Consider the following 144179-nt stretch of genomic DNA (forward strand, 5'->3'; position numbering starts at 1 on the left):
GCTAGATTATCCACATTACATTTGGATGATCTCTGCAAAAATTGAATATCCAGGTATGTTATCTGAGATTAATTTGGTCATATATTGATTTTAAATTTTCTTAGGACAGCAATCACAAAAGAGCAAGGTAAGAGACGTGTCTTTGTAAAGCGAGAAAAGGGTAGGGTTTAAAGGTCCAGTGCAACCCCTACTGGGCAGCATGGCCCTGGAGGCATCACTAGTAGTCTTGATTGGGGTAGAAAAAAATGTTTCTTTCTTATTTTTGCCTTGCCACTTTGTATTATGCTCGAGGCATAGTCATATTCAACAATATTATTGGAATGGTGAAAGGTTGTAAACTATTTCAAGCGATACAAATTCGTGGTGAGAACCTTTGCAGTTGAATTAAAATACTTTGTAAATTGTTTTATTTCAAGTGAAATATATATGCATACATGCATGTGCATTTATATTTCTATATATAATGTGTAGCTGTGTAGTTTTCATAACTGATTTTGAATACATGCACATTATCTCACCAAGCTGATATTTTTTAGTTCCCTTATCTGTTTTTATCGTGTACTCATCATTCCAAATTGCTTCTGTAAAATATATTAAGTTTACTATACTTCTACAAATTTTTTATACAATGAAAATTCCTAACGTGATATTGTTAGTTCAAAAAAAAAAGTATGCCTTAGTTTATACGAACTTGGCTGACTATAGATAATGTAAAAAATAAAATTTCTACTAGATTAAATTTGCGTATGAACTTATAAGCTTTATTTGCAATTCATGAATAGGAAGTTTCAGACAATAGCTTCCCAATTCATGAATAGCAGATATAGTCTATGAGCTCATATACAAATTAATCTTGTAGAAGTTTCATTTTCAACAGATTTCTGGTGATGGAGAAGGGATTAATGGGACATTCTGAACTAGGTTAAGCCCAGCAGGCAAGTCCTAACTGGTTAGTTTACATTTCGGCTTCTGAGAAGGACAGGCATTTACTGAATGAAGACTTACATTTTGGTTTGCTCATGTGACTGCATCTTGGACCAAGTATAGTCAAGTTAATGGTAAATATAACTGATGATGAGTCATTGAATTTTATATGCCAGAATTGTATTAGTACTTGCATGTGTATAATCAACAATTGTTAGTGTCAGTTAATTTTGTGCTTTGCTGCTAACCAAAGGGTTGGCAGTTCGAGTCTACCAGCCACTCCTTGGAAACCCTATGGGGCAATTCTACTCTGTCCTATAGGGTCTCTGTGAATCGGAATCAACTCAACAACAAGGGGTTTTATATTAAAGTTGGCTAGTTTTTAATTGAAAATATTTTCTATTTCTTAACGTTGTTCTGCAATAAGAATTATCCAAAACTTCTGAATTTTAAAAAAGCCATCAGTAGTCTTTTGATTTCATGTCCTGATTGAGCAGCAAGTGATAAACTTTTACTAATTGCCACTTCTTCCAAGTGCAGTTTAAATGTAAATTTCCCCAATTAATATAACAGGACTAAGTAAAATTAAAAATGCCATTCTTGACATGCTTCTTGAGTTAAATTTAGATGAATAATTGTTAACTTCTATTTTAATGATTCATTCTCCAACCATCCCTTAGGTCTGGCAGATGATAGATGATAGATAGATAGATAGATAGATAGATAGATAGATAGATAGATAGATAGATAGATAGATAGATAGATAGATGATAGATAGATAGGTAGGTAGATGATAGATAGGTAGGTAGATGATAGATAGGTAGGTAGATGATAGGTAGGTAGGTAGGTAGGTAGGTAGATCAATCGATCTTTTTTTTTTGGAGGGCTTTGTCAATGAATTCCCATTTACACTTACAGATGTTATCTATATAACCACCAATTCATTTAGAAGAGCTAAAATATTCCTGACCCACAAATGTTAATATAATTAAAAAAAAATTTTTTTCTTACAATGTATAAAGTGTACCCAATACAAATTCAAAATTGAAAAATGGAGTCAAGAAATTTTTTTTAAAGAATATTATACCATGTTTAACCAACAGTGCAATTCTAAACTATATATATGAAGGAATTGAGTGAAAGATTTTTTCACAACACGTGAACATGTCTCTAGTCTATCATCATGAAGATATTTACAAGGGGAGTAATAACTCATGATGGCAAATCATCTAAATGTTTTATCCCCATATTATATTTTTATTCTGTGATCAATTTTAAAGAAACGTTATTTTTATTTTATTTTTTCAAAATGCCCATTGCTCAATAGACACAGATTCAGTGCATAAAAACCCAAAACCAAACCCATTGCTGTTGAATTGATTCTGACCTATAGCACAGAGAAAAACTGCCCCATAGAGTTTCCAAGGAGTGCCTGGTGGATTCAAACTGCTGACCTTTTGGTTAGCAGTCGTTGCACTTAATTACTACACTACCAGGGTTTCCTGTATAAAAACAGGGAGAGACAGTCACCTAAGCTGATTAAAGGGAATTCTACTGCATTTAATAATCATTTTGTTTTCTCTCAAAGGTCAGTGTTGTTACATGGAATTTTCAGATATGGTCTGCTTTGTTTTGATTTAAGCCATGAAGACAGAAAATCAAACTTCTGGAGCAGAGTTTATACTTCTTGGCCTTTTCCAATATGGCCAAATGAACAAGATACTCTTCGTTGCCATTACTGTCATCTTCTCAGTGGCTTTGATGGGAAATATCATACTGATCCACCTCATCCGATTGGACACTCTGCTCCACACTCCCTTGTACTTCCTCCTCAGTCAGCTCTCCTTCATTGACATGATGTACATCTCCACCACGGTACCCAAGATGGCGACAAACTTCCTGTCAAATAGTAAGACCATTGCTTTTTTCGGTTGTGAGATTCAGACCTTTCTGTTTTTGACTCTTGGTGGAAGTAAAGCTCTTCTTGGTTTCATGTCTTATGATAGACATGTAGCGATCTGTCACCCTTTACATTATCCTGTGCTCATGAGCAAGACGGTCTGTTTGTCCATGGTCACATGTGCATGGGCCAGTAGTTCTATCAATGCTTTAATACATACACTGTATGTATTTCAACTTCCATTCTGCAGATCTCGGATCGTTAATCACTTTTTCTGTGAAGTTCCATCTCTATTGCCTTTGGTGTGTCAGGACACCTCCCAGTATGAGTATACTGTCCTCTTTAGTGGCCTTATCATTTGCTACTACCATTCATAGCCATTTTGGCTTCTTATGCCCGAGTGCTTATTGCGGTGTACCAGATGAGTTCAGGTAAAGGGCAGACAAAAGCCATCTCCATGTGTTCCTCTCATCTGATTGTGGCAAGCCTATTTTATGGGACTGCTCTCTCCACCTATACAAGCCACATTCCTTGCATTACCCTGAGGAAGATAAAGTGGTGGCGGTGTTTTACAGTATCATTACACCTCTTCTGAACCCATTTATCTACAGTCTGAGGAATAAGGAGGTCATGGGGGCCATGAGAAGAGTGCTGGGAAAATGGATATTTGTACAGAAAATATGACTTTAAGAACCCTTTATAGTTTGAGACTGACCAACATGATTTGATTAGCCTACTGTCTAGAGATATGTAAGCTCAAAGAAATGTTTACAAAATAAATAAATGTAACAATGCCTTGGTTTCTCCACTTTTCAGAAATAACTAAAGCATTGTTATTGGAACTCGGTGGATTTGCTGTGTAAAAGCAAAAGAATGGTTGCCATTATCAACTTTATCTTCTAAAGCAATAGATTTAATCCCTGTCAACACAATGCTCCCATGTCATAACAAATTTTTAGTACCTTTTTTAATATTCTGAAATAAAATGCACATGAAATATAATTTACCATATAATACATAATATCAGGAAAATACATATGATGACCAAACTATAATATAGAGCAAAACACATACAACCATTTATTTATTCATTCATTGAACAAGGGCTTTAATGCTTTAACTCTGTATGTTTTTTACCAAAAAGTATTAATCACCATGAAGAAGAACTAAGTGGAAAATTGGAATCGGGAAAACAAAGGATATTTGCAACGTTAAGTCAAACAGAGAAGGGAGAACCAAGAATGCAACATTTGTCAAAAACTAAAAGGAGTTGAGGACAAGAGACAAGTGGATATCTGTGGATGAATGTTCTGGGAAGAGCAAAGAACAAGTGAGAATTCCCTGAGGTGCGGACATGCCCAGCATAGTCACAAAAGATCAAGGAGTAAATTGGTGAGACACAGAAAATAAGTATATGTTTTGGAGCCGGGTCTTACAGTGTAAATTAGATCAATGTGAGGATTGTGGCTTTGAACCTAAAACAATGGGCTACCTTTGCAGAGTTGTGGTAGAGAATTGATGTGGGCAGAAGAAAGCCATTGCAGTAGTCCAGCTGTGACAAGATATTACCTTGGACCAAGGTGATATTAGTGGAGAGGCAAAGACTGGGCAGATTCAGGAGACTGGGAGAAAGCAGACATTTGAGTTTTGTGGACACATGGGATGGGAAATACTATGAAATAAGAAGCTTTCAGAATTGGGCTAAAACTTGAAATTAACAACTGGAAGTGTGGAACTGTCATCATTACAGCTTGAGGAAAACCACAGGTGGAGCATTTCATCATTTGTCATCTCTTATGCTACTTTCATGTTAATGCCTTAGGCCCACAATTACAATCATTATTCTGGCTTCTATCGCCATTAAATAGAAGCTCTTATTTCTCATCACCATTGAGTCAAAACTTTTAAATCAGAAAATAAGTTCTCTTTGATGTCTGGCTTCTTTTCCTAAACATGTTTAAAAGGTTCAACCATATTTTTGAGTGTCTCCATCATTTTTATTACAAAGCTGAATTCCATCATATGGCTTAGAATAATTATTTCCATTCTGATGTCAGAAATGTTTGACTATAATGAATAAAACTACCATAAAGCTTCCTGTACAAGTGTTTTTTGAGAACACGTGAACTCAATTCTCTTGTACATATACCTAAATTGAAATTGCTTAGTCATAAATTAGGCACATGTTTAGCTCTAATTAAAAAAAAAAAAATTTTTTTTTTTTAGCGTTATCCAAAGTGGATTTAATCATTTATTTTCCAATCAGTAATATATGAAAACTTCTTAGAGTCTGAGTGTTGATAATAAATAATGCAGTGGGTTGCTAAACTACTTGCTGCTAAATATAAAGTGGAATATAAACCATGAGAGCAAAATACAACCAGTGTGCCATCAGTGCATGAACAATGGTATTGGAAGAAAGTGTATATTTCTGTGAAATATTTTAGAGATTCACTGGCAAGATTTTTTTGGATCCATTGTCAATAATTTTAATAATAATTATATGTAATGGCCTTTAGGAACACTCATTTCTGGTTCAAGACAAAATGTGTTTATTGGTCTATGAATGCCTTACTTCGGTCAGTTTGTTTGTAATATAATGTATACCTGTAAGTTCACCACCCAACCCAACAACTAAAATAGTAAATTTATCTTTAGTGCTCCTCCAACTCTTGGCGACCCCATGTGTGTCAGAGTAGAACTGTTCTTGGTAGGGTTTTCAACGGCTTATTTTTCTAATGTGGATCACCAATCCGTTCTCCTGAGGTGCCCCTGGGTAGACTCGAACCACCAAGCTTTCAGTTAGCAGTGACTATGTTAACTGTTCGCACCATCCAGGGACTCTTCATATCCTCCTATACCTCTGGGTAGACTCGAACCACCAAGGTTTCAGTTAGCAGTGACTATGTTAACTGTTCGCACCATCTAGGGACTCCTCATATCCTCCTATACCTCCACCATCATTCTGAATTTTTGTTTTTTTAATTCTCTTGCTATAATTATAATATAGAATTCATAGGGTATTAGAAAATATTTTTAGATGCTGTAGAACTTAATAAAGGGGCCTTAAGTTGCAGATAATCTTTTTGAAAATTGTTTTTTCGGTTGACATTACTAATGCTCCAGGTTGAATGAAATGGCAGCCCATTCTATTTTATTATTGAATGGCATTCTATTTTAAGACTATACTACACATTTATCCATTTTTTGTTGGTGGTGTTGTTGCTGATAGATGCTTGTTTTATTTCTAGTTGTCTACTATTATATACAATGCACTTATAAACATTGTTGCATTTGTCTCCTGTTTCCCATAAACAAGAGTTTGTATTTTGTATATATCTACGAATGGAATTGGTGGTGAAATTACTTAAGTGTGTAAACCATTTGTGTTTTACATAAAGTTTGAAATTCTAATTCATACTTACTATCAAAAACGAAAATAATAAATCCATATTTTAATAAATGTACATTCAAATTTAATGAATTTTAACATATTTAAATATTTTTCACACAGATTGCATGAAAGTTCACATCTGCAGACCACATCAGTCAGTGAAGTATATGGTTGCATGTCCAGTTGCTAGCTTCAAGTTTCAGGTAATCTCCACCCCAGCTTCTTGATCTTGGCCTTAGAGTTTTATACATCCTTGATCTTTTATTATTGTAATTAATTTTTGTAGTATTTTTGACCATTTTCATGCTTTTGAGTTCCAATAGAGCCTAAACCTGACTAAACACGATGCCTAAACTTCAATAGCTATAGCTAACAAACTTTTTTTAAGTAAATAGCAATTTGAAGGATGATTTGTGTAAGTTATACAGAATAAAGAAATCCATATACAGTACATTCACAACTAATCAGATAGATTATCGCAAATTGAACAAACCTATATGAAAGTAGTAACATATTATTAGCACTTGAGAAGATTCCTCATGCCTCCCCCTAGCTGCTACCCATACTTACTTGTAATGAAACAATTATATTTAAGTGCATTATCCATGAATTATACTGAACAATGAAAAAATAAATCATTTCAATTATTACATAAATTCAATATAATCCCCATTAGAATCCCATCAGTGTGTGCATGTGTGTGTGTTTAATTTACAAGTTGGCTATAGAATTTATATAAAATGATGCAAAAAACAGTAATAGCTCAAAGGGAATTTTAAAAATAATAAAATGAGATGCATCATCCTATGTGATATCAAAAATTTGTATTGATATAATTATAGACCAATGGAAGAGAATACATAATTCAGATGCACACATATGTGTACAATGATGAGTCACATATGTCAGGTGCTTGTATGGGGAGTGATAAAAGGATACACATTTCAGTGAAAGTTGTTGGATCAATTGTATATCCGTGTATATTTTTAAAAAATGAGATGTGGATAATGTCAGTGAAAATGACCAAGTTGATAGCCTCAGATAGCTTCTGTGGAGGGCCTGTTCCTGCACAGAAACAACGACAGAGCAAAAAGTGTTAGAATCAACTTTTTTAGAAATTTAGAAAGTTTTAAAATATTTACAGCAACCAAGCAAATACTGAAATAAGAGAAAACCAGAAAACCAAACCCACTCCCATCAAGTCGATTGCGACTCATAGCGACCCTATAGGACAGAGTAGAGCTTCACTATAGAGTTTCCGAGGAGCGTCTGGTGGATTCGAACTGCTGACCTCTTGGTTAGCAGCCATAGCACTTAACCACTATGCCACCAGTGTTTCTGAAATAAGAGAAAGGCCACTTAAAAACATCAGGAGAGGGGATGTTACAGAAAACGGTGTGTTAAGAAGGTATAGGATTCGTTCCCTCCACTGAAGCAATGAAAAAAACCAAAAACCAAACCCAATGCCATCGAGTCGACTCCCACTCATAGCGACCCTATAGAACAGGGTAGAACTGCCCCATAGAGTTTCCAAGGAGCGTCTGGAGGCTTCGAACTGCCGACCCTTTGGTTAGCAGCCGTAGCACTTAACCACTAGGCCACCAGGGTTTCCCTGAAGCAATGAATAAGTGAGAAAAAAACCTGACAGAATAAACATTAAGTGCTTCATGAGAAAGATGCTGTTGAATTTTGATGAAAAATGGTGGCATTTTTGTTTATTCACCTACTATCCCCCATTCTCCACTTGGCAGCTGCCATGAAGACAGCAGCCCACATTCCTGGTGTGACTTGCTGGTGCCAGGGTGTGGACAAGACAGATATTTTTTCTAAAAATGTTGTTGTTGTTTATTTTGACCAATCTGGTAGTTCCAGAGATACTTGCTCTGAGATAGGCCTTGGCTTTACTCCTCTCAGACATGAGTGGCTACCAGGTGGTATCTGTCTGTCAAAAGCCTTAAAGACATATAATGCCATAACCAGCTGAGGTAAGGAATGGAGAACAGGGAAAGAAGCAGACAAACCTGATAGCCTGGAAAAGAAGAGGCTGACGAGGCAGATGCATGGGAGAATAAACTGTAGAGATACTGAATGTACTGAAGGATCAGAGATCCAATGTACATACCCAGGTTGAATGCATGCTCAGACAAGACCTGAGAGGACCCTAGGTTTGAGCCTCTGGTAGATCTTTGGGCTCTGCACAAACGGAGGTGTAGACTAAGGCCCAATTGTAGGTGGCCTGGCTAAGCATTGAAAGAGTACCTAATTCAGAGTCAATCTTCAATGACCAGGAAAGGGTTTTTAGTTTTCTTTTTCTTCTCTTTTTGACTCCAAAAAAGGTCTCTATCAGGTCACTGGTTGACCACTAAAATAACTGAAGATAGACTTCAGTGACCACACATGGCAAAGAAAACAGTCTATGAAAAATAATAAATACATACAAACAAATAAATAGTTTGGAAATGTCACTAAACAGATGACCGCAGCCCTCAACAATATCAGCAAGCACTAGGTAGGCTGGAGAATCTGCTTTTCAGAGTTAACACATAAAATTCACAAAGCCCAGTGTTTGGTAAAAATACTAGGCATGCCAAGAAACAGGAAGTACAACCAATTCACAGGAAAAAAAAAAAAATCGGTGAAAGCAGTCCCTGAAGAACCAATGACATAGAATTGCTAGGCAAATCGTTTAAATCTACTGTGTTAAACATGGTCAAAGACCTAAAGGAAAACAGGAGAATGTCTCAACGAATAGAGAATATCAATAATGACAAAGAAATTATAAAGAAGGCATCAAATAGAAATTAACATCAATGTTTCTCAAACTTTTCCAAAAACTAAAAGGAAGGAATAATTTGTAACTCAATCCATGATGCTATCAGCATCCTGATATTTAGCCAGACAAAGCCATCAGAAAAAAATATTGCATAGAAATATCTATGGAAATCCTCAACAAAATAGTAAAACTCCAATCCAGCAGCATATTAAAAGGACCATATGCCATAACCCTGTGTGCTTTGTCCCACAAGGGCAGCATATATAAAAGTCAATCAGTGTAATGCAACACATTAATAGAATGTAGGGAGAGGGGGATGATCTATCAACTGATGCAGAAAAAACGTTTAACAAAAAAACACTCAAAAATCGGGAATAAAAGCGAACTTCCTATTATGTGAGAGTCAAAAATGGCCTCTGTGTATTAGCCCCAAGTTATTTATTTCTTCAAGTAAGCTGAGGCGTATTATATGGAAAAAAAAAAAAAAACTGGCATGAAACTCAAACTTGTACATGTCCAACTGATTTAAAAATAGCCCAAATAAGCAGATTTTTAGCCACTTAGGACCTGCCTGTTTTACATACCCTGCAAAACTGGACTCAACTTCTGCTAGTCCTAAAAAAAAAAAAAAAGATAAATTCGTGTAGTTATAAAGACCCTAAGATTCTGCTGCTTTTAGGGCTCTCTGACCCAGAGACTTATCACCTGGCTGCAGGAGGATATCGCTTCTCATCCCTGGGAGCTTTCTTGCTCTCTTCTCCTTCTGATGCTACCTGTGACTCTAGCCTCTGGAAGACCTCCTGCTACAGGGACCACTCCCTTGCATGTGACTTTCAATGTGTTGGCCCCATTAAATAGCTTGTTGTGCAATACTGTCATATAGCTCTGAATTTCCTTCACCTCAGTACACTTCCTTAAAATGATAAAGGACAGTTGTGAAAAACCAACACTTAACATTATACTCAATGGTGAAAGACTGAAAGATTTTGCCATAAAATCAGGAACACGGCAAGGGTATCTCTTTTCCCTACTTCTATTCAACACTGTGGTCTTTTTGTTCACCTCTGTGAATGTGAACACTGGACAATGAAAAAAGAAGGCAGGAGAAGTACTGATGCGTGGAAGTGTGGTGTTGGTGAAGAATATTGAATGTACCATGGATTAACAAAAGAACAAAAAAATCAGTCTTACAATAAAACAGTGAAATGTTCCTTAGGAATGAGGATGGCAAGACTTCATCTTACTTACTTTGGACACATTATCTGGAAAGACCGATCACTAGGAAAAGAAGTCCTGTTAGGTGAGGTAGAAGATCACAAAAATAAAGGAAAACCCTCAAAAAGATGGATTGACCCAATAACAACAACAATGGACTCAAACATACCAACAATCATTAGGATGGCATGGGACCAGGGAAATTTTCTTTCTCTTATATATTAGGTTACTTTGAGTAGAAGCCAACTAAATAGCAACTGCTCTCAACAACAACATTCAGCGCAAGACAACAACAACATAGCTACAGCTTATCTTCATATCAAACAAAAACCACCACCAGTTGCAGTAGAATCAAACGCAACTCACAGTGACCCGTTGGGTGTCGGAGTAGAACTGGGCTCCGTCAGTAGGCTGCACTGTGTGTCTGTACCATAATTTGTTTCCCATTCGTCTGTTGATGAGCATTTAGGTTGTTTACATCTTTGTGCTGTTGTGAATGGTGCTCCCATGAACATGGTATGCATATGTCTATTCCTGCGACTGCTCTTACTTCTCTTGGGTATATTCCTATGAGTGGGATTGCTGGATCTTATGGTATTTCTACTTCTAGCTTTTTAAGGAAGTACCAGATTGTTTTCCAAAGTGATTGTATCATTTTACATTCTCACCAGCAGTGCATGAGAGTCCAATCTCTCCACAACCTCTCCAACATTTTTATTTGGTGTTTTATGGATTAACCAAACCCATCGCCATCAAGTCATTTCTGACTCATAGAGACCCTATAGGACAGAGTAGAAATGCCTTGTGGAGTTTCCAAGGAGCGCCTGGTGGATTCCAACTGCCGACCTTTTGGTTAACAGCATTTAACCACTACACCACCAGGGTTTCCTTTTTTTGGATTAGTGCCAGTGTTATTGGGGTGATAAGGCATCTCTTTGTAGTTTTAATTTGCATTTCTCTGGTGGCTAATGATCATGAGCATTTCCTCGTGTGTACATTAGCCACCTGAATATCTTTTTTGGTGCAGTGTCTGTTCATATACTTTGCCCATTTTTAATTTTTTTTTATTTGTCTTTTTGTAGTTGAGGTGTTGCTGTACTTTGTAGATTTTAATGATTAGACCCTTACCAGATATGTCATAGTTAAAAATTTCTTCCCAATCTGTAGGTTCTGTTTTTACTCTTTTGATGAGCATAACTGATTTTTAGCAGACCCCAGTTATCTAGTTTCTCTTCTGATGTTTCTGCATTGTTAGTTATGGTTTGTATTCTGTTTATGTCGTGTATCAGGCCTCCTAGCATTGTCCCTATTTTTTCTTCCATGATCTTTATCATTTTAGGTTTTATATTTAGGTCTTTGATCATTTTGAGTTAGTTTCTGTGCATGATGTGAGGTATGGGTCCTGTTTCATTTTTTTGCAGACAGATATCCAGTTATGCCAGCACCACTTGTTAAAAAGACTGTCTTTTCCCCCATTTAATGGACTTTGGGTCTTTGTCAACTATCAGCTGCTCATAGGTGCATGGATTTACGTCTGGGTTCTCAATTTTGTTATATTGATCTATGTGTCTGTTGTACCAGTACCAGGCTGTTTTGACTCTCATGGTGGTATAATAGGTTCTAACATCAGGTAGTGTGAGGCCTCCCACTTTGTTCTTCTTCTTCATTAATTCTTTACTTATTTGGGGCTTCTTCCTTTTCCATATGAAGTTTGTGATTTGTTTCTCCAACATGCTAAAAGTTGTCATTAGAACTTGGATTGAGATTGCATTGTATCTGTAGATCACTTTGGGAAGAATTGACATTTTCATAATGTTGAGTCTTCCTGTCTATCAGCATGGTATGTTTTTCCACTTATGTCAGTCTCTTTTGATTTCTTGAAATAGTGTCTTGTAGTTTTCTTTGTGTAGGTTTTTTACATCTCTGTTTAAATTTATTCCTAAATACTTTATCTTCTTGGGGGCTATTATAATGGTATTGATTTGACGATTTCCTCTTGGAAGTTCTCTCTTTTGGTGCAGAGGAATCTGACTGACTTATGTATGTTTATCTTATATCCTGATATTTTGCAAAATCTTCTATTAGTTGTAGTAGTTTTCTTGTGTATTTTTGGGGGTTTTCCATGTATAAGACCATATCATCTGCAAATAGGGATACTTTTACTTCTTCCTTACCAATTTGGATGCACTTTATTTCTTTTTCTTGCCTTATTGATCTGGCTAGGGCCCCCAGTACAATGTTGAATATGAGTGGTGATAAAGGGCATCCATGTCTGGTTGCCCTTCTCAAGGGGAATGCTTTAAGACTCTCCATTTAGTATGATGTTGGTTGTTGGCTTTGTATAAATGGCCTTTATTATGTTCAGGAATTTTCCTTCTATTCCTATTTTGCTGAGAGTTTTTATCAAGAATGGGTTTTGGACTTTTTAAAATACCTTTTCTGCATCAACTGATAAGATCATGCAGTTCTTGTCTTTTGTTTTATTTATGTGATGGATTACATTCATTGTTTTTCTAATGTTGAACCATCCCTGCATACCTGGTATGAATCTCACTTGGTCATGGTGAATTAATTTTTTGATATATTGTTGAATTCTATTGGCTAGAATTTTGTTGAGGATTTTTGGGTCTATATTCATGAGGGATATTGGTCTGTAATTTTCTTTTTTTGTGGATCTTTACCTGACTTTTGTATCATAGTTACGCTGGCTTCACAGAATGAGTTTGTGAGTATTCCATCCTTTTCTATGCCTGAAATGCCTTTAGTAGTAATGGTGTTAACTCTTCCCTGAAAGTTTGATAGAATTCTCCAGTGAAGCCGTCTGGGCCAGGGCTTTTTTGGTTGTTGTTGGTTTTTATTTTTTTAGTGATCTCTTCAATCTCTTCTTTTGTTGTGGGTTTATTTAATTTTTCTACCTCAATTTGTGTTAGTTTAGGTAAGTAGTGTGTTCCTAGAAATTTGTCCATTTCTTCTAGATTTTCAAATTTGTTAGAGTACATTTTTTCATAGTATTCTGTTATGATCCTTTTTATTTCCATTGTGTCTGTTGTGATATCACCCATTCCATTTCTTATTTAGGTTATTTGCTTCCTCTCCTGTTTTTTCTTTTGTCAATTTGACCAATGGTTTATTGATTCTGTTGATCTTTTCAAGGAACCATCTTTTAGTATTGTCTACTCTTTCAATTGTTTTCCTATTCTCTATCTCATTCATTTCTGCTCTAACCTTTATTATTTCCTTTCTTCTGGTGCCTGAGGGCTACTTTTGTTTCTCTCTATTTGTTCAAGTTGTAGGGTTAATGTTTTGATTTTGGCACTTTCTTCTTTTTGAATGTATGCATTTATTCTTATAAATTGACCTCTAAGCACTGCTTTTGCTGTTTTCCAAAGGTTCTGGTAAGACATGTTTTCATTCTCATTTAATTCTATGAATTTATTTTTTCCGTCCTTGATTTCTTCTATAATCCAGGAGTTTTTAAGCAAGGTGTTGTTCAGTTTCCATGTATTTGATTTTTTTCCTTGCTGTTTCTGTTATTGATTTCTAATTTTATGTCATTATAATCAGAAAAGATGCTGTGTAAAATTTCAGTGTTTTGAATTCTGTTAAGGTTTGCTTTGCAGCCCCATATGCAGTTTATTCTGAAGAATGTTCCATGTGAGTTGGAAAAGAATGTATACTTGGCTGCTGCTGGATAGATTTCTGTATATGTCTATGATCTTCTGTACCTTTATTTTCTTTCTACATGTTCTGTTCTTCATTGAAAGTGGTGTGTTGAAGTCTACTATTATGATGGATTATCTATTTCTCTTTCCAATACTCTTAGGGTTCGTTTTGCATGGCTTGGAGCCCTCTCATTAGGTGCTTATGTATTTATTATAGTTATGTCCTCCTGGTGTACTGACCTTTAAACGTTAAACTGTGTCCTTTCTTATCCTTTGTGGTGAATTTTGCTTTAAATCTGTTTTGTCAGAGATTAATATTGTCTCTCCTGCTCTTTTTTTTGCGGTTGTTTACTTGATTTTTTTTTCCATTGTTTTAGTTTGTTTGTGTCTTTGAGTCTAAGTCGTGTCTGTTATAGGCAGCATATAGACAGATTGCGTTTTTTTAATCAATTTTGCCACTGTTCATCTCTTTATTAGCACATTTAGTCCATTTACGTTCAGTGTAATTATTGATTGGTACGAGTTTAGTGCTGTCATTTTGTTGTTGTTGCTTGTTTTTGTTTTTGTCTTTTTGGTGGTGCTCGCAGTTTCTTTGTTCCACTTAATTTTCTGTGCTGTTGAGTGGTTTTTCTTATGTATTCTCTTTTCATGTTTTTTCATTATTGTTTATTTTGTTTTTGCTAAGTCCTCATGTTTTTCTTATTTTGATGGGTAGGTTTGTTAGCTTCCTTTGTGGTTACCTTAAAATTTACCTTTATTTTTCTAAATTTAAACCAACATTTTATTTCTTAATATTGCCTTTAACTTCCTCTCCATATGTTCTGGTGTGGCACAGGTGTCCAGGTTTTCAGTCACCAAATGTGTGGTGCAGACTCTCACCTATACTCCCAGACTGTTAGGGCTGCATATTGGTGTTTGAAGCAGGAGCAGGTATCCGGCTGCTGTAGGGAGTATGTGTGGAACAAGGCAGGGGGCTGATGGCTGCCCCTGGATGCCTTGGTGAGGGTGTGTTCCTTTTTCCCTAGAGCATGTAGTGAGGGGTATTGCAGCTGGTCCTTGGGCACACAGTCCTGTTGACATAGGGAATGGGAGACACCGCTTATTCTCAGACCCCTATTACACGAGTGGCTAGACGGAGTGAGGAAACCCTGGTGGTGTAATGGTTAAGTGCTACAGCTGCTAACCAAAGGGTCAGCATTTCGAATCCACCAGGCACTCCTTGGAAACTTTATGGGGCAGTTCTAATCTGTCCTATAGGGTCACTATGAGTCGGAATCAACTCGACGGCACTGGGTTTGGTTTTTTGTTTTTTTTGTTTTTTGGTTTAGATGAAGTGAATGTTACCACCAGCCCTCAGGCCTCTGGGATAGGTGGCTGAGGTTCTGTGCTTAAGAGGCAGGGCCATGTCAAATGTCATAAGTCTGCAGCTCCCCCTTGGCTGATGAAGTTGAAAATGAGCTTCAGGTGTATGCCCTGCTGTTACGATAATGATGGCATGTGGTGTTGAATCAGCCCACAGAGGTCTAAACCCACTGGCCCACTGCACACAGGTCTAGGCAGGAGTAAAGGATTCTGCAAGTCTGCGGACCCCTTATGCCAGTGGCTCAGTGAAGGGGCAGGACCTCCTGACTCACCCCGAGTTCCTGGCTTAGGGGGAGTAACAGTTGTTGAATACTGCCAGACAGGTTTCAGAGCAGAGCAGGGTAGGGGTGGGTGAGGGGAAGTAACCAGTTCTCCACTGTGAAACTCTGGGAGTAGAGTTTATTTTGCCTCCCAGTGCTAGGTTAGATGTTTGCACTTAACTTTTGCAGGTCCAGCGCTGCTTCCACCTAGCTCCAAAGGTGTGTGCAGACTCGCTGCTGCCCAGCTTCACCCAACATGGTGAGGTGCATCCCAAACACTACTGCTCACCTCAGCCTGCAGGCACAGAATGACCTAGTCAGCAGGGCACTGGCAACCTAACAACTGGCACTTCTTTGCTGTTTTTGAATTATCCCTCCTTCTCCCTGCCACTCAATCCAACTCTTCAGCTTTGTCTTTTATGATCAGGGCTTCTAGATTGTCATATATAATCAATTCACTTGTTTTTTCAGGTCTTTGTTGTAAGAGGGACAACAGGAAGAGTCTGACTATCCCAACATCTTGGCCACACCTCTTAGTTTCCTATTTCTGCTGTATCAAATTACCACTCATTTAACAAAATTTATTATCTTAGAGTTCTGAAAGTAAGAATTCTGAGATTGTTCTCACTGGGCTAAAATCTAGGTGTTCATAAGTTTCTCTTTCCTCTGGAGGCTCTATAAGAGAGCTGTTTCCATGCCTTTCCACCTTTTAGAGGCTAACCACATTCCTTCACTCATGATCCACGTCTTGGTCTTCTAGTCTGCTATAATAGAAATACCACAAGTGGATGGCTTCAACAAAGAGAAGCTTATTCTCTCACAGTCCAGTAGGCTAGAAGTCCAAATTAAGGGTGCCGGCTCCAGGGGAAGGTTTTTGCTCTCTGTTAGTTCTGAAGGAAGGTCCTTGTGATGCATCAGTCTTCCCTTGGTCTGGGAGCATCTCAGCACAGGAACCTCAGGTGCAAAGGACACCCTCTGCTCCCAGCACTGCTTTCTTGGTGGTATAAGGCCCCCCTATCTCTCTGCTCATTTCTCTCTTTCATATCTCAAAGAGATTGGCTTAAGACACTATCCAAACTTGTATATCTCATCAGTATATCTGCCACTAATCCATCTCATTTCATCATAGTGATAGGATTTACAACACAGGGAAATCACATAAAATGATGGACAATCACACAATACTGGGACTCATGGCCCAGCTAAGCTGACAGACATTTTTGGGGAACACAATTCAATCCATGACAATCCACTTCCTCTTTTTTCAAAGCCAGCAATTTTGAGCTGAGTCCTTCTCACACTGCTATCTCTGATTCTCTCTTCCTCTTCCCTCTTCTACTTTTAAGGCCCTTGGGATTACAATGAACCCACCTGGATAATTTAGGGTACTCTTTCTTAAGGTCAGCTGATTAACAATTTTAATTCCATGTACAATCTTAATTCTCCTTTGCCATGTAACTTAACATATTCACAGATTCCAGGGATTGAGACAAGGACACCTCTGGAGAATCTTTTTCCTATCTTCCGTATTGATATTTTGTAAAACCATGTCTGTCCAACAGGCAGACATCAAGGCCAGCTCCTGGCAACACAAAAACCTAATTGATAGTGCCAGATCAGCTCCCAGATGCCAAAAAATATTCTGTTTCTTCTTCTAGGATATTTGTACTCAGGTCTCTTCCCTTTGAGTTAATTCATCTCACTGTACTATGACTTTTTGTTTAACTGTATCTATTTACAAACTTCAGTAAAATTAAAAATATCTCTACTGCAGTAAAAAATGTATTAAAATAATTCATTAAACAAGTACAAATTCGCAATGACTATAGTGGCTATTGCGCCAGTCTGCCTCAACAAACGTCTCCCTTACCCTCTCTGGCCCGGTATTTCCCCAAGCATGAGGTCCTGCATTAGATTGATCCCTCCTAACGGTTTGTCCAAAGGAAGTGAGTCAGACAATGTTCTGTTGTGATCCATAAGTTTTACATTGGCTAATTATTGGAAGTAGACCACCAGACCTTTTTCCTAGTCTAATTTTTAACCTTGGGCAGTAACTTAACTTTACTAAGATCCAGTTTCATCAAAAGTCAGTGGGAGCTAAAAATAACATTATCTTCATGAGTCTGCTTCGATGAAATCATACAAATAGACTGTTAGGAACGATATAGCTCACTCAGTAATTTCTCAATAAATATTTTTTTAATAATTTTTATTGTGCTCTAAGTGCAAGTTTACAAATCAAATAGGTCTCTCACAAAAAAACTTATATACACCTTGCTGCATACTCCCAATTGCTATCCCCCTAATGAGACAGCCCGCTCTCTCCCTCCACTCTCTCTTTTCATGTCCATTTCACCAGCTTCTAACCCCCTCCACCCTTTCATCTCCCCTCCAGGCAGGAGATGCCAACATAGTCTCAAGTGTCCACCAGATCCAAGAATCACACTCCTCACCAGCGTCCCTCTCCAACCTATTTTCCAGTCCAATCCATGTCTGAAGAGTTGGTTTCAGGAAAGGTTCCTGTCCTGGGCCAACAGAAGGTCTGGGGGCCATGACCACCAGGGTCCTTCTAATCTCAGTCAGACCATTAAGTCTGGTCTTTCTATGAGAATTTGGGGTCTGCATCCCACTGCTCTCCTGCTCCCTCAGGGGTTCTCTGTTGTATTCCCCGTCAGGGCAGTCATCGGTGGTAGCCAAGCACCATCTAGTTCTTCTGGTCTCAGGATGATGTAGTCACTGGTTCATGTGGCCCTTTCTGTCTCTTGGGCTCGTAATCACCTTGTGTCCTTGGTGTTCTTCATTCTCCTTTGATCCAGGTGGGTTGAGACCAATCGATGCATCTTATATGGCTGCTTGCTAGCGTTTAAGACCCCAGATGCCACTCTTCGAAGTGGGATACAGAATGTTTTCTTAATAGATTTTATTGTACCAATTGACTTAGATGTCGCCTGAAACCATGGTCCCCAGACCCCTGCCCCTGCTACGCTGGCCTTTGAAGTATTCAGTTTATTCAGGAAACTTCTTTGCTTTTGGTTTAGTCCAATTGTGCTGACCTCCCCTGTATTGTGTGCTGTCTTTCCCTTCACCTAAAATAGTTCCTATTACTATCTAAACCCCTTTCCCGCCCTCCCTCGCTCCCCGCTCTGGTAATGACAAAAGAATGTTTTCTTCTCAGTTTAAACTATTTCTCAAGTTCTTAGGGTGTCTTGGTTGCTTCCATCTTTTTGCTATTGTAAACAGTGCTGCATAAACATGGGTGTGCATATACCTGTTTGTGTAAAGGCTCTTATTCTTCTAGGATATGTTCCAAGGAATGGGATTGCTGGATCCTATGGTAGTTCTATTTCTAGGTTTTTAAGGAAGACCCAAATTGATTTCCAAAGTGCTTGTACCATTTTACATTCCCACCAGCAGTGTATAAGTGTTCCAATCTCTCCACAGCCTCTCCAACATTTACTATTTTGTCTTTTTTGGATTAACGCCAGCCTTGTTGGAATGAGATGAAGTCTCATTGTAGTTTCGGTCTGCATTTCTTTAATGGCTGATAATCGTGAACATTTCCTCATGTATCTGTTAGCTACCTGAATGTCTTCTTTAGTGATGTGTCTATTCATATCTTTTGCCCATTTTTAAATTGGGTTATTTGTCTTTTTGCAGTTGAGTTTTTGCAGTATCATGTAGATTTTAGAGATCAGGCGCTGATTGGAAATGTCATAGTTGAAAACTTTTTCCCAGTCTGTAAGTAGTCTTTTTACTCTTTTGGTAAAGTCTTTGGATGAGCATAGGTTTTTTATTTTTAGGAGCTCCCAGTTATCTAGTTTTTGTTTTGTATTTTTAATAATGTTTTCTATACTATTTATGCCATGTATTAGGGCTCCAAACAGTGTCCCTATTTTTTCTTCCATGACCTTTACCTTTTTTTTAGATTTTATATTTAGGTGTTTGATACATTTTGAGCTCATTTTTTTGCATGGAGTGAGGTATGGGTCTTGTTTCACTTTTTTGCAGATGGATATCCAGTTATGCCAGCACTATTTGTTAAAAAAAACTGTCTTCTCCCCCCATTTAACTGTTTTGGGGCCTTTGTCAAAAATCAACTGCTCATATGTGGATGGATTTATATCTGGATTCTCAATTCTGTTCCATTGGTCCATGTATCTGTTGTTGTCCCAGTACCAGGCTGTTTTGACTACTGTGGTGGTATAGTAGGTTCTAAAATTAGGGAAAGTAAGGCCTCCCACTTTGTTTTTATTTTTCAGTAATATCTTATTTATCTGGGGCTTCTTTCCCTTCCATATGAAGTTGGTGATTTGTTTCTCCATCTCATCAAGAATGCCATTGGGATTTGGACCGGAATTGCATTAAATGTATAGATCCCTTTTGGCAGAATAGACATTTTTGTAATGTTAAGTCTTCCTATCGATGAGCAAGGTATGTTTTTCCACTTATGTAAGTCTCTTTTGGTTTCTTGCAGAAGTGTTTTGCAGTTTTTTTGTATAAGTCTTTTACATCTTTGGTAAGATTTATTCCTAATTATTTTATCTTTTGGGGGCTACTGTAAATGGCATTGATTTGGTGACTTCCTCTTCAATGTTCTTTTTGTTCGTGTAGAGGAATCCAACTGATTTTTGTATGCTTATCTCGTATCCTGATACTCTGCTGAACTCTTCTATTAGTTTCAGTAGTTTTCTGAAGGATTCCTTAGGGTTTTCTGTGTATAAGATCATGTCACCTGCAAATGGAGATACTTTTACTTCTTCCTTGCCAATCTAGATGCCCTTTATTTCTTTATCTAGCCTAATTTCTCTGGCTAGGACCTCCAACACAATGTTGAGTAAGAGCGGTGATAAAGGGCATCCTTGTCTGGTTCCCAGTCTCAGTGGGAATGCTTTCAGGCTCTCTCCATTTAGGGTGATGTTTGCTGTTGGCTTTATATAAATGCCCTTTATTATGTTGAGAAATTTGCCTTCTATTCCTGTTTTGCTCAAGTTTTTATTATGAATAGGTGTTGGACTTTGTCAAATGCCTTTTCTGCATCAATTGATAAAATCATGTGATTCTTGTCTTTTGTTTTATTTATGTCATGGATTACATTAATTGTTTTTCTAATGTTGAACTATCCCTGCATACCTGGTATGAATCCCACTTGGTCATGGTGAATTATTTTTTTGATATGTTGTTGAATTCTATTGGCGAGAATTTTGTTGAGGATTTTTGTATCTAAATTCCTGAGGGATATAGGTCTATAATTTTCTTTTCTTGTGGTGTCTTTACCTGGTTTTGGTATGAGGGATATGGTGGCTTCATAGAATGAGTTTGGTAGTATTCTGTCCTTTCTATGCTCTGAAGTACCTTTAGTAGTAGTAGCGTTAACTCTTCTCTGAAAGTTTGGTAGAACTCTGCAGTGAAGCTGTCCGGACCAGGGCTTTTTTGGGGTGGGGGGGGTTGATTGCCTTTTCCATCTCTTCTTTTGTTATGGGTCTATTTAGCTGTTCTACCTCTTTTTGTGTTAGTTTAGGTAGGCAGTGTGTTTCTAGGAATTCACCCATTTCTTCTAGGTTTTCACATTTGTCAGAGTAAAATTTTTCACAGAAATCTGATATGATTCTTTTAATTTTAGTTGGGTATGTTGTAATATCACCCATCTCATTTCTTATTCAGGTTATTTGGTTCCTCTCCTGTTTTTCTTTTGTCAGTTTGGCTAGTGGTTTATCAATTTTGTTAGTTTTTTCAAAAAAAAACAGCTTTTGGTCTTGTTAATTCTTTTCATTGTTTTCTATTTCTTTTAGTTCAGCTCTAATTTTTAGTTTTTTTTTTTTTTTCTGGTGCCTGTGAGTTTCTTTTGTTGCTCTCTTTCTATTTGTTCAAGTTGTGGGGATAATTCTTTGATTTTGGCCCCTTCTTCGTTTTGGATGTGTGCATTTATTGATATAAATTGACTTCTGAGCATTTCTTTCACTGTATCCCAGCGTTTTTACAGGAAGTGTTTTCATTCTCATTGGAATTTCTTTGTTCCATCCTTAATGACTTCTATAATGCAGTCTTTTGTTTTGTTCAGTTTCCAAGTGTCTGATTTCTTTTCCCTGCTTTTCCTGTTATTGATTTCCACCTTCATGCCCTTATGGTCAGAGAAGATGCTTTGTAATATTTGAATGTTTTGGATTCTGCTAAGGCTTACTTTATGCCGTAATATGTGGTCTTCTAGAGAATGTCCATGTGCACTAGAAAAGAAAGTATACTTGGCTGCTGTCGGTCGGAGTGTTCTGTATATGTCTATGAGGTCAAGTTCGTTGATTGTGGCATTTAGGTCTTCCGTATCTTTATTGAGCTTCTTTCTGGATGTCCTGTCCTTCACCAAAAGTGGTGTGTTGAAGTCTCCTACTATTTTTGTTTTGTCAGAAATTAATAACTCAATAAATATTAACTGTCCTGATTTTTGTTATTGATTTTAATATTATTATTTTCTCTTTTAATTAATTTATTCAGGGTTACCAGAATTTGACTTATATTTCTACTTTCACTTTCTTTTTTCTCATATTATTGACTATATCCATAGGTATATGCCTGTTTGAAAATAAAATTCAAATATCCCTTCATAGATTGGTTTGACAATCCTAGTATAATTATATAATTGTGTGGTTTGTCTATCTAACCACATTGCACATGCAAACAGGATGTGCCTCAGACTACCAGACAACTAGGAATGAGGCATGTACAACCACTGGCATCAACCATTCCATGAGTGCTACGGCCATCTGTGATCAAGACATTTACACAATATTGGCAAAGTGAAAGCCACTATTATTATTTCCAGAAAGCAAACAGTAAACAGTAAAACAAATTCTCAAAGCAGATCTGCTTATTCTTCTCCAAACTACTCATATTCTTTCTAATATCACTGTACTGGCACATTGTGTTTCTGGTCAAATGTTGTCTTCATGTCACCACTGCCTCTGGCTGCCACCATGTTACCCGGGACACCTGCATGGCTTCCGAGGCTTCTGCTCTGCCCCTGGGCCTCACTGGGCCTTGCTTCACTAATGGAAAGACCCCTGCACAGGATCTCCTGAGCCTCTGCCACTGGGCCCTTTTTGACCTATGCTGCTGCCTCCTACCATGCTACCCAGGCCAGAGTGGTTCTCTGTCTTGCTGCCGTGATACCAAGTCCTACCCTGCATGAGGGAATGTATTGTTCCCACCACGATGCCCAAAGGGGGAAGGAAGCAAATTACACCAGCCACACTCAGGTCTCTGTCCCGCAGGTACAACTGTTGCAGTACTTTAGTAGGAGGCACAACCCTGCACAAAGACACTCAGTTCTCTCTCTATGGACCAGCAAGCCCACCATCCCTGTCTTCACTGTTACAACTCTCTCTTCTTAATATAGGGAGTTCTCAATGCAGGGACCCTGGGTCCAAAGGATGCACTCCACTCTACGCTCTTTTTGATGGTAGTGAGGGGCCCCAGAACCTCTGTGGATTTGGCCCTTATATAAGCCTAACAGAATAGGAACAGCGACCAATCTCCTAGTTGGACCACAAAGGGCACAATCCCATTAAGTGAATTTTCAATCCACTAGTTTTGTAGTAAATCTACTAATACCTTGCAAAATTTTGGCCCAGACAATCATTTTGTGAAATTACAAGACCAGGGCTAGAAAAGCCATATAAAAGTGATTCATTGCACGGCAATAATTCAGCCCATTTTCTTAACCCTTAACCAGTTCATAAGCAGAGCTGTAACAAATCAATTAGTTAATGCTTATTATATTTTGATTATGTAGCACAGCATCTTATAACCTCCCATATTGGAGCTCCTGAGTGGTGCAAACAGTTATACTGTATAATCTCCTGGAGCAGAGCCCCTGGGTGGTACAGTTAACATGTTCAGATGCTAACTGAAAAGACGGAGGTTCAAGTCCACCCAAAGGCACCTCGGAAGAAAGACCTGGTGATCTACTTCTGAAAAATCACCCATTAAAAACTCTACAGAGCACAGTTCCACTCTGACACACACAGGGTTGCCATGAGTCAGACATAACTCAATGGCAACTGATTTTTAGTGTTTTCTGTTGCAAGAAAAAGACATTAAAAAAAAAACTCTCATTACTGTACGTCAGTTCATAAGTCAACATATCCTGCTAAAGCAGAGAAGAAAAGAGATAATGAAATTATACTTATTTGATAGATCTGGTGCTTTATATTTATTCCATACCTGAAACCAAAACCAAACCCATTGTCATCAAGTCTATTCCAACTCATAGCGACCCAGTAGGACAGAGTAGAACTGCCCCATGGAGTTTCCAAGGAGCTTCTGGTGAATTTGAACTGCTGGCGTTTTGGTCAGCAGCTGAGCTCTTAACGACTGCACTACCAGGGCTCCTTATTCTATACAGTAGCCCCTAAAAATAATCCTATGGAAGAGGCATTATTATGCCCCTTTTACAGATGATTAAACTGACGCTCAGAGAGGTTATATAACAGGCCCAAAATATATAGCTAGAAAGTTTCAAGACTGGAAAAGTTCAATTCGGTCATGGCCTTTTGTTGGGTAAGACATGTCTAGAAGTCCACTCTATTCCCCACATCATTACCAGCTCTTTCTTGACACATTAGTTATTGTGAAATTTTAGGTTAACAGGATTGTGGACTAAGTATATTTTCTAGGTTTGAGTTAAGTGCTTTATGCATCGTATCTCATTTAATACTAATAATATTATAAGGCAAGCATCATATTCAAAATAATCCCATCCTGACTTTAGCATGTTGATAAAACAGGCCATTATCTTCAGAGATCAAATATCCTGAAATTTTAAAATAATCCTGTATGGAGGTGATAAATGAGGAGAGTATGTGGTCATCTGTATTCTTCCAAATGCTTTCCCACGAGCATTTCTGCAGCCTGAAGCTCAGGAATCCCTAAGGCTTTAGCCAGGTGCCTTGTATTTTATACCGGCAACAGAGGCATTGGTGGGCATCCAAACGGTGATCTGGGAACCAGAGGCTTAGAGTATTCCACACCTCCTGCACGGTGGCTCCTCTGATGCAGGTTAGTGCTACGACTCCTAGACTGAGTGCTTACAACCGGGGATGGTATGCGCTAATGCTTTCACTGTGGCGCACTTAATTTCTGTAATTTTAAAAACTATATCACAATCATACTATTTGGAAAGCACAGAAATTAAAGCACCTGGATTGCACTTGGTAACATCATAACTATTCCTTTTATATTCTTCCATATATATTTTTTACAATTTGAAAAATATTGTTTATACAATTAGCATGATATCTAAGAGTGTTCCAGCTGTTATATTGTGTTCTATGGGAAATATATTAGTTCTATAATAGTTCAGGATGCACATTGTGGAAAACCTTGCAAAATAAGCCCTTTGTGTTTACAGGGTCTCCTCCCATCCCTTCTTTTTTAGTCATATTTTAGAACGATATCCACAAGGTATGGCAATGCTTCAAGGGACAAGACTAGCTCTCTGGCTCTCACTCCATATTGCCAAATTGACTAATAAAGGATTTTTCACTTTTACCCTGAGGTTAATCTTCATTGCATTCCTACTGGTAATGAATATCATAAAGAGACATTGAGTGTATAATGTTTGAATGCATAGAAATTATAAAAATTTGGTTTAAACTATGTATTAATGTCCAGTGAGAAAAAACATCCTTTCATGATTATATTGCACTAATGTATCTTTATCAAATTGTAATTATGAAAATAATATTACAGGTATTTCCCAGTGTAAGACAGGGTTCCATTCTGAAGACTCTGTCATAAGTCAGCTCTGATATAAGTAGAATATCTAATTTTTTTTAAATATTCATTATTTTTGTCTCCTATTAACAGTATCTTTATAAATCCAATCTTTATTTGTCTTTGGGATTGGCAAGAGAATGATAACATCAACAAATTACGTGCTACAACGTTATATGTAGTACATATTACTAATAATAAGATGTACAAAGATAAAAAAAAGGATAGTCATAGGGCAGTTCGTTGTAACTCAAATATGTCTTAAGTCGGGGACAATCTGTACTAAGCTTTTAGGAAAGTTGAGTCTTAGTTAACACTCTGACTCTAAGGTAAATGGATGCATGTATCTGATTCTATTAAATTCTCTGTTCATGAATTTCTCTTTGGGAAAAAGTTTGTGTAGAGATAAAATTTATGTTTGATAACATACTAAATATAAATAATTTAATTAAACATTCTACATGCACTATCTTTTTTCATTTTTACAAAGTAAGACAGTTACCCATTTTAAATACACTAACCTGAGACACACAGTTTATAAGAGAGGTGCCTAACTTCACAGAACTCACAGTTGCTCCAGTGAGCTCCAGCAGATTTTCCAGACTGAGATGCACTAGGAAGAAAAGGCGAGCGATCTACTTCTGAAAAGTCAGCCAAAGTGAACCCGATGGATGGCAATAGTCCGATCAACAACCGATTATGGGAATGGTGCAGGACTGGGCAGCATTTTGCCCGGGGTAGCCGTGTGTTAGGTGACTTAATGGCATCTAACAACAGCGATGTGTTTGAGGGTCCATTCTTCATTTATGCTGTTTGTTTTATTCAAAAAGTTTTTTTTCTTTATTTATGTTGTCTGTTTTATTCAAAAAGTTTTGTCATTATTAAGATAATAATTGGAACAAAAAACTGGCTGGCAAGCCCAAAATAACTGTGGGGAGTTTACTTTCATGACCAGGATTTTGGACCCATGCTTCCTACTTTTGAGACCAGGGAAAAATAAGTTAATCTAACCCTCCAGTCCTTCATCTGCAAATCTGAAACAGTGACAGTTTACCTCATTTAGTTGTTGTGACATTGCATGAGGCAATGCATATCCAGGGTTAACATAGTACTTGGGACATTGTTTGCTACAGTTATAAAAATCCTTGTTATGTCTGAGTTACTCCATCTATATCATGCAGATGTGAAGTAAGAGAGTCATTTTGTCTTGGAATTGTTTTGGATTGAATTGAAGAAATGAACATACTAGTGCCAGGCCAGAATATTGGACAGGTGGGTATGTAACACAGAGTGTACTTTTGAGAAAGGGGAAGCTTTGCTAATTCTGGGAACTCCACATTGAGGTAGACAGAAAAATGTGACAATGAATCTAAAAGTACTCTGAGCTCTCTGCAATTACCCACTTTATACAACTAGAAAATAAATGGGAATACATTTTTATCCTCTTTTAAATTGTACAGAAATATTATGGACAACTAGAAGTTTATCTGACCTACATACCCTCTTCTACTTTGGTAGTGTGGAATTACACAGAATTGAAATCACTTGGGAACAACTGCCTTTTTGATGTGAAATACGGATAATATTTTCTCTTTTTACCTGCTATTTTAAGAAATTTTGATTGAATTTTGAGACATTATTGAATTTGTGGCAAGTTTCATGGTATCTATTACAATTCTTATAACACATTGAATATTAAAGGCATGAGAACACATTGTAAAATTAATAATCAAGTAACCTAATAGCCTTGGAATAATTAAATTTACCATGGTCATGAGTGTTTCCTCTATGTTCAAAATAAATTCATAGAAGGTAGACAGACAGAGGGCAGACAGAAAAATCTCAAGGAACACAGAAAACATGTCACTTATGCTGAAAAATGAAGACTGATATGTAATGATATTTTTGTTCTTTGGTATGAAATAAGTAACATTACATTACATGTGAGTTATGGGAAAATACTAATTTTACTTTCAAAATATTTTGGTAGGAAACATCTATGTATGGCCAATAACAATATAATAATGATAATAATTAATAACTTTTTAGAGCTATCTTCTTGTGCATGCATTCTCCAATGTACTTATATACATTTTATTTTGTAGTTATCAAATAATCCTATAGTAGATACTATTATGTCATCTCATTTTGCACATAATGAAACTGAGGTTTAAGCATATTGCTCAAATTTATCCAGCTACTAAACAGTGGCATAGGTATTCAAACTCCAGAAACCTGGCCATTAAATATGTACTTCTATGTTCAGACAACCTTCAGATGAATACAGCTACCAGTTTAAATGTTTATTATTAGATTAGTCATGTAACTTTTCTGAACTTCGTAATTTATACTGATTAAATGTGAAATATACATATATTTCACATTATATGAACTGTTTGTCCAGCGAATAGAATGCCTGATATGATAATATTTTCAAATACAGTTAATTTAAAATAATTTCATCTTAAATTTAAATCTACAGAAGACTTTCAAAATCATATTCATTGAATCTTGGCATCTGAGAAACATTGGAAAGCTGCCCTTAAGCTCAGGGCCTTAGCAGGTGGTTATCAAATCGCCAAAGCAGAGAATGAGCCAGATGGAAACAATTGAAAACAGTGCTCCAGTACAGCTGTCTACCAAAGTCTGCGAATTTTCCCAGTCTAGAAACAAGGAGAGTGGCTCATAGGAAAGTAAGTGACCTTCCCCAAATATAACACGTATTTGTGAACAAAATATGGACAGGTCTTTAGAGTTCTGACTCCTAGTCTTCGTGTTATTTAATCAACTCGTAACTCGTATGTCTATACCCAGTGTGCCCTGACCCAGGGCAGGCTTAAGTGAATGAATTTTGCATGTCACGACCTCCAGTTCAGCGGCAGCCAGAGACACAGACCTGTCCATCCACCCAATGCAGTGAGAAACGCTAACAAAGAAAATAGATTAGAAAAGGAAAATGTTTCCTTAAAAATAGAAAGTCATATGAATTTAAAAAGTAATAGGAAAACACAGCTTACCTGAAACTAATGGGAAAGTGAATACATTATTTAAAAAAAAAAAATCTACAGACACAGACTACTTTACACCTGTGTTTTAGTGGCCTTTAAGAACACTGATTATCCCTCTTTTGTTTAAAAAAAAAAAAATCAGAGACTACAAATTAAAAGATGAACTACAGCAATACATTTTGTGAGTTTAATATGTTTAATATTCATGCATGCAAAGACAGTACAATGTAATATTAAATCAACAATGATCATAGATTCAAACAACTTATATACCAATAACAAGTTGTTTGATCCAAATAACATTGAAATTGTTTAAAATGGTAGCCTATTAATGAAATGCAGAACATTAATATTAAATTATTAATATCATATAAGTATCCCAAATATATGTAATATAAAACGCAAAACTTCAGTCCAAAATAACAAAAATGTCAAATATATAAAATCAACTGGAGAAGATATTCACAATGCATATAAATAACAAGTTATAAAGATATATAAATTAAATATATAATTAAATATATAAATTACAAAATACATGGGAAATTCTTTAAATTATTAAGAAAAAGCCAAACAATCTAGAAACCATGAATTAGAGATATTCACAGTTTGCAGAAGAAATCCAAGAGGTCGATGAATAGATTAAAAGAGTTTCTGCCATGTAACTTAAGTGACATGCAATTTAAATTTATTTTCACACTTACATGATTGCTGTTAATTATCGCATCTAACAGTAAAATACGTGGAGGAATTATCACACAAATTGACAGTTGACTGGAGTATAAAAGGTGGAGATGCAATTATCTTAAACCCAAAATATTCTAGTAAAATATTTACTTGAGAAAATATTGCCACATGCACAAGGATATGGGTTATATTAACAAAAGATTGGAAAGAAGCTAAGTATTCTTAAATAAACATTATATATATATACATCTATATTTATATATATAAATTGCATATATATGATGTAATAAAATTTGGCAGTAGTTAAAAATATATTAAACTGAATATATATTTCACTCAAAACATATATATTTGAGGGAACAAAGCATAAAAGAATGATATGCTCACTATTATAGCATATTTATATCAATTTTGAAAAATGGAACATCTACATATTTTATTGATATGAAAGTCAATGTTGGTATATACTAAGAATCAAAAAATTTTAATATGTATTAAAGGTGTGAAGATCATAGACCATTCACAAAATTTGCAATGTTTTCCAAATAAATTACAGAAAAACTAAAAAAGGATTTACTACACCACAGATTATGAAGTCCAAACATAATACTGTTGGTAATCCTGAATTCACAGCTCTCTCTGACAATTTGAATTTGTGAGCAAAAGACACCACCTACCTAAGTATAATAGGTGAATCCATTTACATGTGCATCCATTCCTACCACCAAAAATACTTAGACGTAAAAGAAACGGAAGTTATAGGTTCTAGTGAAAAGAGGAGCTATTCTGAAAGTGAATGAGTACCTGTATATTTTACCTGTGGGAGATGTTGGACCTCAGGTTCATTATATGAGAATATCATTTGGATAAGTCATAATCAATGGATTAGTTTTTGTCTTCTACTTTTAGAAGTATAAGATTATTGATGTCCAAATTTATGTGAAAATTGCATGCAATACAAATTATGTTCATTTATGAAATTATTAACTTTTTTGAATGGATAAAACCCAAACACCTGTGCTGTCAAGTCAATTCTGATCCTATAGGACAGAGTAGACCTGCCTCATTGAGTTTCCAAGGAGTGGTGGTGAGTTTGAACTGCCAACCTTTTGGTTAGCTGCCGAAAACTTAACCACTGTGCCACCAGGGCTCCCTTAGAATGGATATATTATATATTAAATTAAAATCAGCAGCATTGTTTGAGAACATAATACATAAAAGTTTAAATGTTGAGGGGGTTCTAAACTTAATGAGATGTAGGCACCATGATCAGGAAAGCAAGTCATGATAATATAAATGATATGGCGATGGGTACAGTAGTATCTGTGGTGGCTGAAAGCCTAGTGTGTTTAGAGCACAGGCTGCATGTAAGTGTGGAATAGAGAATTTTTGCTTTTGTTTTTTCCCCATCAAACTTAGTTTTATCAGTTGTAATTTATTTGTCTTGATATTGAAGAAAATCATGTGAGAATCCATTAAGCAAATATCTAAAACACATGCAAAAGTAATAACTATAGGCATATCACCTCAATACCTACTAAAGTGCATAAATCTGAATTTCCTTCAATATAGAAATACCCAGAGTGTAAAGAACTCGGATTGCATAAGTAATATTTCTTAACACCATGAGTAAATTACATGTGGCATACTGACAAATTATTAAAAAACAATAGAGGTGTAAGTTGTAGTACTGTACATGTATGTTATCTAATTTTGTGTGAATAAAAAATAATGTATAGTAACAGCAGAGATGGATAGTACTATGCTATGGCAAAAATCTTGTTTGTAAGTGAAAGATTAAAGTAGCAATTAGCCCTCCAAGTCTGAGATTTCCCAAGTCATTTGATCAAGTTTTCATAAAGATATGTACAAGCTTCCTTTAAAAAAAAAAAAAAAAATTTTTTTTTTGTTTTCCTTTTAAACAAATCTTATTTCTGCATCATTTTACATCTTTCAGGCACCAGTAGAGCCATGGTCAATGCAAACGGCACCACAGGAATAAACTTCATTCTTCTAGGGCCTTTAACCACACACAGATCCACCTATTCCTGTTTGCCATGGTGCTTATGATCTTCATCACCTCACTGATGGGCAACACCCTTATGATCATTCTCATTCATGTGGACCCTCAACTCCACATGCCCATGTACTTCCTGCTTAGCCAGCTTTCTTTCATGGACATGATGCTGGTCTCCACCATCGTTCCCAAAATGGCAGCCAACTACCTGATGGACACTAGGTCTATCTCTCCCACTGGCTGTGGAGTCCAGATCTTCCTGCTTCTCACTCTGGGAGGGAGTGAATGCTTCCTCTTAACGGCCATGTCCTATGACCGCTATGTGGCCATATGTCACCCACTGTGCTACCCCATTCTCATGAGTCAGAAGCTCTGTTTACTCGTGACGTCAGGTTCCTGGCTCCTGGGAGGGATCGATGGGCTGATGCAGGCTGGTGCCACTTTGAGCTTCCCTTACTGTCACTCACAGGAAATCAATCACTTTTTCTGTGAAGCACCATCACTGGTACGCCTTGCCTGTGCTGACACCACGATTTTTGAGTTTTTCATGTATGTCTGCTGCATTCTGATGCTCTTGATCCCTTTGTCTCTCATTTTGGCCTCATACAGCCTTATCCTGGCTGCAGCGCTCCACATGCGGTCAGCTGGAGCGCAGAAAAAAGCCTTTAAGACCTGCTCCTCTCACCTGGTGGTTGTGGGACTCTTCTATGGCACCATCATGTTCATCTACATGAGGCCCAAATCTAACGATTCAGAGGACCATGATAAGGTGGTCTCAGCTTTTTATACCATCTTCACACCTGTCTTGAACCCCCTTATATACAGTGTGAGAAATAAAGAAGTCAAGGGTGCCTTGAGGAGGTGGCTGGAGAGACATTTTATGTGATATCAATGCTGAGCATAATTTGCCAAAAGGGCAGCAACCAAACTGGATACAGGTTACATTTCTAAAATATTGTTTTCATAGAGAGATAGTATTCATTTAAATTCTTCTTTTTGTGTTATCAAGTTTTTTGCTCTTACTTTGCCAATCTGGCTCCATTGTTCCTATGTGATTGTTTTTATATATGGTAAACTAATTAAAAATTATATTTGTCCTCCTGTCATAACTTGCAGTGGTGTTTTTGCTCTGAAATTAGGGCTCTGGCAATAAGTATGAGTGATTGAGTTTCTAAATGGCATATGATACGTGCATAATTTGTATTTTTTGATAAATAATGGAAATCATTAATTTTGATGGGGATAATACCTTTTGAAAACTAAATGTAGATCCTAAATCACATAATGAAGATAAAATAAATTCAAATGAAATAAGGACCCAATGTGACCATCAAACATAAAATACGTAAGAAGACATCAAGAAATATTTGCAAAATGTTGCTGTGGGAAGATTTGTTAAAGAAACTTCCAGACAGAATATAAAAATGCTAATTGGCTTTTCATGACCTATGTTAAAACGTAAGAGTAGAGAGATGAGCTGAAGAAAAAAATATATTGTGTACAAAGGAGTCAGTACACAGTGGATTCAAAAATAAAACTTTCTTTCAGCAAAGAAGTCTCAAATTAAGAAAGGGCCTCAGGCCAAAGATCCAACACAAGTTGTGACTCTAAAATCATTTATTAAGGCTTCAGGACGATTTAAGACACTGTACCTTAAATAAACATCCAAAGAGACAAAAGACCTTCTATAAATCTTGAGAGTCTTGTAGGTTCTCTTTTGTTAAAAATAAATAGGACTACTAAAATGTTTTAGGGCACTGTAGTGCAGCAGAGTCACAGGAAGCCCAAGGTTGGTAGTTGTGGGTTATGCCTAATGGAGTAAATTCCAGTAAGATTCACGGAAAACTCGCAATGTTTGCAAGCATGTTTTTCTGACAGAAATACCACTAGTTTGGTCTGAGTAAGCTGATTGAGGTGACTACTCAGTTTTCTTATGGTAGAGCAAGGGTGACTCAGAAAGCAGAGGCAAAAATCATGTAGAATAATTCCCAGAGAATCACACTGAATCTTAGTTAAGGAGCTGGCAACAATTTCTACCAGAATTTTAGAATTGCAAGTGACTGTATGCTACCCCATTCCCTATTTTAAGAAATGTCTTAAGAGTAATTGTGTTGGTGCAATTATATAATCCCCATGCTGTGACAAAGAGAGAAACCAAGACTTCTGGTGCACATCCCCAGCTGAGAGCCCAGCCAAATTCAAAGCCATTTTTTTCAGTCCTTGGTGGCACATCATGCAAGTGTATCTTTCAGCTCCCAGTTGAGCCACTTCCACTGATGTTGCATGGAGCAGAGATGAGCTGTCCCTGATGAAACCTGCTGAAATTGCAAATTCATTTGCAAAATAAATAATTGTTGTTTTAAACTGCTGTGCTTTGTGGATACACACACACACGCACACACTGGAATAGTGCTCAGGTGAATATATGTGTTACCTAAAACCCATAATAAAGGTATGAACTACATTTGAATAAAAGGGGTTATAATTCTCTTTCCCTACTTCATATAATCTGGAACCATTGTTCTGAAAATAATATTTTTATCTGTTTAGAATTATTTTATATTACAGAGAAGTCTTACCACTTCGGCTTTGATTAAAGTTTTAAGATGTTCTAGAAGTGAAAAATCAAAAACAATGTGGTTGAGGAAAACCACTTAGATTTTTCCGTGAGAGGGCCAGGGGTTGCCGTCTGGGATCAGTCAACTAAGAACATGTACCTTGGGTAAGTTAGCTTCTCTGATATACAGCTATTCTGTCTATAAAAACAGCATTCCTAAAATTAAAAATATATATACAATCAAGATTAGATTTAAGTTAGTAATGTGAAAAGAACATGACAGAGACTTCAGTGCCTGGAAACATGGCAGATGAGGTATCATACCCAACACACAGAGCTAGTTGAACAGATAGATAGACAGACTTGGAAACAGATTATAGGCATGTGGATCTAAGTTTTTCTTTCATGCATTAAAGAACTGCATATATATACCACAGACACACACATACACAAACAAAAACAGTAATTAGAAAAATAAGGCAGAAGGAAGTAGCTTCTTTACCAGAATATTAGTCAAAGGAAATAAAAAAACAATGCTGTATCAACTTTCATGGCTCTGTGTTTCATAGACAACAGGAGATAAACTACAAGGCCCCTAAAGGTGAGGATTCAGAAGAACTCTGAATAAACCGGGGAATGTAAGGGACAACACAATTCCGACTGAGTTAGCTAGAAATTAACCTCCCAGCTCCTCAAGTAGGTCCAGGAACTCTGCAGAAAATTCTTTCTCAGTGAATGGCACCAAGTAGAGTGGCTGAGAACTCGGTCAAGAACTTGTAGGTCACATAAAAAGCCCATAATTGTCTGCTGGAGAGAGAGGTCCCATGGAGCAGCATTGCGGCACTAGACATGGGAGTGAAGAAGTATTCTTGGACATCCAGCCCAATAGGTTTTCAGATGACTCCAGCCAGTATCTGATTGCAACTTCAAAACAGACATTCTAGCAGGGAACCAACCCACTCAACCCAGAATCCTGGGGAGATAATAACTTATTGTTTTAAACTGCCAAGTTTTGTGGTGTTTTGTTAGACAGCAATAGCTGTGAAGATATGAGTTAAAATATATAATACCTTTTATTGTTTGAGTAGATGAAGTTGTAATAAAATTAGTTTTTGATTAATTAAGTGTATGGTACATTGTCCTAGATTATCACTAAACATAAAGAAGTAAAGTGCATATTGTCTTAAATGACACAAAGAAATCGTGAAATGCAAAAAAATAATCAATCCAAAGAAGACAGGAATGAGATGAAGGGGGGACACAGAGAAGATAAGTAACTAAAAATCACTACATTGAATAATATCAGTTTTTTTTAATTTAAAATAAAAAAACTAATAAGCTGAAAAACATAAGTTTTTCAGCAAATGTAAATAGACTAAATGTTCCGAGCAAAGAATCTAGACTGGAGAAAACCTTTTTGTATTTTAATTGTTGTTGTTAGGTTCCTTCATGTGGGTTCCTACTCAGAGCGACCCTATGTGCATCATAATGAAACACTGCCCCATTTTGCCCCAACCTAACTATCATTTCTATGTTTGAGCCCATTATTGCGGCCACTGTGTTAATCCCTCATTTTTGCTGACCCTCTACTTCACCAAGCATGATGTCCTTCTCCAGGGACTGGTTCCTCCTTATAATATGTCCAAATTACATGGGACGAAATCTCGCCATCCTCACTTCTAAGGAGCATTCTTGCTGTACTTCTTCCAAGACAAATTTGACCATTCTTTTGACAGTCCATTTTATATTCAATATTTTCCACCAACACCGTGATTCTAAGGCATCGATTCTTCTTTGGTCTTCCTTACTCATTGTCCATCTTTCACATGCAGAAGTGGCAAAAGGCAACTGAAAATACAATGGCTTGGGTCAGGTGCACCTTAGTCCTCAAAGCGACGTTTTTGCTTTTTAACACTTTAAAGAGGGCTTTTGCAGCCAATTTGCCAAATGCAATACATCCTTTGATTTTTTGACCTCTGCTTCCATTGGAGTTAATTGTAGATCAAAGTAAAATTAAATCCTTGACAACGTCAGTATTTTCTCCATTTATCACGATGTTGGTTACTGGTCCAGTTTTGAGGATTTTTGTTTTCTTTATTTTGAGGTGTAATTCATACTGAAGGCTGACGTCTTTGATCTTCATCAGCAAGTGCTTCAAGTCCTCTTTACTTTCAACAGGCAAGGCTGTGTGTTCTGCATATTGCAGGTTGTTAATGAGTTTTTCTCTAATCCTGATGCTGCCTTCTTCATATAGTCCATCTCAGATCATTTGCTGAGCATACAAATTGAATAAGTATGGTGAAAGGATACAATCCTGACGCACATCTTTTCTGATTTCAAACTAAGCAGTGTCCCATTGTTGTGTTCCAGTTACTGCCTCTTGGTCTATGTAGAGAATCCGCATGAGCAAAATTAAGTGTCCTGGAATTCCCACTCTTTGCAATGTTATCCAAAATTTGTTATGATCTACTCAGTCAAATGCCTTTGAATAGTCAATAATTAACACAGAAAGATCTTTCTGTTCCACAGTCAGCCCCTGGCCTTGTTCTGACTGATGATATTGAGCTTTTCCTTTGTCTCTTTCCATAGATGTAGTCGTTTTGACTTCTGTGTATTCCATCTGGCGAGGGCCATGTGCATAGTTGCCGTTTATGTTGGTGAAAAAAAGGTATTTGCAATGAAGAAGTCATTGGTCTCGCAAAACTCTATCATTCAATCTCCGGCATTGTTTCTATCACCAAGGCCATATTTTCCGACTACCAATTGTTCTTCTTTGTTTCCAACTTTCACATTCTAATCACCAGTAATTACCAATGCATCCTGATTGCATGTTCAATCAATTTCAGACTACAGAAGCTGAAAAAAATCTTCAATTTCTTCAACTTTGTTCTTAGTGGTTGCTGCGTAAATTTGAATGATAGTCATATTAACTGGTCTTCCTTATAGGCCTATGGATATTATCCTATCACTGACAGCACTGTACTTCAGGATAGACCTCGAATTGTTCTTTTTGACCATAAATGTAACACCATTCCTCTTCAAGTTGTCATTTCTGGCGTAGTAGGCTATGTGTTGTCCAATTCAAAATGGCCAATACCAGTCCATTTCAGCTCACTAATGCCTAGGATATCGATGCTTATGTGTTCCATTTCGTTCTTGAAGATTTCCAATTTTCCTAGATTCATACGTCGTATATTTCAGGTTCCAAGCATTAGTGGTATTTTCAATTGCCTCATATGCATGTGAAAGATGGACAATGAATAAGGAAGACTGAAGAAGAATAGATGCTTTTGAATTGTGGTGTTGGCAAAGAATATTTAATATACCAAAAGAACAAACAAATCTGTCTTGGAAGTAGTACAGCCAGAATGCTCCTTAGAAGCCAGGATGGTGATACTGCATCTAACATACTTTGGCCATGTTGTCAGAAGAGATCAGTCCCTGGAGAAGGACATCATGCCTGGTAAAGTACAGGGTCAGCTTAAAAGAGGAAGACCCTCAATGAGATGGATCGACACAGTGTCTGCAACAACGGGCTCAAGCATAACAACGATTGTAAGTATGGCACGGGGCCGGACAGTGTTTCTTTCTGTGGTACATAGGATCGCTATGAGTCGGAAGCGACTCCACTGCACCTAATAACGACAACAATAAACATCTTTCTGGTATTCTCAGCTTTTAGCCAAGATCCACTGGACATCAGCAATTATATCCCTCCTTCCGTGTCATTTTCTTTATTTTTTTTCTTTCAAATCAGGATTTTTCTATTTTAATATTTATTTAACCACAACTTATTTTTAAAAAAGAAAAGAAAAGAAAGGGAACATATATCTGTGTACCCAAAGCCTAGCACACAGAGCACATGTTTCTTGTAGATCAGAGTCATTATACATGGTTGTCTGCCCAATGGATCAGAATCAAGTCATACAGAAATACAGCTGTATATGGCTTCAGTATGTCATATCTTCTTTGACAAGACAAGTGATGGAACTTACCATTGTGCCAGTTGGGTAGTGCTCACATAGTTCATCTGAAGAGTTAGTGTTTCTTACTCTTTGGTCTGCCATCCCAATGATCCAGATCTTTCTTCATTATAATACCCTGATTCCATTATCCTTTGAAATCCTTCCACTGGCTATATACTTACATATTCAAATTTATCTCTCTAGGTTTATAGTCTCAGTCTTCCTCAATACATTTAATCAATTAATATATAAAAACAGAACCACCGTGGCCAGAAGTAGAACTGAAGTTAATGTAACAGTGGTTAAGAATTTCAACCTAGGTTTACATTCCTACCCATTACTATCCACAGGACTCTGGATGTGATAATAGCACCTACTTCATGGGGTTAATACGGGCATGGAATGAGCAATGTATGAAAAGTACTTGGTACTGTTCCTGACAGTGCACAATAAATGTTGTAATTATAATTAACAATGCACATGTTATAATTGTTATTATGTGATAGCAATGATGGAAATAACAGTAATTCCCAAATGTTATCAGGTAGATATTTTGATTTTTCTCTCTTTTTTTTTAATTATGCTTTAGATGAAGATTTACAGAGCAAATTAATATCTCATTAGGCAATAAATACACATACTGTTTTGTGACATTGGTTGCCAACCCTACACCATGTCAACATTCTACCCTTGTCAACCTTGGGTTCCCCATTATCAGCTTTCCTGTTCCCTCCAACCTTCTCATCCTTGCCCCTGGGTTGGTGTGCCCATTTAGTCTTGATTTGTTTTACGGGTCTGTCTAAATTTTGGCTGAAGGGTTAACCTTCGGAGTGACTTCAGTACTGATTTAAAAGGACACTTAGGGCCATACTCTCGAGGTTTCTCCAGTCTCTGTCAGACCAGTAAGTATGGTCTTTTTTTGTAAGTTATAGTTTTGTTCTGCATTTTTCTCCAGTTCTGTCCTGGACCCTCTATTGTGATCCTTGTCAGAGCAGTCGTTGGTGGTAGCTGGGCACCATCTAGTTATGCTGGACTCAGTCTGGTGGAGGCTGTGGTAGTTGCGGCCCATTAGTTTCCACATCCTTTTCTGAATCGGCTTGAATTTCTGGCAGTTTCCTGTTGATGTACTGCTGCAGCCATTTTTTAATTATCTTCAGCAAAATTTTACCTGAGTGAAATTTTAAGGAGGCATATTTAAATATAAAGACAAAGAATACATGAAATTTAAAAGGTCAAAAAGATACCTAAGACAAATATTAATTAAAAGGAAATATGGTTTAGCTATAAAATATTAAACAAAGCAGATTTTAAGAAAAAAAAACTCTAGATATGAAGATGCTCACACACACCATATAAGACAGGCTCTATTTTTTTTTGGATTATTAGCTTGGAGTCCTGGTGGTGCAGTGGTTAAAAGCTGAGCTGACACTTATCAAAAGGTTGGCAGTTCAAATCCACCAGCTGCTCCTTGAAAACCCTACAAGGCAGTTCTGCTTCGCCCTATAGGGTTGCTATGAGTTGTAATTGACTCAACATGATTGGTTTTTATTTTTTCATATTAGCCAGCATGTTTTGTAATGCTCCTTGGTTTTCAGATACTTTCACTGACTTTATTTGACTCTATACCAAGGAGAACTACATTTCCCAAGATCCTTTGCCAGCATATTTCTTGTAGGAAATCACAATGTAAGACTGTCAGAAGATTAGAAAGGCTATAGGACAGAAGTCAGCAAATTTCTCCTTCTCTCTTTCCCCACTTCAACTATAGTTCCTGGAAGTAACCGTGGCTCGCCATGATTTCACTTTGAATAAATAGCCACTCTCTTCATGGTTTCAAATATTGTCTGCTGGTCCTCACCTTGGTTCTGGGTTCTGCATGAGGGCCCCACCCATGGGGTCCTGGAAGCCATCTTGTCCTGCTGTTTGACAGTTTTCTGGGTGTTGGGAGCAACATACTGATGGGAGTCTCTAAGTTGATTCAGCTTCCCTTGTTTGGTTCCTTGATTCCTTCATCTCCTATTGAAGTACTTATCTGAATTCTGTTCTCTCTTTTGAAATAGCTAGTGATCTCTCTCCTGATAACTGATTTTTAGATGAGGAAATTAGGCTTAGAAGAAAGTTTTTGAAAGAGACAACCTACTGGAGACATTTTCTTCTCATGATGATGGAAGAAACAATAGAGAAATATGAAAATATAATATCGCTGAAACTCTAGGCTTGGAAGTGGTATACAGACACTTTCAGCCACATGCTATTGAGCAAAGTTTATCAAATCACTAGGTTAACGCGTGATGGAGTGAAGAAGTGTGCTCCTCATGTGATCAGCAGAAGGCAGTAAATACTTGTCAAATGATAGTCTCTTTATCACAGACTCCAAACACCATGGGCAGAAAGTTAGTTGAAAAAACTCTTTAGCAACCATAAGAGTATATTCCACAATTATCATGGCAGATAGGAAACCCTGGTGGCGTAGTGGTTAAGTGCTATGGCTGTTAACCAAAAGGTTGGCAGTTCGAGTCCACCAGGCGCTCCTTGGAAACTCTATGGGGCAGTTGTACTCTGTCCTATAGGGTCGCTATGAGGCAGAATCGACTCAACAGCAGTGGGTTTTTTGGGGTTTTGCATCATGGCAGATAAGGCAATATGAATCTTTTAAAAAGCATATCTCAGAGAGAAGATCCAGGGGCTATGCTATCAAAAAAAATGAATGTGAAAACTACTCCAAGGAGGCAGAAAGTGGCCTTATCAGTGACTATTCCTCATCAGAAATATAGTGGGCCTTTAAATGTCTGCCTAATGGAATTTCAGAATTTCTGGGGACCCACGATTCCTGTGGATATCTCATTCTTTCTTTCCTAATACCAGTGTTTATTTCCATTATCCTGTCCCTGTCCAACCAAGACATGCTGGATATTTGGATAACTGGGAAATTTAGATAATTCACAGGTCATCAGATAAAAGATGGACCTTATTGGTGACTGCTTATCACCAAGAGATCATGGGCTTTGAGCTTATTCCATGACTGAACGGGACATTTGGTTGTCTCCTTTGGAGAGGAGTTGGGACCCAGAAGAGTGAACTACTTGATTAGGAATGTTGGTTAATCATCTGGTCTTCATCCTTCCTGGCTCAAGTTTGGATTGCACTTCCCTTTTCTCTGAAGTTAGGTGTGGACTGTGAAACATTAGTGCAAGTGACATGCGTAACCCATGGCAAGAATTTAGAGCCAGCGAGTGAAATTCCATGTTCTTTCCATCTTCCATAAATTGCTGTTGCTTCACAATGAGGGAAGCACCATCAGCCTGTGTCCCTGAGGGAGGACAAATCCCAAGATAACATGCAGCGTGATCCAGAAATCCACTATTGTGGTTTTATGATAGAGATTTTTTTTTAATCACTGGTGTTATACTACAGCATAAACTAGAATATTATAACTAATTGCCCACATTCTAGACAAAAATTCATGTTTGTGATTCCACTCATCTAAAATTAACAAAATCTTGTCATTCCAGTGAGAAATTTGGGAATGTAGCTAAGTACACAGAGGGTAAAATTTCAGTGTTGAAGGGGAATTAGATTTGTGTAAGTGGTAAAGACCAATGTTAAAATAATTTGGTAGTTTTTAAAATTTTTTTCTAACAAAATAAGACATAGACTCTGAAGTAACCCAATCTTCAAAAATACTGATATAGGATAGATGGAAATTACATAGGAGAATACAAAATAAATTCTTTTGTTCTTCTCATATTTTATAGAATAATCTCAGAAATTATACTTTTCATTAAGATTTCTGCCATTTTATTTTCATATCAAAAATATTTGAAAGGTAAAAATAAATATATCCTTCCAGCTTTCAAAAATAATCACTGAGTGTATCACAATAAACTGTTCTCTTAATTTGTTTTATTTCTGGGAGTATGCAATAAAATTGCCAAGGAAAACAATAAGGCATCAGCTGATATACTGGATTATGCAATGCTGAGTATATTCCTCAGCCTCCCTCAGAGGGTGCACATGACCCCTTTCCTCACGAAAGTTGTTCTCACTTGTAAATTACTTTCACAGAAAAACAAACAAATATTTCTAATGCTAAGAAAACGTGGCTGTAGGCATCAGATGATAGTGGGTAAAAAAAAAAAAAAAGTGGGTAGAGCATCAAAAATCAGAAAAAAAGTATTTCCTTTTTATTAGATGAAATAAATTTCTAAATGTTCACCATCAATACTCATTTTTCTTTTGGTATCTGGAGACCATAAACATCACTATTCATGGCACCATGACCTGCACGGTGACTAATAAATGATAAGTGTTTGATAACCTAATTGTTGACCTAAATAATATGTAAATTGATGGCTATATTTTCTTTTTTTATGTAGCATAAAGTAAGTTCCCTAAAACCCGTTGCCATCGAGTGGGTTCTGACTCCGACCAACCCTATACGACAGAGTAGAACTGCGCCATAGGGTTTCCAAGGAGTACCTGTTGGATTTGAACTGCTAACCTTTTGGTTTGCAGCTGTAGCTCTTAACCGCTATGTTACCAGGGTTTCCAAAGTGAATCCACGGTCTTATATCAAAACTTGCTACTACATTCTGTAAATTGTATTTACAGGCTTGAAGTGGATAAGAAAAGAAATTATAAACAAGAAATTTAAACATGGACTCATTGAGAAAAAATGTATATATATATATATATAGTCCAATCAAATGAATTATTTGCAAGGGAAAAAGAATTAATATTTTGTTATAAAAGCTATGATTGGCAATAAATTTACTTTAAGTGAAATCATAATAGCAAGATATAAAATTGTTCTAAATCGAAATTTTTAAGCTTATTTTAAAAATCATAAACAGAATGAGGGTAATGGGGAAGTTATGGTATATGGAAGCTTTTCAGAAGTAAATATTTAGCAAATGTGTATGGATAACAATTCTTTTTTTTAATATTAAGTATTCTTTTTATTGTGCTTTAAGTGAAAGTTTACAATTCTAGTAAGTTTCTCATACAAAAACTTATACAGACATGGTTAAGGTGATCCTAGTTGCTCTCCCTACAATGTGACAGCACTCTCCTTCTTTCTCCCCTGTGTATTTCCTGTGTCCATTCATCCAGTTCCTGTCCCCCTCTGCCTTCTCATCTCGCCTCCAGAGAGGCTTTACCCACACAGTCACAATGTGTCTACTTGAGCTGAGAAGCACAATCCTCACCAGTTTCATTTTATGTCTTATAGTCCAGTCTAATCTTTGTCTGCAGAAGTGGCTTCGGAATGGTTTTAGTTTTGGGCTAACAGAGAGTCCAAGGGCCATGACCTCTGGAGCCCTTCCAGTGTTCAGTCAGACCATTTAGCCTGGTCTCTTTTACTAGAATTTGAGGTCTGCATTCCACTTTTCTCCTGCTCCATCAGAGATTCTCTGTCGTGTTCCCTTAGAGTGCAGTCATTGGTGGTAACCGGGCACCATCTAGTTCTTCCAGTCTCAGGCTGTTAGAGTCTCTGGTTTAAGTGGCACTTTCTGTCTCTTGGGCTCATATTTCCTTGAGTCCTTGGTGTTCTTCATTCTCCTTTGCTCCAGGCGGATTGAGATCAATTGATGCATCTTACATGGCCGCTTGCTAACTTTCAAGACCCCGGACACCACTCATCAAAGTGGGATGTGGAATACTTTCTTAATACGATTTGTTACGTCAGTTGACCTAGATGTCCCCTGAACCATGGTCCCCAGACCCCCACTCTTGCTACTCTGTCCCTCGAAGTGTTTCGTTGTATTCAGGAAACTGCTTAGCTTTTGGATTAGTCCAGTTGTGCTGACTTCCCCTGTATTGTGTGCTGTCCTTCCCTTCACCTAAAATGATTCTTGTCTACTCTGTAATTAGTGAATATCCCTCTTCCTCCTTCCCCATTCTCGTAATCATCAAAGAATGTTTTCTTCTGTGTTTAAACCTTTTCCTGAGTTCTTATAATAGTGGTCTCAAGCAATATTTGTCCTGCGACTGACTAATTTCAATCAGCATAATGCCTTCCAGATTCCTACACATTATGAGATGTTTCATGGATTCATTGTTTTTCTCTATTGTTGCATCGTATTCCATTGTGTGAATATACCATAATTTGTTTATCCATTTATCCATTGGTGGGCACCTTGATTGTTTCCATCTCTTTGCTATTGTAACAGTGCTGCAGTGAACATGGGTGTGCATATATCTACTCTTGTAGGGCTCTTATTTCTCTACAGTATATTCCAAGGACTGGGATTGCTGGATCGTATGGTACTCCTATCTTTTTAAGGAAACGCCAAATCGATTTCCTAAGTGGTTGTGCCATTTTACATTCCCACCAGCAATGTATAAGTGTTCCAGTCTCTCCACAACCTCTCCAACATTTATTATTTTGTGTTTTTTAGATTAGAGCCAGCTTCGTTGTGGTAAGATGGTATCTGATTGTAGTTTTGATTTGCATTTCTCTAAAGGCTATTGATCATGAGCGTTTCCTAACGTAGCTGTTAGCCGCCTGAACGTCTTATTTGGTGAAGTTTCTGTTCATACCCTTTGCCCATTTTTTAATTGGTTTATTTGTCTTTTTGTTGTTGAAGTTTGGCAGTATCTTGTAGATTTTAAAGATTTAGACACTGATCGGATTTGTTGTAGCCAAATTTTTTTCCCCAGTCTATAGGTAGTCTTTTTACTCTTTTGGTGAGGCCTTTGGATGAGGATAAGTGTTTCATTTTTAGAAGCTCCCAGTTATCGACTTCACCTTCCAGTGTTTGTGCATTGCTGGCAATGTTTTGTATACTGTTTATATAGGGCTACTAGAGTTCTTCCTATTTTTTCTTCCATGATCTTTATCATTTTAGATTTTATATTTAGGTCTTTGATCCATTTTGAGTTAGTTTTTCTGCATGGTGTGAGAGGTATGGGTCTTGTTTCATTTTTTTGCAGATGGGTATCCAGTTATTCCAGCACCATTTGTTAAAGAGACTGTCTTTTCTCCATTTAATGGACTTTGGGCCTTTGTTAAATACAAGCTGCTCATACGTGGATGAATTTATATCTGAATTCTCAATTCTGTTCCATTGGTCTATGTACCTGCTGTTGTGCCAGTACCAGGCTGTTTTGACTACCCTGGTGTTGTAATACGCACTAAAATCAGGTAGTGTGAGGCCTCCCACTTTGTTCTAATTTTTCAGTACTGTTTTACTTATTTAGGGCCTCTTCCCTTTCCATATGAACTTGGTGATTTGTTTCTCCATCTCATTAAAAAATGCCATTGGAGTTTGGATCAGGCTTGCATTTATCTATAGATTGCTTGGAGTAGAATAGACATTTTCACAATCTTGAGTCTTCCCACTGAAGAACAAGGTATGTTTTTTCACTTACGTAGGTCTCTTTCGGTTTCTTGCAGTAGTGTCTCATAGTTTTCTTTGTATAGGTCTTTTATGTCTCTGGTTAGATATGTTCCTAAGTATTTAATCTTCTTGGGGCTATTGTAAATGGTATTCATTTCATGATTTCCTCTTCGACTTTCTCTTTGTTCATATAGAGGAATCCAACTGGTTTTTGCATGTTTATCTTGTATCCTGATGCTTTGCTGAAATCTTCTATTAGTTCCAGTAGTTTTCTTGTGGATTCTTTAGGGTTTTCCGTGTATAAAATCATATCATCTGCAAATAGAGATAGTTTATTTCTTCCTTACCAATTTGGATGCTTTTTTTTTTTTTTCCCCCTAGACTAATTGCTCTGGCTAGGACCTCCAGAACAATGTTGAATAAAAGTGATGATAAAGGGCATCCTTGTCTGGTTCCCGTTCTCAAGGGGAATGATTTCAGACTCACTCCATTTACGGTGCTGTTGGCTGTTGGCTTTACATAAATGTCCTTTATTATGTAGAGGATTTTTCCTTCTACTCCTATTTTGCTGAGAGTCTTTATCATGAATGGATGTTGGACTTTGTCAAATGCCTTTTCTGCATCAACCCATAAGACCATGTGGTTCTTGTCTTTTATTTATATGATGGATTACATTGATTGTTTTTCAAATGTTAAATCATCCCAGCATACCTAGTATGAATCCTACTTGGTCAAGGTGAATTACTTTTTCAATATGTTGTTGGCTAGAATTTTGCTGAGGGTTTTTGTGTCTAAGTTCATGGGGAATATTGGTCTGTAATTTTCTTTTTTTGTGGTGTCTTCACCTGGATTTGTTATGACGGTTATGCTGGCTTCATAGAATGAGATTGGGAGTATTCCATCCTTTTGTATGTTCTGAAATACCTTTAGTAGTAGTGGTGTTAACACTTCTCTGAAAGTTTGGTAGAATTCTCCAGTGAAGTCATCAGGGCCAGGGCTTTTATTTATTGGGAATTTTTAATTATCTTTTCAATTTCTTCTTTTGTTATAGGTTTATTTAGCTGTTCTACATCTGTTTGTGTTAGATTAGGTAGGTAGTGTGTTTCTAGAAATTTATCCAATTCTTCTAGGTTTTCAAATTTGTTGGAGTACAATTTTTCATAATATTCTGTTATGATTCTTTTAATTTCAGTTGGGTCTGTTGTAATATTGCCGATCTCATTTCTTATTCGGGTTATTTGCTTTCTCTCCTATTTTTCTTTTGTCCATTTGGCCAATGGTTTATCGATTTTGTTGATCTTTTCATAGAACCAGCTGTTGGTCTTGTTAACTCTTTCAATTGTTTTTCTTTTCTCTATTTCATTTAATTCTGCTCTAATTTTTATTATTTTGTTTCTACTGGTACCCTAGGACTTCTTTTGCTGCTTTCTTTCTATTTCTTTGAGTTGTAGGGATAATTCTTTGATTTTGGCCTTTTCTCCTTTTGGATGTGTGCATTTATTGCTATAAATTGACCTCTGAGCACTGTTTTGCTGTGTCCCACAAGTCCTGGTAGGAAGTGTTTTCATTCTCATTTGATTCTACGAATTTCTTTATTCCACCCTTAATTTCTTCTATAACCCAGTAGTATTTCAGCAAGGTGTTGTTCAGTTTCTGTGTGTTTGATTTTTTTTTCACTTGCTTTATGTTATTGGCTTCTACTTTTATGGCTTTATGGTCAGAAAAGATGCTTTGAAATATTTTGATGTTTTGGATTCTGTTAAGACTTGCTTTATGACCTAATATGTGGTCTATTCTGGAGAACGTTCCATGTGCATTGGAAAAGAAAATATGCTTGTCTGCCGTTGGGTGGGGTGTTCTGTATGTGCCTATGAGATCAAGTTGGTTGACTGCGGCATTTAGACTTTCACTGTCTTCATTTAGCTTCTTTCTGGATGTTCTGTCCTTCACCAAAAGTAGTGTGTTGGAGCCTCCTACTATTATTGTAGAGCTGCCCATCTCTGTTTTCAGTGCTTTTAGAGTTCATTTTATGTATTTTGGAGCCCTGTCATTGGCTGCACAAAAGGGTCCTTCCTTATCCTTTGTGGTAGATTTTACTTTAAAGTCTATTTTGTTAGAAATTAATATTGCCACTCTTCTTTTTTTGGTTGTTGTTTGTTTGGTATCTCTTTTCCATCCTTTGAGTTTTAGTTTGTTTGTATCTTTATGTCTAAGGTATGTCTCTTGTAGGCAACATATAGGCAGATCTTGTTTTTTTAATCCATTCTGCCACTCTCTGTCTCTTTATTGGTGCATTTAGTACATTTACATTCAGCGTAATTATGTCTAGGTATGAGTTTAGTGCTGTCATTTTGATGCCTTTTTTTTTGGTTGTTGACAGTTTCTTTTTTCCACTGAATTTTCTGTGCTGAGTAATTTCTCTTTATGTATTATCTTTTCCTCTTTTCCAGTGTTGTTGCTTTTGTTTTTGCTGTCTTCATGTTTTTCTTTTTTATTATTATTTTGATGTGCAGGATTGTTATTTTCCTTTGTGATTACCTTGATAAATTTACCCCTATTTTCATACTCCATATGAAAGATCTATGACTATATCTTTTAGTTCTTCTTGTTGAGTTAATGTTGTCATCTTTTACTTCATGATGTCTGTTTCCCTGTTCTGAGCATTTTAGCTTTGATTTAGTTTTGTGATTTCTCTGTCTTGAGTGATATCTGGTTTCCCTGTCCTCTGTTCTTGTCTTGGATTGTTATCTGATGTTATTGAGTTTCTAACTGGAGGATTTCCTTTAGAATTTCTTGTAATTTTGGTTTGGTTTTGGCAATGTCCCTCAACTTCTGTTTATCTGGAAATGCCATAATTCACCTTCATATCTGAGACAGTTTTGCTGGATATATAATTCTCGGCTGGCAATTATTTTCCCTTTAAGTCTTTATATATGTCCTCCCATTGCCTTCTTGCCTGCATGGTTTCTGCTGAGTAGTCCGAGATTAGTCTTACTGACTGTCCTTCACAGGTGACTTTTTGTTTATCCCTAGCTGCTCTTAAAATTCTCTTTATCTTTGGTTTTGGCAAGATTGACTATAATATGTCTTGATATCTTTCTCTTGAGATCTACCTTCTGTGGGGTTAGATGAGCATCTTGGAAAGATATCTCGTCTTTCATGATATCTGGGAGGTTTTCTGCCAACAAATTTTCCACAATTTTCTTTGTATTTTCTGTTTTTCCTCCCTGTTCTGGTACTATGATTACTTGTAGGCTATTTCTCTTGATAGAGTCCCACATGATTCTTAGGGTTTCTCCATTTCTTAAAATTCTTTTATCTGATTTTTCTTTGAATATATTGGTGCCAAGTATTTTATTTTCAGTCTCACTAATTCTAACTTCACTTTCCTGAATTCTGCTCCTTTGACTTTCTACTGAGTTGTCTAATTCTGAAATTTTATTGTTGATCTTCTGAGTTTCTGACTGCTGTGTCTCTAAGGATTCTTGAAGCCTATTAAATTTTTCGTTATTCTCTTGAATAACCTTCTTAATTCCCTCAACTGCTTTATCTGTGTGTTCCTTGGCTTGTTCTGCATTTTGCCTGAGCTCTTTTTTTTCTTTCCTGATATCTTGAAGAGTTCTGTATATTATTATTTTGTATTCTATCTCTGGTAATTCTAGGAATATATCTTCATCTGGAAGATTCCTCAATTCTTTGCTTTGGAAGCTTGCTGACATGATCATCGTCTGCTTCTTTATGTGATTTGATATTGACTGTTGTCTCTGTATGTTTGCATACTGTGTCCTAGCTTCTTGCTTTGTTTTGTTTTGAAATACTTAATAGGCTGCTCAAATTAGTTGGTTTGATTAATGGAGCCTTTGAAGCTCTAACGTCCTGTCACCAGATGGCTAGAGCTGTTATCAGGTATATGAGCCTAGAAGTCCATTCAGTTTTCTTGTAAGGATTCAGCTCAGATTTCCAGGTAGTTAGTCACCAAGTGTGTGGTGTAGGCTCTCACCTACTGTCTTTGAGGAGCAGTGGTGATTGGTGTATGCACAGGTCTCTTGTTGCATCAGGTGGTCACACTCTGAGCAAGGTAGGGGGTTGACAACCTTTCCCTGAGTGTTTGTGAGGAAGACATGTCCCTGTTCTCTAGAGTGCACAAGTGGGTGGGCTCTGCAGCCATACCATTGACACCTGATACTTTCAACTGTAAGGACTGGGAGACACCACTTATCCTTGTACCCCTGACATGGGTGGCTAGGTGGTGCAGGTGGAGCCACCAGTCCTCAGGCCCCTGATTTGGGTAGGTGAGGACCCTGCTTATTAGAGCAGTGTCAAGCATCAAGAACCCACCTCGCCACTGCACAGCTGAAACTGTTAAAGTCAGACCTTAGGCCACACACCCTTGCACTGTAACAAGAACCCAGCTCCTGAAATGGGCCACACAGTTCTATGCAGGGGTGAAAGCCATTCAAAGTCTATGGTCCACTTGTGCCTGGACAGAAGCTGCTTCTGCCCTGAGTTTCCAGCTTAGAGGAGCCATCAGATTATTTTTTCCCTGTTTGTTAATTTGCTCCTTCTCCAATGGCTCTGGTTGCATGCCAGGACCTATCTCAGGCCCAGGGAAATCGAATGTCACTGAAGCCAGCTTGGGGGCCTGGGATAGAGGGTGAGGGATCAGATAAATGGGAGAGAGTTCTTTTGAAAGGGGAGGTATTTGATCTGTGCAGTGAATTAAATGCTAGCACTTATGCCGAGAGCGCTGTTCTTCTCTGATTCTGGAGGCATGAGTAGACTCTGTGCCACTGGCTCTCTGTGGCTAGGGAAACCGTGTACAGAAAGCTACTGCCAGCCCTTCTGTAGTCACACCAGCAGATCAGGGATGAGGGGCGCTGGTTCCCACTGAGTTAGGTCCAGCAACTTCTTGCTGCTTCTGAACCGTATCTCCCTCCCTCTGTTGCTAAGTCCAATTTCTTAACTTTGCCTTTGATGTTCAGGGCTCCTAGATTGTCATATATATAATCAATTTACTTGTTTTTTCAGGTCTTTGTTGTAAGAGGGACTATCAGAAGCATCTGACCACTCCACTATCTTGGCCCTGCCTGCATCTGATGCATTCTTGTCTAGCTATATTTGATAGATACTTTTCTAGGTTAGAACATAAGTTTTCCTCATGCTTTCAAAGTAGACATTATGTTCTCATGCCTGACTGATGGAAATTCACAGTCATGGGAATTCTTTCCTTTTTTTTTGATTCAAAAAATCCTCTTATAAAATGTAATGAAGAAAAGTATGTAAAATTGTTTATTTGCATTTTATGAGTTCCTAACTTGGATTATTTCTAGCATAAATATAAATATTGAAAACAACTGCAAATATATCATCACAAAGTTTCACAATCCATATTTGCAACAATGGTTGAGGGCACCTGCTTTCCCTTGGACCATTTCTATTACCATTTTTAAGTCTTCCAATAGCTGATAAACCATTTGGAAAAATGATGAATTCCAGCTGCCATTTTAATTTAAATTTATTTTTTAGTGAAATTAGATAAATTTCCATGAATATATTAGTGCCTTCTTATCTTCTACTGGACTCTCCTGACATATATTTTGCTCATTTTTATACTTTTATGTTGATTTGAGGAGTGCTATAGGAAACCCTGGTGGCATAGTGGTTAAGAGCTATGACTGCCAGTCAAAAGGTCGGCAGTTTGAATCCACCAGGTGCTCCTTGGAAACCCTATGGGGCAGTTCCACTCTGTCAAAATTGACTCAATGACAATAGGTTTTGGTTTATATGTATCATAAAGACAGGAAGGAAAGAAGAGACCAAAATGGATGTCAAAAGAGACTTCGAAACTTTCTCTAAAATACCCGGTAGCTAATGGGAATAGAAGAAATTAAGAAGTAGAAGAGCTGAACAGAAGATTCAAAGGGCAGCTTGAAAGACAAAATAAAATATTATAATGAACTGTGCAAAGATCTGGAGCTAGAAAATCAAAAGGGAAGAAAACTGTCAGTATTTCTCAAGCCAAAAGAACTGAAGAAAAATTCAAGCTGCAAGTTGCAATATTGAAGGATTCTATGGGCAAAATATTGAACAGCTCAGGAAACATCGAGAGAAAGATGGAAGGAATACGCAGAGTCATTATACCAAAACTAATTGGCCAATGTTCAACATTTCAGGATGTAGCATATGATCAAGATCCAATGGTACTGCAGGAAGAAGTCCATGCTATGCTGAAAGGAATGGCAAAAAACAAGGGTCCAGGAACTGATAGAATACCAACTGAGATGTTTCAACAAACAAATGCAGCACTGGAAGTGCTCACTTGTCTATGCCAAGAAATTTGGAAAAGAGCTACCTGGCCAACCAACTGGAAGAGAGCCAATATATATGCCTATTCCCAAGAAAGGAGGTCCAATCAAATGCAGAAATTCTTGAACAATATCATTAATATCACATACAAGCAAAATTTTGCTAAAGATCATTCAAAAGTGGCTGTAGCAGTGTATTGACAGGGAACTGCCAGAAGTTCAAGATGAATTCAGGAGAGGATATGGAATGAAGGATATCATTGCTGATGTCAGATGGATCCTGGCTGAAAGCAGAGAATACCAGAAAGATGTTTACCTGTGTTTTATTGACTATGCAAAGACATTCGACTGTGTGGATCATAACCAATTACGGATAACATAGCAAAGAATGGGAATTTAGAGCACTTAATTTTGCTCATGAGAAACTTGGACATAGATCAAGAGGCAATCGTTCCAACAGAACAAGGGGATACTTCATGGTTTAAAGTTAAGAAAGATGTGCATCAGGTTTGTATCTTTTCACCATACTTATTCAATCTGTACGCTGACCAAGTAACCTGAGAAGCCAGACTGTATAGAAGAATTTGGCATCAGGATTAGAGGAAGACTCATTAACAACCTGTGATATGCAGATGACAAGACGATGCTTACTGAAAGTGAAGAGGACTTGAAGTACTTAGTGATAAAGATCAAAAACCACAGCCTTCATTATAGATTACACCTCAACATAAAGAGAACAGAAACCCTCACAACCAGACCACTAAGAAACGTCATGATAAAAGGAGAAAATATTGAACTTGTCAAGGATTTCATTTTACTTGGAGAGACAATCAAAGCAGCACTCAAGAAATCAAATGACGTGTTACTTTAGGCAAATCTGCTGCAAAAGACTTCCTTAAAGTGTTAAAAAGCAAAGATGTCACTTTAAGGACTACGGAGTGCCTGATCCAAGCCATGGTGTTCTCAACTGCCTTATATGTGTGTGAAAGCTGGACAAGGAGTAAGGAAGACCAAAGAAGAGTTGGTGCCTTTGAATAATGGTTTTAGTGAAGAATATTTAATGTACCGTGGACTGCCAAAAGGAGAAAAAAAATCTGTCTTGGAAGAAGTACAGCAAGAATATCCTACTGAGCAGTTACATCTCTCTTATAGGGTTGCTGTAAGTTGGAATCAACTCAATAACAATGGGTTTCATTTGGTTTAAGTGGAGTTCAAGGAAAAAATGTTTTATATAAATATCACAAAATACATTTCCTAAATCTAAATTGATAATTTATATTTAGGAAATGTATAAATTTTGTTGCATTTTTTATTTATGAGAAAATAAAATTTGTAACTCTTCAGGGTTATACTTTATCTATATTAATGGGGTGCCAATTATACTTTCTGAGCATTCTTTTTAGTTCATATGATTTTTCAGTTGAGTCTAATAGTGTTTCAGGTTGATTATATCATACGTAAATACCATTCGTTTTTGCTAGCTTTTCAAAGGTAAGATATTTTTGGTTCCAGTGTTGTTTGCCATGATATCCAGGTCTACAATTTCCAAGAAAAATGTTGAGTATTTGATCCTTAATGTTTGATTGTAACATTGATGGAAAACATTAACAGTGTTTTATTTTCCATTTAAACTATGTATGCATTTTATCATATTACAGATTTTTTTCTGCCTCTTCTAGACTATCAAAAAAAATTAGTATGTTTGTATTTAGTGTTCTATGGGAATTTGTATTATTTTTTACCAAAAATGTTTATCCCCCACTTATGTGATGTCAGGGTTTTTCTCTAATTTGGAGTATTCATTGACTTCTCTCTTTCTCTAACATCTTATATACAACACTTTCTGTTGGTTGTATCTTCAGAATAGATTCCATATCTGCCCACTTCTAAATTACTCCCTTGCCAACACCCTGGGCCTGGCTGCCATTACAGCTTGCTCAGACACTGCAAGGGCCTCCTAACTGCTCTCCCAACCTTCAATTTTTCCCTCTAGAGTCTAATCAGACAACAACCAGGGGGAAGTTCTTAAAACATTACTCAGGTGACATGTCTCTCTGATCAAATCTTTTCAAAGATTTTAAATAAATCCAAGTCCTTTAGGCTGCCATGATAGTCTTTTGGACATATCTCTCACCTCACTACAGAGCACCCCTCTCTCCCTTGATTTCTGTTGTGCATCCTCCTTGTTTTGTTTCATTGCCTCCAGGCCTTTGGACTGGGGTTGGTTCTCTCTCCTAGCATTTTTTTCTTTTTTTTGCATATTTTCCTGTTGGTTGTCTCTCCCCTTTCTTTCAGATCTCTGCTCAGATACCACTCTTAAGAAAGGACTTTGCTGACCAACTAATTTAACCTATAAATTAACATTCTACTTCAATGCCTTGCTCATTTTGTAAGCATTAGCATTACTTTGAATTTTACTGTATCTCTATTTGTATATGCATTTTTTGTGTATTTCTACATTGGAATGTAAGTTTCTGATGGGCAGAGATTTGTCTGATGGTTTACTTCTGTTTCTATGGGACCTGAAACAGCAGTTGACAAACAATAGGCACTTACTTAATATTTTTTAATGAATGGATTATTGTACTGGTCCTATTGTAGGGCCATCTTAGGAATTTTGTAATTACAAATATACGTTTAAAATGCAGTATCTTTTTTATCTACTGACAGCATTCATTTTCTGGGATTTGATTTATGGTATTAAATAATATGCATAAGTGAGGCTTGTCCAACTTTATATTTTTGTTCTTTTTATCAAATGTTTCAGTGATAATGCCATAAATATTCATGATATATTGATAACAATTTCTGATAACAATTAAGTAGCAACTACAATATACCAAGCAGTGTTCTACACATTTTGTTTATAATAAGTCACTTAACTTTCACAGGGAGTCCCTAGTTGCACTAAAAAAAAAAAAAAAAAAAATTTTTTTTTTTTTTTTGCTGTTAACCAAAATATTTGTGGCTTCAGTCTGCCCAGAGGCACCTCAGAAGAAAGACCTAGTGATCTACCTCCAAAAGGTCACAGCAATTGAAAGCCCTACAGAGTATGGGTTTGCCATGAGATGAAATCAGTTGGATGGCAACTAGTTAATCCTCACAACATCAAAACCTATTACTTCTATTGAATCTGTTACTGTTGTTACTGCCATTGTACAGATGACAAAGTTGAGGCTCAGAGAGGTTAAGTAACTTGTTCTTGGTCATGCAACTAGAATTCGTATGATTATTATTAATCACATGGTTTTGTTCTATTTTATATTCTCCATTGTCTAAACAGAAGCATCGCAAAAGGGGGGCAGAGGAGGGCACATGCCCCAGGGTCCAAGTCCAAGGGTGCAGCAGACAAGGTACAGAATACTTTTAGGCACCACAAATATGAAAGCCAGACAAGAGGGGGAAGACATTTCTGCTGACTCATCAACATCTATTCATCTTGAAATTTGGGATAGGGAAAGGCTGAACTTAGAGATTGCCCCTGGAAACTCCTTACCCTCACTATGCCCTGTGTCTGCAATATATTACAAAGTATAAGAATTGCAAGTTTCTTGCTATTTTGATAAAAGTAACATAAAAATTACATGACAGTGATTTGCTTTGGATTTTAATGGCTCAGTAGCTTTCTAGTTTAGGTATTTTCTATTCATTGTTTTTTTGGTATTTTATTGATTATATTTTGTTAATGTATATCTGTGAACAGACTTACACGGGTGTATATGAACACACACATGCATGCACACACTCCTACACTCATGAACACACATATCCACTCAAGGATTTCACAGATAAAATTATAATATTGACATGAAGGTAGATCTCAATGATTCTTGAGATATAGAAAGTTAATGGTTAAGAAGACTAAATTCCATCAATACTGTTTATATATTCTATGCAAATCTAATAAAAATCACAACAAAATTTGTAAAGAAAATGACAAACTAATTCTAAAACTTACGTAGGTATGTAAAGGCCCAATAGTAGCTAGAGTAGTACTAAAAAATAAGTAACAGCCCCTACCAGATACCTGACATTTTGTAATAAATGAACAGTGCTGTGTCCTTATTTAAATAAAGACTTCTCATTTGACTAAATCGTTTGTCATTGTTTAATTTCTATCTCTATGTTTACAACTACCAAATTTATATCTCCAAATAGAATCTCTTCCCTGAAATCTATGGTTGAATATCAACTTCCAAGTTAATCTCTCCATGAGGATATATGTTAAGTATTCAAAGTTGACGTACTTGAAGTTTAAAGGTTGATTAGGCTCTCCAAGATATTTTTCTGCTCAATCTTCATCCTATCAATAAATGATGCCTTTATTCAACCAAAGCTTTAGTAGCATCCCTGACTCCACTGTTCTCTCAAAGAATGCATTGTTCAGCATTTGCTCATTGTCTTCAGGATTTTGCTACTTTTGCTATTTTCCATACTTGATGGTTCAAGTCATCATACTTACTCACCTGTACTTTTGTAATATCTATCTAAATGGTCTTACTGTGCCCATCTTTGTACCATAAAGCACATGGAATAATCCATTTAAAGTATGTTAGATTTTATTACTGTTCTATTCAATTTTACAAAAACCTGAGTTGAATGGAAAGCTTTTAAAATTAAACTCAAGGCCCATCTCCACCTGGCCTCCATTGTTGTGTGCTCCTCAATTCCTATTACATCACTGGGCTCTTTCATTGTATTACAGCTATATTTTGCTGAGGTTTCTTCTTTGGATACTAACTCATCTCTTATTTCAGGGCTTTAGCCAGTTCATTCGCTTTGAGCAGTCTGCTTCTAGAAATGATAGAGAGACTTCATCCCTGAACCAGTTACTATCTTGTCCTTTACCCTACTTTTTTAATTTTTCTTCAGAGAGCAAGGCACCATCTAACTATATATGTAATTATGTGTATCTATTTCTGTCTACTACTAGAAAAAAAATTGATGCATGCAAACTCCAGTGTTGATGAAGAATATTGAATATACCATAGACTCCCAATAGAATGAATGTTTACTCATGCAGTCTTAGAAGAAATACAGCCAAAATGTACCTTAGAAATTAGGACGGTGTTTTAGTCATCTAATGCTGCTATATCAGAAATACCACAGGAGGATGGCTTTAACAAAGAAAAATTTATTCTGTCACTGTCTAGTAGGCTACAAGTCCAAATTCAGGTCGTCGGCTCCAGGGGAAGGCTTTCTCTCTCTGTCTGCTCTGGAGGAATGCCCTTGTCATCAATCTTCCCTTGGTCTGGGAGCATTTCAGTGCAGGAATCTCAGATCCAAAGGACATGCTCTGCTCCAGCACTCCTTTCTTGGTGGTATGAGGCCCCCATGTCTCTCTTCTCACTTCTCTCTTTTGTATCTCAAAAGAGATCCACTTAAGACACTACCTGATCTTATAGATTTCATCAACATAACTTCTGCTAATACATTTTATTACATCATAGTGATAGGGTGTACAACACTTAGCGAAACCACATCAGATCGTAAAATGATAGGCAATCATAGAATCGGACAAGGGAATCATGACCTAGGCAAGTTGACAGATATTTTGGGGGGGGACACAATTCAATCCATGACAGCTGGTGAGACTTCAAATTGCTTACTTTGGACGTGTCATCAGGAAAAACCAATTGCTAGGAAAAGGTACCATGTTTGGTAAAGTAGAGAGCCAACCAAAATGGGGGAAACCCTCAGTGAGACGGAATAACCCAATAGCTGCAACAATGGACTCAAAATACCAAAGATCATGAAGATGTTACAGGACATGGCAATCTTTCATTTTATGATGCATAAAGTCACCGTAACTCGGAACCAACTTGATGGCAGCTAACAACAACTAGAATGCATATACTTTGAATTCTGCTTTGGTATCTGAAAAACATATTTGTGTCCAGAAAGTATTTCTTGGATGAGTGAATGCAACTTGTGTAGATTAGATTATTAGTCACCAAATATTGACATTATTCCCCTGCTTGCCCCCCTCCCCACAGACCTACACTGTTTCCATGGGAGGAGTATATTTCCTGACCCATTGTCACTAGTCTTGGCCATGTTACTTGGTTAATGGAATGTGGATATGAGTGTGAGTGTGGTGTTTCCCAGCCTAGTCTGTAAGAGACTTCTCCTCTGAAAGCTTGAAGTTCTACCATGAGATGAACTTGCCTCAAGTGTCTGCCGCCCCTTCAACTTGTCCAAGGAAATTAAGAGATGCATGGAAACAACCTGAACTCAAAACCTAGCTGATTTGTAGAGTTGCATGAAATACTTTTTATTACATGTCACTAAGATTTTGTGGTTGTCTTTTATGCATCATTATTGTAGTAAAATTCTGACTAATATCCCAACCCAGTGCCTTCGAGTCGATTCCATGACTAATATAGGAACATGATATGGAAGCCAAATACAGACCTAATGGTATATGAAGTATATGATTAATTCACTATACCTAGAAACAAGGGAGAGGGTTATCCTTGGTGCATCCTGAGTAGCGGGGTATTTCTCATCTCTTCCACGTCAGGATTTGCCATATGACTTGCTGGGCAAATGGAATATGAATGAAGTGAAAGATTCCACATTCAAACAGAAGAATTAAGTGCCATTTACCTGGTTCCATCCATATTCCTATGCATTTGCCATGATAGTGACTAACATAAGAGCTGCTAACCAGAAATGAAATTAGAAAAGATGATAATACAGAGCAGATTTGCACTTGACTCACACCCAAGAGGTATTATAAATGAGAAATATCCCCACATTTTAAGTCAATGAAACTTGTGGATTGTCAATCAACTAGGATAGAGTTCAAGCCCAGTTCCAAGGATATAACCCAACCATTTCACCAATAACAGTAATCCCATTTGTCGTGATTATTTCTGGAGCATGAATTAAACCAGATGTTGTCTAATTAGGTCAACTGTTTATTTATTCTAGAAGGGGTTCATGCACCTGTAATTATTATACAAGTTTGAACTCAGGTTTTTTTTTTTTTTAACCCAGTTAACACAAATTTTAACTGATTTAGTGATAATGCAAAAAAAGTGCTGCTGCTGATGATAATGGCGATGATATACACCCATCCCAACCCATATGTATTTTATATAATTAATACTGACAGAAGCTTGGGTGAAATTTTGACTTGCTCTACAAGCATGACTAGAAACCAGTGAGATATCACAGGTGTCTCCTATGAACAATAGGCATATTGGTTTTGACAGACCCTAAACCAAAGATGTCCCTATAATAGCTGACTTGAATATCATATTTTTAATACCATTAGGTGACCATTTATATATTTTTATAACTGGTCCTTACTAATGGTAAGATAAACGGGACATTAATAGATTTGAATATCAGTATAACAACAGAGAACTGCAAAAAATTCAAGCCAGATTCAGAAGAGGGAGTGGAACCAGGGATATCATTGCTGATGTCAGATGGATCCTGGCTGAAAGCAGAGAATACCAGAAGGATGTTTACTTGTGTTTTACTGGCTATGCAAAGGCATTCGACTATGTGTGGATCATAACAAATTATGGATAACATTGTAAAGAATGGGAATTCCAGAACACATAATTGTGTTATCAGGAATCTGTACATGGATCAAGAGGCAATTGTTCAGACAAAACATGGGGAGACTGAGTAGTTTACCGTGAAGAAAGGTGAATGTCAGGGTTGTGTCCTTTCACCATACCTATTCAATCTCTATGCTGAGCAAATAATCTGAGGAACTGGACTGTATGAAGAAGAATGAGGTATCAGAATTGGAGGAAGACTCATTACAGCCTGCATTATGCAGATGACACAACCTTCCTTGCTGAAAGTGAAGAGGATTTGAAGCATTCACTGAGGAAATCAAAGACTACAGCCTTCATTATGGATTACACTTCAACACAAAAAAACAAAAATCCTCACAACTGGACCAATAAGCCAAACCACGATAAACAGAGAAAAGATTGAAGTTGTCAAGGATTTCATTTTACTTGGATCCATAATCAATACCATAGCAGCAGCAATCAAGAAATCAAAAGATGCTATTTCCAGAGGCAGAGCCAAGGTGGCAGAATAGACAGGCGCTTCCAGCAAGCTCTCTTTACAACAAACACCTGAAAAAAACAAGTGAAACAAGTATATTTATGACAAGCTAGGAGCCCTGAGTATCAAAGGCAAGCTTAGAAAAAGAACTGAGGGGCAGGGGGAGGAAGAGATGGTTCAGAAGTGGAGAGGAGTTACCAGACCTGAATCATGGGGAGCCCTTAGGCCCCATTCCCAGGAGCTGCAGTGGCGGGTTGGTACTAGTGTTCGGCCACAGTTTCCTCAGGGAGAAGCAGCCAGCCATACAGCCTACTCAGACCTCTGGAACCAGAGAAGAATGGCGCTCTCAGCAAAAGCTAATTACCTGCATATATTTCACTGCACCCCCCACTCTGCCCCCCCGCCCCCCCATCCCAAGATGGCTTCAGTGGCTGACTTCCCTGGGCCTGAGATAGGTCCTGTTGAGAGCCTAGACCTATCCTCACGGGCTTTGAGAAGGAATAAATTTGCAATTGGGGAAAAACATAATTTACCAGCTCCATTAACTGGGGAAGCTCAGGACAGAAGCAGCTCCTGATCAGACATAAACGGTCTGTGGACTTTGACAACCTTTCCCCTCTGCATGGACCTGTCTGGGCCTATTTCAGGAGAATAGGCCCCTGTTGGCAAACACCAACTATTTCAGCTGTGTGGTGGAGACGTGGGTGTTTGATGTTTGACATTGCTTTGCCTATTAAACAGGGTCCTCACCTACCCATATCAGGGGCCTAAAGACAGATGGCTCCACTCAGGTCACCCAGCCACCCGCAAAAGAGGTCTGAGGATAACTGGTACTTCTCAGTCCTTACAACCAAAAATATTGGGTGCCCATGGTCCGTCTGAAGAACCCACCCAACTGTACACTCTAGGGAATAGGGGCACACTTTCCTCAGAGACACTTGGGGGATGATTCTCAGCCCCCTGCCTTGTTCAGAGTATGACCATCTGCTACAACCAGATACAGGTACCTGCACCAATCACCCCTGCCCCTCTAAGGGTGTGGGACACAGCCTGCACCACACACTTGATGATCAGCTACCTAGACACCTGAGCTGAATTCACACAAGAAAACTGAATGCACTCCTAGACTGATCTACCTGATAACAGCTCTAACCATCTGGTGAGAGGACATCTGAGCTCCAAAAGTGAAAATAATCAAGTTAGCTCACTCAAGCAACCATCTGGGCATATCAAAACAAAACAAAGCAAGAAGCTATGACACAGTAAGCAAACATAAAATAAACTAATGCAATAACTTATAGATGGCTCAAAAAAAAAACAATTTCAAGTCACATAAAGAAACAGACCATAATTACCTCAACAAACTCTCAAAACAAAGAATCAAGGGATCTTCTAGATGAAAGTGCATTTCTGGAATTACCAGAGGCAGAAAACAAAACATTAATATGCAGAACCTTTCAAGACATCAAGAAGGAAATAAGGCAATGCGCAGAACAAGCCAAGGAACATACAGATGAAGCAACTGAAAAAATTAAAAAGATTATTCAGGAACATAATGAAAAATTTCATAAGCTGGAAAAATCCATAGACAGACAGCAATCAGAAATTCAGAAAATTAACAATAAAAATAAAGAAATAGACAACTCAATAGAAAGCCAGAGAAGCAGATTTGAGCAAATGGAAGGCAGAATTTCTGAACTTGAAGATAAAGCACTTGGCAGTCATATGTTTGAAGAAAAATCAGACAAAAGAATTTTTAAAAAATGAAGAAAGCTTAAGAATCATGGCAGACTGTATCAAGGGAAATAACCTACGAATGATTGGAGTATCAGAACAGGGAGGGATAACACAAAATACAGAGAAAATTGTTGAAGATTTTTTAGCAGAAAACTTCCCTGATATCATGAAAGAGGAGAAGATATCTATCCAAGATACTCGTCTAACTGAACATGAGGCAGATGTCAAAAGAAAGTCTCCAAGACAGATTATACTTGAACTTGCCAAAACCAAAGATAAAGAAAGAATTTTAAGAGCAGCTAGGGATAAAGGAAAAGTCACCTAGAAAGGAGAGCCAATAAGAATAAGCTTGGACTACTAGGCAGAAACCACACAGGCAAGAAGGCAATGGGATGACATATCAAAAGTTGAAGGAAAAAATTGCCAGCCAAGAATCATATATACAGCAAAAATGTCTCTCAAATATAAAGGTGAAATTAAGACATTTCCAGGTAAACAGAAGTTTAGAGAATTCATAAAAGCCAACGCAAAACTACAAGAAACACTAAAGGGAGTTCTTTGGCTAGAAAATCGATAATATCAGGTATCAACCCAAGACTAGAACACTGGGCAGAGCAACCAGAAGTCAACCCAGATAGGGAAATCCAAAAAAACAAAGCAAGATTATTTAAAAAAAAAAAAAAAAAAACCCTCAAAACAGGGTAACAGCAATGTTATCATAGAAAAGAAGACAACATTAGAATAATAAAGAGGGAGTAAGAAATGTTATCATACACCTTCCATATGGAGTGGAAAATACGGCAATACAAAGAAATAAAAGTTACATTTAAATTTAGAAAAATAGGGGTAAATAATAAGGTAACCACAAAGGAGACAAGCTACCCTACTCATTAAAAAAAAAAAAAAATAGAGACTCAGCAGAAACAAAATCAACAACAACAGATATGAGGAAAGGACAATATATAAAGAAAATCTACTCAGCACATAAAATCAAGTGGGAAAAAGAAACTGTCAATACACAAAAAAAGACATCAAAATGATAGCACTAAATTCACACCTATCCATAATTACTCTGAATGTAAATGGACTAAATGCACCAATAAAGAGTCAGAGAGTCTCAGACTGGATAAAGAAACACGATCTGTCTATATGCTGCCTACAAGAGACACACCTTAGACTTAGAGACACAAACTAAAACTCAAAGGATGGAAAAAAATATATCAAGCAAACAATAAGCAAAAAAGAGCAGGAGTAGCAATATTAATTTCTGACAAAATAGGCTTTAAAGTTAAATCCATCAGAAAAGATAAGGAAAGACACTATATAATGATTAAAGGGACAATACACCAAGAAGCTATAACCATATTAAATATTTACACACCCAATGACAGGGCTGCAAGATACATAAAACAAACTCTATCAGCATTGAATAGTGAGATAGATAGCTCCACAATAATACTGGGATACTTCAACACACCACTTTCGCTGAAGAACAGGATATCCAGAAAGAAGCTCAGTAAAGACACGGAAGATCTAAATGCCACAATCAACTAACATGACCTCATAGACATATACAGAACACTCCACCCAACAGCAACCAACTAAACTTTCTTTTCTAGTGCACATGGAACATTCTCTAGAATAGACCACATATTAGGTCATAAAGCAAGCCTTAGCACAATCCAAAACACTGAAATATTACAAAGCATTTTCTCTGACCAGAAGGCCATAAAAGTGGAAATCAATAACAGGAAAAGCAGGAAAAAGAAATCAAACACTAACTAAACAATACCCTGCTCAAAAAAGATTGGATTATAGAAGACATTAAAAAAAAAAAATAAGGATGGAATAAAGAAATTCATAGAATCCAATAAGATGAAAACACTTCCTAACAGAACCTTTGGGACACAGCAAAAGCGGTGCTCAGAGGCCAATTTATATCAATAAATGCACACATACAAAAAGAAAAAATGGCCAAAATGAAAGAATTATCTCTACAACTTGAAGAAATAGAAACAGAGCAACAACAACAACAACAAAAAACTCACAGACACTAGAAGAAAACAAATAATAAAAATTAGAGCAGAACTAAATGAAATAGAAAACAGAAAAACAATTGAAAGAATTAATAAGACCAAAAGCTAGTTTTTTTGAAAAAAATCAACAAAATTGATAAACTACTGGCCAAACTGACAAAAGAAAAACAGGAGAGGAACCAAATAACCCGAATAAGAAATGAGATGGGCGATATTACAACACACCCAACTGAAATTAAAAGAATCATATCAGATTACTCTGAAAAATTGTACTCTAACAATTTGAAAACCTAGAAGAAATGGATGAATTCCTAGAAACACATTACCTACTTAAACTAACACAAACAGAGGTAGTACAACTAAATAGAGCCATAACAAAAGACGAAGCGAAAAGGGTAATCAAAAAACTGCCCCCCCCTAAAAAGCTCTGGCCCGGACAGTTTCACTGAAGAGTTCTACCAAACTTTCAGAGAAGGGATAACACCACTACTACTACAGGTATTTCAGAGAACAGAAAAGGACAGAATACTCCCAAACTCATTCTATGAAGCCACCATATCCCTGATACCAAAACCACGTAAAGACATCACACACACAAAAAAAATTACAGACCTATATCCCTCATGAACTTAGATGCCAAAATCCTCAACAAAACTCTAGCCAATAGAGTTCAACAACATATCAAAAAAAAAAAATTCACCATGACCAAGTGGGATTCATACCACGTATACAGGAATGTTTCAACATTAGAAAAACCATTAATGTAATCCATCATATAAATAAAACAAAAGACAAGAATCACATGATTTCATCAATTGATGCAGAAAAGGCATTTGACAAAGTTCAACACCATTCATGACAAAACTCTCAGCAAAATAGGAATACAAGGAAAATTCCTCAACATAATAAAGGGCATTGATACAAAACCGATAGCCAACATCATCCTAAATGGAGAGAGCCTGAAAGTATTCCCCTTGAGATAGGGAACCAGACAAGGATGCCCTTTATCACCACTCTTATTGAACACTGTGCTGGAGGTCCTACCCATAGCAATTAGGCTAGATAAAGACATAAAGGGCATCCAGATTGGCAAGGAAAAAGTAAAAGTATCTCTATTTGCAGATGACATGATCTTATACACAGAAAACCCTAAGGAATCCTCCAGAAAACTACTGAAACTAATAGAAGAGTTCAGCAGAGTATCAGGATACAAGACAAACATACAAAAATCAGTTGGATTCCTCTACACCAACAAAAAGAACATCGAAGAGGAAATCACCAAATCAATACCATTTACAATAGCCCCGAAGAAGATAAAATACTTAGGAATACATCTTACCAGAGATGTAAAATACCTAAACATAGAAAACTAGAAGACACTACTGCAAGAAACCCAAAGAGACCTACCTATGTGGAAAAACATACGTTGCTCATGGATAGGAAGACTTAACATTATAAAAATGTCTATTCTACCAAAGGCAATCTATAGATTTAATGCAATTCCGAGCCAAATTCCAACTTTTTAAAAATAATTTGTATTGTGCTTTAAGTGAAAGTTTACAAATCAAGTCAGTCTCTCACATATAAACTTATAATATACGCCTTACTACACAATGAGACAGCCCGCTCCCTCCTTCCAGTCTCTTTTTTGGTGACCATTTTGTAAGCTTCTAACCGTCCCATCTTCCCTCCAAACAGGAGATGCCAACATAGTCTCAGGTGTCCACCTGATACAAGTAGCTCACTCCTCATCATCTCTCTCTCCAATCCATTGTCCCGTCCAATCCATGTCTAATGAGTCCAATGACATTTTTTAATGATAAGTAAAGCATTACTGGAAAAGAAGAATAAAGTGGGAGGCCTCACTCTACCTGATTTTAGAACATATTATACTGCCACAGTAGTCAAAACAGCCTGGTACTCCTACAACAACAGATTCATAGACCACTGGAACAGATTTGAGAATCCAGACATAAATCCATCCACATATGAGCAGTTGATATTTGACTAAGGCACCAAAACAGTTAAATAGGGAAAAGACAGTTTTTTTTTAACAAATGATGCTGGCATAACTGGATATCCATCTGCAAAAAAATCAAACAAGACCCATACCTCACCCCATGCACAAAAACAAACTCAAAATGGATCAAAGACCTAAATATAAAATCTAAAATGATAAAGATCATGGAAGAAAAAATAGGGACACTGTTCGGAGCCCTAATACATGGCATAAAGAGTATATGAAACATTATTAATAATGCAGAAGAAAAACCAGGTAACTGGGAGCTCCTAAAAATCAAACACCTATGCTCATCCAAAGACTTCACCAAAAGAGTTAAAAGATTACCTAGACTGAGGAAAAGTTTTTAGGTATGACATTTCCAATCAGTGCCTGATCCCTAGAATCTACATGATACTGCAAAAATTCAACTACAAAAAGACAAATAACACAATTAAAAAATTGTCAAAAGATATGAACAGACACCTCACTAAAGAAGACATTCAGGTAGCTAACAGATACATGAGGAAATATCCATGGTCGTTAGCCATTAGAGAAATGCAGATCAAAACTACAATGACATTTCATCTCACTCCATCAAGGCTGGCATTAATCCAAAAAACACAAAACAAGAAATGTTGGGGAAGTTGTGGAGAGATTGGAACACTTACACACAGTTGGTGGGAATGTAAAATGGTACAACCACTTTTGAAATAAATTTGGCGCTTCCTTAAAAAGCTACAAATAGAACTACCATAAGATCCAGCAATCCCACTCCTTGGAATATATCCTAGAGAAATAAGAACTTTTACAGGAACAGATATATGCACCCTTATGTTCATTGCAGCACTGTTTAGAATAGCAAAAAGATGGAAGCAACCAAGGTGCCCATCAATGAATGAATGAATAAATAAACTATGGTATATTCACATGACAGAATACTGCGCATTGATAAAGAACAGTGATGAATCTGTGAAACATTTCATAACATGGAGGAACCTGGAAGGCATTATGTTGAGTGAAATTAGTTACAACAGAATAAGTATTGTATAAGACCACTACTATAAGAACTAAGAAATAGTTTAAACAGAGAAGAAAATATTCTTTGATGGTTAAGAGAGATGGGAGGGAGGGAAGGAGGGAGGGAGGGAAGGAGAGGGATATTCACTAATTAGGTAGTAGATAAGAACTACTTTAGGTGATGGGAAAGACAACACACAATACAGGGGAGGTCAGCACACAATACAGGGGAGGTCAGCACAACTGGACTAAACCAAAAGCAAAGAAGTTTCCTGAATAAACTGAACGCTTCGAAAGCCAGAGTAGCCGGGGCAGGGGTTTGGGGACCATGGTTTCAAGGGACATCTAAGTCAATAGGCATAATAAAATCTATTAAGAAAACATTCTGCATCCCACTTCGGAGACTGGCATCTGGAGTCTTCGGCCCTAGCAAGCGGCCATCTAAGATGCATCAATTGGTCTCAGTCCACCTGGATCAAAGGAGAATGTAGAACACCAAGGACACAAGGTCATTAAGAGCCCAAGAGACAGAAAGGGCCACATAAACCAGAGACTACATCAGCCTGAGACCAGAAGAACTAGATGGTGCCCAGCTACAACTGATGACTGCCCTGACAGGGAACACAGAGAACCCCTGAGGGAGCAGGAGAGCAGTGGGATGCAGACTCCAAATTCTCGTATAAAGACCAGACTTAATGGTCTGACTGAGACTAGAAGGACCCTGGTGGTCATGGCCCCCAGACCTTCTGTTGGCCCAGGACAGGAACCAACTCTTCAGACAGGGATTGGACTGGACAATAGGTTGGAGAGGGATGCTGGTGAGGAGTGAGCTTCTTGGATCAGGTGGACACTTGAGACTGTGTTGGCATCTCCTGTCTGGAGGGAAGAGGAGAGGGTAGAGAGGGTTAGAAGCTGGAGGAATGGACATGAAAAGAGAGAGTGGAGGGAGGGAGTAGGCTGTCTCATTAGGGGAAGAGCAATTGGGAGTATGTAACAAGGTGTATATAAGTTTTTGTGTGAGAGACTGACTTGATTTGTAAACTTTCGCTTAAAGCACAACAAAAATTAAAAAAAAAAAAAGAAAGAAATCAAAAGACGCATTGCATTGGGCAAATCTGCTGCAAAGGACTTCTTTAAAGTGTTGAAAAGCAAATATGTCACCTTGAAGACTAAGGTGTGCCTGACCCAAGGCATTGTGTTTTCAATCGCCCAATATGCATGTGAAAACTGGACAATGAATAAGGAAGACCAAAAAAGAATTGACACCTTTGAATCGTGGCGTTGGCAAGGAATATTGAATGCACTGCCAAGAGAAGGAACAAATCTGTCTTGGAAGAAGTACAACCAGAATGCTCCTTAGAAGCAAGGATGGCGAGACTGTGTCTTACATACTTTGGACATGTTGTCAGGAAAGATCAGTTCCTGGAGAAGGACATCATGCTTGGTAAAGTACAGGATCAGCGGAAAAAAAGGAAGACCCTCAAAGAGAGAGATTGACACAGTGGGTGCGACAATGGGCTCCAGGATAGTAACGATTTTAAGAATGGTACAGGACCAGGCAGTGTTTTGTTCTGTGATACATAGGTTGGCTATGAGTCAGAACAGACTTGATGGCACCTAACAACAATCAATTTGAAAATGATACCTTCAGTTCTTTTTTACTCCAATTTACTGAACGCTCTGTAATTCTGGTTGACTCATAGTGCCACAGTATTTCAAATTTATTTTCCTAACTTTTTTCAGATTCTTCGAAATCATCCTACTGAGTGATTTGGATAACTTTTATATACAACTTCCATCAACCTAGTTGCATGGTACATTCAAATATTAACAAAAAAAAAATTAGTCAACCCATTTATTTAAGTCTGATTAGAGCCACTTCATTTCTCACAAAAAGATTTAATAAATATCGAATTATTTTACAAATAGTTGTGTTGACATTTGTAAACATATTCCATTTTCTCATGCTTTACTTGAGTCATATTAAGCCCTGATATCCTCCTTCCTTTTGGGAATGTGAGAGTGGAGAGGCAATTAAGAATAATCCACAGCTGGCTCCAGTCAGGCATCTCCTTTCCATGAACCCTTCCTTTATGATAAAAATCTCACATGAGATGATTCTAGATGATATAATTATCAAGGAAGAGTAAAATTCCCATGTTTCCATATGAGGTTTCATTTCACTGAGAATTAAGTTACCTTGATTAGTGTTTATTTTCCTCGTGCCACACACAAGCAGTTGCACCTAGAAGATATTGCTTGTTTAAGATATTTCTGTTCATTTGTTTAACTTTAAGAGTCTTCTTTGGGACCCAGTCAAGACAGCCAGATTGCATTTGGTTCTTTTTCTGGTCTTTAGGAGCCAATGATGTAACCACCAGGAAGGTAAGTAGCTATAAAAATGAATGTTTCTGCACAAATGAGCTCAAATGCATGACTGCAGGACATCAGGAATGTTCTGGATGAAATATGATGAATATGTTGTTGCTTCTAAGATTTTGTGGAAACTCTGGTGACATAGTGGTTAAGTGCTACGGCTGCTAACCAAAGGGTCAGCAGTTTGAATCTGCCAGGCGCTCCTTGGAAACTCTATGGGGCAGTTCTACTCTGTCCTATAGGGTCGCCATGAGTAGGAATCACCTCGACGGCACTGGGTTTGGTTTGGTTTTTTGGTTCTAAGATTTTGCAGGTAAGGATAAATTTTCTTAATCTTTTTATTCCCATAAATGATTGTCTAATCAAATATACATTATTCTATTTTAAACACCATTGTAGAAGCAACCTTCTGTATGTTCCTGCTATGAACATATTTTACATTTTGTTTGATTATTACTGTTCTAGTCCTACCCTTCTGAGAACCAATCCTTTTGAAATCCTCACCTGCTCTTCATATTAGGTTTCTAACTTACTCTTCTTACATTAATAACAAAATATTAATATCTATATTTATAAATTTATCACTTCAACATGACAGTTAAATTATCTAGCCTGATGTATGGATTCAATAGATAATAAGTAACATATTTATATTTTCTTAGTATTTTAAATAACTTTCGCATGCCATGTGAGGCAGGCAGTGCAGGAATTATCTATATTTTAATTTCAGGAAGGTAAATTGCTTACTTAGATGCATACCCCCAATAGCATATAAACACTGAAATTCAACGTAGTTTTTGTGAATTCACAATGAAACTGAAAGGGAAACAAAAAGAGGTAGCATAGAAAGAAAGAAGACGGGAAGGAAGGAAATGTATCTGAGCAAACTGTCTAGAAGCTTGGAGTGAGTAAAGAAGGCAGATAGAAGAAATAGCAATATTTGTTAGTATTGGCTTTGTTTCATCCATTGTCAGAAGTAAGTTTCATACGTATGTGTGTGTATATATATATATATGTATATATATATGTATATTCTTTCCAGATGAGGGTCATCATCCCATTTTGTGGGTGAGTAAATCAAGGCTATGGAAAGTAAAGAAGCATACTTAAAGTCATCAGCCAATTAAGGGCAGAGTGGGATTACAAATACAAATCTGCGTAATTAAAAAGCCAACATTGTATCAATGATATTTCCCTTAACGTTATAATGGCTCCCACTTTATACTTACAATGTAAGCATTGCTGGACAGTATAAAATACCTATTTGATTCCTGAGTTTCCTATACAAAAAAGTAATGATGAAAGTGGTGAGAAATTTAAAGTATTGAACACTACAAACACTCTGGGCTGTACCATACATAATACGACATGAACAATTGACTTCGTTCTCCAAAAGTAAAAGATAAGAAATATTAGACAGTAAAGATAATTTAAATCTATTAGCAAGCAAAACATGTGAAAATAGTAGCCCAACCACTCCTGACTGTCTACTGTGTTAGTATCATAATCACTATTCAGAGACTGATGCTGAGTTTGTGCCATTGAGAATGGGTGAAAACAGGAGAACCAACTGGTCTCAAAGGCATTTAAACCCCTACTGAGAACTGGAGCTAATCATTTTATCTTACTTATTTGGAATTTATTATAATTTTTGATCAATTTACATTTAAAATTTTAAACATTACATAATTCTCTTTGACATATTTCATGCACTAAATACATAGCTGGAATATAAGCTTATCAATTTATCTTACTTATTACAAGAAAGGAATCCTGGTGATGTAGCGGATTCCAACCTGGCTGCTAACCAAAAGGCCTACAGTTCAAATCCACCAGCCACTCCTTGGAAGCCCTTATGGGGCAGCTCTCCTCTGTCCTATAGAGTCGGTATGAGTTGGAATCAACTTGATGACAACAGGTTTGGTTTAGTTTTTTTTAACACAAGAAAAATCTAAATGTTAACATCATTTTTGGTGAATTTATATTTTGAAATTAAAAAGAAATGTATATATCTAAAAAAAGCATAGATAGATTGTAACCTGTTTTACAAATGTTGAAATTAAGTTTTATAGTCAGTAAGTATTGCCGATATACAGCTAGTCAATGAAGGAAGTAAAACCCAGGTAATTGAAACTTGATTCTAAATCCCATTCTGTCTCCACAAAAATGTAATTACTTTTTAATCATGCCTGAACTCTGAGTGGACGAGAATATAATAAAAGAAAAAAACAACAGCAAATAAAATGAAACACTGTTTTAAGTGTTAAGGTAGAGAAATAAGAAAGACATTTAAAAGTAAATAACAAGGCTTCAACAACAGGTAAAGAGCGCAATAAGGCAGTAAACATGTTGAATCGACAATAGTGACCATAGTGCTATAAAAAATATATATATATATAGGATGTTAAAAAAAAAAAAGACTTCACAGGGACACACAGTGATCAGTATCACATAAAATGGTGGTGGGACTAGAACTTGGGTTTACAGCACTGTGAAGATTTTCACAGCTATTTAGGAAGTGGTAAAGGGAAAAGTAATGCATTCAGAATGGGAAGAGTTGTGAGCAAAGCTATGTTTATGTAATGATTTAAGCATTTTTTCTACAGCATGGGACTTGTAAAATGATTTATTGCATTAAAATAATACTTGAATGACATGGACAACTAGTTTAATTCCAATAAATCAGAAATTGCAACACCTGCTAAAGGGAAAAGCTGCTGGATGCACATTTTGAAGCATCTAGCTATTTTATTTCGGTGTCAAGACGCTCCTCTCTTTTACATAACGCTGGTAACCTCTGCTGCACTTATTTTTTATTCTTTGTTTTCTGTTTGTATCTGTCATGACAATAGATATCTATCGACTTATTCTGCTGTTTAATGTGTTTTTATTTGTTTTTGTCTTTTTTAACCATCTGAATTATTACATTAAACATTTACCTACAAGTACACCTATAGTTATGGAACATATTTGTTGTTGAAACTTTCATGTCAAAATATTTTTTGATTCAGTATTCCCTAGCCACAATAGTCCCTCCAACTCTTTAAACCATTGGAACATCACTTTATAATTTGAAATGTAATGATATACACATTATTACACACCTGATTGTTGTCTTAAGCCACATAAAAAAAAAACATAGTGGTGAAAAATTTATATAGAGACGATGATTTGATGAAATAGTGGTTTGCCTAATAATAAAACTTAACATTTTTATAAGATTTTTCACTGTAATTTTCAAGGAGAGATTTGGAGCCAATTCTTGAACAATGCTCTTGGTAGGCTGAAGAGTTTTTACCTTAGTAGAAGGTGAAGAGCAGTGGCAAATATTGAGACAAAGCTGTCTTTCTTCCTGTGCTGAGATGAAGGCCCGTGTTGCTGTGTGGAACTGCATCAGGTAGAGAATTTCTAAAGGGAGCCAAGACCCGCTATGCAATTTCTTCATCCTTAGAGTTAAATAACCGTAAGAATATTTCCTATACTTCAATTTATTCTTGAACATTGAGTGAATGGTCAAAAAAATGAATGATATTGGGTAATATTTGTGAGAAACCTACGTGTAGAATGTTCATTATATGTACACAGAGCTCTGGGTATATGGAGCAAGAAAAATATCTACAAAAAATATGAATTAATCAAGAGAATTAGATTCCGGCAACCAACACAGAACCAATATGCACTTATGTCTTTAGTGATGTTCAATATCCAATGCCTTTATTTTTAACTGACTTGCTTACAGAGCTGTGTTTTGTTCTAGAGATCAGTGTTATGAAGGCAAGTGGGACTTGCTGAGGCACCGCAAATGACGTCAGTGTGATTGTGTGTATCCAACTGGGGATCCGTCACCAACACTGTTGGGAAACTGCTGGTAAGTAAGCACTTTTATTCAACCTATTTCTGACTAAAAGAGCCAGTCCCCAAAATATACTAAAAGGTGGATGTCATGGATTGTATTATGTCCCCCCCAAAATGTGTGTACCAAGTTGGTTAGGCCCTGATTCCCAGTGTTCTGTAGCTGTCCTCCATTTTGTGATTGTAATTTTATGTTAAAGAGGATTAGGGTGGGATTGTAACAAAAACATTACTAACAATGTACAAGTACCCAAAGAGAAATTAGATAACTCCTAAAAGTCAAACACTTATGCTCATCCAAAGTCTTCACCAGAAGAGTAAACTGATTACCTACAGACTGGGAAACAGTTTTTAGCTATAACATTTCCGATCAGCATCTGATCTCTAAAATCTACATGATATTGCAAAAACTCAATAACAAAAAGACAAATAATCCATTTTAAAAATGGGCAAAGGATAGGAACAGGTGCTTCAACGAAGAAGACATTCAGGCAGGTAACAGATACATGAGGAAATGCTCATAATCATTAGCCGTTAGAGAAATGTAAATCAAAACTACAATGAGATACCATCTCACTCCAACAAGGCTGCCATTAATCCCAAATCACAAAATAATAAATGTTGGAGAGGTTGTGGAGAGACTGGAACACTTATTCACTGCTGGTGGGAATTTAAAATGGTGCAGCCACTTTGAAAATCAATCTGGCACTTCCTTAAAAAGGTAGAAATAGAACTACCATAGGATATGGCAATCCCACTCCTTGGAATATATCTTAGAGAAATAAGAGCCTTTATATGAACAGATATATGCAAAACCATGTTCATTGCAGCACTGTTTACAATAGCAGAAAGATGGAAGTAACCAAGGTGCCCATCAACAGATGAATGGATAAATAAATTGTGGTACATTCACACGATGGAATACTTCACACAGATCAAGAACAATGATGAATCCGTGAAATATTTCATAGCTTGGAGGAATCTGGAGGGCATTATGCTAAGTGAAATTAGTCAGTTGCAAAAGGACGAATATTGTATGAGACCACTATTATAAGAACTCAAGAAATAGTTTAAACAGAGAAGAAAATATTCTTTGATGGTTATGAGGGTGGGGAGAAAGGGAGGGAGAAGGATATTTGCAAATTAGATAGTAGACAAGAACTATTTTAGGTGAAGCGAAAGACAACATACAATAAAGGAGAGGTCAGCATAACTGGACTAAACCAAAAGCAGTTTCCTGAATAAACCAAATGCTCCAAAGGCCAGAGTAGCAGGGGCAGCAGTTGGGGGACCATGTTTTCAGGGGACATCTAGGTCAATTGGCATAATAAAATCTATTAAGAAAACATTCTGCATCCCACTTTGGTGAGTGGCATCTGCAGTCTTAAAAACACTATCAAGCGGCCATCTAAGATGCATCAATTGGTCTCAACCTACCTGGAGCAAAGGAGAATGAAGAACACCAAAGATACAAGGTAATTATGAGTCCAAAAGACAGAAATGGCCACGTAAATCCAAGACTACATCAGCCTGAGACCGGAAGAACTAGATGGTGCCCGTCTACAACCGAAGACTGCCCCGACAGGGAACGAAACAGAGCATCCCTGACGGAGCACGAGAACAGTGAGATGCAGACCTCAAAGTCTCATAAAAAAATCAGACTTAATGATCTGACTGAGACTAGAGGAACCCTGGAGGTCATGGTCCCCAGACCTTCTGTTGGCCCAAGACTGGAACCATTCCCAAAGCCAACTCTTCAGACAGGGATTGGACTGGATTATAGGATAGAAAATGATAGTGGTGAGGAGTGACCTTCTGGTCTCAAGTGGACACATAAGACTATGTGGGCAGCTCCCGTTTGGAGGGGAGATGAGAAGGAAGAGAGGGACAGAAAGTGGCTGAATGGACACGGGGAATACAGGGCTGAGAGAAGGAGTGTGCTGTCTCATTAGTGGGAGAGGAACTAGGAGCACATAGCAAGCTGTATACAAATTTTTGTATGAGAGATTGACTTGATTTGTAAAGTTTCACTTAAAGCACACACACAAAAGATGCAAAGAATACACAGAGTCACAGTACCAAAAGAAATGGTCAACTTTCAGTCGTTTCATGAGGTGGCACATGATGAAGAACTGGTAGTAGTGAAGCAAGAAGTCCAAGCTACACTGAAGACACTGGCGAAAAACAAGGCTCCAGGAGCTGACAGAATACTCACTGAGTTGTTTCAACAAACAGATGCAGCCCTGTACATGCCAACTCCACTATGCAAAGAAATTTGTAAGCTAGGTACCTGGCCAACAGACTGCAAGAGATGCATGTTTGTGTCCATTCCAAAGAAAAGCGATCCAACTGATTGTGGAAGTTATCAAATGTAAATCATAGTATTAGTAAATATGGTAAACAAACAAACAAAGAAACTCTATCTATTCTACAGTGAATGTGACATTCTATCCCCAGGAGATCTAGTGAGTTTATGATGTTGTTGTTAGGTGCTGTTGGGTCAGTTCCAACTCATAGCGACCCTGTGTACAACAGAACGGAACAGTGCCCAGCCCTGGGCCTTTCTCATTGCTATGTCTGAGCCCACTGGTGCAGCCACTGTCTCAATCTGTCTCATTGAGGATCTTTGTCTTTTTCACTGACCCTCTACTTTACCAAGCACGATGTCTTTTTCCAGGGACTGATTCCTCCTGATAATATGTCCAGAGGACGTGAGACCAAGTCTTGCCACCCACCTTTCTAAGGAGCATTCTGGCTGTACTTCTTCCAAGACAGGTGTGTTCATTCTTCTAGCAGTCCTTGGTATATTCATTATTCTTCACCAACAACATAATTCAAGTTTCAGTTCTTTTGTCTCCTTTATTCATTGTCCACCTTTAGCTGCACATGAGGCGACTGAAAATATCATGGCTTGGTTCAGGCACACCTTAGTCCTCAAAGTGACATCTTCGATTTTTAACACTTTGAGGTCTTTTGTAGCAGATTTGCCCAATAAAATATGTCATTTGATTTCTCAAAGTCTGCTTCCATGGGTGTTGATTGTGGATCCAAGTAAAATGAAATCCTTGGTGACTTCAGTATTTTCTCTCTTTCTTGTGATTTTTTTATTGTTCCAGTTGTGAGGATTTTTGTTTTCTTTATGTTGAAGTGTAATCCATACTGAAGGCTGAAGTCTTTGATCCTCATCAGTAAGTGCTTCAAGTCCTCTTCACTTTCAGTAAGCAAGGTTGTGTCATCTGCATGTCTAGGCTGTTAATGAGTCTTCCTCCAATCCTCGTGCCCCTTCTACTTCATATGATCCAGCTTCTTGGACTGTATGGATTATATGTTTTTTTAAAGACACTGAGTTTTTGGTAATTTACTATGGCAGCCCTAGAAAATGAATACAGAGCCCTTCACCAAGAACAAGTCAAGTTAGCACCAAAAATGCTCCTGTAAGTGTAGCCACGTAGCATGAAACATGGCAGTTTTTAAAAAGTATGAAGTAAAACTTTCAGCTTTGACAAAGAAAGGGCTCCTCTAAGTCCAAGTTCTAAGTCCATTGCTGTTGGGTCAGTTCTATCTCATAGCGACCCTAAACGACAGAGTAGAATTGACCCATAGGGTTTCCAAGGAGTGGCTGGTAGATTCGAACTGCTTGAATAAGTATTGTGAAAAAATACAACCCTGACACACAACTTTTCTGAGCTTAGTATTAAAACAAAACAAAACAAAAGTCGCTATTGAGTGGATTCTCACTCATAGGGACCCTATAGGACAGAGTAGAGCTTCCCCACAGGGTTTCCAAGGAGCGACTGGTAGATTCAAACTGCAGACCTTTTGGTAGCAGCCAAATGCATAACCACTGCACCACCAGTGGCTTTCAAATCAGCTATAGGCTGATGATCTTCAAATTCTTAGAACCCAGAAAACTACTCTACCTCAGAGTGGTATCCACAGCTGGGAACTGTTCTCCACACTTGGATGACCTCAGACATCCAAATCTAACATGTACAGAAAAAAATCTTTTGGTCATTTTCTCAAGCTTGTTCCTCCATGGTTTTCCACATGGTAGAGAATGGCTCTGGTGACCATGGGCTCATGGTAGCCTGAATGCTAGAAGTCTCCTTTGATTCTCCATTCCCCTCATCCCATACGTCTGATTGACCAGCAATTCTTGGCAGCTCAAGCTCCAAAGTACACCTCAAGCCTGCCCACTGTTCCCAGCTGCACTACCACCATCACTGCTCACCCTGACCACTGCAGAAGCATCCTGACTGGTCCTCTGTATTTGCTGTCTTCAAGTTCTCCTGGGCTACAGTTAATTCCTGGGACACATTCTTTCTGAAGACCATTGAACAATAGAAGGAGAAGGGCATTTAGTTGTATGCTACCTCCTCCGCTTGAGCTGCACGCCCCTCAGAAATCACTTTTCACTGTCCACTCTATAATGTCTCTATCCCAATTTCCTGTCTTTGGCCGCACTGCTTTGATAGCGTGCATGCATATGTGCTTCAGGGGTCATGTAGGCAGATGCTTGGAGGAATTTTTCTTAGTACAATCATGGTTGTGTGCCATCAGGAGATTCTGACTCATATCAACCCTGTATGACAACTTAGAACTGCCTCACAAGGTTTCCTAGGTTGCAGTCTTTATGGCGCAGCCCTGGTGGCACCGTGGTTAAGAGCTCGGCTGCTAACCAAAGGGTGGGCAGTTCGAATCCACCAGTTAGTTATTTGCAGAAAGACATGGCAGTCTGCTTCTGTAAAGACTTATAGTCTTAGAAACCCTATGGGGCAGTTCTACTCTGCCCTATAGGGTCACTATGAGTCGGAATTGATTCAATAGCAACTGGTTCGGATTTTGTTTGGTTAGAATCTTTATGGGAGCCCATCTTCAGATCTTTTCAACCCCTGAGCTGGGGGTTCCAACAGCCCACCTTTCAGTTAGCCAAGCACTTAACCGTTGCACCTCCAATACTTAACTCTGCACGCAAGAGGGCCCTCTCCTGACCTCTCCCGTCTCCTCACCCCACACACCTTGGCATTGTCCTTGCTTCTAGACCCCACCCTCCCCTCTGGAGGCCCAACCCCCCCACGCCCGCCCCACACCCGGGCCGCTGGGCGGGGCCGGCAGCCATGTTCCTCACCGTCCAGCCAGTTACTCCCGGAAGCGCCGGGACGGGTGGTGAGGGGCCCGGGCGGAATGGCGCGCCTTAGAGCGGACGGTGTTCGTGCTGCTTTCCGTGCCGTGGTTTCTGAAAGGTAGGAAACTCCGGCAGGTGGGTGGAGGGACCCGCTCCCAGACTGAAGAAGCCCGGCCCCTCGAAGGTGTGGAGGGAAGGCGCCAGGAGGGCGGTTCCCAGTCCCAGCACCCCGTGGGCTCCAGAGGTTGGAGAGTCCGGACGTTGGGTTAGCAGCTGGCATCGCCCCCTCCGGCGTACCCCGTCCCGAGTGATCCCCTGGGGCGGACGCGGCGCGGGGGCGGGCGGACGCAGCCACTCTAAGGGCTGCGAGAGGGAGCCTCTGGCCCGGGAGACGCAGCTGGTCTCCGAAATTTGCATCCCCATGGATTTGCGGGGGCGGGGTCCAGCCGCGGGATCCAGCTGCGGAGTGCCCTCGGGCCTGGGGGCTTGAAGGGCCTGGGGAGAAAGGCCGTGTCCAGGGCTGCGCCCAGGTCCCTCCTCTGCCCGGGGCGGGTTTGCGGGCCAAGCTGGGTGATGGGCGCCTGCCCCCCCGCCCCCCACCTGCTCCCTCTGCCAGGGGGGGAAACCAAGGCCCAGAGTTCGCCCGGGGGGGGTGAGACTCCAGACTGAGGACGGGGCACTCGCCCCCGTTCGTCGTCCCACCCCCACCAGACTCCGTAGGGTGCCAGGGGCGGGGAGAGAGGGATCCCCCGCCCAAGGCCCCGCTGCCCCTTACTGTTTTGGGCGCTGTGCCTGGGAGGCTGAGGCACCCCGCGCCCGCACCCACGCCCGGCTGGTCTACTCTCGGGGCTGGGGCGTCGGCGCGGCCCCGGCCCCATCTGCAAAGGAAGGGGTCCTGGGAATCTGTGGAGCAGCGCGGGGATCCTACTCCTTGTGGAAGCAGCAGCGATTCAGTGTCTGTTAACAGTGTGGATGCCGGGTCCCGCTCCCCCTCTGGGTGGCGGGGGTGGGGGTAGCAGGAAGGGGTCCTGAGCGCCCATATTGTTTGTTAACTTAAACGTTTGTGCGGCGCTGTGTAGCGGTAGCTGTGGACGCGGTCTCTGGTGCTGAGGGGATTTGAGGGTTCCTCAAACTGGTGGGATTTGGAGCCTCTACCCTGGTGGCAGTGGGTTCAGTGGGTTACCCTGGTGGCGTAGTGGTTACATGCTAAGGCTGCTAGCCAAAAGGTCGGCAGTTTGAATCCACCAGGCGCTCCTTGGAAACTCTGTGGGGCAGTTCTACTCTGTCGTATAGGGTCGCTATGAGTCAGAATTGACTCGATGGCAACAGGTGTGGTTTTTTTTTTAGGTTGGAGATTAGGTGTCTCTCGGGCTGACATTTGAAGGTCTGGAGCTGACGGTTTATGAGGGTTTCTAAGGGTTTTAAGTGCTCCGGCCATGGGCACCAACCCGATCTTCCAGCCCCTGCGGACGGACCGCCCCCCCGCCCCGGGGAGGGGATTGGCTGTTCTGGGACCCTGAGCCCAGAGGGCAGTGAGAAGCTGACAAACGTGAGTGATGCCCTGCAGGCTCCAGTCGGCGGGGCAGCCCTGCTCACACGGTCTCAATACGGGCAGTCGGCTTCGTGCCTGGGGGGTGGTTTCCGAATGTTTCCTCGTGCCCCCCCCCCCCGTGCGGGGCGACAACTCTCCCCTGGGCGGGGACCTAGTAGAGGCCTGCAGGGCATCAGGGTGTGGAGGGGCAGAGCTTGGGCGGGGAGGGAGCGGCCCTGCAGGTTCCTGTACATGACCACAGCAGGGGGGTGCGGGTCCTGAAGGCTGGGCCTGGTCGAGGACCCACTAGGTCTCGCAGAAGGAGTGGGTTAGGATAATCATAGCATTAATGGGAGTATTGAGAGAGCGCCCTGGGGCGTTGGGTCCCTCGGGAAGAAAAGCTTCTGCTGTCGCCACTGGAGGGGTACCCAGTTCGTCCCGTCTTAGGTCCAGGAGGTTCCCATGCTCGGAGGGTCTGGTGGGCAGAACAGAACCGGCGGTGCGCACGCCCTCTCGCGGCCTTGCGCTGAATCGCTGAGGTTCAGTGTCAGGTGATTCTAAGCCATGGTTTTGGAACTCAATAGTGAAGCAGAGCAAATAAATGATGCAGTGCCTTGATGGGACCGGTGGAGACAACAAGAAGCAAAGCACAGCTGAAACTTCAAAATTCCACTGAGTGTTAGTAGGATTTGGAGGGAGAAAATAGACGGAGAGTCGAGAGGCCCAGAGATGCAGAAGGGTTAGAGGATTAGGGGTTAGGGTTTGGTGTTAGGGGTTCAGGTTGGGGGGTTAGAGGTTTGGGAGTTAGGTTTAGGGGTATAGGTTTTAGGTGGCTGGGGGCTGGGGTTAGGGCTGGGGTTACTAGGCTAGGGCACAAGTGGTTTAGGGTTATGGTTAGGGTTAGAGTGAGGCTGAGGTTGATTCCCAGTCTTGTGTACCGTCTCTTCCTTCACCAGAGTTACCACATATCTGTCGTTTGGTTGGAAACCCTGATGGCATAGTGGTTAAGACCCACCAGTGCTAACCAAAGGTCTGCAGTTCGAATCCACCAAGCGCTCCTTGGAAACTCTATGGGGCAGTTCTAATCTGTCCTATAGGGTCTCTATGAGCTGGAGTCGACTCGACGGCGGTGGGTTTGTTTTTTTTGGTTATTGTTTAGTTAGCTTTTCTCTACCCACTCTCCGTCTGCCTGGTGAACATCAAGGATTGTTTCTGTGTGTAAATGTTTTCATGAGTTTTTATGATAGTGGTCTCTTAGTGTATATGTCGTTTTGTGATTGACTTAGTCAGCATGATGCGCTCCAGATTCATCCATGGTGTGAGATGTTTCGGAGATTCATCATTGGTCTTCATTGTCGTGTAGTGTTCCACTGTGTGTATGTACCGTAGTTTGTTTATCCATTCCTCTGTGGACGAGCACTGAGGTTGTTTCCATCTTTTTGCTACTGTGAATAATGTCGCAGTGAACACGGGTGTGCATATGTCTATTCCTGTGACTGCTCATGGAAACCCTGGTGGCTAGTGGTTAAGTGCTACGGCTGCTAACAAAAAGGGTTAGGGTTTGAGGTTCGGGATGTTAGGGTTAGGGTTGTTAGAGTTCTGGTTGTTAGGGTTTGGGGTTAGGGGTTGGGGTTAGGGTTTTGGGGTTAGGGATGTTAGGGTTAGGGTTGTTAGGGTTAGGGTTGTTAGGGTTTGGGTTAGGGTTTTTCTGTTGGGGTTAGGTGTTAGGCTTAGGTTTAGGGTTTGAGGTTAGAGTTTGGATTTACAGGTTAGGTGTTAGGGGTTGCAGTTTGGGGTTTACAGTTTTGGGGGTTTATGGTTTTGGGGTTTAGTCATTAGGGTTTGGGTTAGGTTTTAGGGGTCAGGATTTAGGTTTAGGGTTGGAGTTGGTGTTGGGTTTGTTTGGGATATATGGTTTGGGGTAAGAGGGTGGGTGTTAGAGGTTTGGGGGTTAGAGATTGAGGGAGTTAGAGAGAGAGGGGTTAGAGGGTGAAGGGGTTAGAGGTTGAGAAGATTATAGAGTGAGGGAGTGAGAAGGTGAGGGTGTGAGGGGGTGAAGGTTAGGGTTTAGGGTTAGAGGGTTTAGGCTTAGGGTTCAGAGGCTTAGGGTTAGGGGGTTAGGGTTTCAGAGTTCAGAGGTTGGGGTTGGTGTTGTGGTTAGGGTTAGAGAGTTAGGGTTAGAGGGTTAGAGTTGGAGGTTTAGGGTTAGAAGATTAGGGGTATGGTTTAGAGGTTTAGGGTTAGGGGTTAGGGCTAGGGTTTAGGGGTTCAGGTTTAGGGGTGTGGGATGGGTCTGGGGTAAGGTTTTAGGGTTTAGGGTTAGAGGGTTATGTTTAGGGCTTAAGGCTTAGAGTTTAGGGTTTTAGGACTTAGGGTTTAGGGCTTAGGGCTTAGAGCCTAGGGTTTAGGACTTAAGGTTTAGGGTTTAAGGCTTAAAGTGAGGGTTAGGGCTGGGGGCTGGGGTTAGGGTTTAGGGTTTAGTGTTAGGGTATTAGGGTTAGAGGGTTAGATGGTTTAGCGTTTAAGTTTAGGGTTTAGGGGTTGCTGTTAAGGGTGTTAGTGTTTAGGGTTTTGGCATTTAGGGTGTTAGGGTTGAATGTGTTAGGGCTAAGGGTGTTAGGGTTTTGTGTGTTAGGGTTTTAAGTGTTAGGGTTTACAGTTTAGGGTTAGGCTTAGACTCATTCTTAGGTTTAGGGCTAGGGATTTGAGGTTTAGGGTTTGGCGTTGGGTTTGGGGGTTGGGGTTAGGTTTAGGGCTAGGAATAGAGGGCTAGGGTTAGAGGGTTAGAGTTAGAGGGTTAGGGTTTCAGGTTAGCGTTAGAGGGTTAGGGTTCGAGTGTTAGGGTTAGGGTTAGGGTCGTTAAGGTTAGGGTGGTTAGGAGTTAGGTGTTAGGGTTTAGGGTTTAGGGTATAGGGGTTAGAGTTTGGGTTAGGGTTAGAGTTTAGGGCCTTGGGAGTTAGGACCTAAGGGCTTAGGGTCTTAGGGGCTTTGGGACTTAGGGCTTAGGGGCTAGAGTTAGAGGGCTAAGGCCAGAGGGCCAGGGTTATGGTTTGATTCCTGGTTGGCAATTTTTTTCCTTCAATATTTTGTGTAAGTCATCCCATTGCCTTCTTGCCTCCATGATTTCTGCTGAGTAGTCCAAGTTTATTATTATTTACTCTCCTTTTTTGGTGACTTCCTTTATCCCTAGCCTCTCTTAAAATTCTCTTTATGTTTGATTTTGGCAAGTTTGATTATTATATGTCTCGGTCACTTTCTTTTGAGATCACCTTATGTGGAATTTGATGAGCATCTTTCATGATATCAGGGAAGTTTTCTGCCAACAAATCTTCAACAGTTCCCTGTGTATTTTCTGTTAAGCCTCCCTGTTCTGGTACTGCAATCACTCATAGTTATTTCTCTTGATAAAGTCCCACATGATTCTTTGGATTTCTTCATTTAAAATTCTTTTATCTGGTTTCTTTTCAAATATATTGGTCCCAAGAGTTTTATCTTCTATCTCAGTAATTCTGCCTTCCAGTTCTTCAATTGTGCTCTTCTTACTTTCTATCGAGTTTTCTAACTCTGTAATTTTATTGTTAATCTTCTGAATTTCTGATTGCAGTCTCTATGGTTTCTTGCAGCTTATTAAATTTTTAATTATGTGCTTGAGTAACCTTTTTAATTTCTTCAGCTGCTTTATCTTTGTGTTCCTTGGCTTGTTCTGTATTTTGCCTCATTTCCTTCCTGATATCTTTGAGAGTTCTGTATATTAATCTTTTGTATTCTGTATCCGGTAATTCCAGAATTGCACCTTCATCGAGAAGATTCCTTGAGTCTTAGTTCTGAGAGCTTGTTGAAGCAATCATGGGTCACCTTCTTTTTTTTTTATTTTAATAATTTTTATTGTGTTTTAAGTGAAAGTTTACAAATCAAGCCAGTCTCTCACATAAAAACTTATACACAACTTGTTACATATTCCCAATTACTTTCCCCCCAATGGGACAGCCCACTCCCTCCTTCCACTCTTTCTTTCCGTGACCATTTTGCCAGTTTCTAAGCCCCTCTACCCACCCACCTCCCTTCCAGGCAGGAGATGCCAACATAGTCTCAAGTGTCCACCCAAACCAAGTAGCTCACGCCTCACCAGCATCCCTCTCCAACCCATTGTCTAGTCCAACCCATGTCTGATGAACTGGCTTTGGGGATGGTTCCCGTACTGGGTAAACGGAAGGTGTGGGGGCCATGATCACTGGGGTCCTTCCAGTCTCAGTCAGACCATTAAGTCTGGTCTTTTTATGAGAATTTGGGGTCTGCATCCCACTGTTCTGCTCCCTCAAGGGATCTCTGTTATGTTCCCCGTCAGGGCAGTCATTGGTTGTGGCCCGGCACTGTCTAGTTCTTCTGATCTCAGGATGATGTAGTCTCTAGTTCATGTAGTCCTTTCTGTCTCTTGGGCTCGTTATTATCTTATGTTCTTGGTGTTCTGCATTCTCCCTTGATCCAGGTGGGTTGAGAATCATTGATGCATCTGAGATGGCTGCTTGCTAGCATTTAAGATCCCAGATGCCACTCTTCAAAGTGGGATGCGGAATGTTTTCTTAATAGATTTTATTATGCCAGTTGACTTAGATGTCCCCTAAAACCATGGTCCCCAAACCCCTGCACCTGCTTTGCTGACCTTCAAAGCATTCAGTTTATTCAGGAAACTTCTTTGCTTTGGTTTAGTCCAGTTGTGCTGACCTCCACTGTGTTGAGTGTTGTTCTTCCATTCACCGAAAGTAGTTCTTGTCTATCTCTTTAGTAAATACCCCTCTCCTACCCTCCCTCCCTTCTCCGCTCATAACAACAAAGGAATATGTTCTTCTCAGTTTAAACTATTTCTCAAGATCTTATAATAGTGGTCTTATACAATATTTGACCTTTTGCTACTAATTTCACTCAGCATAATGCCTTCCAGGTTTCTCCATGTTATGAAGTGTTTCACAGATTCGTCACTGTTCTTTGTTGATGTGCAGTGTTCCATTGTGTGAATATACCATAATTTATTTATCCATTCATCCATTGATGGGCACCTTGGTTGGTTCCATCTTTTTGCTGTTGTAAACAGTGCTGCAGTAAACATAGATGTGCATATATCTATTTGTGTAAAGGCTCTTATTTCTCTAGGATATATTCCGAGGAGTGGGATTGCTGGGTTGTATGGTAGTTCTATTTCTAGCTTTTTAAGGAAGCACCAAATTGATTTCCAACGTGGTTGTATACCATTTTACATTCCCACCAGCAGAGTATAAGTGTTCCAGTCTCTCCACAGCCTCTCCAACATTTATTATTTTGTGTGTTTTGGATTAATGCCAGCCTTGTTGGAGTGAGATGGAATCTCATTGTAGTTTTGATTTGCATTTCTCTAATGGCTAATGATCGAGAGCATTTCCTTATGTATCTGTTAGCTGCCTGAATGTCTTCTTTAGTGAAGTGTCTGTTCATATCCTTTGCCCATTTTTTAATTGGGGTGTTTGTCTTTTTGTGGTTGAATTTTAGCAGAGTCATGTAGGTTTTAGAGATCAGGCACCGGGTAGAGATGTCTTAGCTGAAAACTTTTTCCCAGTCTGTAGGTGGTCTTTTTACTCTTTTGGTGAAGTCTTTAGATGAGCATAGGTGTTTGATTTTTAGGAGCTCCCAGTTATCTGGTTTCTCTTCATCATTTTTGGTAATGTTTTGTATTCTGTTTATGCCATGTATTAGGTCTCCTAATGTCCCTATTTTTTCTTCCATGATCTTTATCGTTTTAGATTTTATGTTTAGGTCTTTGATCCATTTGGAGTTAGTTTTTGTGCATGGTGTGTGGTAGGGGTCCTGTTTCATTTTTTGGAGGTGGCTATACAGTTACGCCAGCACCTTTTGTTAAAAAGACTATCTTCTCCCCAATTAACTGACACTGGGCCTTTGGCAAATATCAGCTGCTCATATGTGGATGGATTTATATCTGGATTCTCAATATTGTTCCATTGGTCTATGTGTCTGTTGCTGTACCAGTACCAGGCTGTTTTGACTACTGTGACAGTATAATTTGTTCTAATATCAGGCAGAGTGAGTCCTCCCACTTTGTTCTTTTTTAGTAATGCTTTACTTCTCCGCGACTTCTTTCCCTTCCATATGAAGTTGGTGATTTGTTTCTCCATCTGTTTAAAAAGTGTCATTGGAATTTGGATCGGAAGTGCATTGTATCTATAGATGGCTTTTGATAGAATGGACAATTTTACAATGTTGTCTTCCTATCCACGAGCAAGATATGTTTTTCCAATTACGTAGGTCCCTTTTGTTTTTTTTGCAGTAGTACCTTGTAGTTTTCTTGGTATAGCTCTTTTACATTTTTGGTAAGGTTTATTCCTAAGTATTTTATCTTCTTGGGGGCTGCTGTGAATGGTATTCATTTGATGATTTCCTCTTCAATGTTCTTTTTGTTGATATAGAGGAATCCAACTGATTTTGTGTGTTTGTATTGTAATCTGAAACTTTGCTGAACCCTTCTATTAGTTTTCTTGAGGATTCCTCAGGGTTTTCTGTGTATAAGATAATGTCTTTGGAAATAGAGATAATTTTATTTCTTCCTTACCAATCTGGATGCCCTTTATTTCTTTGTCTAGCCCAGTTGCTCTGGCTAGGACCTCTAGCACAATGCTGAATAAGAGCAGTGATAAAGGGGATCCTTGTCTGTTTCCCGTTCTCAAGGGAAATGCTTTCAGGCTCTCTCCATTTAGGATGATGCTGGGTATTGGCTTTGTATCAATACCCTTTATTATGTTGAGGAATTTTCCTTCTATTCCTATTTTGCTGAGAGTTTTTATCATGAGTGGGTGTTGGACTTTGTCAAATGCCTTTTCTGTATCAATTGATAAAATTATGTGGTTCTTGTCCTTTTTTTATGTGGTGGATTACATTAATTGTTTTTCTAATATTGAACCAACCTTGTATACCTGGTATAAATCCTACTTGGTTATGGTGGATTATTTTTTTGATATGTTGTTGAATTCTACTGGCTCGAATTTTGTTGAGGATTTTTGCATCTATGTTCATGAGGGATATAGGTCTGTAATTTTCTTTTTTTGTGTTGTCTTTAGCTGGTTTTGGTATCAGGGTTATGCTGGCTTCATAGAAGGAGTTAGGTCATATTCTGTCCTTTTCTATGCTTTGAAATACCTTCAGTAGTAGTGGTAAGTCTTCCCTGAAAGTTTGGTAGAACTTTGCAGAGAAGCCATCAGGGCCAGGGCTTTTTTTTGTTGGGAGTGTTTTGATTACCTTTTCAATCTCTTTTTTTGTTATGGGTCTATTTAGTTGTTGTACTTCAGTTTGTGTTAGTTTAGGTAGGTAGTGTGTTTCTAGGAATTCATCCATTTTTTCTAGGTTTTCAAATTTGTTAGAATACAATTTTTTGTAGTAATCTGATATGATTGTTTTAATTTCAGTTGGATCTGTTGTGATATGGCCCATCCCATTTCTTATTCGGATTATTGGTTTCTTTTCCTGTATTTCTGTAGTCAGTCTGGCCAATGGTTTATCAATTTTGTTAATTTTTTCAAAGAAGCAGTTTTTGGCCTTGTTAACTCTTTCAATTGTTTTTCTATTCTCTAATTCATTTAATTTTGCTGTAGTTTTTATTTTTTGCTTTCTTTTGGTGCCTGACAGTTCCTTTTGTTGCTCTCTTTCTGTTTGTTCAAGTTGTAGGGAGAGTTCTTTCATTTTGGCTCTTCTTTAATATGTGTGCCTTTATTGATATAAATTGACCTCTGAGCACTGCTTTCACCGTGTCCCAAAGGTTTTCATAGGAAGTGTTTTCAGTCTTGTTGAATTCTGTGAATTTCTTTATTCCCTCCTTAAGGTCTTCCATAACCCAGTCTTTTTTGAGCAGGGTATTGTGCAGTTTCCAAGCATTTGATTTCTTTTCCCTGGTTTTTCTGTTATTGATTTTTACTTTTATGGTCTTTCATTCAGAGAAGATGTTTTGTAATATTTCAATGTTTTGGGTTCTGCAAAGGCTTGTTTTATGACCTAATATGTGATCTATTCTAGAGAATGTTTCATGTGCACTAGAAAAGAAATTATAGTTTGCAGCTGTTGTGTGGAGTGTTCTGTATAAGTCTATGAAGTGAAGTTGTTTAATTGTAGCACTTAGATCTTCCGTGTCTCTATTGAGCTTCTTACTGCATTTCCTATCCTTCACCGAGAGTGTTGTGTTGAAGTCTCCTGCTATAATTGTGGAGGTGTCTATCTCACTTTTTAATTCTGTTAACATTTGTTTTATGAATGTTGCGGCCCTATCGTTGGGTGCATAAATATTTAATACGGTTATATGTACCTGGTAAATTGTCCCTTTAATCTTTATGTAGTGTCCTTCTTTATCCTTTGTGGTGGATTTAATTTGAAACTCTATTTTGTTGGAAATTAATATTGCCTCTCCTGCTCTTTTTTGATTGTTGTTTGCTTGATATATTTTTATCCATCCTTTCAGTTTTGGTTTATTTGTGTCTCTTAACTCTAAAGCCTGTCTCTTTTAGGAAGCATACAGGCTGATCGTGTTTTTTTATCCAGTCTGCAAGTTTCTGTCTCTTTATTGGTGAATTTAGTCCATTTACATTAAGTGTAATTATAGACAAGTATGAGTTTAGTGCTGTCATTTTGATGCCTGTTTTTGACAATTTCATTTTCCATTTACTTTTTTGTGCTGAGTTTTTCTTTGTAGAATGTGTGTTCCTCCTTTTTATAGTAGTTGAATTTATTTTGGTGAGTCGTTATGTTTATCTTGGTTTTTATTTTGAAGTATGGAATTGTTAGACCTTGTTGTGGTTACCTTAATATTTACCCTGGTTTGACTAAGTAAAAACCTAAGTTGTTTCGCCCTGTATCGCCTTGGTTTCCTCTCCATATGTAATTTCTAAGCCTCCTGTATTTAGTCCCTCTTTTTTCACTATCGTAATCTTTTATATAATCACATCAATGATTCCCTGTTTTGAGCAATTTTTTAATTAATCTTATTTTGTTTTTGTGATTTCCCTATCTGGGTTGATATCAGGATGTTTTATTCTGTGACCTTGTGTTGTGTTGGTATCTGATATTATTGATTTTCTGACCAAAGAATTTCCTTCAGTAATTCTTGCAGTTTTGGTTTGGTTTTTGCAAATTCTCTAAGCTTGCGTTTATCTGTAAATATCTTAATTTCACCTTCATGTTTTAGAATTTTGCTGGATATATGATTGTTCGCTGACAGTTTTTCCTCTTTCAGTGCTCTATATATGTTATCCCATTGTCTTCTTGCCTGCATGGTTTCTGCTGAGTAGTGCAAACTTATTGATTCTCCTTTGTAGGTAACTTTTCGTTTATCCTTGGGTGCTTTTGAAATTTCTCTTTATCTTTGGTTTTGGCAGGTTTGATGATATGTCTTGGTGATTTTCTTTTGGGATCTATTTTGTATGAGGTTCGATGAGCATCTTGGGTAGATATCTTTTCATCTTTCACAATGCCAGGGAATTTTTCTGCCATCAGATCTTCCACTGTTCTCTCTGTATTTTCTGTTATCCCTCCCTGTTCTGGAACTCGAATCACACGCAAATTATTCTTGATAGAGTCCCCCGTGATTCTTAGGGTTTCTTCATAGTTTTAAATTCTATTTGATTTTTCTTCAGCTATATTTGTGTCCATTGCCTTATCCTCCAGCTCCCCCACTCTGCATTCCAGTTCCTCGATTCTGCTCCTGTGACTTCCTATTGAGTTGTCTGAATCTGTGACTTTATTGTTAATCTTTTGGATTTCTGAATGCTGTCTCTCTATGGATTCTTACAGCTTATTAATTTTTTCACTATGTTGTTGAATAATCTTTTGGATATCTTCAACTGCTTTATCCGCGTATTCCTTGGTGTTTTCTGTAGATTGCCTTATTTCATTTGTGAGGTCATTCCTGATGTCTTGAAGGATTCTGTATAAAATTTTTTTATATTCTACATTTGGCAATTCTAGGAATGTATCTACATCTGGGAATGATTTTGATTCTTTGATTTGGGGGTTTGTAGAAGGAATCATGGTCTGCTTCTTCATGTGATTTGATGTCGACTGCTGTCTCTGAGCCATCTATAAGATATTGTAATATTTTCTTTTATATTTGCTCACTGAGTCTTATCTTCTTATTTTGTTTTGTTACAATACACCCAGATGGGCTACTAGATTGTGGTATCGTGATTGATGTAGCTTTTGAATCACTTACGTCCTGTTACCAGCTTCCCTGAGCTGTTACCAGGTATATAAGTGTATGAGTCCATTCACTATTCTTGAATAGAATCAGCTCAGGTGTTCTGATAGCTGGTCACCTAGTGTGTGGTGTAGGCTCTCACCTATTATCTTAGAGGAGTAGTGGTGATGGTTGTATGCACCAGTTTCTATTAGTGGCATGGGGTCACATTTCGAGGAGGGCAGGATGCTGACAGCCTTCCTTCAAGTGTCAGTGAGGTAGGTGTGGCTCTATTCTCTAGAGCACTCTGGTGGGTGGGCTTTGCAGCTGTATCTTAGGCACCCAATGCTTGGGTAGGCGTCACTATTCTCAGACCCCTCTAGCAGGTGGCTAGGTGATGTGGGTGGAGTCTCAGCCCTCAGTTCGCTGGTGCGGATCAGCGAGGGCTCTGTTTAATAGGTAGAGAGGTATCTGACCTCCAAAACTTGCCTTTCCACTGCTGAGCTAAAACAATTATGGTCAGATCTCTATCAGAATTGCCTTTGCATTGTAATAGCCACCTAGTTACCTGTAGGGTGAAAGCCAAAGACTATGGGTCTGTTAATGCCTGGATGGAGCTGATTCTGTACTGTTATTTCAGTTTAGGGAAGTCAGGGAAGGATTTTTTCTTTGATGGTTAAATGCTGCGTTTCTCAGGCCAGGAGAATGGGTTAGAAAAGAAAGAAAAAAAAAAATTCAGCAGTGCACTTCACTCTCTGGCACAGAGGATTCCAATGTTAATGAAGCTGGGTGGGGCAATGAGGGGTGGAATCAGATATATAGAAGAGAGTAGCCTGGCAAAATATACAAAGTTACTTATGTTGTTTGGTGAGAACTGTTTTTTCTGAGATTCCAGAGCATTGTGTTGCTCGTGTGTGCTGGCTGGATCCCTGCTGAGACTGTCCCAGAGGGTTAGGGCTGCATCCATGCTCACACCGTCTCAGGAAGCCACAATCGGCTCCCCCACACTTAGTCCAAAGCCCAGCACCAAGGTTTCCTTTCTGGGACACTGCACTCCAGGCTCCAAAACCAGTCGCTGCTTCCCTATAGTTTTTCGTTTCCCTGTCAGCCGCATCTGTGTGGAGCCTGCGTGTGCTGCCTGGGTCCCCTCTGAGGTTGGTCCTGAGGGTTAGGCCTATATCTGTTCTTCCCTGTCTCAGTAAACCACAATCAGCCCCACCACTCTGACACCAGGAAACCGGTAGGGCTCAAGGCTGCGGCGTGGGACACTGGCTCTGGAAGCAGTCCCTGCTGCAGCGTGGCTTTCGCTCCCCCGTCACTCAGGTCAACTCCTTAGTTCTGTGTTTGATGGTCAGGGTTTGTAGATTGTCCTTTATGTAATCAGTTCACTTGTTTTTTCAAGTCTTTGTTTCAAGAAGGATAAGCGGAAGCTTCTACCTAGTCAGCCATCTTGGTCCTGCCCCCGTGTCTGCCTCTTTATGTGATCTGATATTGACTGTTGTCTCTGAGCAATCTATAAGTTATTGTATTAGTTTATTTTATGCTTGCTTTTTGTATCCTAGCTTCTTCCTTCGTTTAGTTTTGGTATTCCCAAATAAGCTGCTTGAGTGCGCTAGGTTGATTATTTTCACCTTTGAAGCTCTAATGTACTATCACCAGATGGCTAGCACTGTTACCAGGTATATGAGCCTAGGAGTTCATTTACTTTTCTTGTATGGATTCAACTCAGGTGCCCAGGTAGTTGGTCATAAAGTGTAAGGTACAGACTCTGTCCTACAGTCTTAGAGGGGCAGGGGTTATTGGTGTAGGCAGAAGTATCTGGCTGCAGTAGGGGGTCAGAGTCTGATCAAGGCAGGGGTCTGACAGCTGTGCTCTGAGTGTCTGTGAGGAAAGTGCATCCCTGTTCTGTAGAGCACACGGGTGGGTACCCAATGCTTTTGGTTGTAAGTTCTGGGCGGTACTACTTATCCTTGGAGCCCTGTCACAGGTGGCCAGGTATTGTGGGTGGAGCCACCAGTCCTTAGGCCCCTGATGTGGGTAGGTGAAGACCCTGTTTAATAGGCAAAGCAGTGTCAAACATCAAACACCCATCTTTCCACTGTCCAGCTGAAACAGTTGCAGTCTGGCAACAAGGGCCTATTCTCCTGAAATGGGCCCACACAGGTCCATGCTGGGGTGAAAGGTATTCAAAGCCCATGGACCATTTGTGCCTGAACAAGAGCTACTTCTGTCCTGAGCTCCCCAGCTTAATTGAGCTGGCAGATTATCTTTCCCCCAGTTGTGAACTTATACCTTCTTCAAGGATGGAAAAATGGCTCAGAGTGGTACCAGGGCCTATCTCAGGCCCAGGGAAGTTGACAGCCACTGAAGCCGGCTTGGGGGCTAGGGGTGTGGTAAAATAAACACAAGTAATTAGCTTTTGCCGAGAGTGCCGTTCTTCTCTTGTTCTGGAGGTGTGAGTAGTCTGTGCAACTTGCTGTCTTTCCCTGAGCGAAGCGCCTCTGGAATGCTACTGCCAGGCCCACTGCAGTCGCTCCAGGGAACGGTGCCTGAGGGTTCCTGGCTGTTCAGGTCCAGTAACTCCTCTCCACTTCTGAATAGTCTCTCCCTCCCCCTGCCACTGAGTCCGTTTTCTAACTTTGCCTTTGATGCTCAGGGCTCCTAGCTTGTCATAAATATACTTGCTTCGCTTGTTTTTTCGGGTCTTTTTTGTAAGAGGGATGACTGGCGGCGTCTCACTACTCTGCCATCTTGGCCTCGCCTCTCTAATATAATCAACAATTTTTTTTAAAAAGAAAAAAAAGAGTGAAACCTGTAGAAACAACAAATAACAGAATGAGATCCACAGAAAAACTAGATATTGGAGCTATCAGACAAAGACACTGAAATAACTCTATTATGTTCAAAGAAATAAAGGCAAGACTTAGAAATTTGGCAAAAAACTAGAAACTAAGAAAAAGATCAACTTAGAAAGTCAACTGAAAACTATAGCTGAAGTTAAAATCTTAATGCATGTATATAACAGCAGATTAAAAATGCTGAAGAGAGATTTAGTGAACTGGAAGATATGTTGGAAGAAAATAAAGGCATAGACAAAAGAAAAAATATAAAAAGGAATAAGATATAGAGAATACAATGAGAATATCTAGCATAAGATTAAGAAGGAAGAAAAAGAATGAGGCAAAAAACTGAGATTATGGCTGAGAATTTTCTTCAAATGATTAATGATATCAAGTCACAGATCCTAGAAGACTTACAAAACCCAAACCAAAAAAAAAACAAAAAACCCACTGCCGTCGAGTCGATTCTGACTTAAAGCGACCCTACAGGACAGAGTAGAACTGCTCCGTAGAGTTTCCAAGGAGCGCCTGGTGGATTCGAACTGCTGACGTTTTGCTTAGCAGCCATAACACTTAACCGCTGCACCACCAGGGTTTCCTTATAAGACCCATGTAGGGTAAATACAAAGAAATTCGTATCTAGGTACATCATAGTAGAACTGCTGAAGCTAAAGACAAAAAACCCCACAAAAAACAAATAATTTAAAACTACTTAAAGAATGGAAGAGATTATCTTTAAAGGACAAACAAAAAAACTGACTGATGACTTCTCTACAGAAATAGTGACAACCCTAACACAATAAGATGGTATATTTAAATTATAGAGAGAAAATACATGGCAACCCAGAACTCTATGCTGAGGAAAAACATCATGAATGAGCAAAGACCTTTTGTTTTCAGACAAACAAAACGTGGATAAGTTAACATCAGCATGCCCACATTAAAGAAAATTCCAAAGGTATTCTTCAAGCAGAAAGAAAATAAGGAGAAAGGCTTAAGATGCAAGAAGGAATGAAAGTTAATGAAATGGGTAAAAATAGAGGATTACTGACTGCATAACATAATAAGAATAGACTTTATTGGGTTTAAAATATGTAAGAAATTAGAATGTATGATAACTACAGCGTTTTGACTTTTATGGCTTTATGGTCAGGAAACATGTTGTGTAATATTTTGATGTTTTGGATTCTGTTAATGCTTGTTTTGTGGCCTAATACGTGGTCTATTCTCAAGAATGCTCCACGAGCGTTAGAAAAGAAAGTTTACTTGACTACCGTTGGGTGAAGTGTTATGTTTAAGTCTATGAGATCAAGTTGCCTGATTGTGGTATTTAGATCTTCCGTGTCTTTATTGAGCTTCTTTATGGATATCCTGTCTGTCATCAGAAGTGGTATGTTGAAGTCTTCTACTGTTATTGTGGAGCTATTTCTCTTTTCAATGCTGTTTGAGTTTGTTTTATGTATTTTGGAGCCCTGTCATTGGGTGTATAAGTATTGATTATGATTTTGACCTCCTGGTATATTGACCCTTTAATCATTATATAGTGTATTTCCTTTTCCTTTGTGGTGTATTTTACTTTAAAGCCTGTTTTATCAGAGATTAATATTGCCACTCTTATTTTTTATTGTTGTCTGCTTCATGTATGTATATATATATATATATTATTTTTTTCATTCTTTGAGATTTAGTTTGTTTATGTCTTTGAGTCTATGGTGTGTCTCTTGCAGTCTGCATACAGACGGATCATGTTTTCTAATCCATTCTGCTACTCTCTGTCTCCTTATGGGTGCAATTAAACCATTTACATTTATCGTAATTATTCATAGTTAACGAGTTTTTTTATGAGTTTAGTGCTGTCATTTTCATCTTTTTTGTGTATGTCTTGTTGGCATTTTCCTTATTCCATTTAATTTTCTCTGTTAAGTCGTTTTTCTTTGTGCATTTTCTTTCCATCCTCTTCATTTTTGTTGCCTTTGTATTTACTGCTAATTTATTTTTTTCTGTGCTGAATCGTTTTTCTTTTTAGTCTTTCATCTTCTTCCTTGTTGTTGCTTTTGTATGCTGAAAATTTATGTTTTTTTAAATTTTAATGTGTAGGATTGTTAGTTTCCTTTGGGTTACCTTAACATTTACCTCTGTTTTTCTAAATTTAAACCAATCTTTTATTTCTTTATATCGTCTTCACTTCCTCTCCATATGAAAAATCTATGACTACATTATTTAGTCCCTCTTTTTTGTGTTAATGTTGTCATCTTTTGCAGATCAATGTCTTTGTTTCTATATTTTCAGAGTTTTAGCTTTCATTTATTTGTGACGTCCCTATGTGGGTTGATATCTGGTAGTTCTGTCCCGTGTTCTAGTCTTGGGTTGTTAGCTGATGTTATTGATTTTCTAACTGGAGAATTCCCTTTATTATTTCTTGTCATATTGGTTAGGTTTTTAAAAATTCCTTAAACTTCTGCTTGTCTGGAAATGTCCTAATTTCACCATCATATTTGAGAGACAGTTTTGCTGGATATATAATTCTTGGCAGGCAATTTTTTTTTTTCCTTCAGGGCTTTGTATATGTCCTTCTTGCCTGCATGGTTTCTGCTGAGCAGTCCGAGCTTAGTCTTACTGACCCTTCTTTATAGGTGACTTTTTGTTTATCCCTAGCTACTCTTAAAATTCTCTCTTTATATTTGGTTTTGACAAGCAAGATTATAATATGTCCTGGTGACTTCATCTTGGCATCTACCTTGTGTGGGGTTCAGTAAGCATCTTGGATAGATATCTTCTTATCTTTCACAAGGTCAGTGAAGATTTTAGCCAGGAAGTCTTCAACAATTCTCACTGTGTTTTCTGTTATCCTCCACCCCCCACCCCGATTCTGGTGTTCCAATCACTCTTGATAGAGTCCCGCATAATTCTTAGAGTTTCTTCAATTTTAAAAAATTATTTTATCTGATTTTTCCTCAAATAACTTGGCGTCAATTGCTTTATCTTCAGTCTCACTAATTCTGACTTCCAGTGCCTCAATTCTGCTCCTCTCGTTTTCTATTGAGTTGTCTAATTCTGAAATTTTATTGTTACTCTTTTGGATTTGCTTGCTATCTTTCTATGGATTCTTGCAGCCTGTTACATTTGTCATTATACTCTTGCATAACCTTCTTAAGTTCCTCTATTGTTTTATCTGTGTGTTCCTTGGCTTGTTCTTCGTTTTGCCTGATCTCCTCCTGGATCTCTTGAAGAGCTCGGTCTCTTAATCTTTTAAATTCTACCTCCGGCAATTCCTGGAATTTCTCTTCATTTGGAAGATTTCTTGATTTGTTGTTTTGGGAACTTCCTGAATCCATCATGTTCTGCCTCTTTATGTTATTTGATATTTACACTTGTCTCTGAGCCATCAGTGAGTTATTATATTCATTTATTTTATGTTTGCTTGCTGAGTCGGAATCTACTTGACGGCACTGGGCTTGGTTTTTGTTTTTCTTTTTTTGGTGTACTGTGTCATAGCTTCTTGTTTTATTTTGATATGCCCAAATAGGCTGCTTGGGTGAGCTAGTTTGATTATTGGCACCTTTTGAAGCTCTTACGTCCTGTCACCAGGTGATCAGAGCTGTTACTAGGTATGTGAGCCTAGGAGCCCTTTTACATTCTTGTATGGATTCAGCTCAGGTGTCCAGGTAGTCGGTCACCAAATGTGTGGTGTAGGCTTTTACCTACACTCCTACATAGACAGGGTTGATTGGTGTAGGTACAGGTGTCTGGCTACTGTGGGGGGAATGACTGCCCTTGAGTGTCTGGGAGGAAAGCATGTCCCTGTTCCCTAGAGCACATAGGTGGGTGGGTTTTGCAGCCAGACCGTGGGCACCCAATGCTGTTGGTTGTAAGGACTGGGATTCACCACTTAACTCTTGGACTCCTGAATTGGGTGGCTAGGTGGCATGGGTGGAGCCACCAACCCTCAGGTCACTGATGTGGGTAGGTGAGGACCCTGCTTAATTGGCAGAACGTTGTCAAATATCAGAAATCTGCCCCTCCATTTTATAGCTGATACAGTTGAAAATAGGCTTCAGGTATATACCCTGTCGTAGTGTGCTAATGAGAGCCTATGCTGTCGAAATAGGCCCACACAGATCTATGCAAGGGTGAAAGGCATTCAGAGTCCTTGGACCCCTTATGTCTGTGCCTTCCCAGAGTTCCTGGCTTAGGGAAGCTGGCAGATTATTTTTTGTTGTTTGTTCCTGCTCCAGGGCATGTAATAGTTCCTACTTCTGGCCCAGGGGACCCAGAAATAGCTGAAGCTGGTCCAAGACTAAAAACAGAGAGGGAGGAAGCAGGTAAATGGGAGAGATGTTCTTCCCAAAGGGGATGATTTTTGATTTGTGTGGCATTTTAAATGCATGTACTTATCTTTTGCCAACTTAGCACTGCTTTTCACTGCTTATGGAGGCTTGTGTAGGCTTTCCACCACTCGGTCTCTTCAGATGTGGAAAACATGTCCCGAGCGTCACTGCTTGTGTCACCGCACATGCCATCCAATCCAGCCTGCAGGGTGCTGGTTTCTGCCAGGTCAGGTCTGTCAAACTCTCACTGCTTCTGAACCATATTCCCCTCCCCCTGCCACTAAATCCGATTCTGTAACTTCACCTTTGATGTTCAGGGCTCCTAGATTGTCATATATAATCGATTTACTTCTCTGGGTCTTTGTTATAAGAGGGGCTACATAAAGCATCTGACTACTCTGCCATCTTGGCCCCACCCCCTACAAGAGTCATTTTTCATCACATTCCTGAATCTGACACTATCACAGAAACTTATCTTTGAGAAAATGAAATAGGGATGAGGCACTAGGCAGAACAAACCCGTTGGGTTGGAGTCAATTCTGATGCATAATGACCCTATAGGTCAGAGTAGAACTGCCTCATAGGGTTTTCAAGGAGCAGCTGTTGCATTTGAACTACTGGGCCAGAGTATATTTGGAGCACTGGTGGTGCAGTGGTTAAGAACTCAGCTGCTAACCAAAAGCTTGGCAGTTCGAATACATTAGCTGCTCCATGGAAACCCTATGGGGGCAATTCTACTCTGTCCTATAGCGTTGCTGTGTGTTGAAATCAATTCACCAGCAATGGGTTTGGTTTTTTGATTTACATGCCTGCATGAGTAAAATTTGACTTGAATCTCTAAACTTAATTCTAACGTAAGAATGATATTGCAGCACTTCTCCGTAAAGGTTTGTCTTAAGTCATCAGGATAAATCCAAACCCACTGCCGTCGAGTCGATTCTGACTCATCCCGACCGTCGAGTCGATTCTGACTCATCCCGACCCTATAGGACAGAGTAGAACTGCCCGATAGAGTTTCCAAGGAGCGCCTGGTGGATTTGAACTGCCGTTCTCTTGGTTAGCAGTCGTAGCACTTACCCACTATGCCACCAGGGTTTCCTCATCAGGATAAGCCTGTGCTAATTTATTGGATACCTTCAGGAATTCTTCATCAGTTATATTCACATTAAGAAGGAAAAAAATATCAGAAGGAACTTCATACATCCTTACCCTTCATTTCATGCAAGATTCAAGTGTGTCAGTGATGGTGGTTATGTAAAATTGATTCCTGGCACTCAATACTTCTGGAGCATTTCTGTCATTTACTTGTTTCTTCTAATGCTTCTGCAACAATAAACTGCTTGATAATCAGTATTTGGCAGTATTTGTTTTATTGTGTTTTCAAAATAGTCTCTTATGTAAATATCTTGTTAATAGCTGGTAGAGATCTATGCATGTCTATAAATTTACTTCTGAATCTCGAAGAATTGACTCATCAAATGAAAATGATGCAATATATTATTATACATAACAAACATAAATACATGGTCTGTGTTTCCATTTTGTTGGCGACGTTTTAAGCTTCTGTTCTGATATCTCCTTTTTGTGACTGGTCTTCAGCAATATTCTCTATGGCACCTAGAATCTGAGTGTGTGAGTCCAGGATTGAGCTCGTTGCTCTAGCATGTGCTTCCCAGTGGGTATTAAAAAGACATTTTAATGCTGATCATTGCCTATGAACAGCTCATCGGTGAATAGAGATGGCAAAAAATTTGTAAAATATCTGAATAGAAGAAAAAAATCTTTTTTTTTTTGACAAAAATCCATTGTGATACATCCTGCAAAATTAAGTGAATATGCAGCACCTTGGTATGAAAATGGCATATTCATTACATTCCAGAATTTTCTGTTGCATGCCTTTATAATGCAGTGACATTTCCCAGCATTGTCATAGGATTGGTCTCTGCACTTAGAAAAATCAATTTTGCAAGCTTCATCTAATTAGTGAAACACTTGGTTTGCAATGTCTTTGAGGGCTAATGCGATGTGTTCTCCTGACTCGCTTGGTGCATATTATGCCTTCTTTCTCTCAAGTTTCTTCAGTTTGTAATGGAAATGTCTAGCTTGTTCCTTTTATGCCATTGTACCTTTGGAAGCAGATAACTTGTGTCCTAGATTTCACAGATGAAGAGGGGTTTTTGAATTTTGGACTTGGACTTGATTTAAGACTTTTTCTATGCTATGATGGGATGAGGAAACCCTGGTGGCATAGTGGTTAAGTGCTATGGCTGCTAACTGAAAGGTCGGCAGTTCGAATCTGCCAGGCACTCCTTGGAAACTCTATGGGGAAGTTCTACTCTGTCCTATAGGGTCGCTATGAGTCAGAATCGACTGCATGGCAGTGGGTTTGGTTTTGGTTTGTGATGGGATGAATATGTTTTCCATTTGCAAGAATGTGATTTTGGTGGGATCAAAGGGTAGAATGTCATGGATTGAATTATGTCCCCCCAAAATGTGTGTATCAACTTGGATAGGCCATGTGAGGTTGTCCTCCATTTTGTGATGTTAATTTTATGTTGAGAGGATTAGGGTGGGATTTTAACACCTCCCTGATCCGAGATACAGGGAGTTTCCCTAGGGTGTGGCCTGCACCACCTTTTATCTCTCAGGAGATGAAAGGAAAGAGAGTTGGGGACCTCATACTACCAAGAGCAGAGCATGTCCTTTGGACCCGGGGTCCCTGCGCCTGAGAAGCTCCTTGACCATGGGAAGATGGAGGACAAGGACCTTCTTCCAGAATCAACAGAGAGAGAATTCCCCTGGAGCTGACGTCCTGAATTTGGACTTGTAACCTACTAGACTGTGAGAAAATAAATTTCTCTTTGTTAACGCCATCCACTTATGGTATCTGTTATGGCAGCACTAGATGACTAAGGCAGCGATGATTTTAGCTTCTGTTTTGGTGTTTCCTTTTTGTATCTGGTCTTCAGCAATATTCTGTGTGGCGCCTAGAATTGTACTTGTTGCTATAGCATGTGCTTCCCAATGTGTATTAGACATTTTAATGCTCAATCATTGCCTGAATATGTTTTAAGAACAGCTCATCAGTGAGTAGAGGTGGCAAAAAATTTGTAAAGTAACTGAATATTAGAAAAAACATCAATTGCTTTTGGACAAAAAAAAATCTATTGTGATACATCCTACAAAATTAAGTGAATGTGCAACACCTTGGTATGAAAAGGGCATATTAATTTCATTCCAGAATTTTCTGTTGTATGCCTTTATAATGCAGTGACGTAATGGCAGCATTGTCATAGGATTGGTCTCTGCACTTAGAAAAATCAATTTTGCAAACTTCACGTAATTAGTGAAACACTTGCTTTGCAATGTCTTTACCAGTATGATTTTTTAGATTTTTTAAGCTAGTAAATGTGATAAATCACCACAGAGGTTTTCTGTCTGTTGGAGATACGGATCTTTAAACAATACTTAGCTGGCCTGTATGAGAAGGCTCAGAAGTGGAATCCACAGACAAAATGAAATATCGAGCTATACTTATTTCACTGACAGTAGTTGATTGAACTTCATCACTTATCAAGATTATAAATTTTTTACACATTATTTTAGAATTATGGGATGGATTGCCCTTTCCTGTGTTACCATATTTTGAGATGTGACTTGCTAAAAATAGATCAAATGAGCAGCAAGTTGAAGCCAACTTTAAAATTTTCCATTTCGTGGGGACCCAAAGACTTCATTTCTTTTTCACGAAGATAGTCCACATTCAGTGATTGTTAGGACAACAAAGACACATTACAAAATGGCTTTTCAATACTGATGTTCATTAATTTGTGATTCCAGTTCATAAATTAAGCCAGAACAATGTGTTTGGTTTAAATATGATAACATGATCTCTGTGAATTGAACTATTTTCATGTTTACCGATCCTATTCAATTTGCACCAGTTGCTAAATTCATCTGTAACAATTCGAGAATTAAATGAGGATGACGGGTTTGTTTGTTTGGTTAGTAGGTTTGCAAACAAAACAATACAGGGAGCTGACTGATGGAGATTGCAGTAGCCACTCCCTCTTATAATTTTCATCATTAACTTTGCACTCTAGAAAAAATTCTGGCTACAGAACTTTGTTTACCGTCCAGGAATTTTCAACACAAATTTACAAGTGGACAACTGTGATGTTGACAATCACTTGGGCCTCTTTTGATCCACTAATTTACTTCATTGGAAGAAAATTATTGCACAAGGCAGGATCTGCATTTCTGTTATTTATGGGGTCTGCAGACGTGACAATTTAATATTCTTAGTTTCACTTTCTAGATCATTACTAATTTCTTTTTTTTTTTACTACAGCAAGAAATAGTTGCAGAATTTGGAACAAATTCTGTTATATTTGTATTGCCATCGTTAATTTCAGCACTAGTGGTACTAGTAGGATGATTCCCACCCATTAAGCACGTACCTTTAATGGAAGAAGTCTCTGCTGATTTATTACGTTCTAAAAACGAATTTTGGAATAGTCTTTAGGGATTCACAAATCATTTTCTTTTTATCTTCTGCAGGCTTCCATTTTTGCACTGCACTTAGTTATTGCCGTTTCATTTTGCCTGGATTGAAAATTATGTCACTTTTTAAATTTGATTCTGCCATAACAATAAATTTGAATAATAGAAAATAAATTTATAAAACCAGAAGTTTATAAAATAAAATTTACTTTAGAATTTAGACATTAACACAAAAAAATTTATATTTGAAAATTAAATAACTCATTGCTGTGGATTAAATTTTAACTAACAGTGACCCTATTGGACAGAATAGAACTGCACAGCAGGGTTTCTAAGGAGAGGCTGGTTGAAACCTTTTAGTTTCAGCCAGGCTCTTAACCACTGTTCCACCAGGGCTACATTTGAAAATTAGTAAGTAAAAATGTTAATTTGGACCATGAGATTTTGTTCTTGAGGTCTTAGATAGCCCAAAGAAATAGTACATGATATCCTTCTCCATGGACTAATTCCTTCTGAAAACAGGTCCAAAGTATGTAGGATGTAGTCTAGCCAGCCATCTTTGTTTCTAGGCTAGGGTACATTCTGGTTATACTTCTTTCAGGATAGATTTTTTCGTTCTTTTGGCAGTTCATGTTATATTCAGAATTCTTCACCAACACAATTAAAAGGCATCAATTCTTCTACAGTCTTCCTTATTCATCAGCCAGCTTTCCCACACATACGAGGCCACTGAAAACACCTTGGCTTGGATCAGTTGCATCTTAGTTTTCAAGGTGATGTCTTTGCTTTTCAACACTTTGGAGGTCTTTTGCGCCGATTTGCCTGATGGCAGTGCATCTTTTGATTTCTTCACTGCTGTTTCCATGGGTGTCGATTGTGGATGCAAATAAAATGAAATCCTTGACAACTTCAATCTTTTCTCCGTTAATCATGATGTTGCTCATTGATCCAGTTGTGAGGATTTTTGTTTTCTTTATGTTGAGGTGCAATCTCTACTGAAGGCCGCGGTCTTTGATCTTCATCAGTAAGTGCTTCAAGTCCTCTTATCTTTTAGCAAGCAGGGTTGTCATCTGCAAAATGCAGGTTGTTAATGAGTCTTCCTCCAATCCTGATGTCGTGTTCTTTGTATAGTCCAGCTTCTCAGATTATTTGCAGATTAAGTAAGTATTGTGAAAGGATACAACCCTGACACACACCTTTCCTGACTTTAAACCACGCAGTATCACTTTTTTCTGTTTGAACGTCTACCTCTTGATCAGGTTCCTCATCAGCACAATGAAGTGTTCTGGAATTCTCACTCTTCGCAATGTTATCCATAATTTGTTATGATCCAAGCAGTCAAATGCCTTTGCATAGTCAATAAAACACAGGTTTAAACATCTTTCTGGTATTCTCTGCTTTCAGCCAGAATCGAAATGACATCAGCTGTGATATCCCTCCTTCCATGTCTCTTCTGAATCCTGCTTAAATTTCTGGCAGTTCCCTGTCAATGTACTGCTGCAGCTGCTTTTGAATGATTTTTAGCAGAATATTACTTGCATGTGATATTAATGATATTGTTTGACAATTTCCACATTTGGTTGGATCACCTTTCTTAGGAATAGGTGTAAATATGGATCCTTTCCAGTTCATAGGCCAGGTAGCTGTATTCCAAATTTCTTGGGATTAGACAAGTGAGCGATTCCAGTGCTGCATCCATTTGGTGAAACATCTCAGTTGGTATTCCGTCAATTCTCGGAGGCTTTTTTTTCTCACCAATTCCTTCAGTGCAGCATGGACTTCTTCCTTCAGTACCATCGGTTTCTGATCATATGCTACTTCCTGAAATGGTTGAAGGTCGACCAATCCTTTTTGGCATAGTAACTGTGGGTATTACTTTCATCTTCTTTTGATGCTTCCTGCGTCATTTAATATTATACCCGTAGAATCTTTCAGTATTGCAACTCAAGGGTTGAATTTTTTCTTCAGTTCTTTCAGCTTGAGAAATGCTGAGTGTGTTCTTCCGTTTTGGTTATCCATCTCCAGATCTTTACACATGTCATTATAATACTTTTTCTTCTCAAGCCACCCTTTGAAATCTTCTGTTCAGCTCTATTACTTCGTCATTTCTTCCTTTCCCTTTAGCTACTCGACATTCAAGAGCAAGGTTCAGAGTCTCTTCCGACATCCATTATGGTCTTTTCTTTCTTTCCTGTCTGTTAAAGGACCTCTTGCTTTCTTCATGTGTGATGTCCTTGATGTCATTCCACAACTCACCTGGTCTTCAGTCATTAGTGTTTACCACATAAAATGTATTCTTGAGGTGGTCTCTAAATACAGGTGAGATATACTCAAGGTCGTACTTTGGCCCTTTTTGACTTATTCTAATTTTCTTCCGTTTCAACTTGAACTCCCATATGAGCAATTGACAGTCTGTTTCACAATCGATCCCTGGCCTTGCTCTGACTGATGATATGAGTTTTCCCATCTTCTCTTTCCACAGGTGTAGTCAGTTTGATTCCTGTGTATTCCATCTGGTAAAGTCCACGTGTATAGCTGCCGTTTATGTTGGCAAAAAAAAATATTTGCAGTGGATGAGTCACTGGTCTTGCAAAATTCTTTCATGAGATTTCTGGCATCATTTCTATCAGCGATGCTGTATTTCCCAACTACTTTTCCTTCTTTGTTTTCAACTTTAACATTCTAATGACCAGTAATTATCAATGCATCTTGATTGCATGTTTGATCAATCTCAGGCTGCAGAAGTTGTTTAAAATCTTCAATTTCTTTGTCTTTGGCATTGGTGGTTGGTGCATAAATTTGAAGAGTCATATAAACTGGTCTTCCTTGTAAGTGTATGGATTTTAGCCTATCAGTGACAACATTGTACTTCAGGCTAGATCTTGAAATGTTCTCTTTGATGATTAATGTAACGTCATTCTTTTGACTCTGGTGGAATATCCACGTTTGTAAGACTGCTCACAGACTGTTTCACCAGAGAGTTTTCCGGTACTGCAATATCTACCACTAATCTCTGTGATCCCTGTGAATTGGCAAAATAAGAATAGTGCTATAGATTTCTTCCAAATACAGAAAACATAATTATGAAAATGTTCTTGCTATTGATTATGTTCTTTACCAATCTGTTCGTATGGGATTTTTGATACTTCACTTGAAAAATGAGTCCAAGGTACTGTGATGTGATTGTTTACTTTGTGTGGCCTTTCTAGCCATGGTCTTATATCATCCACCCTGGTGCTTGGGCAGGACTGTGTGATAGGGTAATTGTGGCTCACCAAGGGGATTGTTTAGTTCTCCCTTCAAAGAGATCCAGTTCCAGAGCAAAGAGGAGGATTCAACTCCCATCAAGGAAGAACAGCCAGGAGCTGAGCATATATTATGGACCTGCGATCCCTGCACTGAGAAGCTCCTAGAAGCAGGAGACTGAGATAGAGAGAGGAAGCTGTAACCCTGAAGACGGTAAGATGCCATGGCAGGAGAGACCAAGCAACAGGGACCCGGCTATAGGAGATGCTGGCCCATGGAGAAGGAAAGCTGAGTGCCTTTGGAGAGAGGCCCAAGGCCAGGCAGAGGCACGCCTATGAGCACAGGAGGGAAGAGGCTGTCCTGATAGAAGAACTGTATTCTGAGTGTCTTTGAGCCTGAGTTGTAACTGTTACTTCCCTAATAAACCCCATAATCATGAATATGGACTGTGAGCTCTGTGTGGCCGTTGCAATGAATTATTGAACCCAGCAGAGAAGTAGGGAGTGCTGTGTGAGGGACAGTTGGTGTCAGAGTTAGTGAAGATGGTGGAGAGAGGATAGTTTTTTCACCAATGCCTTCAATGCAGCTTCGATTTCTTCCTTTTATACCATCAGTTCTTGATCTTATGCTACCTCTTGAAATGGTTGAATATTATCCAGTTCTACTGCAGTACTATATTAATATCAGACAAATTATACTTCAGAAAAAGGAGTATTATTGGGAATAGGTAGGGACATAACATAATAAAGGATCACTTCTCCAAAAAGATACAACCATCCTAAATGTGTACATATTTAACAACAGGGCTCCAAAATACAAAAACTAATAAATCTGAAAGGGGAAATGGACAAATACGCATTTGTAATTGGTATCAGTACTTTTCTATCAATAATTAATAGAGCCCTGCTAGTCGAAGTCCAAAGCATCTGTATGAACCACTCATGGATGTCTATGTGTGTGTGTATGTATATAGTATAAAGACAAGTAATACAGAAATAAACATAGAGTCCTTGGGAGGTGCAAACGGTTAATGCATTCAGCTGCTAACCAAAATGTTGAAGGTTTGAGTCCACCCAGAGACACTTCGGAAGAAAGGCTTGGCGATCTACTTTTGAAAAATTAGCCGTTGAACTGACACACTTGTGTGTCACTACTACTCTGACACACATGGGGCGAGGGGTCACCATGAGTCAGATCAGCTTGATAGCAATTGAATGATTTTTTTATTCATTCTGCCAGTGTTTGTCTTTTAATTGGTATCTTAGGCTGGGTTCTCTAGAGAAGCAAAACCAGTGATGTATATATATGTATGTATTTATATATAAATAGATTTATATCAAGGAAATGGCTCCCGAGGCTGTAGAGGCTGGTAAGTCTCAAGTCCATGGGTCAGCCTGGTGGCTTCTCCTGACTCACATAGATGCAGGGACTGCAGAACTGAAGATCTGCAGGTCATACAACAGGTCTGTGGCTCACAGGCTGCAAAGGCTGACAAATCTCAAGATCGGCAGGTAAGCTGGCAGCCCGTGGCTCACAGACTGCGGAGGCTGATGAATCCCAAAATTGGAAGGTAAGCTGAGAGTTCGAGTCCCAAAAACTTGAGATCAGATGAAGAGGAGCCAGCTGCAGGATTCAGAGTGAGCAAAAGCTCAAGAGCCTTGCCAGAAAGTCCACCTATATTGGATGCAGTCCACACCCCTGAGGAAACTCCCTTACATCTGATTGGCTACTCACAGCAGATCCCATCATGGAGGTAATCACGTTATATCACATCTCATCATGGAAGTGATTGCATCGTTTTACGACTGCTAAACTACATCATAACTGCCAAAGCACTGAGAATCATGGTCCAACAAAGTTAACACACAACTTTAATGATCCCAATTGTGAATTTAATCTATTTATATTTAAAGCGATTAATGATAAGGAAGGACTTATATCTTCTACTTTGTAATAGTAGGTCATATACGTATTTTGTTTCTCATTTTCTTCACTACTGTCCACTTTTGTGTTTGACTGATTTTTTTTCAAGAGTACAATTTTGATCCTCTCCTTGTTTCCTTTCCTTATATTTTTTAACTTCTTAGTGGTGAGCATGAGGATTACAATTAATATCTTATATTTATAACAATCTTCTTTTAATTAATACAAATTTAGCTTCAACAGTATACAAAGTTCTGCTTTTATTCAGCTCAGTTACCTCCCCTACTTACGTTGCTGGTACAAAAATTGCATCTTTATACATTGTGTGTCCATTAAGAGAGATGTGTAAGTATTTTTATGCATTCGTGCTTTAAATCATATATGAAAAAAAGAGAGGCGTGATATAAAAATATTACTGACTTTGTTTTATCTAAGTAGTTACCTTTACGGAGTCTTTGTTTCTTTTTATGGCTTCCAGTTACTGTCTAGTGTCCTTCCATGCCAGCCAGAAGATTCCCTGTAGCATTTCTCATAAGGCAGTTCTGCTGCTAACATACTCCCTCAGGTTTTGTGTATCTGGGCATGTCTTAATTTCCCCTTCATTTTTGAAAGATAGTTTTGCTAGATATTGACATCTTGGTTCATAGTTTTGTTTCTGTATTTTTTTTCCAGTATCTTAAATACATCATCCCACTATTTTCTCATCTCAATGGTTTCTGATGAAAAATCAACAGTTAAACTTGTTGAGACTCTCTTCTTGTACATTAGGGGTCACTTATCTCTTGCTACTTTCAAGTTTCTGTCTTCGTCTTTTGACATTTTGATTATGTCTCTCTGTGGATATCTATGTATTTATTGTCCTTTGAGTTTATTGAGCTTCTTGGATATCTAGATGACATTTGGGAGACTTCCAGTCATTACGTTTTCAAATATTCTTTCTGTCCTTTCATCTTTCTTTCCTTTCTGGGACTCCTTAATGAGTATATTGGTATGCTTGATGTTGTCCCGCAGGTCCCTTAGGCTCTGTTCATTTTCTTCATTCTTTTTCCTTTACGCTCCTCAGTTAGAACAATTTCAGTTGTGCTTTTTCAAGTTTACATTTTCCTGCTTTCTTGCTCAAATCTGCTGTTGAGCTCCTCTAATGAAAATTTTATTTCAGCTATTCTACTTTTCAGCTCTATAATTTCTATTTGGTTCTTTTGTATAATATTTCTTTATTAATATTTTCTACTTGTTCATACATTCTTCTCTTGGTTTCCTTTTTTTTTTTTTTTGTCTATGGTTTCTTTAGCTCTTTGAGGAAATTTAAGACAATTGGTTTAAAATCTTTGTCTAGTAATCCCAATATCTGTGTTTCCTTAGGGATGCTTTCTGTTCATTCTCTTCTTTCTTTCTTCTTAACAAATGAACCATCCTTTTCTTTTTCCTTTTATGACTTAAAATAGTGTGTTGAAAACTGGTTATCCTAAATATTATGATGTAACTCTGGAAATCAGAGTCCCTCCAGTCATTAGGGTTTGCTCTTTTTTTTTTAATTGTTGAGGGCCAGTCATCCATTTGCTTAGTGATGTTTCCAAACTATTTCTGCAAAGATTGTATGTCTTCTCATGTGTGGACACTGAAGTTCTGTTCTGTTATGTCAGCAGTCAGTTCATGATCTGACAGTGATTTCTTTAAATGCTTGTAGCCAAAAAGAAAAAGTAACATTATCCCAGTCTTTGCAGATTGGCTCTGAACTGGGGTGTTCTTTCAGTGCTAAGCAAGAGCGTCTAAAACTCTGCCTTAGCCTTCACTTCCTGCCCCCCTGGGGCCCAAAGATCAGCCAGAGGTGCAAGCCTAAAGCTTTGTCAGGATATTTATGAGCATATCTTCATCCTTAGGCAAGAATATTGCACTTCAGATTCTTCAGTATATGTGGTAGCCCTTCAAAGCCCTTAAACCACCAACCATTGTCCTCTCAGCCCCCTTTTTTCCAAGCTTTTGGATGTCTCTGCTGTTTTCTCTGTCCTTCATCCTTTGACCCTGGAGGTAGGACCAATTATACCTTCGTACTGCTCAGTTTCCATCACATCATACATTTTTTCTTATGTGCTGTTGAGTCAATTCTGACTCATAGTGACTATAGGATGGAGTAGAACTTCTCCAAAGGGTTTCTAAGGCTGTAATATTTATGGAAGGAAACTGTCATATCTTTCTCCTGTGGAATAGTTGGTGGATCAAATCAAAAGGTTTAACAGCTGAGTGCTTAACCACTGCACTACTGGGGCTCCTTTTGACATCATGCATCATAATAGATTTTTAACACACCCCTCAGAAACATAGAAGTCCATAAATTGTCAAGGGTACAGAAGATTTAACATGTATAAAAATACCAAATTGATATATGCGTATGTGTGTGCATTATCTAACCACTAAAGAATATACATTCATCTCATGCACATACATAGTGTTTATAAAAATTGACTGTATACTGTGTTATAAAGCAAGTCTCAACAAATTTCAAGAGTCTGCAATAATATAGAGGATACTGTGTAAGTACAGCATAATTAAAAAAAAAAACCATCTTAGAAAAAGAAAATACAAAATCTCCATGTGCTTGGATATTTTAAAATACTATGCATTAAAAAAGACATCATAATGAAAATTAGAATATATTTTGAAGTGAACAATTATGAACATAGTGCATATAAAAATTGGTGCAGTACAGACAATATAATATAGGAAAATTATAGCTTTAAAAATATAATTGGAAAGAACAAATTTTGAAAAATAAGTGAGTTAAACGTCCATTCAAAATGTTGGGAAAAAAACAGAAACAAACATTCATAGGAATTTTTGTTTCTATTAATGATTGGATACATGGAACAGACGATCAACGAAGACTAAAGTTGATTCTTAGAAAATGCTGGTAAAATTGACAAACTTTAGGCAAGATTGATCAAGTGAAAAAGAATGAAGGTATAAATAACGCATATCAGGAATTAGAAAGAAAATGACTGCAGATCTTGCAGAACTTAAAGATAATGTGAGAATGTTATGAACCATATTAGCTAATAAATTTGCAAATTTAGGTAAAGTAGGCAAACGTATCATACCATGTAAGTTAATAACAATGATTCAAGAAGAAACAGGAAGCAAAAGTAATTCCACAGTTGTTAATAGAATTGAATTGGAGCTCAAACTATTCTCAAAAAGAAAACTTCATGTCAGATGGCTTTTCCTGCAAATTCTGCCAAATATTCAAGAAATATTTCACAAATTCTTCAATATAAAATGAAATATATACCCAAACTCATTTTATAAAGCTTGTAGAATGAATATTGATACCACAACCTGACAAGAGCAGCACAAGATGGGAAAATTACAGGCCAATGTCACTGATGAACATAGATGCAAAATATGAAAATAAATAGGCAAAACAAATCCAGCAATACTCTAAAGAAGAATATATTATGACCAAGTTGGGTCTATCCCAAGAATTCAAGGTTAGTTTAACATTCAAAAATGAATCAGTATAATTTGCCATATGTACAGGAAAAATAAATGTGATTACATTAATAGGTGTAATAAAATAAGTATTTGATAACCTTCAGCATCCACTCATGTTTTTTAAAAGAACATCTAGCATGCCATGAGACCAGAAGAACCAGAAGGTTCCCGGCTACTGTCGCTGAACATTTTGATCAAAGAGTCCATAGCAAAGCCCTGATCAAAAGGGGGAAAATGCAGAACAGAATTTCAAATTCTCATGAACCCTAGACTTTTTGGAGCCATTGAGGGTGAATGAACTCCTGAAACTATTGCCGTGAGATAATCTTTAAACATTACACCAAAAGCCTTCCCTTGAATCATCTTAAAACTGAAGTATAAAAAAGAAAACACCATACTGTTGCTGTTGAGTTGATTCCGACTCAGAGACCCTGTAGGACAAAATAGCACTGCCCCATAGAGTTTCCAAGGTGCAGGTGGTGGATTCAAACTGCTCTTCTTTTGCTTGGCTACCGTATCACTTAACCACTGTGCCACGAGGGCTCCAGAACATTAGCTACTTAACTAATAAAAATGGTCTACCTTGAGCATATGCTCTTTTAAGGACTGTCTATATGGCATCAAATTGACAACAGCTACTGAAAAGATTAGATAGGAACCTTAAGGAGCAGTGGGTTTATGCTAATGATAGAGGAACTACTCAGAAAAGGAGGGTAAGAATGGTTGCACAACTTGAATGTAACCGATGTCATTAAATTGTACAGGTAGAAACTGTTGAGTTGGTGTATGTTTTGCTGCATACATTCTCAACCACAAAAAATACATTTACAGGTAATAATTAACAAAAAATGTCAAGGAGAGCTAAATATTTTGAAAATAAGACAGAGTTGCATGTGAGGGAATGAGTGGGGTGAGCTGTTTTAGATTAATAGTAAAAGCTTATGGGATCAGGATATTTGAGGAGGAGAGAATAGCTGTATGAAGTTCTGGAGGGAGGATATTGCCAATAAAGGAAAGAGTTGTTTCTGAGGCCCTTAAATAACCAAGTGTTCTGGCATGTTTTGAGGAAGCTCAGGAAATAAGTCATGGCTAGTGTGGAGTGAACCGAGGGAAGACTGTTAGGAAATGAGGTTAGTGTGGTGGGCAAGCCCCGCATCATGAAAGACCATGGGAAGCATTTGGGAATTTTTCCTAATTGCCATGAGAAGCCACTAAGGTGATGCTGTTATGTAGACTGTAAGAGGGAAGATCGGTGGCACGGAGTCCAGTTTTAACCAAGAGATGATGGTGGCTGTAAGGTGGAGGTAGTGAGAAGTGGATAGAGTCAGGATTTATTTTAAGGTAGCGCCAAGAGTCCAGAATATGTGTCAATGGATTGGATGCAAGATTTGAATAAAGGAGAGAAATCAAGGATGATTTCTAGGTTTTTGTCCTGAACAACCCAGAGGATAGTGAGAACATTTGCTGAGATAAGGAAGACTGGGAGGTAGATAAGACACTTGGACGAAGAATTTTATTTGAACCACATTAAGTTTCAGATGCCTAGTAGACATTCAAGGGGAGATGTGAGGTCAGCCATGGGTGAAGGAACAACAGGGCAGAGTATGTAAATGAGGGTATCCTAGGGCTCAGGTGGAATTGACTGCCATGAATTGGCTCAGATTACCTAGACAGTGAGAAGTGATGAATGATGTTACTTAAACAGGGCATGGAAATCAATGAAAAAGGTGTGGGAGTGGCAGGGAGGCTAAGGTAGAGAAGTTTCTCTCTTCCTAAACCTGATTGGCTGGATTTGAAGACATCATAAGTTCCTGTATGAGAAATATCCAGCAAATTACCAGTTGATTTAATAAATTGATAACAAAGTCTACCTTTCAGCCAAAGATTGAAAAACAAACAAACCAATTGCCATCCAGTGAATTCTGACTCTTAGCAACCCTATAGGACAGAGTAGAACTACCCCGTACGGTTTCTAAGGAGCAGCTGTTGGATTCAAACAGCAGACCTTTTGGTTAGCAGCTGAGCTCTTAACCACTGCACCACCAGGCTCAAACCAAGAATAACACAGATGAGGAACTTACTCCTTAGTTCAATCAAGTATGTAGAAATTCAAATTTGTGATTTTGGAGATTCCCCCTCTTTTTTTTCAAAGTGGGGGGCATTGAGATGGAGGATTTTCCTATGCCCACCATCCTAAGGGATTTAATTAACCCATAGTTGAGACATTGTAAACATCTCAAGAAATTATTACCTTTGAGAAACTTGAGGGTGAGTAGGCATATCACCTGGCTCCTCTTAAACTCCTTTTAAAAACCTGACTTGAAGACTCACCTGCCTTTTTGAATAAGTGCCAGCTTGAATAGGCAGGGTTCAGGGAATTGCCAACCAAAGGTATGGTTTCTCCAGAGGCCTCCAAGGGGTGTAAAAGAAGAGCGGAGCCAGACCCCGTGCTTGGGACACACCCTTGGTAGGAAATATTTGAGTGTGTGTGTGGTGAGGGGAGCAGTGGGTATGGGAGAGTGGGGTGGGTGGGTAATAGGGAAATGCCTGGTTTTTTTTTTTTTAAGAAACAGTTTTTTTTACTTTTTTAATTACAATGAACAGTTCAGTGGAGACACATTCCTTATGTGCAGGGGCTAGTGGAAGTGCTGATAGCTGAGAATGTAGCCTGCTCCCCAAGTGCGAGTTGGCATTTTGGAGAGAAAACTTGATGTTTGGAGCACTGACTGGCCCTGCCTTTTCTAAATAATTAAGAGTGGTGGGGTGGTGGTAAGAGAAAGAGGATGGTCTATGAACACTGACCCTGGAAAATTAACCCGAGTGTGTGGGTTGTGGATAGCAGGAAAAGAACATCGCCCGCAAATGACAGCAGTGCCTTTATTTATTTATTTATGCTTCTTTTTAGTTCTGAGTTGTTTTTAAGCCACCAATTCATGGGGCCACCATGAGTTTTCAGAGAATGAGTTTTACAAAAATCTAAGTGTTTTAAATATTGCAAGGATTTACTTATATATGCTGTATATGAGAAAAGTCCTTCCAGTTATAGGGAGGAGAAAGAAAGTATATTCAGGAATTAATTTTTCACAGTTCTCTGAATTCTTATATTTCTCTTGTTGTCCATTTTTCTTTTTTTGTCCTTCATCCACCCCTTCCACCTTTACCCACTGTCTTCATCATCTAGTGCTGCCATAACAGAAATACCATGAGTGGATGGCTTTAACCGAGAGAAATTTAATACCTCACATTAAAGTAGGCTAATAGTCCACATTCAAGGCATCAGCTCTAGGGGAAAGCTTTCTCTCTCTTTCGGCTCTGGAAGAAGGTCCTTGTCCTTAGCCTTCGCATGGTCAAGGAGCTTCTCAGGTGCAGGGACCCTGGGTCCAGAGGGCATGCTCTGCTCCTGGTGCTGCTTTCTTGATAGTCTGAGGCCCCCAACTCTCCGCTTGCTTCCCTTTCCTTTTATCTCTGGAGAGATAAAAGGTGGTGCAGGCCACACCACAGGGAAAGGTGCCTGAGTGAGGGTGGTGTTACAATCCCACCCTAATCCTCTTAAAGTAAAATTACAATCACAAAATGGAGGTCAACTACACAATAGTGGGAATCATGGCCTAACCAAGTTGAAACACACGTTTTTTAGGGTCATAATTCAATCCATGACACCCACCAAACCAAACTTGTCACCATCAAGTTGATTCCAACTCGTAGAGACCCTAGTTGATTTGAACTCAGAGAGACCCTATAGCATAGAGTAGAACTACCCCATAGAGTTTCCAAGGACTAGTTGATGGATTCGAACTGCTGACCTTTTGATTAGCAGCTGAGCTCTTAACCACTATGCCACCAGAGCTCCTCTTGATCCACAGTCCACCCTAATTCACCACTGTGTTAGAAAAAGGTTTTGCTATTCTTAAATAAGAACTTTTACTATACTTTTGTGTTAGTGGTTGCTTTTGGTATGTCCTTAAGCACTGAACAGTTAACTCATACCCATTAAAAACCCATTGCCACTGAGTCTATTCCAACTCGTAGCGGCCCAATAGGGCAGAGCGGAACTGTGCCATAGACTTTCCACGGAGCGCCTGGTGGATTTGAACTGATAACCTTTTGGTTAGCAGCCATAGCTTTTAAACAGTACACCACCAGTGTGGGAGGGGTTTAATTGATAACATGATGTCTGGGCTCCAAGGGAGATGGAATGGATGTGCAGGAGAAGGGCATGCAGAGTCAGCCTGTATAGTCCCCAGAACTCTGTTCAAGATCATAACATACCTCAGTAATCACTTGAATCTAAACATACAACTTTAACAGTTGATGTAAATGACTTTACACATGAATTTTGGAACGCAACTATTTCTCAATGGAAGTTTCTTCAACTAAGCTGTTTGTTTGTATTCCCTTAATAATTATGAAAGCTAACATTTATTGTGTTCATTCTGTGTGTAAGGCCTTTTCCTAAGTGCCTTGTGTGTTTTATTTAACCTGCGTAACAACCTTTTGAATAAGATCCATTTTAGAAATGGGAAACTGAGGCAGTGAGAGGTAAAGTAACGTGCCCAGATCACCCAGCTGATAAACTGAGTTAGGATTTAAACCCAGGCAGTTTGTTTCAGAATTTGCTTATGTAATCACTGTACATGACAGCAGTGAGCCCTAGTGGCTCTGTGGTTAAAGCACTTGGCTGCTAACTGAAAGGTCAGTGGTTCGAACCCACCAGCCTCTCTGCAGGAGACAGATGTGGCAGTCTGCTTCAGTGAAGACTTACAGCCTTGGAAACCCTATGGGGCAGTTTTACTCTGTCCTTTGGGGTCACTATGAGTTAGAATCGACTTGATGACAGTGGGTTTTGGCACATGATACTAAATGTACAGTGTATTCTATATGCCGTGTATATGTTCAGAAACTAATTTTCTGAACATTTATGCCATATATAGATTACCAATCCAGTTGCCATTGAGTAGATTTTCACTCATGACGACCCCATGAGTTTTCAGAGTAGGACTGCCCTCCATACGTTTTTCAATAGCTGTGACCATTTGGAGCTGGATTGCCAGGCCTTTCTTCCAAGGCAACTCTGAGTGGATTTAAACTGCCAACCTTTCAGTTAGTAGCTGAGCACTTAACTCTTTGTGCCACCTAATACATATATATACTAGGAGGTTTTCCTCCTTATTTGTACTTTAATGTTTTTTAGACTCTTTGAATACTTGTTCCTGGCAGTGAACTAGATGCTAAAGAACAGAATAGGCACATGTAACCCTCTCTCACCTTCTCCCTCCCCTCTTTCACAGAGATGAAATGAAAAGGAATTAATGAGGACAGATTATTGGATTAGGGCCCATACTCAGGGCTATAACAGCATGAGGAGTTTCTCCTGTCACTTCAGTTCTTGTTCAGGAATTGGTACCTGCTTTTTGTGAATCACAAAGACCAGTGCTTTATATCAAGCCATTTAGATTTGGGGTATGGAGCAATGACTTAAAAAAATTAAATTTTATGTTCAGAGATTTTTTCTAATAATTATTTACATTTATTTTAATTGTATATTCTAAAGCTGCTACAAAAAGGCATGAAATAATTGTTTAAATTTTAATTCATATGGGTCAAATTGTATGTTAAACTACCTATTGTCACCTTCAGGGTCGTTGTTATGTATGAGCCAATTGTTGTGGCCACTTGTTACCAAGTATGACCTGCTTCTCCAGGGACTGATCTCTCCTGACAACATGTCCAAAACATGTGAGATGAAGCCTTGCCATTCTTGCTTCTCAGGAATATTCTGGCTGTACTTCTTTCAAGACAGATTTGTTCATTCTTTTGGCAGTCCGTGGTATATTCAATATTCTTTGCCAACCCCTTAATTCATTGCCTTCAGTTTTTCTTTAGTCTTCCTTATTCATTGCCCACCTTTCATGTGCGTATGAGGCGACTGAAAACACCATGGCTTGAGTCAGGCGCACATTAGTTTTCAAGGTGACATCTGTGCTTTTGAACACTTTAAAGAGGTCTCTTGCAGCAGATTTGTCCAGTGCAGTGTGTCGTTTGATTTCTTGACTGCTGCTTCCGTGGGTGTTTATTGCGGATCAAAGTAAAATGAGGCCCTTAATGACGTCAACATTTTCTCTGTTTATCATGATGTTGCTTATTGGTCCAGTTGTTAGGCTGTTGGTCTGTAGTCTTTGATCTTCATCAGTAAATGCTTTAAGGCCTCTTCACTCTCAGCAAGCAAGATTGTATCATCTGCATATCTGAGGTTATTAATGAGTCTTCCTCCAATCCTGATGCCTTATTCTTCTCATACAGTCCAGCTTCTCGGATTATTTGCTCCGCATACAGATTGAATACATATGGTGAAAGGATACAACGCTGATGTACACCTTTCTTGACTTTAAACCATGCTATATTCCTTGTTCCGTTTAGATGACTGCCTCTTGTTCTATGTATAGGTTTCTCATGAGAACAGTTAAGTGTCCTGCAATTCTCATTCTTCCCCATGTTATGCATAATTTGTTATGAGCTAGAGTAGGTCTCAGAAATAATGTGCCATTTCTTCCAGTTGGTCATGCACAGCTGGTCGTGCACCCTAGGTGGTAGCAGCTAAGGCCTGTCTCAGAAACACTCCCGTCCTCACTTAGCATGAGTCTTCACACTGCTCCATCTTCTTTCCCATATGTGTCTCCTGCCCTCCTCGGTAAAAGAATCAGTGGCCGGGGAAAATGATAGTAGTCCACTGATGAGATTTATTCTTTTATTATACTTTATTTTATCATTTGTTTTTATAACATAGTTCCGTTAAAATCAAGGGTAATAAAAATGTTTGTATGATGGAAGTGGATAATCCCACCCATTGTGCCCATCTAAAGTTTCATGAGAAAACTGTGCCCACAACAGAGGGCTCCCACTCCTCTGGCTCACTGTATTTTCTCCTTGTTTATTTGCTCTTCCCTCTTTCCTGATGGATGCATGGGACCACTGAGCTACAGGACTCCACAATTCTCCTTTTCATACCAGTGTTACTATAATCTTGGGTTCATGGGCTGCTTTGCCACAGATTTACTCATTCTGTTTCTGTTAATTATTTCATTACTTAAAAATCTCTCATGAATTTTTCCAGAAGTACATTCTATTCCTCAAAAACTTGGAAGCAATGGGAAAGTATGCAATAAATAACAAGAAAACATACATAATGCATAGAATAAATTATTAACGTTCCGATATGTCTGTTATCTTACTTATATTGGCATGTACGTGTATTAGAGTCTCTGATTGGTGCAAAATGGTTAATATCTTGAGCTGCTGACAGAAAGTTGGAGTTCAGGTCCACCCAGAATTGCTGTGAAAGAGAGGTCTGGCAGTCTACTTCCGAAAACACAGCCACTGAAACCCCTATGGAGTACAGTTCTACTCTGGCACGCTGGTGTCATCATGAATCAGAACTGACTCAGTGGCAACTGATTTTATGTGTGTATTAGCACACACATTTATGTATATTAACACGGATATTATATCCTGATATTTTCATTCAACATTAGTCTTTGCTCATAAAATTTTTTTTTAATGAGGGCATTAAATTCATAATATTCTGTGTGCATGTAGTATATGTTTTTTTAACGATTTGACTATAGTTGCAATAATAAATGTGCATGTTTCTAGTAACTTCAACCTATACTTAAACATCTTTTTAACATACATCTCTGCCATTAAATCTCTTTGTTTAATTATTGTTTAACACTCTTTACGCCTAAGAGATGGTCTCAGAAGCAGCCCTGATCAGTTTTTCTCCCTCTTACTCATGAAGCCCCTTAATGTATTCCAAGGTATCAACTACGAAGGATTTTACGTACTTATCGTTTGTTTATTTTTCATTCAGTCAGTATATTCCATGGGCCAGAAGTAGTCTATGTTATGCAGATACAGTGGTGAAAGGTACACACTGTCCCTGTCCTCATGAAGGGGACAACCCAGTGCAGGTGGGAGGAGCACTGGGGAAATGCAGCTGAGAGCAAGGACAGACAACCCTCCAGGAACCACACTGGACTTCAGAGAGGCTTGTTGGCTGCTGTTCACCTGGCAGGCTTCTAGATACCCGAGTACCCTTGGGCTTGGTGCCTGCTCCTCTCTCTATTGACACCCTCCCTCTAGGATGCCTCAGTGAGTTCACTGCTGTCTATTTGTAGCTAAGGACGTGAGGTTTATACCTCCATCCATTCAAACTCCTCCTGGGTCCAGACTCATATATTCAAATGTCAGCTTAACTCTCGGTATTGACCTCTTTATGTATTATAATGATACATTCCTCATATGGCCATCATGAAAGCAAACATGAAAAAAAAAAGCACGGGAGTGCCTGGCACCAGTGTAGGTACTCAATGAACATTAGCTGTTGGTATTATTCTTGACATCCCCATGTGGGGTGAAGTTTTATTACCTGACATCTCCATGTGAATATCTAACAGCTACACCATGTTATCTAGGCTATGAAACAATGCTTGGTTCCAACCACCATTCTGTTCTTATCGATGAATTCCTCAAGGCTTCAGTGATGGGAGTGTGTGTTTTTCCACACAATGAACGTGATTAGGAATGGTTGTCTAGGTCCTACACAATAAATTGCTCCAGCATTCCTTTGGGTGACCATTGAGACAAGTTTCAGCCAACGAATGTAGCAAAGAATTGGAACCACTCTCAGCTGTTCATGCGAGTACTCTCAATCCAGAATATCTGGTAAGTCGACTGTTAGGGATTGAATTGTGTCCCTCCAAAATGTATGTGGAAATCCTAACCCGTGTAGCTGTAAATCTGACCTTGTTTGGAAATAGGGGGCCTCCTTTAATTATGTGAACGAGGTCATACCAATGTAGGGTGGGTCCTAAGCCTAACTCTTCTTAGTTATAAAAGGAGCAGAATACACACAGGCACAAACAGGGGAAGAGGAAGACAGACAAAGAAGACAGATGCATCCACAAGGCCAGGAACACAAATGATTGCTGGCGTCTACTAGAAGCTGAGGTAGACAAGGAAGGACCTCCCACTACAGCCATGCCCTGAATTCGAAGTACTGCCTGCTAAACTGTGAGAAAATAAATTTCTGTTCTTTAAAGCCATCCAGTTGTGTTATTTTTTGTTATGGAGGGACTAGGTAACTAACACATACCTGCGCTTATAAGTTCAGCACAGTGCAGAATAATTTTCTTCCCTCCTTGGTCTAGCCGACCCGAACCTGCTCTTTCCCTATCAGTGTCCTTTGCTTTCACCTAAGAGTTATGACAGAGTCTGCTTGATGCTGATGCATTGAAATTTCAATTTATTTTTTATTTATGATTACTATTAACTCCAATATTTTCTACAGTTTTCAATGGAGACAGTCCTATAATCTGTGAATAGCAGTTATACTTTTTCTCTTTTTGTACTAGCTTACACTTCCAGTGTGAAATGTTTAATAAAAATGATAGAAGCATCCTTATTTTATTGTTTATTAATATTAAAGAGAATGTCCCACCCGTCACCATGAACTATCATGCTAGTTGTAGTTTTCCACGTTCGGGAACTCCTTTTCTGTTCCATGTTTACTCCTAGTCCTTATCTCTCCGTGTGATTGGATTTTATCAACCTGCTTTGCCCCCATCTCTTGAGGTGAACATATGTCTTCTCTTCTTTCACCTATGCATGTGGTGAATGAAATTACTAAAATTTGTATGCCTACAATAAACCGCCTTGATCATGGCATGTTATGTGGTTTATACTTTGCTGGATTTCCTTTGCTGGCATCTTACGTAGGGTTTTGCATCTCAGTTACTGAGTGTGCTTGTCCTCTAACTCTTCTTCTACCTGCCTTCTCTAATTTGTTATCATTTTTAAACTAGCCTTAAGGATCAAGTTAGGGGAGTATCTCATGGTTTTCTAATCTCTGTTGACTATGTACAAGATTAAAATGACTGTTTCTTGCATGTTTGCTGGAACCTGACTGGAAACGATCTAGGTCTGCCATTTTCTTTGTAGGGAGATCTTGAACTACTGACCCATTTTATTTAGTGGTTAAAGGCATCTTCTAGTGCTAATTTACTTAGAAAAAATTCTGATTCATGTTCTAGGTTGCTCAAATCTCATCTTTAAATATTGATTATCAGGGCTGGTAGCCTCATGCAGGGCAATTCATCAATTCCAGATTTCCCCAAAGTCAGGCTCTGCAACTATTCCTGGTACCAATTCCCCCATCTAAGACTTATTTGCAAAGAAAGATACAACAGTATGCTCTCTAAACAGTTGTGTATCCGCAGCCTTCTTGAGTCCAAAATGTGAGGATACAGTCTTCTAATACTTTTTTTGTAATTGTTCTTTTCTTAAATTTTTTTCCTTTTTTCATTGCCAACCCCCCACCCCCCCAATCTAGTAGTTTTAAAGTTGTGCGTTTCAGGTTCAAGTCTGTAATCCAGCTGGGATTCTGTGTGTGCTGCATCTGTGCATCAGAAGAACAGGCTTCTAGAAGCAGAAAGCAGGCAGTGCGACTGTTGGGTGGTTGGTGGGGCGGGGGGGAGGGGAGCTGCTGCTCAGAGAGGCGCCCGAGGGAGGCAGGAGATGCTGGGCTGCCCGCCGCAAGCCCGCGGGCTCCAAGGAGGGGGAACCCGCCTGCACCATGAGCCTTCTGAGACAGGCCCAAGCCCGCCCAGCCAGGTGCTAACCTCGCACGCACCAGGCTTGTGGGTTCCCCCAGGACTAGGGGAAGCCTAAGGCCATGGATGGTAAAGCCTAGGGTCTGGACTTGGGAAATGGTTCTGCCACGCGTGATCTCAGCACTTATGCTGGAAAGGAGGGCAGGAAGCGTATCGCAACGTGCGTCCGGACGATGACCCAGAAGGGCGGGAGTTGTGGTCACCCATGGACTCTGGGTCCGCATATGGAGGCCCCCAGGGTGCAATTCCAGGAGCACAAGGCAAAGCCACAGAGGCCACAGTGCACCTCACCGATGCTCCCCAGGGGCACTGCCCCAAATTTGGGGAGCAGTCCTTCCTCTGGGCTAGGGACTTTGTTTCCTCCATTGTCATCACTGACTGTGAGCAGACTCTAGTCTGTGCAGACTAATGAGGAGTTATCAAAATGAGCTCCAAACTCCAGATTTGTTTAGGATCATAAATTAACACAAAGAAATACGACTTTAGCAATAAGTGCCTGGTTCAAGCCCAAGTTGCCTGAAAGCAAGGAATTTCAGTCTTTTAGCTCCTCTGCTAATCTAGTGACTAGGAACAGGATCTCACTGGAACTCAAAGGTGTGGGGTACTGGAAATACTTCTGGGTCTGTCTGCTCAGGGCTGATTGCCTGGTTCCCAGTTTTATTATACAGCTTAAATACAGACCAGAAGAGGAGTTTGGGGCTTGAGACCTATTTCTTGAGGAAGGAAGAGGTAAAATAATTCAACGTTTACTGTGTCCTTCTCCATCCCCGGAAATCCTCATGACGACCCTCTCAGGTAAGGACTGACAGGGAATGGATTGGTTTACTGTTCGACTTTGTCCTTGAGTCACTTTGTTTATGTCCTGCATGTAAAATATTGTGCACTGATGGAAGCATTCTAATTCTTATGCAGAATGACTAGACCCCGTGCAGAATGACTATATTGTGCCTCCCTCGGGCACCCCTGTCTGCACAGCACCCCCCGCCCCCAGCTGCCCAACTGCCTCTCTCCTGGCATTCTGCTTCTAGAAGCTTGTTCTTTTGATGCAGAGGTGTAGCACACACAGAATCCCAGCTGGATTACAGACTTGAACCTGAAGACCTTATGCAGAATGACTATTTATGAACCACTAAGCTTTAGTACTAAATCAGGTACTTCCCCCTCAGAGAAGGCCCTGGAGGAGGTTGATACATGCATTCCCCTGTGCTCCTGCTTCTCTAGACATGCCTGAAATGCCTCTCTGCAGAAGGCCTTTGGAGCAGGCTCATGGCCCACATAGGAATTCAGGCCTATTTTTTTTTGTTGTTAGAACACCTCATTTAGCTTTGAAAACATTACTATCCAGTTTATTCACCATATTGAGTACAGACATCTCAGGTATTTTCAAAATTAACCCCATTCTCTAATACTAATTTGCCACCAAGAGTGTATTCCAAAGTGTTCCCAACAGGCTAGAAAATCTTTCCAAAGAGGAGACTCCTGTGCCGTGTTGTGCAGTGATAGTAGGGATGGCATAATATGTTTACCCAGATACCTACCCCTTTTTTTTGTTGTTGTGCTTTACTTGAAACTTTACAGAGCAAGTTAGTTTCTCGTTCAACCATTTATACACAATTGTTTTGTGACATTGGTTGCAATCCTCATGATGTGTCAACACTCTCCTATGCTCCAGTTCCCCATTTCCATCTGCCATGATTCCTGTTCCATCCTGCCCTCTTTTCTGTGCTTTTGGGCAGGTTTTGCACTTTTGGTCTCATACACATGATTGAACTAAGACACACTTACCTCACGTGTGTTATTGTTTGTTTTACAGACCTGTCTAATCTTTGGCTGAAGGGTGAACTTAAGAAGGTACTTTCGACTTTGTTCCTTTCCATAATTCCTGAAATTCCAAGTCTACCACCGGAAGAACTTCTTTAGCGTTTCATTTACAGCAAGTCTGATGGCAATGAATTCTCTTAACTTTCCTTCACCTGAAAATGTCAGTATTTTTCCTTTACTCATGCAAGAAATAACAGGGTATAGAAAGCTGGGTTAATGTTTCTTTTCTTTCAGTGTTGAAAAAATGTTTTCACAGCCTTTTGGCCTCCATGGCTTCTGATGATGAATACAGAGTCATTCCAATTGTTTTTCCTGTGTGAAATGAGTTGGTCCTTGTTATTCCACAATTGGCAGTGAGGCATTTGGGCGTAAAATTATGTGAGTTTAACTTGTTGGAGTTTGCATAGCTTCTTGAATCTGTAAGTTTATGTCTTTCAACAAATTGGGAAAGTGTTGAGCCAGTATTTCTTCAAATACTTTTTTCTACACCACATATTTTCTCTACACCTTATGGAATTCCAATAAATAAATGTTAGATATTTTTGGATTTTTTTGAGGCTCTGTTCATTTTTTTTTCAATATTCTCTGTTTTCAGATTGGATATTTTCAATTGAACTATTTTCATCTCATTGATCCTTTTGTCTGTCAACAGCATTCCGCTGTAGAGCTGATCAAGTGAATTTTTTATCTCTATTTTTCTATTTTTCCTGTCTAAAATTTTCATTTGTGAATGGTTTCTATGTATTTTTCTATTTTTCTAAGGTGTGCCTGTTACTTCTTTGAGCGTGGTTAAAGTAGCTTTTTAAAGTTTTTGTCTATGATTCCAAGACTGTGTCTTACTTCAATCTTACAGAAAATGTCGATGTTGTTTGTTTTAGGAATCACTTGACCCAGTTATGTTCAGGCTGCAGGTTCTTTCCCAACTTCTGTGTGCTGTGGCTCAGATGTCAGTTCAGATTTTGAAGACTTTGCAGTGACATTTGGATGTAATCTATGGGAGTGTCACTCAGTCTGGGACCTTGTTGGTGTTCTAACCCATAATGCAGTTCTCAAAGGATTGATCTACTTCTTAGGGTCAGAGCAAAGCATATGCAATTGTGGGAGTGGGGGGGGTATGAAAAACAACTTTATGGTATCCCTCTCTTGAGCCGCCTGGTCTCTGTCTCTCTGAGGCTCTCTGATGTCTGAGCAGCTACCTTCCTGGTCCACTGGCAAGAATGTTGGGGCTTTAATCTGTTCATTCTGCTGTGCAATTAAGACTCATAGGGTCTGCCTATGAGGCCAATAATGGTAAGATGGAGAAAACGTAACAGATTTCTCTATATTATTTGGTCCTTATATACTCTGGTCAGAGAGAAGGCACACTGTTTCTGGTGATACTTCGAAACAGGTATGGAAAAAAAGGCATTAACAGGTGGATAGCTGCATACTAGGTGTTACGGATTAAATTCTGTCTTCCCAAAATGTATATATCAGCTTGACTAGGCCATGCTTCCCAGTATTGTGCGATTATCCACCATTTTGTCGGCTGATGTGATTTTCCAATGTATTGTAAATCCTACCTCTAGGATGTTAATGAGCGAAGATTTGAAGCAGTTATGTTAAGGAGGCAGGGCTCAATCTACAAGATTAAGTTGTGTTTTAAGTCAATCTCTTTTGAGATATAAAAGAGAAAAGAGCAGAGAGACAGGGGGACCTCAGTACCACCAAGAAAGAAGTGTCAGGAGCAGTGCATCCTTTGGACCTTGGATCCCTGTGCTGAGAACCTTCTTGTCCAGGGGAAGATTGGTGACAAAGACCTTCCCCTAGGAGTGACAGAGAGAAAAAGCCTTCCCCTGGAGTTGGCACCCTGAATTTGGACTTATAGCCTCCTAGACTGTGAGGGAATAATTTTCTTTGTTAAAGTCATCCATTTGTGGTATTTCTGTTACAGGAGCACTAGATATCTAAGACACTAGGTACCAGGAGATGTACATTTCCCAACTCTTTCACTCCCAGGGACACTATGACTAAGTAGCCAATGCCATAAATCCATGTGAGCAGACTATTCTGATTACTGCTTTGACTCTACTGTCTGTTATGGTAACCACACCCACCTTGTCTTTGTTGATTGAGTGCCACCACTTGGATGCTACCATCATGGGGTCCAGTCAGCTGCATTGTAGTTCGGTGTCTTCATTCAGTTAGGGCAGTTCTCACTGTGGACTCTTACTTACATTAAATAGCAACCACAGAAGTCTTCAATAATGCTGGGGCTTGCTGCACAAATTTGTACCTCACCGCTATGGTAAAAAGAGAGCCCTCTGGGCACTCCGTGTGTGGGTCTGTGGGTCCAGCCTAATAAATCCATTCTAACATGCCAATTTCCCTCAGCCTTTGGATACCTTCTCCTACATTACACAGTGGCAGATCTGCCATTTCCACTTGATTTATTGTAGACCACCACTTAATACGTGCTTCAGTAAACCAGCCAAATAAACTATGAGATCCTTTCCTAACCTCTCAAGCTGAAACACTGAGTGAAGAATCTGTGCTTCCTGGGTCTATATCAATAAACTCAGACTGCTCCACCTTTATGTTGCTTGCACCATTATCCCACACCCATAATAGCCATTCCCACACATATTCACCAGGTTTCTGTATGTATGTATTAGAAAAATCAAGCAGTTCTTTTGGAGTTTAGCATACCGTCTCCTGGGTCACACTTCATAGTTCAGCTTTTGGGGCTTGTTGGGACTGAAGCCTAGGTATAGGTCTAGAAGCAAAAATGGGCAGTGGCAGTGGGATGTTCAGCCGTGTCTTATAAGACATCTGCCTAAGGTGATGCCCCAGGCCATGCCCCAGATACCACCCCAGGAGACAACTCAAACAAGACACTTCAGGCACAGCTGGGATAATCTCATCAGATGGAGGTGGAAGGGATAATTGTTTTACTGGGAAGGGTGCCTTAGCAGGCAAAATTAGAGAATCTCTTCAGATGGGAGTAAGAGGTCTGGTTCTGTTAGGAAGAGCGATTCAACAGAAATTGGAGGTTCATTGTCCCCCGCTTCCTGACTGTCTGCCCATATGTCCTCATCCCAAGTTTCAGGATCCCATTTCTTCCCAATCAGTGCCCTCACTTTAACTTCAGACACCATTTGAGGCTGGATATTCAACTGGCACTTTAATTCAGTCACTCTTAAGATAAGAATCTGAGTTTATTTTTGGCAGCATTAGCCTTGTTACTATAAGAAATATGGTTTTCTTTCTGGGCACAAGTGGCAGCTTTCAGATCTTTTATGTGGTGCTTGAGCTTTGAGTCCATTTCTTTCATTCACCAGTGTGGCTAGCAAAAGCAGGACCAACCAAGCAGCTTCCTTATTATTCTTATTCTGACAAAATTATAGAAAAGTATCAAATATGTAATCAGGCAGAGCCTTGTCTCTCACAAATATTTGATCCAGTGGTAGTGGTATTTTGCGTATTTCTATTGTCACCTCCCACCATGGATTAGCAATAGCCTGTTTACTACTGGAGACAGTCATCAGTGCCTTTAAGACTAGCCAGACTTGAGAATCAATTCAGAAAACTCATCCTTAAGATTTGGTTCCTCTAGAACCACTGTAGGTACCAAATGTCTTAGCCTGGGATCTCTAGAGATGCAAAACTAGTGAAGAGAACATATATATATGTACACATATATATGAGTGTGTGTATATGTGTGTGTGTGTGTGTGTGTTTGTGTATATATATATGGAAACCCTACTCGCATAATGGTTAATAGCTATAGCTGCTAACAAAAGGTTAGCAGTTCGAATCCACCAGGCACTCCTTGGGAACTCTGTGGGACAGTTCTACTCTGTCCTGTAGGGTCACTATGAGTTGGAACCGACTCGATGGCAATGGGTATACACACACACACACACACACACACATATATGCATACGTGTATATGTTAGTTGTTGTTGCTGGTAGATGCCATCGATCCTGTGTAAAACAGAATGAAACACCGCCTGATCCTGAACCATCCGCACAATCATTGCTATGTTTGAGCCCATTCTTGCAGCCATTGTGTCAGTTCATGTTGTTGAGCGCCTTCCTCTTTTTTTCTGACCCTCAGCTTTTCCAAGCATGATGACCCTCTCCTGGGACAGGTCCCTCCTGAAAATATGTCCAAGGCACGTGAGACAAAGTCTCGCCATCCTTGCTGCTAAGGTGCATTCTGGGTGTACTTCTTCGAAGATGGATTGGTTTATTCTTCTGGCAGTCCATGGTATATTCAGTATTCTTTGCCAACACCATATTTTAAATGAATCAGTTCTTCGGTTTTCCATATTCATTGTCTAACTTTCTCAAGAATGTGAGGTGATAGAAAATATCATGGCTTTGCTCAGGCACACCTTAGTCCTCAAAGTGACATCTTTCCTTCACAACACTTTAAGGAGGTCTTTTGCAATAGATTTGCCCAATGCAATACATTGTTTGAATTCTTGACTGCTGCTTCTGTGGGCATTGATTATGGATTCAAGTAAAAAGAATTGCTCGATGACTTCAGTATTTTCTCTGTTTATCATGGTGTTGCTTACTGGTCCAGTTGTGAGAATTTTTGTTTTCTTTATGTTGAGGTGTAATCCATACTGAAGGCTGTAGTGGTTGCTCTTCATCAGTAACTGCTTCAAGTCCTCTTTACTTTCAGCAAGCAAGGTCGTATCAGCTGCATATCATAGGTTGTTAGTGAATCTTTCTCCAAAACTGATGCCATGTTCTTCTTCTTACAGACCAGCTTCTCAGATTATTTGCTCAGCATACAGATTGAGTAAGTATGGTGAAAGGATACCACCATGACACATAACTTTCTGATTTTAAACCACACAGCATCCCCTTGTTCTACTCAAAACTGCCTCTTGGTCTACGTACATATTCCGCATGAATACAGTTAAGTGTTCTGGAATTCCCATTCTTTGCTAAGCTATCCATAATTTGTCATGAGCCACACATTGAGTGTGCTTGTATAGTAAACAAAAATAGGTAAACATCTTACTGATATTCTCTACTTTCAGCCAAGATCTATCAGACATCAGAAATGATATCCCACGTTCCATGTCTTCCTCTGAATCCAGCTTGAATTTTTGGTAGTTCCCTGTCTCTGTACTGCTGCAACTGTTTTTAAATTATATTCAGCAAAGTTTTTCTTGTGTGTGTTGTTAATGATGTTGCGCGATAATTTCCTCATTGTGTTGGACCACCTCTCTTTGGAATGGGCACACATATAGATCTTTTCCAGTCATTTGGTCAGGTAGCTGTCTTCCAAATATATTGGAATAGACAAGTGAGCGCCTCCAGCACTGAGTCCCTGTGTTGAAACATCTCATTTGGTACGCCATCAATTCCTGGAGCCATTATTTTTGCCAATGCCTTCAGTGCAGCTTGGAGTTCTTCCTTCAGTACCATCAGCTCTTGATCCAATGTTACCTCCTGAAATGGTTGTATGTTGACCAGTTCTTTTTGGTGTATTGAGTCTGTGTATTCCTTCCGTCTTCTTTTGATGTTTCCTGTGTTGTTCAATATTTTGCCCATAGAATCCTTGAGTATTACACCTAGAGGCTTGAATATTTCCCTCAGTTCTTTCAGCTTGAGAAATGCCAGGTGTTTTCTTCCCTTTTGGTTTTCTAACTCCAGATCTGTTCACATTGTATTATCATACTTTGTCTTCTCCAGCTTCCCTTTCAGGTATTCTATTGAGCTCTTTTACTTTATTATTCCTTCCATTCTCTTTAGCTACTGTACATTCAAGAGCAAGATTCAAAGTCTCTTGTGACATCCTCTTTGGTCTTTGCTTTCTTTCCTGTCTTTCTAATGACTTTTTGTTTTTTTCATATATGATGTCCTTGCTATCATCCCACAACTAATCTGTCTTCGATCATTAGTGTGCAGTGCATCAAATCTATTCTTGAGATGCTCTCTAAATTCAGGTTTGATATACTCAAGGGCATACTTTGACTCATGGACTTGTTTGAATTTTCTTCAGCTTCAACTTGAACGTGAATATGAGCAACTGATCATCTGTTCTGCAGTCAGCCTCTGGCCTGATTCTGACTCATGATATTGACCTTCTCCATCATCACCTTCCACAAATTTGATTCCTGTCTATTCTGCCTGGAATGGTTCACAAGTATAGTCACCGTTTATGTTCCTGATGAAAGGCATGTGCAATGAATAAGTCATTGGTCTTGCCAAATTCTATCATGTAAGCTTCAGTGTCATTTCTATCATCAATACCTTATTTTCCAACTGCTGATTTGTTTGCTTTGTTTTCAACTTCGCATTCCAATCACGTAATTATCAGTACATCTTGATTCATCAATGCATCATGTTTGATCAGTTTCAAACTGCAGAACTTGGTAAAAACCTTCAACTTCTTCATCTTTCACATTCATGATTCGTGTGTAAATTTGAATAATAGTCTTATTAACTGGTCGTCCTGGTAGGCCTGTGGATATTATCCTATTGCTCTAGTGTTGTACTTCAGAACAGATCTTGAAATGTTCTTTTTATCGATGAATATGATGCCGTTCTCTTCAGTATCTCAATCCTGGCATAGTAGAACATACCATTGTCTAGTTTAAAATCTCCAAAACCAAGCTATTTCAGCTCACTAATGCCTAGGATTATTGACCTTTATGCATTCCATTTCATTTTTGATGACTTCCAATTTCCCTAGATTCATAATTCCTTCATTCCACGTTCTGGTTATTAATGGATATTTGTGTCAGTTTCTTCTCATTTTGAGTTGTGCCCCATCAGCAAATGTCATTAAAGTGGGATCTACTTTGAGGAGGTAGCTCTTCCCCACTCGTATTTTGAGTGCCTTCCAACCTAAGGGGTTATCCTCTGTCATTCAATCAGACAGTGTTCCAGTACTATTCGTAAGATTTCACTGGCCAGTTTTTTTTTTAGAAATAGATCACTAGGTCCTTTTTCCTAGTCTGTCTAAATCCAGAGCTCCACTCAAACCTGTCTACCATGGGTGAACCTGGTGGTATTTGAAATACCAGTGGCATAGCTTCCAACATCACAGCAACATGCAAGCCACCACAGTACAACAAACTGACAGAAGAGTGGTGGGAGTTAAAAATTAGAAGAACCAAAAAGAGTGCTTCTTCCATGTCTGCTGATTTAGAGGAACCATGAGAAATTGTCAAGTGAAGAGTGATTCAGAGAAAAACATGGGTAGAGTGTGACCTAATTTCCATAAAAACAAACAAATGAATGTACTTACATGTGTCCCGGCAAAAAGAAGTGTGTAAAAGGGTACATATGTATCTTTGGACACTGGACACTTTGGGGGAGCAGGTACAATATACTTATGTGGGGATGGCTCTTATTATAACTTCTGTATACAAATCTCTTGTTAAATGTGTTATAAGAATGTAAAACCTTTTAAAGTTTAATAACATCATACGTGTATGTGTGTGTATTTGAAACTTTTTTTTTTTTTGACTATTTGATATATGTGTTTTTTAGTTATCTAATGTGGCTATAGCAGAGATACCACAAGTGGATGGCTTTAACAAACAGAAGCTTATTCTCTCACAGTTTAAGAAGCAAGAAGTTTGAAGTCAGGGCACCAGCTCTAGGAGAAAGCTTTCTCTCTTTGTGGCTCTGGGGGAAGGTCCTTGTCATCTATCTTCCCCTGGCCTAGGAAATTCTCAGCGCGTGGACGCTGGGTCAAAAAGACGTGCTCCACTCCAGGCACTTCTTCCTTGGTGGTATGAGGTCCCTCTCATTTCTGCTCACTTTTCTCTTTGTATCTCAAAAGAGACTGACTCAAGACTCACCCTAATCCTGTAGATTGTGTCCTCCCTCATTAACCTAACTGCCTCTAATCCCGCCTCATTAACATCACAGAGGTTAGAATTTACAACACATAAGTAATCACATCAGATCACAAAATACAGGACAACCACACAATACTGGGAATCATGGTCTGGCCAGGTTGACACACATTTTGGGGGACACTATTCAATCCATAACAATAGAGAAAACACTGTCTTCAATGCCAGATTCAGAGACTTTTATCCATCTATGAAGGGCAAACACAGAAATTGAACAAAATTCAGACCAGCGAATTATTGCTTGCTCTTGTAACTAATGACTTCTTCTGGTCTCTATACCTCGAAATGGCCAAAAAGAATTCTGTGAGGATTAATTCAGTTATTGCTAAAACATCTACTGCATTTACATGTCTACAGGTAAGGAAGAATGCTGGACACCATGTGTGATTCATTAAGTAACACGGGGACCATTAGACTATTGTTCTCCTTCTCTGATATGCCACTATCACCTTCTCCCCTTGTTGCTCTCCTGAAAAACCCACGCTTGTATATTCTAGGCCTTTTTCCGGAATTGAATTTGCAGGAAGTTAAAGATATATCTTTGAAAGATAAAGAAGACTTTGGCCACATTGTCTTTAGACAGTCGAACTTCCCAGCCAACCTCTGTGCAGGATGGGAATTCACAATCCCTCCTACTCAGTACCTCTGAGCAGGACGGGATTTCTGTTTCATTATCAGAGACTGTGGAATTCACCCCTCTTCAGAAAACTTACTTTCTTTTGTCTCAAACTGTCCCTCTCAGGATCTGTCATGGTCACTCTTAGAAATTCACATGGGCAGCCTGTATGGAAGTGCCCATCCTAGAGGCCCTGCCCTCCCTTCCTTGCTCCATAGGGCATCCTCTGACACTTGGGGTCACATCTCCCAGGGAGTACACACCTCTGGCACTTCCAGGGATTCCCAGGCCCTGGGATACTGTGGATGGGACTTGGAACTCAACCTGTTTCTTCACATCCTCACCTTTGGTTATCTGTGTCCTGTCTTCACCAGATTTAGGAGGCCTTGTCTTCTCTTTGCTCGTTTCATCTCAGTCAGGCTTTTCTATTCCAATTCTCTGATCTCAGGACAGATCAGGTTAGACCACAGAAAAGAGAAAGACCAAGCAAACATCACTGATCTGTGCAGATGCTGCTGGGAAGGGACTCGATTCTCATTGGTTTAGGGTTTTATGCCCACTGCTCACCAGCAGGCAGGTTCCCCCCAGAGTCTGGCTTCTGTCTGGTACCTTGTACTACAAAGAACTCAGTGACCAGCCCACCTTCACAATCACACCTCCCTTAGAGCTATCTTTGCAGAGGCTCTTTCTCAGACTTCCATGTCCCACTGAAATCCCATTTCTCTTTCCTTACAAACATTGTGCTCATTCTCAGGGCTCTGAGACCTCATCTGCAGATGAGTCTTGTCCTCTTCTCTCCTTGGCTTTTGAGTGGACCTCATGTCTTCGGACAGCTATCCTGGGGCTTCTTCCACCCTGGTGCTATAGGGCTGGATCTCTCCATGTACTAGAGGGGGCGTGGAAGGGGCACAAGGCTAAAAGGATGGATCTTCCAGGTGAGGTGGGTTTAAGAAGCCTGAATGAAGTTCTTCCCTGAAGGGTGCATATTTTGCAGTCCAGACATCCTGCTTCTCTCAGTCTGAGAGTCCTAGCACGTCTTCAGGTGCTTTCTCCTTTGACCTTGAGGCCATGCCTGCACCCTCTGCAGCCAGGTCTCCCACATGTGTAGCAGCACCAGTAGGTGTGGTAGCCTCTTCAGCCCCTGTCTCCTCCTCCAGATGCTCCTGGAGGTGCCTGGCTCTTCTTGCCAGGACTCCAGGATGCTGACCAGGAACTCAGTGTTGGTTAGACTGAGGGCAGACCTGATGGCACTCACTTTCTTCAAAAACTCGGCCTCAAGACCAGGGGCCTTTTGCCGACAGGGGTGTGAGATGTTTTGGTCTGGTCTGCCAGACCATGGCTAACCCCTTGACCTTACACACTTGAGTAAAATACTCATACTTGACCTATGGATCTCTGGAGTAATTTGATGAGTGAGAATTCTGCCTAGTGGAAGCTGATGAAAAAGGCCTCGCTGATACTTTGGGAATCTTCCTGGGCTTGGAACCTGGGCTTTTTGTTCTCATGTTCTACCCTGAGTGACACTTTCCTCTTGGGTTGAGACTTGCAATAATGGAGAGTTAATTTACATGAGCCATCTGGGCTCTGGTTTCTCAACTGTGACCTAAGTCTCTGGTCTCAGGGATCCCTGGAGGCCTCTCCATCACCACCATCCTCCACCTCCACAGTCCCCATGGTTTCTTTCTTCTTCCCCAGGCACCGACCATACTTTAGGGAATTTACTCTGGGCAATAAAGTCTCCTCCAGAAAATTTCGGTGATGGTACTACCTTATAGCAAAAGTCTATCGTTTTTCAAAAAATTATAATACATTGATTTAAAAAAAAAAAAAAACTCCCAGTTTTCTTTCAGTAGATTCCAATTCATAGCAACTCTGTAGGACAGAGTAGAACTCCCCACAGGGTTTCCAAGGAGCGGCTGGTGGATTCCAACTGCCAACCTTTTAGTTAGCAGCCAAAGGTTTATCCAGTGATAGTTTATAATATAAACAGAGGATCGCCACATTAAAAAAAAAAATTTTTTTTTTTTTGCATTTGTTGGATGGAAGTGAATTTGCTCCTGTGGAATATGGAAATTACCTCATTCTCTCTCTGCACCTTCATGATAATACATGGTTTCTCTAAGAGCTGTTTTCTATGAAAGTTATTTTTTTTAGTAAATTTAGAGTGTAAGCATTGAAACAGGAGAATTGGTCTCCTCTTTGTAACTTGTTTTCATCCTACTTTTAAGGGAAGGCTTTTATAGAAGGAATTATACTTAAAGAGACAGCGTTATTTGTACTTTTCTGTATAATTGAAAACTTCTCCTCGTACCCTTAACTAGCCTACACCAGGAGATTAAAATTGCCTTTCTCTGAACACAAGCCCATTACCATGTCCTTCAGGGTGAGGCAGAAACAGATGTCCACATTTGAGAGTCTGATGGCACAAACTTTAGTAGCCGAATCACAACCATGCCTCCTGGGGGGGGCAGGGCTTGTATATGTCAGCATAAGGGTCAGTATTTTTCTGAGTTTGAGGGAAGAATTGGCGAGTTAAGGAAGAAAGAGAAGGAGTTTGGGAGGGGAGTGTAAGCTCCAGTGACAGACAGAAGATGGGGTGGGGGATCTCTCAAAGGGTATTAGAGACCAGTCAGAAAAGCAGGAAGCAGCAGGAAGCAGGGCCAGTGGAGGGCAACACTGGGTGGAGGAGGACAGCAGAGGTAATAGTAGTGGGGAGGGCAACAAAACTGGCCTGAAAAGAGTGATACATGACTGATCCTAGATGTAGCTCAGGTTAAGAAAAGTAGGAAAATAAAAAATTCTATCCTATATCCATGTTTGTGGTTAGGGGTTGTTAGGCTCTTGAGGGAGGTGGGCAGGAGACACAGGAGGGGAAGGGGAGTTCCTGGATCTAGGGAGGAGTCTACAGCCCTTCTTCTGCCCTCAATGATATCGGTTCTGGGCTCTTCAACCTACCACTCCCAGAACCTCCTGAGTAATTTCCTTAGTTCTTCACATGGTATATTAATTCCATCTAATTAGAAAATATAATAATTATGTATGCTTCTTCCTATCCAGCCTTTCCACCCTCCTATACTCTCTGCCCCAGTTGCCCACTGGCTTCCTTCCCTTCCATCATGTTCAGATCCAGAACAATAGTGTGCCTTGTCTGCACCTATTCTGGAAAGCTCTCAAACTTACAATTGGATTCTTTCATTTCATCCCTCATTTATTCCTACATTTCTTATTGAGAAAATAAACTTTGGTTAATTATCTACTAAATGACAGAAAGTGCTTTCTCAGGAGAATCTTCCTTATGACCTTATCCATTCACCCCAAATCCTTCATCTTGTCCTACCATGGCTCTCTTTTCTGGTGGAAGTCAGACCTTTTGTTCTGTAGCACTCATCAATCTGGGACAATTTTTCCTCACCTTTGTCTAGAGTCTTAGAGAAAGGCCTTTTCCTCGTGTGTCACTGTTTCATCCTGCTTGGGTGAAGATGTCCGAACATAATGGTCTTCTGAAGGACCTTTATCCCTTCTCCCAGCAGGAACCTTTGATAACCTGGGGACTCTGGCTTGCTCATGAATTTCCTTGATTCAGTAGCTACAGTTTCTCTCCCACAAGACCTGAGGTCGACACTCTTTTCAAAAAGCAGCTGAGATCTGAGTTAGCACCAAGGCTTCCGTAATCCTGTGTGACATCATTGCTGACACTGCTGAGTTCCATGGGCCCGGTTTGAAGCTAAACACGGCAACCAGAAGAACATGAAACTGTCAGGTAGGCGCTTGAGAAGTGCTAGCACCAATGTAGGAAAAAGGAGATTAGATACTAAAAATGAATTGCAACTTTTCCGTGCCCTGTAAAAGGGGTTACTATCCTTTGGTGGGTAAAGAGAGCACAGGGAATGATAACAGTATCATGGGCAGCTGCTTTCTCCCAATCCTCTCATTTGACTCTGTTGGAATCATGTCTCTCCAGCTCTGTGCATGAAATGTCCACTCTGAGCCCCTCTTAGGTCTCCTTAGCCTCTGAGTCTTCACACAGGCTCTGCTCTCTGACTAGGAGATGTTCTCTCCCTTCCCGTCTGCTGGCCTACTCTCCCTGGTGAAGCGTGAAGGTGAAGAAAACTGACCCCACTGGAAAGATTAGGCTCATGACTTCACCAAGAAGCCCTAAGACTCAGGAGTTTTGTGGTCAGTCAGAATGGAAGGTTTGGGAGTTGACTTGGGGAAAACCCATGACAGACTCTGCCTTTGTTTAAGATGCCATTTAGAGGAGAAATCAGCAAATGGGGAGACCATTTGAGGAAGAAATTAAGAAGATTGGGGTGGTGATGAGGAAGGAGCAGACTTCTCCCAAGGAAAATAAAAGTTTCAACATGGGGATGGTAGGGGCTTGTTTTGTGTGACCCCAAAGGACAGAAGAGGCAGGAATGGTAGGGAAACAATAGAACAAAAGATAATCTGTGCCTGTTCACAAATACAACAAATGCCCCAGTGTTTTCAGCCTGTTTCCTCAGGCTTTTCTCATCAAGCCATCCTTCCCCTTTTACTGAAGCCTCTGGAAAATACCTGGGGCTTCCTGGATGCTCGGCCTTTTTTCACCCCTTAACTATTCAGTCATATTCCCAACTTGGTTCAGGCATCACTTCCTGGTTGTAGTCATCCCTGAATCTTCTCCTGGTAGATGAGTCCACTTCTTGCTCTGTACTCCATTGTACCCAGGAAACCCTTTACCACAGCATAAAACACAATTGCATTTACTACACATTCTTCCTCTCTCTGTGCCCATGCCTTCTATGAGACTCCAGAGCACCTTTCATTAGCAGTAGGAGTCTTCCTCTACCTGTTAGTTGAAGGCCGACCTTACGGTTGCTTCAGCCATTGACATAGTAGCAGAGATGATACAAGGAGAGAATTGAAAAGATTTTGCATTGAGTCTTGCCCTTTTGTTGCTCTTAAACCCTGAGAACCTGTGGGAATGACCCCAGGCCAGCCTGCTGAATGATGAGGGACCATTGGAAAGATGATCCAGTGGTTTCACTGAGTTGATTTTAGGCAAACTGGCTCGCTGGTGAGCTGGAAGCAAATGGTAGACAGATGAATAAGCCCTGCTGCGAGCCACTGTGGCTGGCCCAGATCAGAAGAACCCCAAATTGACAACCTGAAAAATTGTGAGCTTAGTAAATGGTTGTTTTTTTAAGACACTACCTATTGGAGTCATTTGTTACACAGCAATAGGTGACTGATACACCTGTTAACTTGGCCGTTTCTCTCACCAGTCAGTGAGGCAAATTCTCTAAGTCATTTCATCACCGAGAGCATCTGGCCTCGGGTCTGATATGTAGCTATTAATACAGGAAATCTTTGTTGACTTAATGCATGAATGAGTAATACGAATTGTAAGTGTGAGTCTACACAAAATCATGTATAGAAAAAAAGCATGATTTTTTAAAAAATAAAATGAATTGAGGCTCAGAACTACCTGCTTACAAAATTGAGGGGAGTTTTTAACCTCACTTACTTTTAGGGTACTCCCTCATCCAGATATGCAGTAATTCCCAGGGTCTAATGAAGGACCAGTGTTTGGAGAAGACCTTCAACACACCCATTGCCTCAGCCTATGTGGGTGATCTCTCTAGAAGCATTCGTTCTGCTGTTTCCATTCTCAGCTGGAGCATGAGAACCTTGTTGGGGCTGTCATCAGCATAACAGGGTTTGTCTACTTATGTGCCTGCATCAGCCTTTGAGGTGCTGTAACCTATTCCAGGGCATTATCAAGAAGGAGGTCCTACCCCTTCCCAATGTCTAGGACCCTACTATCTGACTGTCACTCTTCCCCTGGGCTCCAGTTCCCTCAGTGTGATCACCTCAGTGAGCTGAGGCTTTTACCACAGACTCTTCAGAGTCTTGAAGTTTCAGAGCTTCAACACTGTGAATCCAGCTATCTCCTTGAAATGAGGTAGGGAAGGGGGAAAAATGTAGAAAGATTTTATTTGGCATTTAATGTTGCAATAAAATTTCTTGCCCTGCATTTTTGAAGGGTCCTGTCTAACAATTCCCTCTGTTCTTTTACAAGATGTAGGTCAATGAAGAGTGAATGTTTGTTGTGTCATAATCTGCAGAAGGATGCAAAGTGCACATGGGGTCCATTCCCCCGATGCTCACACTAGAGCACCCCACCCATGTGGAAATCTCTGCAAGTGTTACTGAGTCCCTCACACATCCACAGTGAACAGCTTTCAGATTCTTATAAGAGGGAATTGTGTCCTAACACCAGCTGCTCCCTGGAAACCCTATGGGGCAGTTCTACTCTGTCGTATAGGGTCTCTGAGTCAGAATTGACTCGATGGCTACGGGTTTGGTTTTTTCTTTCAGGCGGGTGGTGAGAGTTTGATGTCAGCTCCATAATCATGTTATTAAAAAATAATGACAGGGTAGCAGGTGAAAGCAACAAAACAAAACTGAAATGAAATGGCTTTTTCACATTTATTGGCCCCACAGAGTTCCTTCGAGGTGTTTACTTTTCACTAGATTTGGAGAAATCTTTGTGAGAGAGACACAGCTTGAGATAGCTCCAAAATTACATGTTTCCCTCCTTAATGTTAGGTTACATTAAGAGCTGGTTGGCTGGTTTATCATCTGCCTGCTTCACAAAAATAGAAGGCCCATGCAGGCAGGAACTTGTCTGTTGTGTTTGTCAGAGCATCCTGGTACCTGGCACCTAAGAAGTGCTAAAAAAATGATTTGAGTGAATGTGGGTGGGTTTTTATAAAAAACACTGTGTTGCTGTCTTTAGTTAAATAGTGAAAACAGGGATAAGGAAAATGGAGACAATTACTTGTATAATTTAGAGTTACATAAGATGAGAATAGAACTTGAATAATGAAGAGATAAAAAAATAAGCTGTACGGATGGAATGTACCCCCTTCCCTTTGCTTTGGAGGGAGACATTTTAAAATTGGATTGTTTTTTCCCTACTGATTTATAGGTTCTATATGTTAATTGAAAAGTTAGTCTTTTAGGAATCACAAATATTTCTATTGAGATACAATTCACCTGCCGTAACACTGCCTTTGAAAATATGCACAATACCGTGGCTTTTAGTATATGGGCAGACTTGGCACAACAGTCACCACTGTCTAGCTTCAGAATATTTTCAGTGCCCCGTAAATAAAGGCCCTTGTTAATAAAGGCGTATTAACAGTCATCCTCATTACTCCTTTCCTCCAAGCCGTAGCAACGACTAATCTACTTCTGTCTGTGTTGGTTTGTTCTGGACATTTCATGTAAATGGAATCGTACACGATGCGGTCATTTGTGTTTGGCTTCTTTCATTTAGCGTAATGTTCTCAAGGTTCGTCCATGTTGTGGCATGTATCAGTACTTGGTGCCTTTTTGTGGCTGAGTAATATTCCAGTCTATGAATATACCACATCCTGTCTATCAGGTCATGACATGTGGGTTCTCTCCACAGTTTGGCTGTTATGAATAACACTACTAGGAATCCTCTGTGTGAGTTTGTATGTGAACATGCTTTTGATTCTCCGGGTGCAGACCTAGGAGTGCAATTGCAGTGTTGTGTGGTAATTCTGTGTTTAACTTTCTGCAGAATTGCCAAACCATTTTCCAAAACAATTGGATCATTTTACATTTCCACCAGCGGTATTCCAGCTTCTCCACATCGTCGCCGACACTTGTTGTCCATCCTGTTGAGTTTAGCCATCTTACTGCTTTTGAAATAATAGTGCACTTTAGTTTAGATTTGCATTTCCCTGATGACTAATGAGGTTACGCTTCTTTTCCTGTGCTTGTTGAGAGTTTCTGTATCTGCTTTCGAGAAATCTCTATTCAAATCCTTAGCCTGCAAACTTTTTTTCAGCTTTTTGCCTGTATTTTTACTCTCTTCATATACTTTTTGATATGCCAAAGATCTATAGATCTTAACAGTTTTAGCCTTCATATTTTGGGATTTTTAAAAAGTCTTTCTCTTTTATCAATAAAAAGAAAATAAAAACTTCTAAAATTTTTATGGTTGCATATTTTAATTTTAAATATTCTATCCATCTGGAATTTTGTTTTGTGTAAGGTATGAGAAAAAGGATGAAAACATTTTTACAGGTGGTCTGAGTGATTACCAGATTGCTACAAACGCTCCTTTTCCCATGACCCATATCTTAACTGCATTTTCCCGTAGTCTGTACAAGGACTCCTTTTTATAAAGGGAGGCCACCATTCCCAGCCATTTCATTTTAAGGTTTGTTTTGCTGCAATTAAATCCCTTGTGTGTCTTATCTACACATCTTTTCTTTTAAGCTAATACAAATTTTGTGTGAATAGGACCTTGGCGAGTGTAAGATGGGCTTGAATTTCATAACTGGTTCCATGTGGTGCAGCCCAGCAGATGGACAGACAGAAGCAGGGGCTGCAGAGGCGACAGAAGCTATGAGAACATGAGCCTCTAGAGATTTGCTGCTGAATTTCACATAAAGCTCTAGACTTTTCTGTGTAAACTTATCATCATATATGGACATCACCTTACAACAGACAGAGAATAATGCTTTAAAAGTTAGACATTCCTAAGGAAGGTGTTTATTCCTTAGTGGATGCTGAGAAGTGTATGTGTTTTGGTGAAGATATGTACCCATTTCTACCGGGTATGTATCTTGAAGTAGAATTGCTGGGTCCTAGGATATATGTATGTTCACAGCTTTTGTAGATACGGACAAAACATTTTTAAAGTGGTTGTACCAAATTACACTTCCACTAGCGGTAGATTAGAGCTCCAGTTACTCCACGTTATACCCAATAGTTGGTATTTTCCATCTTTTCCGTTTTAGCCAATCTGGCGTGTAGGGGATAGTATCACATTGTGGCTTTTAATTAGAATTTCTCTGATAACCAGTGAAGGTTTGTCACTTTTCATATGTTTCTTGGCCATATAGAAATCTTTTATACAGTGTTCAAGTATTTCCTCATTTTTCTATCAAACTGTCTGCTTTCTTTTTCCTTTTTCCTTTTTGGATTGTTCTTTATGTATTTCAGAACCAAGTCAGTAGTAGGATATATGTATTGCAAATAACTTCTACCACATGAATTTACCCTTGTGGCTTGTCATGAACTTTCAGATTCAAAAACCCGTCTTTTACAAAAACAAGCAAATGTGTAGACATAAAAGTTTATTAGGGGTTACCAGGGGCAGGAGGGAGGAAATAAAGTGGTGTTCCTGCATATGGAGACTGAGTTCTGGTTAAGAGTGGTGGAAAAGTCACATTGATGAAGGGCAGGGTTGCACAGCCAATTAATGCTAATTACTGTCAGTTGTTCAGTCACCAAAGGTTGTGTGGTATGTTTACAACAACAACAATGAGCAGCTGCTGAGGCAGCATAATAGTACTCAACGGATGAGGCGTATTCTTTTATTATACTTTTCTCTATTTTCTAATTTGTTTTTATAATATGCTACTGTTCAAATTAATAAAATGTTGCATGATGAAAGTGGATAACAAGGTCTATCCCACCCATTACATCCTTGTAAGGTTTAAATGAGGGACTACATGCCATCAGCAGAGGCTCAGCCTTAGTTGCCACTCGAGAAATGCTTCATTTCTCCCACTCTTCTGGCTCACTGTCTTCTCCCCTGGTTTATTTGCTCTTCTCTTTAGAGCTGGAAGCATGTGACCACCAGGCTTCCCGACACCATCATTCTGCTTTCCATACCAATGTTATTGTAGTCTTGGGTTCCTGGGCAGCCTCTCTGCAGGTTTAATTCTTTCACATCTGTTAAGTTATTATTTAAATATACTCCTTTAATTTTGTCCTGCTTATAGGAGTATATTCTAGTCATTGAAAATTTGGAGACTACCCCAACACACATGGGAACACCATGAGTAAGAATAGACTCCATGGCAATGGGTTTTATATGTGTGTCACACACATTTATGTATATTCACATAAATATTATATCCTGCTCCTTTCACTCAATATTAGCCTTTTCCATGATCATGTTTTGTTTATTTTACAGACAGCATCAAATTGTTTTATTATATTCTGCTGTGTGCAAGGAGTATATCATTTTAGCAATTTGACTATAGTTGAAATATTAAACGTGCATGTTTCTAGTAATCTTCAACCTATACTTAAATCTTTTAACAAAGATCTTTGCTATTGAACCTTTTTATCTAATTGTTATTCAGCATTCTTTAACACTAAGAGATAGTCTCAGGATCAACTCAGATCATATTTTCTCCCTCTTACACACGAAGGCCCTTAAAGTATTCAGAGATTGTTCTTGTTGTTGTTAGGTGCCGTCGAGTCAGTTCTGACTCATAGGGACCCTACGCACAACAGAACGAAACACTGCATGATCCTGCGCCATCCTTACAATCATTGTTATGCTTGAGCTCATTGTTGCAGCTACTGTGTCAATCCACCTCATTGAGGGTCACCCTCTTTTCCACTGACCCTGTACTCTGCCAAGCATGATGTCCTTCTCCAGGGACTGATCCCTCCTGACAACATATCCAAAGTATGTTAAGACGCAGTCTCGCCATCCTTGCCTCTAAGGAGCTTTCTGGCCGCACTTTTTCCAAAACAGATTTGTTCGTTCTTTTGGTAGTCCATGGTATATTCAATATTCTTCGTCAACACCACAATTCAAAGGCGTCAACTCTTCTTCCGTCTTCCTTATTCATTGTCCAGCTTTCACGTGCATATGATGTGATTGAAAATAGCATGGCTTGGGCCAGGTGCACCTTAGTCTTCAGGGTGAGATCTTTGCTCTTCAATGCTTTGAAGAAGTCCTTTGCAGCAGATTTGCCCAATGCAATGTGTCTTTTGATTTCTTGACTGCTGCTTCCATGGCTGTTGATTGTGGATCCAAGTAAAATGAAATCCTTGACAACGTCAGTCTTTTCTCCATTTCTCATGATGTTGCACGTTGGTCCAGTTGTGAGGATTTTTGTTTTCTTTATGTTGAGGCGTAATCCATACTGGAGGCTGTGGTCTTTGATCTTCATTAGTAAGTGCTTCAAGTCCTCTTCACTTTCAGCAAACAGGGTTGTGTCATCTGCATAATGAAGGTTGTTAATGAGCCTTCCTCCAATCCTGATGCCCCGTTCTTCTTCATATAGTCCAGATTCTCGTATTATTTGTTCAGCATACAGATTAAATCGGTATGCTGAAAGAATACAACCCTGACGCACACCTTTCCTGACTTTAAACCAATCAGTATCCCCTTGTTCTGTCTGAACAACTGCCTCTTAATCTATGTAAAGGTTCCTCATGAGCACAATTAAGTGTCCTGGAATTCCCATTCTTCCCAGTGTTATCCATAGTTTGTTATGATCCACACAGTCGAATGCCTTTGCATAGTCAATAAAACACAGGTAAACATCCTTCTGGTATTCTCTGCTTTCAGCCAGGATCCATCTGACATCAGCAAGGATATCCCTGGTTCCATGTCCTCTTCTGAAACCGGCCTGAATTTTTGGCAGTACCCTGTCGATATACTGCTGCAGCCGTTTTTGAAAGATCTACAGCAAAATTTTGCTTGCGTGTGATATTAATGATATTGTTCTATAATTTCCACATTCGTTTGGATCACCTTTCTTGGGAATAGGCATAAATATGGATCTCTTCCAGTCAGTTGGCCAGGAAGCTGTCTTCCATATTTCCTGGCATAGACGAGTGAGCATCTCCAGCGCTGCATCTGTTTGCTGAAACATCTCTATTGATATTCCATCAATTCCTGGAGCCTTGTTTTTCGCCAATGCCTTCAGAGCAGCTTGGACTTCTTCCTTGAGTACCATTGGTTCCTGATCATAGGCCACCTCTTGAAATGGTTGAATATTGACCAATTCTTTTTGGTATAATAATTCTGTGTATTCCTTCCATCTTCTTTTGATGCTTCCTGCATCGTTTAATATTTTCCCCATGCAATCCTTCACTTTCGCAATGCGAGGCTTGATTTTTTTCTTCAGTTCTTTTAGCTTGAGAAACACCGAGCATGTTCTTCCCTTTTGGTTTTCCATCTCCAGCTCTTTGCACATGTCATTATAATACTTTACTTTGTCTTCTTGAGAGGCCCTTTGAAATCTTCAGTTCTTTTACTTCATCAATTCTTCCTTTTGCTTTAGCTGCTCGACGTTCGAGAGCAAGTTTCAGAGTCTCCTCTGACACCCACCTTGGTTTTTTCTTTCTTTCCTGTCTTTTCAGTGACCTCTTGCTTTCTTCATGGATGATGTCCTTGATGTCATTTGAAAACTTGTCTGGTCTTCGGTCACTAGTGTTCAATGTGTCAAATTTATTCTTGAGATGGTCTCTAAATTCAGGTGGGATATTTTTGCTCTCGTGGACTTGCTCTCATTTTCTTCAATTTCAGCTTGCACTTGAATATGAGCAATTGATGGTCTGTTCCACAGTCCGCCCCTGGCCGTGTTGTGACTGATGATATTGAGCTTTTCCATCGTCTCTTTCCACAGATGTAGTCAGTTTGATTTCTGTGTGTTCCGTCTGGCGAGGTCCATGTGTATAGTCACCGTTTATGTTGGTGAAAGAAGGTATTTGCAATGAAGAAGTCATTGGTCTTGCAAAATTCTATCATTTGATCTCCGGCATTATTTCTGTCCCCAAGGCCGTATTTTCCAACTACTGATCCTTCTTTGGTTCCAACTTTTGCATTCCAATAGCCAGTAATTATCAATGCATCTTGATAGCACGTTCGATCAATTTCGGACTGCAGCAGCTGAAAAAAATCTTCTATTTCTTCATCTTTGGCCCTGGTGGTTGGTGTGTAAATTTGAATAATAGTCGTATTAACTGGTCTTCCTTGTAGGAGTATGGTTATTATCCTACCATTGACAGCATTGTATTTCACGATAGATCTTGAAATGTTCTTTTTGATGATGAATGGAACATCATTCCTCCTCGAGTTGTCATTCCCAGCATAGAAGACTAGATGATTGTCTGATTCAAAATGGGCTGGTATTGCCTAATTCACTAATGCCTCGGATATCGATGTTTGTGCATTCCATTTCATTTTTAATGATTTCCAATTTTCCAAGATTCATACTTCGTACATTCCAGGTTCCGATTATTAAATCGATGTTTGCAGCTGTTTCTTCTCATTTTGAGAAGTGCCATATTAGCAGATGAAGATCCCAAAAGCTTTACTCCATCCATGTCATTAAGGTTGACTCTCCTTTGAGGAGGCAGCTCTTCCCCAGTCATCTTGTGAGTGCCTTCCAACCTGGGGAGGTCATCTTCCAGCCATATATCAGACAGTGTTCCATTGCTATTCATAAGGTTTTCACTGGCTAATGCTCTCCAGAAGTAGACTGCCAGGTCCTTCTTCCTGGGCTCTCTTAGACTGGAAGCTCAACTGAAACCTGTCCTCCATGGGTTACCCTGCTGGTATCTGAATACCGGTGGCATAGCTTCCAGCATCACAGCAACACACAAGCCCCCACAGTACGACAAACTGACAGACACGTGGGGGTAGCAAACTATGATTTCATTCATCATTTTCATCTTTCGTTTTTTCAATCAGTCAATATTTAGAGAGATTCCATGTGCCAGGAATAGTCTACATCATGTGGACACAGTGGTGAAAGGTACCCACTGTCCCTGCCATTGTAAAGGGGAAACCCAGTGTGGGTGGGAGGGGGACTGGTAAAATGCAGTCCAGAGAAAGGACAGACCATGCTCCAGGAACCACACTGGACTTCAGAGAGCTTTGTTGGCTGCCGTTCATCTGTCTGGCTTGTAGATGTCAGAGTGCCCTCAGGCTCAGTGCTTAGTCCTCTCTCTCTCTATTGACACCCTCTCTCTAGGATGCCTCAGTGA

This window comes from Loxodonta africana, unplaced genomic scaffold (assembly GCF_030014295.1).
Source record: "Loxodonta africana isolate mLoxAfr1 unplaced genomic scaffold, mLoxAfr1.hap2 scaffold_205, whole genome shotgun sequence".
Taxonomy (NCBI): Eukaryota; Metazoa; Chordata; class Mammalia; order Proboscidea; family Elephantidae; genus Loxodonta; species Loxodonta africana.